This window comes from Talpa europaea, assembly GCF_964194135.1.
Source record: "Talpa europaea genome assembly, chromosome: 4".
NCBI lineage: Eukaryota > Metazoa > Chordata > Mammalia > Eulipotyphla > Talpidae > Talpa > Talpa europaea.
The window spans coordinates 31103444-31230349 of NC_140070.1; the positions used below are offsets into that span (position 1 = coordinate 31103444).

General features: G+C 37.4%; 1 protein-coding gene across 2 annotated transcripts; it reads left to right on the forward strand.

The window, feature by feature from the left end:
* Nucleotides 1–23379: 23379 nt before the first annotated feature.
* On the forward strand, nt 23380–121554 carry KAT6A (lysine acetyltransferase 6A; the record flags this gene model as incomplete). Of its 2 annotated transcripts, none has more annotated exons than XM_084232431.1 (16): nt 23380–23979; nt 77389–77497; nt 80630–80745; nt 81311–81392; nt 83997–84132; nt 85449–85765; nt 88753–88871; nt 100389–100504; nt 105891–106032; nt 107548–107709; nt 108752–108845; nt 110629–110860; nt 111613–111826; nt 112908–113510; nt 116020–116329; nt 118829–121554. In XM_084232431.1, 16 exons carry the CDS (start codon nt 23380–23382, stop codon nt 121552–121554), a joined length of 6078 nt encoding a protein of 2025 aa, XP_084088557.1. The 2 variants fall into 2 exon arrangements, with proteins under 2 accessions (XP_084088557.1, XP_084088558.1); XM_084232432.1 differs by having other exon boundaries at nt 111613–111820.
* Between the last annotated feature and the right edge of the window lie 5352 nt (nt 121555–126906).

A 126906-nucleotide genomic window follows, 5' to 3' on the forward strand; every position in this document is an offset into this window, starting at 1 on the left:
CCCATGGGTCTCACCCACATCTGTGTCACCCAGTCCACGACCAAAAGACAAGCGCAGTTTTTTTACGTGTCTTTAGGCTCCATGCGCCTCCTCCAGGTCTCCTGGCTCCATCCTGTTTCCTTCCTCAGTCTCTTCTGCAGCTTTTCCTCTTCCTGCTCAGCTCCACCCTCCCTTGGGTGGGGCAGGGAACCTCCCCCTTTCCTGGGGACCACCCCATTACATAAGGACTTTAGTAAAATCTGCTCAAATGATTTGTTTCAGGAAAAAAAAATTACTCCCAAGATGCGGTACCTTATGATCTTCACTACAAGACATTGAAGAAGATGAAACTTTTAATTGATAGTTTGTGCCTTAAAAATTGCACAACTATATACCTTACCAGAAAACCCCTATGGAAGAGTTTCAAGAGTGTCTCCCATAGATCGCCAGTTGCAGGGAGAAAAGTAATTACTCTACAATAGTGAAATCAGACAATAAGTTGACCAGATCAAAGTAACTTCTCAAACTAAAATCTATGTTAAAAAAGAAGTATCTCCAACCAATAACTGACATTTATACCTAAGAAATTAGAAAAAGGAGAAAAAAAACTAACCCCAAAGTAAGTAGGAGAAGGGGAATCATAAAGACTACAGTGGAAGCAAATGAAATGAAGGCTAGAAAAGTCATAATATTTTTGTTAACCCAGCCAAAGGCAGGTTCTCAAAAAAGATCAACAAAGTTGATAAAACTTTAGCTAGTCAGAAGAATGAAAGAGAAAAAATCCTCAAATTACAAAAACTGGAGTGAAAAAAAGGAGACATAACTCCAATTTTATAGGGAAAAAATTAAAGGAAATATTATGAACAAATTAGTATGTATCTAAATTAGATAACCAGATGAAATGGACAAACTTCTTGAAAGACAAATCCAAAACTGAGTCAAGGAGAAAGAAAATCTAAATAGACCTATAACAAGTTAAGATATTGACTCAATAATTTTGAAACTTCCCACAAAGAAAAAAACAGGGGCAGATGATGGCATTAGTGAATCTACCAAACATTTATAGAATTATACCAACCATGTACAAACTCTTCCAAAATGTAGAAGAGGTAACACTTCCCAAGTCATTAAATGAGAGTAATATTACCTTTACTTCAAAAGTAGACACAGAAACCAAAAGAAAAAAAAAAAAGAACAACTATAAACCTACAGCCCTTAAGAATATAGACATTGCAGGCCTCCCTGGTGGCTCAAGGAGTTACGCACCGCACTATGAAGCAATTTGCAGCCTCTGCAGCACGAGTTCAATCCCTGGCCAGCCAGGGAGCAACCCACATGGGGCAGCACACCTCTCCTGACTCGCCTGCTGCTCCCCTCAGCAGTGTACTTTGGTCGATCTGCATGTTCTGTTCCCCACTCTGTCTCTGATGAATCCTCTTACAGCCCCCCATCTCTGGCCTGTACCCTAGCTCTTGTATGCATAAATAAATAAGTCCTTAAAAAAAAGAATATAAACATTAAGTCCTAAACAAAATGCTACCTAAATGAATTCAGCAACATACAAAAATAATTTTATACCATGAACAAATGAAATTTATCCTAGGATTATCAGGTTGGTTTAAGATATGAAAATCAATCAATGTAATATACCAAATTAGTAGAATTCAGGGCCAAAACCATTTGATCATTCCCAATAGATATAGTAAAACATTTGAGAAAAATCCAACCCCATTTCATAATAAAAATGCTCAACAAAATAAGAATAGTTGTCATGGTTTATGGTTAAAGACCAAATGTTTTCCTCCTAAGATTAGTATCCAGACAAAAAATACATATCTCAATCAAGTTTTTTTTTTAAAAAATTATTTATTTATGCATACAAGAGCTGGGGTATAGGCCAGAGGTGTGTCGGTGAGAGCATTCATCAGAGACAGAGTGGGGAACAGAACAGGCAGATTGACCGAAGTACACTACTGAGGGGAGCAGCGGGCGAATCAGGAGAGGTCTGCTGCACTATGTGGGTTGCTCCCTGGCCAGCCGGGGGGTCGAACTTATGTTGCAGAGGCTGTGGACAGCTCTAGACAGGTCCATAGGCTGCGTCTTTACCCTTTGCACCACCAGGGAGACCCAGTAAAGTTATTTTTTTTTAGTATTTATTTATTCATATAAGAGCTGGGGTGTAGGCCAGAGGAACGGTAGGGTAAGAGGATTCACCAGAGACAGAGTGGGGAGCAGAACAATAATGAATGAATGACTGAAATACACTGCTGAGGGAAGCAGTGGGCCAGACAGGAAAGGTCTGCTGTGCCTTATGGGTTAGTTCCCTGGGTGGACTTGAACTTGTGCTGCAGTGGCTGCCCACAGCTTCATAGTACTGTGACTTAACCCCTTGCACCACCAGGGAGGCCAACAATAAAGTTATTTTTAAAAATTAACTTCAATGAAGGTCAAGCAGAATTTACGTACCTCCAGGGATGATATGAGAAGGCTACATCACTCTAGGTATCTACCAAAAAATTAAAAAATACTACTTCATTTAAATTTTTTTTTTAAATTTTTAAAATTTTCTTACATCATTGTTCATTTCTGTACTATATTTGATTTCTCTCCACAGGTGTAATCCCCTCCCAAATCTCCCATCACTGCCTCACCTGTGAACCAATACAGTAGTCTCTTATGCCCTTCCCTCCTCTCTCTTGACCCCCTCCCTTCCCCCAAAAACACTACTTCAAAAGGAAATATGAGCTCCTTTCTTCATTGCAGCACTATTTTAGTATTCTGGCTGGGAATGAGTAACTGGAATTGAATCCAAAGGGAAAATAATAGAAAGTATAGACCATTCTAAAAAGCAGTTGGTCTGTATTCTTCAAAAATATCAATGTCATGAAGGACAAACAAAAGCTGAGGAAATTTACGAGATCAGAGACTAATGAGACATGAATTTGTGATCCTGGACTGGAGGAGGAAATGCCCTAAAGAATATGTTTCAGATAATTAACAAACTTAGAATTGAATTATAGATTACTGTGTTATCTTAGTGTCAAATTTCCTGAACTTTAAAACTGAACTATAATATAGATAAGAAAAGATATTTGTTATAAATTAGAAAGGTGGGAAGAGGAGGTTCTGTTCAGTGGGCCCAAAATTCAAACAGAAGGAGGTACAGGAAAAAGGAAAATGCAGAAGCAAAAATCAGAGGTTAAAATGATTTGAGAAAATTTCTCAGACCTGAATAACAAACTGCTTAACTGAAAACCCTACTGATTGGATTTCAGAAAGTCAGAAACCTGAATTTGTCATTAATTAATCAGTGAGAGCAATTGCCCAGTGGTCTAGAATTTGACATAATTGATGTAAAAGACTTATGCTAGGGTGAATCACTTTGAAATTTTCCACAACATTGGTATAACAAAAGAAGATTCTACAATGTTTTAGAGACAGAAGAGGGGAAGTTTTAGAAAGAGAGGGAGTAGAATCTAGACTCTGAATGGTTTTGGTTTCTCTTTAGAAACTATAGAAGAAAAAAGACTACAAAGCATTGCCTTCAAGATTCTGAAAGAAAAATGTTTTCTTAAATAATTTTATTTTGCACCCAATTCCTTTATCACTTGTGTATGAAGATAGATGAAAAATATTTCAGACTTTCAAAATCCCCCAAAATTTGCCTCCCGGGCACACACTTTCTTCAAGATTCAATCTCTCTCTCTGCCCTCTCTTTCTCTCAAAGAGGAAAAACAGCTTAGATAAAAATTAAGATATGGTTAAAGAAATTATGGTATATGTATGCAATGGAATAATACTGAGGTTAAAAAGAAAAAAAAGATGAACTTGCCATTTGTGATAACATGGATGGAACTGAAGGGATTATGCTGTGTGAAATTAGTCAAAAGGAGAAAAACAATTATCAGATGATTTCAAAACAGGAACAGACAAAATGTGACTCAATCTGTTATAGGACAGGGAGAGGGGCAGCCCAAACCCCGCAAACCTGTCTATTCTAAATGGGTTCTGCCATCCGCCGCATCAGCACAAAACATATGACACTTTAATGGGAAGGAACTTTAATAAAACTAGGAAACAATACAGGTAAGGCAAAGAGTCTAGTTTCTAAATGAAGCACCCAAAGTTACCCGTCCCCTCGTGGGTAAAAATCCATCCATATGGGATCGGCCCAGAGCAAGGCCCCAAGGCCTGCCACAAGTCTAAAGCATCTTCCAGTGGGGACCCACAGAAAAGGGTCAGAAACAACCAGACAAGCCCGGAAGGAAAAGAGCAAAATTAACATCAAGATAAAAGCTGCCATTGTCACCTCCCCACGGGTCTCACCCACATCTGTGTCACCCAGTCCACGACCAAAAGACAAGCGCAGTTTCTTCACGTGTCTCTAGGCTCCATCCTGCTTCCTTCCTCAGTCTCTTCTTCAGCTTCTCCTCTTCCTGCCCAGCTCCACCCTCCCTTGGGTGGGGCAGGGACCCTCCCCCTTTCCTGGGGACCACCCTGTTGCAAAACGAACCCTAGAAATCTGACTACAGAATTGAGGTTACTGAAAAGGGAGTGGAAGTGAGGGCATGAGACTGGAACAGAGGGAAAGAGGCCCAATGGATTATGGTGGAGGATTATGGGTGTTTTAGTGGTGAGTGCAGTATAAAGTGCTGCAAACTGATAATATATCTATTTAAAATGTTATCAAAAAAAGAGAAAGATAAAAGAAGATAAAAGAAGATAAAAAGAAGATTCCACTCAGATAAGGGTAAAGGAATCCCAAGAAGTTTCATAAAAGGAGATTCTAAGGTCATATCTACATCCTGGATATGTGGCACACCTATCCAATGTGCTCATAAGATTACCATATTGAATGTTCTATTTTGCAAGTATGCATTGCCATAATACCATGTTCTTCTTTTTTTTTTTTAGTGTTTTTATTGTAGTATCATTGGTTTACAAAAGACTGTATATGATTTAGAGGTATAAGATCACCCACCTCAGTTTTATGTTACAACACCTCAGCTACAGCCAAAGTGCCCCTAGTCACCTGTCATAGTCCGTTTGCTCCTCCTGACTTTGATCTCCCCTGTACCATTGTTTCAACCTCAAAACAGAGACTGGTACTGATTCTTATCTAACCTTGACTTAACTTAATTATATGCTAATGAATTGCTGCTCTTCTCTCAAAGCCCAGTTGCCTGAATCAGATGAGAACACTTACTTTACTCCACAGAAGTGTTCTGCTTTGATCTGCTATTCATCAGCACTACAGGTGTGTCATAAGTATAAAAATAAAAAATACAGAGCAACACACTCTCTCTGATATATTTCTGCCATGCATCCAATATCTGATCTATATATACCGTAAGTCTGCCTTGTATATATATCACGGGAAACCCTGCTCTCCTCAGCCTCACTGACTCATGAATTTACCCACTTGTTATAGAGCAACCCCGATATAACACACTGACCATCATATAACAATGACCTTCTCTTACACAACTAGATTTCTATCTGTACTCAATGTTTCAAAACTATACATTGCGGGGCCTCCCCTGGTGGCGCAGTGGTTGAGCGAGGGTCCCATATGGCGCGCAAACCTCTCCTGCCGCCCGCTGCTCCCCTCAGCGCTCCCCTCAGCGGTGTATTTCTTCGTCAGTCTGCCTGTTCTGCTCTCCGCTCTGGCTCTGGTGAAATCTCTCACCCTCCCACACTTCTGACTGTACCCAGCACTTGTATAAATAAATAAATAAATCTTAAAACAAAACAAAACAAAAAAACCTATACATTGCTTTGTTTAGGAATACATACATAGAAGCCATAGAGAAAAACAAGTAAATTATTAACATGGGATAATAGACTACTTGGAAGTTTGGAAGGGGGAAAACTAAAGGTAACAGTAATGTTCTATTTATCAATGTGGGGGGGGGAGGGGGAGGGAAAGGAGGGGAGAGAGACTTGTAGATGTTCATTGTAATATTATCCATTAAATTGTATGCTTTTTATCATTTATCTGTATATTAAATCTACATGTGTGCTATATTTCACAACAAAAGTTTATTTTTAAAGAGTAAGGAAAGGCATTACCATTTACTCAAAAAATCTTTAATCAGGGACTTATAGATACCAACAATGCAGGTTTTTCCTCAAGGAATTTCAATGGTTCTTCTAGAATCAGTTTTTAAATACTTTATGTGGTTCCATATGGTTGGAAAAAGGATGAATGTAACAGAATGCAGGAGATGACTATCTAGAAGCTGATAATGCCAGATCACCAAGGGCCTTGTATGCTAAAATAATCCTGACCTGCAGGGAATTTGCTAACTACAACCAAACAAGGAGCAGATCTGTACAGCTGGTGACTGCCACATCCCCCAGCATTTGTTTATCAATGTGTCTGGGGCAGATCAGGATGCATTATGGAGCCCCAGTAACATGTCATATGAAAGCAGATAAAGTCCCACCTTCTTATAGCAGGTAAGTGATTTCTTTTTTTTTTTTTTTTTTTAAGATTTATCTATTTATGCATACAAGAGCTGGGGTACAGGTCAGAGGTGTGGAGGGTGAGAGGATTCACCAGAGACAGAGTGAGGAACAGAACAGGCAGATTAACCAAAGTACACTGCTGAGGGGAGCAGCGGGCAAGACAGGAGAGGTCTGCTGCACCATGTGGGTTGCTCCCTGGCTGGCCAAGGATTGAACTCATGCTGCAGAGGCTGCAGCAGCTTCATAGATTGCGTCTTAACCCCTTGTGCTACCAGGGAGGCCCTTTTTTTCTTTTTGGGGAAAAGTTCTTGGCCTGCCACTGGGTTTTGGTAGAGCTTGAACACCTGGTCATTAGACATCAAGACATCATGTAACTTAAGCTGCCTTTCATGGACCAGGTGTTACTCGGTCCACTTATCCTTTACACTGATCCCGCCCAAAGGTTACTACATCAAAAGAAGGAACAGGTATGTATAATAAGGACTCTGCCTGAACAGGTCCTGAAAGACAGTGGTATAAGAGCAGAGGGATCATATTTACAGTGTGTCTACTCATGTTAAACTATGACCCCTGCTTGACTGTAGACACTATTGTGTCATTGGGTTGAATACCTAAATCCAATTGAGTAAGGAGGAACTATTTTGAGCCTGGTTTACTGATGGTGCTTGTGGTGTTACCCATCTCAGAAGTTGTCTTGAAAGAAGGTGAAGCAAAAAAATCCTTCCTGTGGGTAGGCCAGTAAGCAACATATCTCCTTGCCCAATATATCCAGGAGAAGAGATTCACTTGAATTATTTACCAACATTAATTCATGGATAAAACTGGCATCTAATGATCAGTGAATTGGAATGACAATGGTAGGGAGATTGCAGACAAGGGCTTTGGGGGAGAGGTTTGAGGACAGATCTCTCGTAATGGACCACAGGTATGTGACTGTCTGTGCCAGAAATAATGTTCATTGTAAGTTCTCCACTATGGAGAAGACTCATAATAATCAGCTTGGCAAGATCATTTGCATTGTGAATGACAGTCAACCTCCATCCCCGACATTTGTGTGCTTGTTCATGAGTGGGGTCAAGATTGAAGTTATGCACAATCTCATCAACATAACTTACTCTCACCAAAATCAATCCTGTATACCATTGTTGAGTGCCCAACATGCAAAAGCAATAATCCTGAGTCCCTAATATGGTATCACTTCCTAGAGGAATCAGTTGTCACAGTTGTCACAGATATATAATAGGCTGATTATATACTATCAAACCTTTCTATTTACGAAGTGGGGAGGAATATATCTTTTTAAGGATAGATATCAATTCTGAATTTTTATTCATTTTCCTTCCTTATTGTTTTTCTTCTAGCACCACCATTCATGCATGGACTTATGGAAGGCCATATTGTTTTAGTACTCTTAATAATATTACTTCTAGCAAGAAAATCTACATTAAAAGAAGAAAGGTGGGCCTCCCCGGTGGCGCAGCGGTTGAGCGCTGGGTTGCGACGCTGCCCGCGGCCTCTGCGGCGCCGGTTCGATCCCCGGCTGCTCCCCGGCCACCGGAGGAGGGTCCCACATGGCGCAGACCTCTCCTGCCGCCCGCTGCTCCCCTCAGCAGTGTACTTTGGTCCTTCTGCCTGCTCTGCTCCCCGCTCTGGCTCTGGTGAATTCTCTCACCCTCCCGCGCTTCTGACTGTACCCAGTGCATGTATAAACAAAAACAAACAAATAAACAAATAAATAAATAAAACATGCCTCTATAAAAAAAAAAAAAAAGAAGAAAGGTAATGTGTTTATTTTCTCAGGATCCACTCATCTTACCATGTACTCAATCACCTAACTGCAACTAACTGCCTCTATGGAAAGGTGGAATGGCCTGTCATTGCCAGATAGAAATGATAATGTAATGTCTACAACTTTACAGAGACAAAACAAAAATGAACTTTCCAGCTACAAAGGAATTGCATATGCAGAAGCAAGTGGGTATGAAAGCCCAGCCTATCTGAGGTGTTGCAGATAATTTAGCAAGCAGAGAATGGGCAGAGGAAGAACACAGTGTTTGCAGGTTAACTTTGTGGATCTCCCTGAGAAGCATGGGTTTTCCTTCCAAAGGTGATAGGGAGCCAAGTACGTCCACCATAGGAGAGTGACAGGGGCCACCCACATTTCAGTACAATTTATAGTCTGAAAGGAATGTCTCATAAGCTCCTCTCTTCCATAAGCACTGTCAGAAAACAGTCTTCGCTCTTCCTTTGGAGGGTAATTCATTGCATGAGTGCTTGGAGGTTTCAGGCTATGTCCACCAATTCTTTAATACTCCTTCCCACAAGAGGAAGAACTTTGCCTTCTCCTTGAGTTCAAGCTGGTCTTGGGTGACTGACTTCTAACAATAGAGTATAGAATGGAACAACAGTAACCTTACAGCGGAGAAACCCCTTAACCAAGCCTGCAAGGTAGGGATCACCAGAAACATATTTATACCATGTAGTCTCCAATGTGGTACAATGAGAAGGATTCATCATCTCTGTGGCAATTTTTTCTTTTTCTTTTTTTTAAGATTTATTTATTTATGCACACAAGAACTAGAGTAGAGGTCAGAGGCATGGAGGATGAGAGGATTCACCAGAGACAGAGTGGGGAACAGAACACACAGATTAACCGAAATACACTGCTGAGGGGAGCAGCGGGCGAGACAGGAGAGGTCTGCTGCGCCTGTGGGTAGCTCCCTGGCCAGCCTGGGATCGAACTTGTGCTGCAGTGGCTGTAGATAGCTTCATAGTTTGCATCTTAACCCCTTGTGCCACAAGGGAGGCCCCTCTGTGACATTTTTAACACCCCAGTGAAGTGTATACAGTATATATTTGCTGTACTATTTTTGCAACTGCTCTATAAATCAAAAATTATTTCAAAACACAGCTATAAAAGTTATTGAAAATTTCCAAGCAAAAACATCAAAATAAAAAGGGATCATAATTGCATTTCCAAAAGATCTTCACCAAAGATGGGCCTCCCCTAGTAGCTCAGGCGGTTGAGCGCCACTCTGTGAAGCTTTCCGCAGCCTCTTCAGTGCTAGTTCGATCCTGGCCAGACAGCGAGGGGCCCACATGGCGCAGCAGACATCTCCTGTCGTGCTGCTCCCCTCAGCAGTGTATTTCATCAGTCTGCCTGTTCTGTTCCCTGCTGTCTCCAGTGAATTCTCACCCTCCCGAGCATCTGGCCTGTACCCGGGGTCTTGTATAAATCAATCAATCAATCAATCAATCTTTAAAAAAAAAAAAGATCTTCACTAAAGAGAATTTTAAAATCAAAATTTCAACAGAGTGAAATATATCTGACTGGGTACAGTCAGAAGCATGGGAGGGTGAGAGAATTCACCAGAGCCAGAGCGGGGAACAGAACAGGCAGACTGACAATGTACACTGCTAAGGGGAGCAGAGGGCAGCAGGAGAGGTCTGCACGCCATGTGGGACCCTCGCCTGGCAGCCGGGGATGGAACTGGTGCTGCAGAGGCTGATGGCAGCTCTGCGACCCAGCGCTCAACCACTGTGCCACCGAGGAGGCCCAACTTTTTTTTTTTAATATAGCCCATGACATTTTATTTTATCGTAGAAGAACTGGGTGTAGGCCAGAGGTGTGTGTGGCTGGGAGGGGAGGGAAAATGATTCACCAGAGACAGAGTGGGGAGCAGAACAGGCAGATTTGCTGAAATACACTGCTAAGGAGAGCAATGGGTGAAACAGGAGAAGTCTGCTGTGCCATATGTGGGTTAGCTCCCTGGTCAGGGATTGTACTCAGACGTTAGGGATGATAACACTGAGACTTAATCCTAGGCCACCAGGGAGGCCCTTGGCTTTTAACTTTGACTAAGGAATACACTAAGATTTCTGGCATTACCACTAAAAAAAGAGGATACTTATCCAAATTAGTAATGTTTTTTAAAATCAAAAATAAGAAAAGAGTGTAGCTACAAATTAATATAGATAAGATAGGATAAATAGAAACCACAAAATAAAGTAGTAGAAGTAAATACAAATAAAAATGAATAGCCTAATGCTCTCATTAAAGAAAAAAATTAAAATTTTTATTATTTTAAGGTATTATTGAAGTAACATTTTAATACATCATATGTTTCAGATGAACTGCATCATAATTCAACATCTATCCATCATTCTATCTACCTACTAAAGTATTATTGCTACCAAAAATCTAGTTTCCATCTTCCACTGTACAATTAACCCCTTTTACCTGATTTACTCATCCACCATCCCCTCTCTTTTTGGTAACCATTATTTTGTTTTTATAGTCTAACAGTCTGTTTTTTGGTCTAGGTTTATCCATGTCACCAAAGGCAAGAATTCATCTTTTTTATAGCTGACTAGTACTGTATTGTGTATATGTATACCCCATCTTCTTCAACCATTCATCTGCTGATGGGCATTTAGGTTGTTTCCAAATCTGGACTATTGTAAATAATGCTGCAATGAATATAAGGATGCATACATCTCTTTGAACTGGAGTTTTCATATTCCATGGATAAATAATCAGCGGTAGAAGAGCTGGATCATATGATTTTTCAATTCTTAATTTTTCTTAAAGATTTATTTATTTATGCATGCAAGAACTGGGGTACAGTCCAGACGTCGGGGGGATGAGAGGGTTCATCAGAGGCAGAGTAGGGAACAGAACATGCAGATCGACTGAAATACACTGTAGAGGGGAGCAGCGGGTGAGTCAGGAGAGGTCTGCTGCGCCATGTGGGTAGCTCTCTGGCCTGCCGGGGATCGAATTTGTGCTGCAGAGGCTTGTGCCACCAGGGAGGGCCTATTCTTAATTTTTTGAGGAAACTCCATTGTGTTTTCCAAACTGGCTGCACCAGTTAATGTTCCCAACAGTGCACAAGGGTTCTCTTTCCTTCATATCCTTGCCAACATTTGTAGTTTCTTACCTCTTGGATAATATCCATCCTTACAAGAGTGAAGTGGTATTTCATGGTGTTTTTTGTTTGTATCTCTCTAGAGATGCTGAACATCTTTTCATGTACTTATTGACCATCTACGTTTGGTAAGGTATCTGTTCAGATCCTCTATTTTAAAGCCCATTTTAAAATCAAGGTGTTTATTTTTAAATTGTTGCGTTGTGTGAGTTCTTTATATATTTGTCAGATATATGATTTGTGAATATCTTCTCCCATCCAGTAGGTTGGCTTTTTGATTTGATCATGGCTTCTTTCACTGTGCAGAAGATTTTTTTGGTTTTGTGGCGTCACACTTGTTTATTTTTGCTTTTGTTTCCCAGATCTATATTTAAAAAAAATCAAGACTTATAAGATATATTTCTAAGACATAAGGATATAGAAGGTTGAAAGAGAAAGAACAGAGAAAGATATAGTAGGCAAATGCTAAACAAAAAAAGCTAGTACTACCAAATTAAATGTTTATTTTTTATTTTTGAATTTTAATTTTTAAAAATTTTTATTAATTTATGTGTATAAGTATTGGGGTATAGGCCAGAGGTGTTATGGGGAGCTGGAGATGAGAGGATTCACCAGAGACAGAGTGGGGAGCAAAACAGACAGCTCTAATGAAATACCCTGCTGAGAGGAGCAGTGAGCCAGACAGGAGAGGTCTGCTGTGCCATGTGGGTTAGCTCCCTGGCTAGGAATTGAACTCATGCCATAGTGTCTACTGATAGCTTGATAGTATTGAGACTTATCTCTTTGTACCATCAGGAAGGCACCAAATTAAATAATTTTAAGGCAAAAAAGCACTACTAGAGGTAAGAATGATCACAATGTATACTAAAAAGGTTAAATTCCCTAGAATAATTTCATAAGCCTAAAAGTGTTTGTACTGAATAATATAGCCTCAACACACACATATTTTAAAATTTGAAGAGAATTCCAAGGGAAAATGGATAACTCCATCATAATAGAAGTTTTTGTAGCATTGCTCTTGACAATGGATAAATTAAGCAGGAGAAAAACATCAGGGGGAAACAGATGATTAATATAGCACAATCAATAAGCTTGATTCAATAGCCACATATACAGTATTATTTCTAATATCACTTTTTATTTTAAACAGTGAAATATTTGTTAAATTGATCACTTACACTAGCCTCAACAAACTGTCAAAGAAACAATATAATACAAATATAGGGCCTCCCTAGTGGCACAGAGGGTTAAGACGCAACCTATGAAGCAATCCACAGCCACTGCAGCACGAGTTCGATCCCCGGCTGGCCCACATGGCACAGCAGACCTCTCCTGCCTTGCCCGCTGCTCCCCTCAGCAGTGTACTTCAGTTGCTCTCTCTGTTCTGTTTCCCACTCTGTCTCTGGTGGATCCTCCCACGCCTCTGTCCTGTACCCCAGTTCTTGTATGCATAAATGAATCTTTAAAAAAAAGAAAAAAGAAAAAAACCCAAATATAATACAAATTGTTCTTTAAAACTCAATAAAGTTAGGAACAAATAATTAAATGATCATCAGGAAAATTCTTTACATTTGAAAATTAACAAATACAATTCTAAATAATTCAGAAAAAATACATAGAATTTGAAGATGATGAAAATACAATATATCAAAACTTAGAAGTATTAAATTCTTAGGTTAGAAAAGAAGAAAAGATGAAAGTTTATGCACTCAGTATCCACTTAAAAAGTTAAATAAAAAACAAAAGAATATATCTAATGAAAACAAAGGAAAGAAATGTTCATGATAAAGATGAAAATTAAGAAAATAAAAATAAAACATACACCAGATCAGCAAAGAAGTTGTTTCTTTGAAAAGATTTATAGCATTAATAAACTTTTGCCAATAATGTTCAAGGAAAAAGCGGCAAGAAGACAAAAATAAACAAAATAAAGAATAATAAACATAATTATAGATACTACAGAATTATATGGATTATAAAAGGATATTATAAACAACTTACTGATAATGAAAACAAAGTGGATAAAGTCTTTTAAAAACTTATCAAAACTGATTAAAGATAGAAAAACTTAGTAATCTTACATCCATTAAAAACTGAGTAAGTACACAAACATTTTCCCACAAGGAAAACACTAGGTCTGCGTTGTTTTATTGGTGAATTTCCCCAAATGTTTAAAGAACAAATACTTTCATCTTATAAAACAATTCTAAAGAATAGAAAAAGGAACTCTCCTTTCTCACTTATAAGGCCAGCATAGCTTTGATATTAAAATAAGAAAGAGTAATTCAAGACAGAAAAATTACAGATCACATTCACTCATGGGAATAATCATACAAATCCTAAATAGATTATCAATGTATATAATCCTGCTATTTATAAAAAATGACCCAGTTGGGTTTGTCTCAGGAATGCAAACTTGGTTGAACATTAGAAAACAATCACTGGCATGAAATATTAAAGGAGAAAATCAATAATTAAGCCATTAGTTGTGTTAGGGGGAAAGGATGTTCTGAGCTAATCCCATACAGGCTTTGTGGACTCCACCCCTACTCCAGACCAAAGTCATCAAGACATTGGGAAAGAAAAATCCCGTCACCACCAAAGGGAAGGTGGCTTGGACCTGAGGGTGGAGTTAAGCAGCCACGTTTGGTATAAAAGCCAAACACGTGGGCCTTGGGGGCTCTCTTGTTCTGTCGCTCGCCTCCTGGCTTGCGGGCAGCTCTCAGTGCCATTTGTGTTTCCAGGTCAGAGGATGTGGGTGAGGATCCACAGTCAGGCACCCAGTTTTGTATCGGGGCTGCCCTATAACAGTTGCAAGAGCATTTGACAAAACCCAACATTTGGTAATGTTAAAAACTCTTAGCAGTAGGGAAATAGAAGTGAAGTTCTTCATCTTCATAAAAATCATCCTTGAAAACAACAGAAAAAATCATCTTCAAATTGAAAGTACCCTTTTATAAGATTAGATGGAAGGTAAGGGTATCAACTATCACCAAGCAAATGATGAAACAGAGAAAGGATTGATAATATTGCTATGCTATTGAATATATTATACATTTTATAAGCTGTCAGATTTGATTTACTTAAATTATAAAAAGAATTTTTAGTGATAAGTTCTTGGTGATAATTCATCTTCTAGTAATGCCTGTTTTGTGTTGGAATCAGAGTAGTGCTGGCCTTAGTAAATGAATTGGGGACTATTCCCTCCCTTTCAATTTTTGGGGAGAATGTCTATAAAATCGGTTATATTTATTGAATATTTGGTAGAATTTACCAGTGAAACTATATGTGTCTGAAAGTTTCTTTGTGGAAGGTTTTTTTTTTTTCTTTACTATACATGCCATCCCTTTAATAGATGTAGGATTATTCAAATTATCTATTTTTGTGTGAATTATACGTTGAGTTTTATAAATCTTTCAGAAATCTAAAGCTGTTTCTTCATTTTCTTCTTTGTTGTATAGTTTATAAGTGAGAAGTCTGATATAATTCTTTTCTTTGTGCTCTTGTATGTAATGTGCATTTTTTCCAACTGTTTAGATGTTTCTCTTTATCATTGATTTTCAGCAATTTTACTATAAAGTGCCTTAATGTGGTTACGATTTTGTTTATTCTGCTTGGTGTTCATTGAACCCCTTGAATTTGTAGATTTATATTTTTTTATTAAATTTGTAACTATCTAGGTAATAGTTTTTCAAATCTCTCCTGTGACAATATAAAGTAAATTCATCCAACTAAGATGATATCCTCCTGAGAACTCTAACTAGGGCCAGAAGTATTAAAAGGTCTTTCTATTCTGGTGTCAGATAATAGGTATTATTTCCATCCATACTGGAGCCTTGGGAATTGTTTTACCTACCCTTTCTGGGTGGTTCTTTTCCCTAATTAGTTTCTCCTTAACCATGTGCAAATCAATAGTCATTCACAGACTCAAGAGGTCTCTTTTGCACATATCTGGAGTTCTAGATAGGTGCAGTTTCCTCCTTTCTGGTTCTTTGTCCTGCAAATTTTAGCTACCTTGGTCTTCAGTTCTAATATCTGTCTTCTCCACTCAGCAATACTGCTGTGCTCTGTTCTGCATTAAAAACTGTTTCAAAGTAATAGGTTGGGGCAATTACATGATTTGTTTACTTCTCTTATTTCAGTGATCACTCTTATATGCTGTCTACTGTTCAATGTATGAAAACCATTGTTTCATGTATTCTTGTCTATGGTTTCCTAATTGTTTAAGAGGAAAAGATAAGCCCAGTTCTTACTACTCAATCATTGTCACAGTAGAAGTTCTACTTGGAGAGTTTTAAGATATACAGTGCCAAATTCATCTCATTCTCATAAATTCAAATTCAGTAGATTTGGCTTGAAATGCTGGGATTTTTACTTATTAAAAAGTACTCAGATGATTCTGACACATGGGCAGAGTTGGAAACTATATCTTGATACATCAGGCAAAATCATGTTCAGACATTCTTCTAATTAGAAGGAAGACCAGACCTTTTAACTTTTAAAACTTTTCGTGGTTCTGGGTGTGATGGGATACTTTACAATGACCTGGCTGCAACCAACGATCCAGCTGAAAACAATTAGGAGAGCAGCTAAAATATAAAACATCTGTTTGAAGGCACCACTGAGCACCTGGAGGCACTAGGACTTAAGAGGACACAGTCTCAGAGAAAGGGAAACCATACACAGTGACATTCTGCAGCACCTTTGTCCCTCAGGGAAATTCTGGGCATATAGCCAGAATCTGAGTTTGGGGATAGAGCCAAGAAAGAGGCCCTAAGAGGCAAAGACATCAGCAGGGATTCTGGCAGTTAGCAAGGTTAGAGAGACAAAACTTAAAGACCAGAGGGGCTAGATTCCCAATGAGAAGGGGGAGGTGAATAAGTAGCCTGATATTTTGCCAGTTTCCCTAAGTCATTTGCCAAATTCTGAAGATGCATGATACAGAAGGCTAGGTTGCCAAGCAGAAAGTCTCTGAAAAGTCGAGTGGAGATTTTTGCAATCCCATTCTTCTGAGGAAACAAGAATTAATTTTCAGCAGCCATTGAAGGGCACCAAGCAACACACAAGACTCTCAGCTGGAATACCTGGGGGGCTGTGCTATAGGGGCATCAGCAGGAAAAAAAGGTGCAGAAGCATTGCCAAAACCCAACTTAGACTGAGCTAACTTGCAGTAACCAATATTAAGAACTCAACAAATAGATTTAAATGAAGATTTAGATAGATGGGTAGAAAACATACAGACATCATGAAAATAAAGAGGTGAAAAAGATAATCGAGAATACAGCTGGTAAAAATCGGAAATATAATTGAAATACTAAAAGAAAAAGAGAGAGAAGAAGAGATAGTAACAAAGAATTTCCTAAAAGAGATCCAAGACATCAAGTTACAAATTCAAGGTACTTTACCATTGGCTCCTATTCTACTCTTGAACCCAAGCGGGTGAATACAAGAAAAACCATATCTAAACCTATCACAGGAAACTTGTTGAAAAGCCAAAAGATACTAAAAGGAGTTAGAGGAATAGAGACATTACTTTTCAAAGGAGTAACAAAGGAATAATGTATAGTAGAAGACAATGCGACATTTTAAAGTGCTAAAAAAAGACTTGCTAAATCAGAATGCTATACCCTGCGAAAATATGAAGGATAAAATGAAGTTTTTAGCCAGACAAAAAAGGAAAGAACATGTCACCAACAGACTGCTTTGAGCAGCAACTATTCAAAGAGAAGGAAAAACTTCCAGAGAGAAGTAATGAAAGGCATACTGGAATAAGGATAAGAAGTAATTATGAAGGTTAAATAATATTGACTGTACAGAATTGTAATTGTAATTGTAAAATTTTTGTGGCTTACAATATAGGCACAATTAAAATCCACGACAACAATAAATACAAAAGGGAATGGGATAATTGAAGGCATAGTATTCTAAGGTCTTAGTATTATGGGGAAATTGGTAGAAATAATTATTTATGTTAGAATGTAATGAGTTAAACAGGCATATGTTGTGATTTCTAAGACTTCTAAATGAAATATAATAAGCTAGTAGTGGTTAATGACATAATAAAATATTTTAACTTACTCAAAAGAAGGCAAGAAAGAAGAGAATACGGGATATAAAGTGGCAAAAGGAACCAAGTAGTAAGAGGGGATGTATAGATTTAAATAGAGCAGTAACTATATTAAATGTAAATGGATTAAAAATATTCTCCATTGAAACCATGATAGAGCAGTCTTTCAATTGTAGACTTAGTTGAACGCTGCACAAAACACAGTTAATACGACAAAAAAAATGTGGTAACTTTTAGCTACCAGTTCCACAGTACTGAATTCTGAGCAAAGCCTGAACGAAGGAAAGCTGTCCTTTTAGTGCTGCAGACTGTTTCTTAACATGTAAAAGACAAGGGCTTTAATCTGTCTTTGTTGCAAGCCTTTATTTTGAGTAGACCTCCTGAGTGTGCTATTAAGTTATGCAAATGTAAAGCAAAGACTGTCTACTGAAGCTGCTTGAAAAGCTAAACTGTGCTTTATTGTTGAAAATTGTTTTAATTCTTGCTATGTGCTTATACTCTAATTTGCCCTCCTCCCCACCCCATGCCCACCCCCACCCCAGGAATGGCCATGGCTAGTTTTCTTCCAAATTATCCTAAAGTAAACACAACTAATCTTTGTATTATTTTTTCTTTTGAAGACCACACGCTGATCTCATATGCATAACTAAACTCTAAACTCTATTTTTTTCTATGTACGTGACTGTCTTCTCTGCTTTTTCTTCTAAAAGAGAATTTCCATTTCTCTCCTTATTGTCTTTCCATTACAAATAGCCCCCCCCCCTTTACCTGAAAATGTGTCTGCTTATCTAAGGTGGAAAAATATTCTTTCTAATAGACAATCTTGTTGTTTTTTTTTTTTTAAGATTTTTTTATTTATGCATACAAGAGCTGGAGCACAGGCCAAAGGTGGCAGCAGGTGTGGGAGGTGGGGTTGGTGGTGAGAGGATTCACCAGAGACAGAATGGGGAACAGAACAGGCAGACTGACTGAAATACACTGCTGAGGGGAGCAGTGGGCAAGACAGGAGAGGTCTGCTGTGCCATGTGGTTTGCTCCCTGGCCGGCCAGGGAGGCTGTGGATTGCTTCACAGTTCTGTGCTTAACTCCTTGCACCACCAGGGAGGCCCTCTAATAGACAATTTTGTATTGTCAAAATATTTTCCTAATTTGGGGATCAGGTTTGAGAGTAGGTGATGAAGGGTGATTTTGTAACTCTCCTATTCCACACTTATGTTATCAATATCTGCGCTAGGAAATTGAGTTGGCAGGACCAACATCTAAAAAAAATAACAATATTTACTCATATTATTACTGAATAGTCTAGACAGTATCTGGTATGGAAGAATAACGCTTGGAGTAGAACAATAAGGACTGGAGTGGAGAAGAGCTATAAAGATATGGAGTATAGGTTGAGGAATAGACAAGGCAGGGCTTGTATGGGAGGGGGGTGGAAATTTCATCTTAGCGCTTAAAATGTTCATTCACTAGCAACACTGACTCTGTACCACTTGCACAACACAATGCAATTGCAGATGCGATGAGGCAGCTTAGAAGAGCATATGTCTAGGAATATATTCATAAAATGTATTCAAGAGTCTCATATCAAGTGGTTAAGTGAATAGAGCAAATGGTCAATATACAAAAGTCTGGAAAAAGACAGTAGAGGATAATCTGTAAAGGGGGACACTCACTGGGCAAGGGGCACAAAGCAGATAAAAGTCCTGTAGAAGAAAATGTTCTGCACAAAATTATTAGGCATTTAGTCTTCATTTGTCATTCCCTACCTTTCCAGGGAAGGCAGAAAAAGAAGTATGACTCCATCCCTGCCTCCAGGAATTTTAACAAGATGAGAGATAAGACAAAGAAACATACATGCAGGGGACAGGGCATGAAAAAGTGCCCATTCACGGGTCAGTCACAAATTTAGACAAGAGTAAGTCTACAGAGGACATGAGAAGACCGGTGTGGGGATAGGACAACACCTAGGCTGCAAACTGACATGTGTGCCATATAAATTGTGCGACCTTGTACCAGTCACACGGCTGTGGTCTATGCTGTTTCCTATAAAAATGACTCTAGTAAGGTCCAACTGTTAGGGGGAAGTGATGTCCTGAGTTAATCCCATACAGGCTTTGTGGACTTCACCCCCACTCCAGACTCAGTCTCTCAGCTGTGGGGAGAATGAAGTCACTGTGATGATAGGGCTGGACACCGGTGCCTCTTTGTCATCACACCTAATTTTTTTTTTCTTCCTGTAGTAGTGGTGAGATGTACAGGGTGTCGGAGCAAAAAGTGAAGAGGAAGGCAGGCAACTTTCTCCCTGCCCATCGTGCCCGACCCACTCCCCCAGGTCCCGACTTGAGGTTCCACGGAGAGTCACCGTGAACGCCGGGCGAGGGCACAGAAGTGGGGAGGGAGGAGCTGCTCACAGTAAACACAGACGCCATCAAGAGTTCAGATCCCATCTGACGACCGGATTTCCGTGCCAAACTGAAGCCACCCCACCCATGGCCTGCCCTCAGTTTCCCCGGCTGTGTAATGGGGACACGCCATCCCTTTTCCAGGGTGCGGGTCCGACACCACCGCGGGGGAAAGGTGAAGGAGCCCCCCGCAGCTGGCCTCCAGCCCCACCAGGTCCTCCTCCCACTTTGGCTTTGGCCTTTTGTACCGGCCCCACGTGACCTGCCCGGCAGGCTCTTCCCTCCTGCCCCGCCCCGCCCTCCGGCCTTTCCCGGCTCCCGGCCCAGCTCTTCCCGCTCCTCGACCGCCCCCCGCTCCCGTGCTCCCCCTTCTTCCCCCTCCCCTTTGCCTCCCCTCCCAGGCTGTTCCCGCTCCCTCCCCCAGGCAGCCGTTCCCTCGCGACGCTTCCCCTCCCCCCGCGGCTGTTCCGCCGCCTCGCCTCCCCTCCCCCCGGCCGGAGCTCACTGTCTCCAAGATGGCGGCCGTGTCAGTTTGGGGCATCTCCGCGGTCCGGCCCGGGGCCCCAGGATCCCGGCTCTCTTCCGCCCCGGTAAGTAGGCGAGAGGCCACTCCAGACCGTCCACGACAGTCCAGCCCGAGGCTGAGCCGCTCCGGGGCGCGCTCCGCCGGCTGGCGGGGTCGGCGGGCCGTTGCAGGCCCCGCCGCGGCCTGCGCCGCCTCCCGCTGCTCTGCGCCAGGCCTCGGACTGGGGCGCCGCGGCCGCCCCCTCGCGCCCGGCCGGCGCCCGGCTCCCTCCGCCCCGCGGCCCGCGCGCCGCGGGCCGGTTCAGAGCTCGCGGCCCAACACCCCCGCCGCCCGCCCACCCGCCCCCGGGCCCGGCCCCGGCCCCGGCCCAGTCGGGGGAAGCCGGCGGGTGGGCGGGCGGCGAGCGGCCCAGGCCGCGGAGCCTCGGGCTGGGCTGTGCCGGCGAGCCCGCTCTCCCTCGGGGGCGCGCCCACCGCCCCGGCCCCACCTGCGCCCGGCGCTCCCCGCCCCGGGCCGGCCCGGCCCCTTCTGCCCCGCGCTCCCGGGCGCTGGCTCTCCGACTCCGGCCGGGGGCGCGGAGCTCGGAGCCGGGCTGCGCGGCAAGTGGGGGTGACAGGCTGGCGGGTGTTGTGGTGCGGAGGAGGCAGCACGTGTGGTGTTGTGTCTGTCGGGCTGTCAGCCCCGGCGTTGGGAGGGGAGGCGGCGGGCTGCCTGTCAACCGTCGGCCGGTGTGGACGCGAGGTGCTGGACCTGTCAGGGCTGCCCGGGTAGCCCGCGCGCATACACGCCTCCTTGGAAGCGTCATGTGTGGAGTTTAGGATTTGGAGGAGCTGGGGATTGAAGGTACATTGCGCTTAAATCTTTCACGCGATGTCATTGTTATAACTTAGTGTTCGGGTCCTGTTTGCCTCCGCTGGAAACCAGGAAGCAAGCCGTTGGCAGGCTGCGGGGTGGTGCCTCTTCAAGTTTTTAAAGTTTCTGCTCTTTAAAAAGAGAGCGCGAAGATGTGTTTGGGGGTGGGGAATGCAGGCCTGGGAAGAAGTTGTCGGAAGCAAGTAGTGCTTTCTCTGGAGCCGCTAGTGTACTTTTCAGAGAGTTAAAGTTCAGCTCTGCAGACTACTTTCTGAAGATCTGGAGACTGGTGAAAAATTCCCGGCCGGGAAGACAATGAATAACTCATTCATTCTTTAACTTGCGAACTTTTAATCAATTAGGACGTTCCTCGTATCTTAAGCTCGTTTGTAACTTCTCCTTTAGTTTAGCGTTAATATCTACATAATGAAATTTCTTGGAGTTATAATACTGTGATTTCTTTTCTCTGGAGACTCTCACCAAAGTGAAGCATAGCTCTCAGGGGGCTTCTTTTTAGTCAGCTAATTTAAAAATAAATCTTGGCTCATGTTTGAATGTTTACTTGGGCCTTTTCTTTCCTATCAGAGTTAATACTACTATCTGTGGCTTTCCCAAAGTCTATTACTTTTCCTTTTGATTTTAATGTCACTTAGGAATAGTTGCTGTGGGAGCCAGTTTTCTAGCATAGTTTATGTTGTAAATGCGCCTCAGAAATAGAGCAGTTATAAAAAGCACCGGAACTTATTTTTGTAAGCAAAAGAGTTATTTAGATTCAGAATTCATTATTTTGTGATTTTAAAAAAAATTTGTGCCTGTCAGAGTCTTTTGTCTGTAAGAAGAGTAGTGACTTTGATCTTGGAGAAGCAGTATATTTATGTTAGTGTTTTATTCATTAACTACCTTTCAGGACCGGGATCTTGAATCTTTAGGAGAGGGCTTGAGACCAGCAAACAGACAGTCCTCTCTACCCCCCCACCCCCCATTGTGCTTTTGGTAGGTAGGGTGTGCATTTGAACTCAATGATTCTGGACCTTTCTCATTTCTAGTTTCTCTATCTATAGATTAGTTATGAACATTTTGACAGTTGTCATTTCCTCCACTACAGTGGCCATTAGTATTTCAATTTGGTTTAGAGGAATGTATTAGCGTGTATTTCTTATAATTTGAATGATTTGGGGTTAATTAATTGGAAATTGGATTATTTTAAAACTCAGCACTTTACATTTGATTATCTTCAATATTGTTTTTGTTTCCGTTTGGAATGTTTAAAGCAATAGTCTTAAAATATCAACTTTGTGAAACTTAGATTTACTGTGTTTCTTAATAAATGACATAGTTAAAACTTCCCAAATGGTTCTCTTTCTGGCCATTTTTAACCAGTCTGAATGTGTAGAATTTTGAAAGATGGAAGATTCACTCTTACTTTCATTGCAGGATTCTTTCTACTAATCCAGATACTTCTTGAAGGCTGAATAGTTTCTTGGGGAAAGATGCCAAGGAAGAGTTTCGTTTCCTATACTGGTGAGCAGAGATTGTGTAGTACAGAATAGCTAGCATCCTTCTGGTTGTAGCCTAAGGTCATTCATAATATATACCTCATTGTACCCTAATCATCAATTTTTTTTCCTTTCCTGTTTTTCATCCCGTACATGATTTTTCTTGTTGACTTTTGGTAGAAACATGTTAAATTTCCTGTAGGTACTCAGTAAACACTTGCTACTTAATTGCTTTAAAAGGATATTAAAACACATTTAAAAAAAAGACTAGGATATTTCAGTTACACTTTGTTTATAAAATGGGCCTTGATAGAAAATTGACTTTGTTTTAACTGTTTTTCAGGCATAAGTTGCACATTTTTCTGCTGGGAATGAGATGTTCTTGAGTTCTTAACAACTTAATGAAGAGACCCACGTGTGGTGCTATTGAAAAATTTGTTGGGAAGTTTGAAGACTTCAAATAACGGGTTCTTTTGATTTCTAAAGTAAAAGTGGCAAGACCCTCTCTTTTGTGAAAGGAGGAAGAACTCAGGCCAGAAAACTTGTATGCTATGGTTAACTGGTTCCTAGCCTCCGAGAATGTTGTTTTCCATGGTGTAAAACTTACTCAGCATCAAGATAAGGGATAACGACTCTATGGATATACAGAATCCTTCACCATGGTAAAACTCGCTAACCCGCTGTATACGGAGTGGATTTTGGAGGCCATCAAAAAAGTGAAGAAACAGAAACAGCGTCCTTCAGAAGAAAGGATATGCAATGCAGTGTCTTCATCCCATGGCTTGGATCGTAAAACTGTTTTAGAACAATTGGAGTTGAGTGTTAAAGATGGAACAATTTTAAAAGTCTCAAATAAAGGACTCAATTCCTATAAGGATCCTGATAATCCTGGGCGAATAGCACTTCCCAAACCTAGAAACCATGGAAAATTGGATAATAAACAAAATGTAGATTGGAATAAACTGATTAAGAGGGCAGTGGAAGGCCTGGCAGAATCTGGTGGCTCAACATTGAAAAGTATTGAACGGTTTTTGAAAGGTCAGAAAGATGTGTCTGCATTATTTGGAGGCAGTGCTGCCTCTGGCTTTCACCAGCAGTTACGATTGGCTATTAAACGCGCAATTGGCCATGGCAGACTCCTTAAGGATGGACCTCTTTATCGGCTCAACACTAAAGCGACCAATGTGGATGGGAAAGAGAGTTGTGAGTCTCTTTCCTCTTTACCTCCAGTGTCACTCCTTCCACATGAAAAGGATAAGGTAAGAATGGTGTAGGCATCAGTGTTCATAAAACTGATGACATAGCATGCTATTAGATTCGTATTTCTAGAAAGTTATACAGAAGTTTCATTCAAATTTGTGTTTGAGGACTTTTCCAGGAATGATCAGCTCTGGTTTTTTTATTGGTGAGTTTTTGGGTAAGAATGTAATAGATGCTAATTGTTCTGATACTTTGAATATCTGATACCTAAGATTCAAAGTGTGGAATATTCACCTACGTAAAATAGCATATTTAGATCAGAATTTAAAACTGTTATGTAAAATTTCTTAAAATAATTTAACTCTGGAAGATGATGGTAGCTAAATGCTGGGGACTTAAAACAAGCAGGTGATTCTAAGAACCTGTCTTTTCTCTATTTGTTTATTTATTTATTTCAGATTATTATTAGGAATGAGAGTGATTCTCTTGATCTGTAGTAGCAGCTAAGCAAATTTAATAATTCTCATTTTGTTGCTTGTATTCTAACTTTTTATCATGTATTCTTTGTGTATGATGAAGTCCTGAATGTCATTTATGACAACTTTAACTATGGGTCAGGAGTATTGGTGAAGTCTGGGGAGTTGGGAGTTTTGCTATTCAGATGGTATACCTTACTATACTATATGTTCTTTTACTTTGTGTAGTTTAAAGTATATCTTCTTAACAGTTAATTTTGGTTCTTAAATAGATATTCAGGGATTAGGACAATTTTGTTGATTTCTAGGCATCCTAGCTGTAAATTTATTTCAAGTGCTCTGAATTATAGTTCTGTGGTAAGTGGTAGTAATTTTAAGTTGTTGCACATCTTACAATACAGTAGTAATATAATTTTCTTTTGTTTTAAGATCGTGGAGACTACTTCTAGGATGAGAAGATTGTAAAGTTAACATTGAATGTATTTTAAAATATTTGAAAGTTGATCTAAATTTATTGTTAATAACCTGCCTGTAGATTTTTAAATAGCAATAGAAAATCAGCAATACTTTTCTCTCATGAAGTTTTTAGATACCTGTTTTAGGGTTCTGTTTTCCTATGAACGTTAAAATAGAAGCATTATTATTTTTACTGCCCTTAAAATTATACTGATACATCATGAATCGGGTCTATCCCAATCTCATTCCATTCATAAAATGCTTATGTGTCATTTGAGCATTTATTATGAATAGTATTAAAAATTTAAGGTGGGCAAGTAACTAAAATGCTTCCTTTATTCTGTAATTCAGTGCTATAAGAACTTTTTTTTTGTATTCAAAAGGGCAGATTTATTATAAAAAGGGAAGGAAAGGTAAAGGGTGCTTGCACAGACACAAGGGGCAGAAAGAACTGCCCCTGAAAGGGACAGGTTTGATAAAAAGAGGCCTGTGTAGTCACAGGTGGACAGTCTTGGGAGGGGAGCTCTCTCTGCTGCTTTGCAAAGGGAAAAGGTTGGCGAAGAGAAACACCTGTGTGTAGTCACAGGGAGGCAGAAGAGCTGCTGCCCAGTGCTACAAGAACTTTTGTTAGAATTGTTTCTTGTGGGCCTCCCTGGTGGCGCAGCGGTTGAGCGCTCGGTTGCGAAGCTGCCCGCGGCGAAGCTGCCACGGCCTCTGCTGCGTTGGTTCTATCCCCGGCTGCTCCCCGGCCACCAGAGGAGGGTCCCACATGGCGCGCAGACCTCTCCTGCCGCCCGCTGCTCCCCTCAGCAGTGTACTTCAGTCCTTCTGCCTGCTCTGCTCCCCGCCCTGGCTCTGGTGAATTCTCTCACCCTCCCGCACTTCTGACTGTACCCAGTGCATGTATAAACAAAACAAACAAACAAATAAATAAATAAAAAACATGCCTCTATAAAAAAAAAAAAAAAAAAGAATTGTTTCTTGTGGCTGAAGTTAAATGAAAAATAATGATTGATTTCTACAAATGTTCTCAAATGATCTGTAGGTTAACTACATGGAAACAGGAAATAATTTGTAGTTTAGAATGCATTCAGTGTCATCTCTGAATTGGATATTACAAATTTTTGTAAGAACACCTGGGTGCTTGCCTTCAGAATAATTTCCCTTGCTTGGTTTGTAATTTTAATTAAAAAAATTTTAGCTGCACATAAAATGTCAGTTGGGCATGTTTTTAAAAGGTAGTTAAAGGGGGAAATGTAGGGCAGATCTGAGTCCTGTAACCCTAGGATTTTACTTTTGAAAGAGATCTTGAGAACTATCTAATCCATCAATCCTTATTTTGCAGCTGAGCTAATAATATCTTTGCATTTAAAAGTTTAATACAGTAGAGATCGGCTGGTTTGCTTTGATTGGAAATACCTCTTTGGCTCCATACCTTTAATATATAATGTTAACTGAAATAACTACATTTGAAGTATGCATTTGGGAAAATTGAGTTTCCTGGGGTAGACTTTTGTGTATGTGTACTGGTATGATTGGGAAGCTTTCATGATATTATCTATGGAATTAGAGATGATGAGATGTGTTATCTGTTTTTAAGTGGGTGTTTATTTCCTATAGTGAATTTCCTGAGTGACTGTCCCCAAAGTATGAAACACTCACATTCAGAATCATAATATGATGAACTCTAGGGTGAGAAATTATTCCTCCTCTGAAGATTGTATGTCTGCTTCTTTTATTGTGTTTTAACTACTTTCTTTTTCCTTTAAACTGCCTGATCAATTCCCATTTGAAATTGATTGGTTTGCTGTTATGAACCTAGATATTCTCAAACAAAATATCACTGTGTTTGATATTGACAGGAAGGTAGGGATAGAAGTAGTTTCTCTTTTGGACATCAGTTAACCTGCAAAAAGTCATTGAGTACCTACCCTACTGTGGAACATACACTGTTTAGAACTGAAATGGCATTAACTTCTCTAGAATGCAAATATATTTGCCATGCAAATATATCAGCTCTGGAATGAGAGATGAAATTTAGGGACTATGAGCATGTTCCTTATTCATTTTTCTGTATGAATTCTAACTTGTGTGTATGTGATACTAAATTTTGAAATGAACTGTAGAGCTGTGCTAGCTTTTAAGCAGTTGATTGGTTTTCTTTTTGGTGAGATAGCCATGTAGAAATATTTTTAAAAAATTTGTGAAGACACTTGATTTTAAGTGTGTTTTCACATTGCTGAATAGGAGAATCCATGAGACACTGTGATTTAAAAATTTTATTCATGTTATAAGGGAAATTCCTTAGCTAATTTAAGGTGTGGTAGTTTATTTTTTAACTTAGTATGTTTATTATTATGGCTAAATATTACTTTAAAACTCTCTATATACAACTCAGTGAGGTAGGTACTGTTATTTATGGATGAACAAACCCGGCATAAGAGATTAATAATTTGTCCAAGTCACAAAGATATATGACAGAACTAGGATTTCAAATAGTCTAGCACCAGAATCTTTGTGAAGGCTAACCTATTAACTGTTGGGAGTTGTCATTTATAATGGCAATTACTGCACCCAGGTACACAATTGTGATTGATCTTGGTGTTAATTTCATAGCACATTCTTTAGTTATGGAAGGACACTTTCTTCCCCACCCCTTTACTCCCCCACCTCCCCCACCTCCCCCACCCTAATGTTCCTTTTTCCTCTGTCTTATAATGAACTTTAAAACTGACTTTGAACCAGTGAAAGGAATGTATCAAAAGCCAAAGAGCATGAGTAATCTATGTTTGTATACCTGATGTACATAAGAAGATCATTTTGTCCACATGATGGTTTTTTTTTTTTTTTAATTTTTGGCTTAATTTTTGGCTTAATTAACTTTGATTTCAGTCGTCATTAACATTTTCTGATAGGCATTTTAGGATTGGTTGCATGGGTGTAATAGAGTGCTCTTATTTGGGACAAATGTTCCTGACCCTTGAATTACGGGATATAGGTGAGGTGGTAGTGAATAACTGGTTTAAATAACAAATTCCTCCTCGTAAATTTCTTTTGTTTAGAAATATAGATTATTTTGTTTATTTCCATCATTTATTCATTATTCATTCAGCAAACAGTTAGTTGCCTTCCATGAAGTGTGCATAGGATTTAAGTCCTATTGGGAGATTAAGACTAAGCATAGAAATATGAAATAAATTTTTTGAGATCCTTTTTTAGCTTATGAAATATAACTCCTATTTTCAGTATTATCTTTTTATAACAATTAGGTATTGTGAATCTCTGAGAAATAGTGAAACATTTCTTGAGTGAGGCAATTATGTGATTGTTCATTAAAAAATTGTCTTTAGACAGTGAACCTTGGAAGGATCCTTTTCATTCCAAAAATTATTCACATCTTAATTTCAAGTTTCTGTGTTCATCTTACGCACAAAAGAATTTACTTGGAAAAAATACATAGCTCATGTTCTATATTACTAGTCCAGAAAACTAGACTCTCTTACGGTAATTGGCCAAATCATTAAGATGTTATTATTTTGTGGAGTAGTGTTGTGGAACAGAATTATAATTTGCTGAAGCATTTCAGTTGGAAAGGAAGAAGATACTGTTAACTAATGTTAGTGTTTAAGTTATTGCTTAGGTAAGTGACCTAGAGTAGAAAGATCAAGTGATAAAATCTGTAGCCTTCTAGTAATATAAGTTACATCTCAATGTAATGATCTCTTATTAGCAAGAGTACAAATTATTTGGTGTTAATGAAATTTGACATTTTATTTTATTTTTTTTTAAAGATTTATTTATGTGTACAGGAGCTGGGGTACAGGCCGGGGTGGGGGGTGGTGGTGAGAGGATTCACCAGAGACAGAGTGGGGAATGGAAAAGACTGACTGAAATACACTGCTGAGGGGAGCAGTGGGCGAGTCAGGCGAGATCTGCCGCACCATGTGGGTTGCTTCCTGGCTGGCGGGGGATTGAACTCATGCTGTAGAGGCTACGAATTGCTTCATAGTACGGTGCTTAACCTCTTGTGCCACCAGGGAGGCCCAGGAATTTGATTTTTAAATTCATGTAATAAGTAGTTCTTTGACAGGAACTTAGATTTTGATGTAGAAATACTGTTTAGAATGGAAATATGTTTCCAAGTTAATGAGAGTTATGAGTGACAGTTTTGATTGAATGCTTTGGACATGGTCTTAAAATTATTTCACATTTATTTGCTGGATTGGTGGTTTTATAAAATTGTTTACAAATACTAGTTTGATAATTTCAATTTCAGTTATCCTATTGCCATGTTACTTTATAGCAGTTGTCCGTACTATTTAAGTTCAGGAACATGTTGACTGCTTAACAGAATGATTATTTTCTTAATATTAAAATCAAAACCAACCAAAAAAATCTGAAAACAAAAGAGACTACAAAAATTTGAGATAAATTAGCAGTAAAAAAGTGGGAAAAGTTTTCAATTCAAAGTGTATGTTGATTCCTTCTGAGAACATGCAAGCAACTGTACTTTATGGTATAATAATCGGGAAACTTTTTAGATTATAAATTTTAATTCGTACATTGTGGAGGAGGGGAATGGAGGATATTATTTTTTAAGTAAGGGAGGATTATTTTAGAGAAGTTACCCTAACTATATGTACTTGATGTTATTTTTTAAGTAGTGACAAGAACACAGTGACATGGATAATGTAAATTTTATAGTATTGTAAATTGAATTGGTAGAACTCAATAATTATATATTTTTGTACGTTTCTTACATCATTGTTTATACCATTTTTTTGTTACTTTAAACGTTCTGGGGCTTGAAGAGGAGCTGGCGAGAAATTAAAATTCATTACTAGAAAGTCATTGATTGTGTGTAAATGTGGATTAGGAATCGACTTTGTCTCAGTAGACTTGTTTTTATTAAAAAAAAAAAAATCCAAATTTGAAAATAACCTAGGCAGAGATATTTGTAATGCAGTATTTCATCAACTCTGGCCTTCTAGTTAGCTCAGGCCTTCTAGTGCTTTAGGTTTTGGTCATTTTCAGCCCATGACACCCTGAAAGAAAATTTGAGGTACTAAAGAAACTTTTGGTTTAGCCTTTGCTAATCCAAACTTCTGTACTCAGCCAGTGCACATAACCCATTTTTCTTATGGAGTTATTAGAACTTTATTCTTTTTTGGTGTAAACTTCTAGTTGATGAAATAAAGGGAAGAAATTAATGAAGATGTCAGATACAATAAATTGCTTGGGGAATAGAGATCTGGAGGACCTAATCATCTTGACTTTTTTTTCTTTTTTTCATTCTGTCAGTAAGCCAAGGGAATGTAAGCAGTTGCTTATAGAAACCTATTAATAGCTAACATTTGTTAAGGGCTAACAATGTGCTGGGCACTGTTCTTAATGCTTTAATATGTGCTTTCTAAATGAAGTCTCAAAAGAGTTCAATGGTTAATTTTTACAGACATATTAATATAATAGTTATTTAATAATGTTTAATAATGCTAGTTTTCAATGTGGCTTTTTATAAAACCCCAAAAGGAAAATGAATGTATGTAAAATATATTACCTTTCTTCTTCTTCTTGCTCTTTGTTTTTTATTTAGTTCATCCTGACATATAGGCCAGTACTCTTTCACATTACATTCATCTTTAGTATTGTGAAAGGGAATAGGTCACAGGAACTGTTTAATGAATTTGGAAAAATATTTCAGGCCTCTTGGAGTTGCAAGAAGCTCAGATTTTTTTTTCTTTCAATTTAGACTATTGGAGAAAGTGTATTTTCTGCACTGACTTTGTTCTTAATTAGATGAGAGGACTGAATCTAGATACCAAATTTGGTGGCTAAAGTAGAAAAAAATTTTTTTTTTCTAGTGTACTGGGAAGTGTTTCTTAAAATTACGCAATGAATAATTTTCATGCTCTGATTTAAATTTTTTTAAAGATGCAAATAAATGTTAGGTATAGGAATTATTAAGACCCTCTTTCTGGTAATGTTTACCAACTGGCTAGGGCAGAGTCAGTTCACAAAGAATCTATGGCAGATAAATTAGACTAGTAACAACGCCACCCTTCTGCTTTTTCCCAACTGGAGCAGGATTGGGATTTATTCAACTACGGCTGATTCCCAGGAAAATCTAGGCTGTTTCTTCTGTTGTTTTATTTTTTCCTTGACAGGAAAGTCATAGTTCCCAACAGATGGCTTTCATCAACAATGTACAAAACTGTAAATTCAAGTCCAAGGAATTACTTTGAACCTCCGCAGGGAACAGGTGAAGAAACAGCTCGTAGTATGTCACTGTTTTGTTAGGGGTTGTAATTAAGCATAGAGATTATAGTAGGGTAGCATTTGAATTTGCAGAATGCCATTCTGGGTCAAAATAGTTTTTAACTACCAGCAATTAAAAAAAAAAAAAGCCGGGCCTCCCCCGTGGCGCAGCGGTTGAGCGTTGGGTTGCGAAGCTGCCCGCGGCCTCTGCGGCGCCGGTTCCATCCCCGGCTGCTCCCCGGCCACGGCCACCGGAGGAGGGTCCCACGTGGCGCGCAGACCTCCTCTGCAGCCCGCTGCTCCCCTCAGCAGTGTACTTCGGTCCTTCTGCCTGCTCTGCTCCCCGCTCTGGCTCTGGTGAATTCTCTCACCCTCCCGCGCTTCTGACTGTACCCAGTGCTTGTATGAATGAATGAATGAATGAACGAATGAATGAATGAATCTTTAAAAAAAAATTGAATCTCTGAATTGTATAAAATTTTGAACCAAGTAACCTTGGGTAACAATGATTCCTCTCATATTTCAGAAATAGAGACACTAAGGCCAAAGAAGTAAGTGTCATGTTCATTGCCATATAAGTCAAATGCATCTGAGAGAAGTAATCAGGTCCTTCTGGGTTCTATACTTTTTTCATTGGCTGTGTTATAGAGCCATGAGTATGTTGTTTGAACTGTTCTCCGTAATGGAAACCATAGAATAAATAAACTTCAGTCTAAGACATCTTGGTGTTTTTTGTAAATCACAAATATGTAAATCTGCTTATTTCAGTGTTTGAAGATAACTATGCACTCTGAAAGTAGAAAATTTTTTGGGTCAAAATTGGAAGAATTAGAAACTAGGGGGCCTCCTTGTTGGTGCAAGGGGATAAGCACCACACCATGAAGCAGCCGCAGCCTCTGCAGCACAAGTTCGATCCCCAGCCAGCCAGGGAGCAGCCCACATGGCGCAGCAGACCTTTCCTGGCTCACCCGCTGATCCCCTCAGCAGTGTACTTCGGTCAATCTGCCTGTTCTGTTCCCCACTCTGTCTCTGGTGAATCCTCTCACCCCCCGCATCTCTGGCCTGTTCCCCAGCTCTTGTGTGCATAAATACATAAATCTTTAAAAAAAAAAAAAACTAAAATTAAGTTTTTAGCTAATTTTTAGGAGAAAATTTTGTGAGCTACCTTAATGCTCAAAGAAAAAAAATGCTTGTTAAATTTTGGGGGAAAAAATTGTCTATTTACAGTTAAGTGTGGTTTTCAGAAAGACTTCAACACAGATAACCTTTGGATGACTTGAATAATTGTTAGAACTTAAAATTCTCAAGACTGAGATAGAAAGGTTCAAGCCTATTACTTAGTTCTTATTAAACCTGTTAAATGCAGGTGGACTAGGAGTGTATAGTCCTGTTACTCATTGTTGTGTGTACATAGTATCTTGGTTGTGGGTGATTTTTAATACCAGTAAACAAACCTTTCTGGTCAGACATAAAAAAACATCATGTTTGTCTTTCTTGGTCTTTATGAATAACAGTTCATCTCAGCATACTTTCACTTTGTTCCAAAACTTAGCAAATACCTTAGGATAGTCACAAATGAAAGTTAAAATTGGGGACAGTTATTTATAAGATAATTAGATGGTTTTAAGGATGGAAAAATTTGTTAAGGAGAAAATGAGTGATGTAGAAAGAAAATCTGACAGCTAATAAACTTAGAAAAAAGAGGATTGCTGATTGTTATGATGTGTACCTTTTATGCAGAAGGAATGGCTTCCATGTATGGGTAATGTTATCAAGCTCATACTACAGGCTGCTTTCTCCTCCAGGGAACCATGGACTTCAGCTTACGTAGAGAACTGCTGTTAGTGTTGGTTGTCAATTCTTTCTGCCTAGTAAAAGTGCAGGGGTTTTTGTTGTCTTTTTTTTTTTTTCTCTGTGCTCATGGGATAAGTAATTTTAATTCTTGAGTTTTCTAGAGTATAATAGAACTCTTGGAAATACTAATACATTGTGTGTGTGTGTGTGTGTGTGTGTTTTCTCAACTTTTCTATTCAGGATTTCTTTATCTGACTTAGTGTTTAAATCTTCTGTCATCATTTTCATGCCTTGGTTATTTCATTTCTTCTCATGTCAGTCAGTTTTTCCTTAATTCTATAACAAATCTAAAGACCTGTTCTTTCTAAAGCAGTTGCTCTTGGACTCTAGCAGTGGGGTTTCATATTTCTTTCTTTCTTTTTTTAAATCTCCATTCTCTAATGCCTGGAACTAACATCTCCAGTGGGAACTGGCCGAGGTAGTTGGGACAGAAGGAGCAGCTAATTTTTATCTAATAATTGAAATTCAGACAAATACATGAAGCAACAAACTTCATAAGAACAGAGTTTAGATCCAAGACAGTACAATTTTTTCCCAAAACTAAACTTTCTGGAAACTACATTTTCTTATCCTACTGCCTGATCTCCCACCTTTCTGCTCACTTTTTTTTTTTTTAGATTTATTTATTTATGCATACAAGAGCTGGGACACAGGCCAGAGGAGTAGGGGGTGAGAGGATTCACCAGAGAAACAGAGTGGGCAACAGAATAGGCAGAGGTAATGAAATACACTGCTGAGGGGAACAGCAGGCGTGGGCCACCTCTGTGACCGGGGATCCAACTTGTGCTGCAGTGGCTATGGCTGTGGCTAGCTTCATAGTGCTGCGTCTTAACCCCTTGTGCCACCGGGGAGGCCCCTGCTCACTTTTACTGAACCTGGTCTTTTATCTTCTCAAATCCTCATGTGGTTTATAGTTTGGAGAAAGTGCCTATATGAATCTGATAAGTGTCCCCCACTGATGTTTTTTTTTTTTTCTAATTGGTTAGCCTTAGGGTTGATCACCTTGCTTCCCAACTTACCCCTTCCTGCATCTCATTGGCAAACCCCAACATTGAAATTAAGTCAACCATTTTCTGTCATTGCTCCTCTATATATGACTGTTTAATATTGTAAAAAAAATTGCACCAACAATGTAGTAGGTTGCCACTTAATGAATTTGTGTGGCTTCTAACCTCAGCTCTACCGTCTGCTTAGGGAGATATGTCTATGCCTGTAGTCTTTTTTCTCTGCAGCAATTCAGTATTTCTTCCATCCCTGTTACCTTTCTCATTTTCAGCAGATACACCCATATTCTACTTCATAGAAAGAATAGAATATATCCAGCCATATGAGCTTATTCAATTTGTACCCCTCCCACACTAACCTAAATACATCTGTACTGTACTTATTTTATCCCTTTGCTATCTTTTCAGAAGAGGTGAAAGAAGTGTCTTGTTTTGAACTAATCTCTCCATTTATGTGTGCCATTTTGTTCTCTCTTCAGGGACCCCGTTCCACCAATAATATTCCCAGTCTTTTCATTCTTTGCACTCTTAACTTGGTTAAGTCTGTCATTAAATTAGGTTAAAAACAAGAAAAAACTCTGCCCCATACTGTATTTTTTTCCTTGCCTTAATTTGGAAACTGAAAAAAGTCTTCATTCATTGCCAAATCTGTTGTAATTGTGTGTTAGGCCCCAGAGCACCATTTGAAACAGTTCTTCTGTATAGTTTTTAGTCTATCTTGTTAGACCTCTCTTGCTTCCCTTGACCTCAAGCATAATTCTTTCCTAGAAGTCTTCTGCTCCTCCTTTCTTTCTGATAATTTATTTTCAATTTGCTTTAGTGGCTTTTTATCTTTTGCTGTTACATCTTTTGCATTGCTTAAAATTCTTAAGATTTTTTTGCCCACTTATTGTTTCAGCCTTCCTGAGTTATGTCTAGACTTATCTCTTCTATATCTTAAACCAAATTTCTCTTTTGTACTCTGGACATGTGTGTCCCATTGTAGATTGTTTTCTCTCAGTCACTTCAAATTCATGATGACCCAGTTTGCTCTTTTATCTCTTACTGTGGTGAGAGGCATTGCTATTCCTAAAACAGAAACTTTGGTGTCATTTTTGGCACCTCTTTTGAACTCACTTTTCATCCAGTGCCAATCTTTTGCCAATCTTTTTCTTGTATTTCTGTAACTCTTCTGTAGTCAACTGCTTTTAATTAACTTCTCCATTAGCTGCTACTCTTTCCATGCAGATTGTCCTCATCACTACTTTCATGATTTATGTTAGTAGTTTCCTCATTGATTTTCCTTCTTCCAGTATCCGCTTCTTCTAGTCCACATTATTGTCAAGAATATTATTAAGTTGCCATTATGAACACAGTCTCAAGAACCAGACCACCTAGGTTTGCATCCTATCTTTGCACTACTTGCTTTATGATCTTGGGTCATTTGCTTAATTTTTCTTTGCCACATTTCTTTCTATAAAATGGGGATAATACAGTGTGTTTCATAATGAAGTGAAGATTTAATGAGTTAATGTGCATCAGTATTGTCAAATAGAGCTTTGTGGATTATGGAATATTCTATATCTGTGGTATACATTCAGTTGCCACTAGCTGTATTGAGCTCTTAAAATGTGGCTAGTTTGCTGAAGAAGTGAAATTATTTAATTGTAATTTAATTGAAATAGTGACGCATTACTGGTAACTACTGGACCGTGTTCTGTAAATGTTAGCTGTTATTACTGTCTAAAATTATTGTTCTGTTTTAAATTCTTCAGTGCCAAATTCTGTGGCACACATACACACATGCATACTTTAACTCTTTATCCCCTATGTTGCCCCAAACTTGTATGCTGCTACTTCTTCATAGGTCCTCTGTGTTCCATTTTTCTAGTAGTTCCTGGGACCAGAAGTAGCAGTGGTGTCACCTGAAAACTTGTTTGAAATGGAAATATAGGGCCATACTCTAGGCCTGTTGAATCAGAAACTGAGATTGGGACTCAACATCTTGTATATTAATAAGCCTCCCAGGTGATTCTGATGCATGCTGAGGTTTGAGAATCACTGCACATTCCAAACTGTTTGCAGTTCCTCAGGCCCACCTTGTTTTTTCTTCCTCTTTTGTTTTTCTTCTGTTTGGAATAATCATCTTTTCTTTCTTCTTCACCAATTAGCTTTTATTTATCCTTGCACACTTACTTTAGGCATACACGTTTCCTCCATTATCTGAATATAGAATATTCTTTTTTGGTATGATTTGCTAGGTGCTTATTGATCTGGGAATGCTTTAATTTTTTTCCATATAAATTAATGGAAAATTATGCAAAATCATACCAAATGGGAATGTTTTGCTTTTGGATAAGAGGGAAGGTTGTATCCACTTTCTATTTTTTTCTTCCTTATCACCTACCCTACTTCCAGGCTAAGTTCTCTTCATGCCCCTCATATCCTTTACACATTCATCAATAGCCCATTTTTATATTATACTTTTGGTTTAGCTTGTCTCTCCTACTAGGCAGTAGATTTAGGATTTGTTTTTCATCTTTGTGTTCCTATCTGTCTAGCAAAATTTCTTGTATGATTTGCAAGGCTTTATTGAACATCTCCCAGGTACTAGCACAATGATTGGGTCCTGAGTGAAGGAGATAGATGTCTCTGTAGTTAATACACACAATTATAAGCACTTTGATGTGGTAAGAGTGCTGTAGAAAGAGGAGAGAGTTGGGAAAGTCATGGAAGTCTTCTCAGAGGAAGTCGCAAATGAGAGGTTTGTGAGGTGGAAAAGCAAATGGGTGGGGTGGGAAGCAGTGGTTCCTAACAGAGGGAACAGCATGTACAGAGGCCTACAAACAAAACATTGTAAGCACATAATAAGTGTTTAATTGGATGTGATTAGAAAACCAAAATACAGGTCTGTGAGATCTTCACTTTGAAATCAGTAGCCTCCCCTGCAAACATTAGCATTTTGTTTCTGCATTTTATACGTTTATGGTCAACTTTTTATATTTGATACTGTGTTTTATTTGAGTGGATGGCTGAGGTTTCATAGAGTAACCTCCAAGCGAGCAAAATACATTTATTTTTGTTTTTTGCCTTTTAGAAGAAATGATTTGTTTTATATGAAGAATTATTCTACAAGGCAAGGAGCAGATTAGTAGTGGCAGAGGTAAACACATTCCTGTCATTGCATAAAAATAGGCCAAGATTTTAAACAAACAACTTCGAACTTAGAGCACTGACAGAACATATCATTAAGAAAACTGAAGGGTGGCCAGCATGACAATCACAACTGTTGTCGTTTTTTGTAGCCTAGCTCTGTATTTGTGCTTTTTTGCTCTTATTATTGTCATCCTAGGCTTCCTGTTGCTTTCATTAACTCTATATTGTGCAAGTATTAAGGCCTTTGTTAATAAGCCAAGCTCCAACTTTTAGTTGCTGTTGCATACCTACTTTGGGATTTTTACATAAGTAATTTTCAGTAAAACTTTAAATTTTACTGTCTATAGCTTTTACAGGGTGATTGGCTCTACCACCTACTAACCTTGAAAGAGTGATAAAAATACACAACTTTTTTCCTGATAATTTCAATTAAGCAGACAACTCTTAACATTAGCCAAGAAAGCTAGGGAAGGAAAAAGGAGATAGTTTTCTTCCTCAAAATCTTTATGTGGGCAGTAGTAACATGGTTCTGAAGATTATAAAAAAATTTGCCTTCATATATATTTCCTTTTGATATAACACTTTCGTAGTAATGTAGGCAGTCCAGGTGCTCTTATGGCCAGGTTTTAGACATGTAGAAGTACATGGCTAGTTAAGGGAATAAATGAAGTTAGAGTCCATGTCTCTTTCATCCCAGTCCTTCAGCAACTTCAATCTGCTCCTTGTTCATGAAAATGACAAGCATTAAAAATAGTGATTGCTCCTTTAGTATTTATTACATAGATCTTTTAAACCATTTATCAACTCATATATATTATAATCTTGGTAACTAGGTCCTAGCATTTTGTATGGTGCTTAGAAAATGATTATTGAAACAGTTAAGATTTAGCTAGAAGGATGATGAGACAAATTATGTTATTTTTGTTTTAAAGTATTAACTTAATAAACTTAGAAGCTGAACCATTTGTTCATTCAATTTAAAAGGGGAGGGGGAAAGAGGTAGAGAGAGAGAGAGAGAGAGAGAGAGAGAGAGAGAGAGAGAGAGAGATTGATTCAGTTATTTTCTGCAAATGTCTGATTGCTCACCTGAAAGTACATGTGCTACTTTCTTTAAGGTAGTAATTATTCTCTTATCTATATAGTTTAAAAGTTGAAGAAATTGTGTTTTCCCAATAGTAATATATTCATTAGTACATAAAATTCCGAAAGCATAAAATTAACTCCTATTCAATAACTAGTTCCCCTCCTAGAAAACAGTAAGTTTTGTTTCTTTACTGACTTCCAAGAGATTTTATGTTAATAAGCAACCATTTTATGCCCTTTTTTCTTTGTTGATAGCCTAACTTAATATACTGTTCTGCATTTTTTCCCTCCCCACTTAATGGTATATATTTTAAAGTATGTTTCATATCAGTACATAGTGTTGGTGGTATTCCAGTGTATGGGTGTACCGTAATTTATATAACCATGCTCTTGGACATTTGTTTCCAAGGTTTTTTCTTTGTGATTACATACACTGCTCAATTGAATAACCTCCTTTGTGCATTATTTTACTTGTTATTTCCTAGAAGTAGAATTGGGCCAAAGAGTGTATATTTTTGAAACTTGATATTCTAAGTTTCTCTCTGTAGAGATTTGCCAAAAGTATATGAGAAATCTTGTTTCCCTACACCCTTGGCAAAACAGTGATCTTTGGCAGTCTGATAAATGAAAATTGCATTTTTTATGCCATTCTTTTACTCTCATTGGAGTTTGCTCTTCCAACTTAGTGACCAAAGACAACCTCTGATCTGGATTTCTAGCACTAAGCTGTCCTAAGCCAGATTACTGAAAAACCACTCAAGTCTTAGAGGTAATCAGATATTTTTAAAATTATGTTTCTTTAAGAACTGTCTGTCTTTTTTTGTTGCATCTCTCGTAAGCAGTAGAATGCTTTATAGTGTGAGCCCCAACTTTTCCTTGTAGAATGAGCCTCCTTTCCCTCTTTCCAAAATAAAAATCTTTGCCTGTAACTTTTCTACTTATGGCGGGGAAACAGTAATAGATGATTTAGTATGTTGTGGTTTGTCAGTCTTTTAAAGTACATGCTATGTAGTGCTTATATTTGAAAACCTGTGTGCTTTTGAATAAATATTATAAGCTGGATATTATATTTAGGTCTCAACAATCCTTTAAGAAAGTTGTTTATTTTATTACATAGCTGAAGTATATGTGCCAGCACGTAGAGGCTAGTGGAGAGGTCCTAACAAGAACAAGAACAGCAGCAAACACTCTGAATTCAGAGTTGAGATAAACTGAAATTCTGTTAAATTGCTACAGTCATTTAAAGTACTCCCTGAATTATTACATTAATTGTGGTTAGTTTAAGGCTTATATAGCATATTTAAGAGCACAGATACAGGTCTCATCATTTACTTGGTCTTTAAGACACTTTACCAAACTTAATGAGTTTCAGTTTCATTTTTGTAAAATAGGGTTAGTGATAGTACCTGAATCACCAAATTCATAAAGCAGCTATTGATACTTTTTAAAGATTGCTTCCAGCTTGAGCAGGTCATAACTCCAGTGTTTTTTTAGTCTTCATTTTCAAAATAAACAGCAGGAAGTGGTTCTGACTTTGCTTTCTCCAGGAAACAAAACAAAACACAATAATTTTTTTAGTTCACAAAGTACTGCCATTATGTTTGAAGACCATTTCAAATTTTCATGAACACATACACATTTTAACAGACATAGAAACAGACATCTAGGTGGTTTAAAAAGGATTTATCACAGTCTAATCCATTTAATTTAGGATGGATAATCTCTGGTGATATTCTTTTGACATAGACAAAATATTTGAACAGTTCCCCCATCTGACCCTATTTTTTTACTAACAGTGTCTCTCTTTACCCTCAGTAGAAGAACAACTTCATAAACAAGACAAAGTATCCTGTTTTTAAGAGTTGTCAAAATGTTCTTTATTTTGCTTCTCAAAACTGAAGATTTGGGCCTCCCCCGGTGGTGCAGCAGTTGAGCGCTGGGCTGTGAAGCTGCCCGCAGCCTCTGCAGCATTGGTTCAATCCCTGGCTGCCGGCAAGAGTCCCCCCTCTCCTGCAGCGCCCCCTGTTCCCCTCAGCAGTGTGTTTCATCAGTCTGCCTGTTCTGTTCCCCGCTCTGGCTCTGGTGAATTCTCTCACCCTCCCTGTGCTTCTGACTGTACCCAGTGCTTGTATAAATAAATAAATAAATCTTAAAAACAAAAAAAAACCCCGAAGATTAGGATAAGGATCAAGCCTGGAGCTTTTTTTCCCCTCATGCCAAATGACCTGGCCTGTATTGAAAATCAAACTAATGAGTTTAATGTAATTAAGAACCATGTTGTATAGCACTTTTCAAATTTTCATCTGGGGATCTTGTTCAAATGCAGTTTTAAGTATTTCATGAGGCCTGAGATTTTGCATTTCTAACAAGCTCTCTGGTATTCCGCTGCTAATTAGAACACACTTTGAGTAGCAGGTTTCTGTAGGATAGACTCTTTCTTTTGCTCTTGACTGATTATCTTAAGTCATATTCTTATTCAGAGATTCATTCAGCAGATTTCCACTGAATGTCTATGTCCTAGCACTGTACAAGTTACTGGGATTATAGCAGTAATGCTAGATAGATGTTATGCTCTCAGTCCTTAGAAGCCAAGGAAATCATGACAGTTAGGCATATCAAGTGGTGATGGAGCTATGAGAATCTAATAACAAAAATAGCTTTTAAAAAGCAAGTTTATAAAGTTACTGAAACTAGTTTGTCTAATGTAGTGACATCTAAATTCCCAATAGAAGTAGAATGGAGCTTTGATTTAATAGATTGTCATTCTAAAACAGATGTTGGCAAATTTTCTGTAAAGTTCTAAATAGTAAATATTTTAAGACTTCAGGGCCATATGGTCTCTGACTTACTCTACTCTGGGAAGCAGCCATAGACATTGTGTAAATGATTGAGTATATGTTCCAGAGAGATGTTACACACAAAACAGGTGATGGGGCTGGATTTGGTGGACTCCTGTTCTAAAATAGCCACAAGATATGTGGAAAATAATTTAAAATAAAGTAAGGAATGATTCATTTAGAACATTAAGATGATTGACTCTGTGATAACATCAGTGATTCATTTCCATTTGAATATGCTATCTTAGAACATGAGTTGTTTATATACTGAGGGATATCCCAGAGAATATATCAGGTAGTATGGTTGTCATGTGTTCTACTGGGAAAGAAGGGTAAAGTACTATTCTGGAGTTTTAGTTAGTACTCCTAGTAAGCGACACTAATGCTTGTTTCCCCCTTTTATTGTATGGAGAAAGGAATCATGACAAGTAAAAGGTTAGTGACAAGGTTAGTGAACCTCAGCAAAGCTGTGCAGTGAAGCCTACTTGTGAATTATTTTTTTCTGGTCAGTGTTGAAAAAGATGCAATTTCTGTATCACGATAAGATGGATATCCTTTGAACACTTAAAATCAGTTGTCATTAGGGTAGTGAATAGAATACAAAGTTGATTGCCTTCTGATTTCACCAGGAATTCAGAAGTGCACACTGTGGATTTGGTGAAGAGTTTAACCACTTTACCCCTCACTTTCTTTGTGGGCTCAGAACGCTGCATGCAATTTTGGAAGTGATAAGAAACACTGTATTTTGTACCTAGTATAGCACTGGTAAATTATAAGCCCTCACATGTTGTCTCCCCTTCCTTTTGCCTGCAGAGTATATATTTATCTATCATGTACTGAGGAAAAGTAAGAAAAAATGTTCCTGGCACATAAAAATCTTGAAATTTTCATGGCATTAAAAAAATAAATTAGGGGCCTCCCCTGGTGGCGCAGTGGTTGAGCGCTGAGCTGCGAGGCTGCCCGCAGCCTCTGCAGTACCGGTTCGTTCCCCGGCCGCCGGCGAGGGTCCCACAAATAAATAAAAATAAAATGTCCATTCTCTCTTTAAAATAAATAAATAAATTAGCATACAGACAAATGTAAGGCTTCTGAATAGAGAGGCGATCTCAGGTTAAGAAACACCAAGTAATTATAGTCATAGGAATTTTTTCAATTCAAACCCTTATTTTATTTTATTTTTTTGTGGGACCCTCGCTGGCGGCCAGGGAATGAACTGGCGCTGCAGAGGCTGCTGGCAGCCTCGCAGCTCAGCGCTCAACCGCTGCGCCACCAGGGGAGGCTCCAAACCCTTATTTTTACAGATGAGATTAAATGACTATATGTTGTCACTATAATAGGAAGAGAAGACTAACATTTTTAGATTAATCAGTGTCACTGAATCTTGGCTAGGAATTTCTTTGTCTGTAAGCCAAATCCATCTTGTTTCAGTTGAGCACCTAATAGCTGGCTCTGCATATTTTGATCACTTGGTAAATGTTGACCGAATAATTTTCTGACTTAGAGATGGAGAGTAACTAGTTCTGATAGTAATTTAAATAATTGTGGTTTAGTATTGTTACTCGGAACACTTTTCTGTGATTTTTTTTTTTAGCTCTGTAATAAACTAACTTGCAATTTTTGTAGAGTTTAGACTTTACAATACTCTTAGTCTCGCTCTCTCTTTTTTTTTTAAAGATTTGTTTTTTAGTTATTTATGCATACAAGAACTGGGGTGTAGGCCAGAGGTGCCAGCGTAGGGTGGGGGTAGGGGCTGAGAGTATTCACAAGAGACAGAGTAGGGAGCAGATCAGGCTCATGCACTGAAATACACTGCTGAGGGGAGCAGTGGGCAAGATAGGAGAGGTCTGCTGTGCCATGTGGGTCAGCTCCCTAGCTGGGGATCAAACTCTTGTTGCAGCAGCAATGGCTTGGCTTGATAGTGCTGAGACTAACCCCTGCGTCACCAGAGAGCCCTGCTAGTCTTTTTGACCTGAATTTGTAGAAGGTGATGCTGGGTACTGAGAAGCAAAAAATATATACATAAAGTAATTGTTATTTGGCAGCTTTAGTCATGCCTCCTGTTTTTGTCTCCTATTGCCATATTGCAGTTCTTTTCTTTCTTGGGTTAATGCGTGCAGTTGTCTTTTAGCTGTTTTCCCTTCATTCATTCCATAAATATTTAATGGTACCTGACATGTGGTTGGTAATGTTCTATGTGCTGAAGATTGAGCAGTGAACCAATTGGATAAAAATTCCTGTGCTCTTAAAACTTAACGTTATCTATCAGACTCCTGTACAGATGTTTAGAACTTTATGCGTTTGTCTGATTGCTTTCTGTAAAAATCATATCGTTTCTTTGTTTAGAATCCTCACAATTAGTGGATTTTTTTGCCTTCTGAATAAGGTTCAGACTCCTTAGCCTATATGCAACTTCATCTCTTGCCACAATCTTTGTAACCCTTTGCCTTCCAGCACATTGCAGCTTAGAATGTTGGAGGTTCATTGAATTAATCTTTGAATTTGTAGAGTGCTTACTATGTGCCAGGTAAAAGAGATAAATCTGCTATTTCACAACAGATTATCCTTTTATTGCACACACACACACAAAAAAAAAAAACACACAACCCTGTAACTAATAGTCTCTATTAAGTATTCAAACAATGTTGATAATGTCTTGAATGAAGTAGTATTTTATTTTTTTTTTAAGGATTTTAATTCTTTTTTTAAAATTTATTTATTTATACATACAAGCACTGGGCACAGTCAGAAGCGCGGGAGGGTGAGAGAATTCACCAGAGCCAGAGCAGGGAGCAGAGCAGGCAGAGGGACCGAAGTACACTGCTGAGGGGAGCAGCGGGCGGCAGGAGAGGTCTGCGCGCGATGTGGGCTCCTCCGGTGGCCGGGGAGCAGCCGGGGATCGAACCGGCGCTGCAGAGGCTGCGGGCAGCTTCGCAACCCAGCGCTCAACCGCTGCGCCACCGGGGAGCCCTGGTTTTTTTTAAAGATTTATTTATTTATACAAGCACTGGGTATAGTCAAAAGTGCGGGGAGTGGGGGTGGGGTGAGAGAATTCACTAGAGCCAGAGCAGGGAGCAGAACAGGCAGAAGGACCGAAGTACACTGCTGAGGCGAGTAACAGGTGCGGCAGGAGAGGTCTGCGAGCCATGTGGGACCTCGTCGGTGGCCGGGGATCAAACTGGTGCTACAGAGGCTGGGGGCAGCTTTGCAGCCCAGCACTCAATTGCTGTGCCTCCGGGGAGGTCCATGAAGTAGTATTTTATTTATTTATTTATTTATTTTTGAAGATTTATTTATTTATTTATTTATACAAGCACTGGGCACAGTCAGAAGCGCGGGAGGGTGAGAGAATTCACCAGAGCTAGAGCGGGGAGCAGAGCAGGCAGAAGGACCAAAGTACACTGCTGATGGGAGCAGCGAGCGGCAGGAGAGGTCTGCGCACCAGGTGGGACCCTCCTCCAGTGGCCGGGGAGCAGCCGGGGATCGAACCGGTGCTGCAGAGACTGCGGGTAGCTTCCAACCCAGCGCTCAATCGCTGCGCCACCGGGGAGGCCCTGAAGTAGTATTTTAAAGAGAGATGGAGGCTGATAAAAATTTGGGGATCCACAAACCATTTTAGGATGATATAACAAAGGAATGTGAGTCCTAGTTTGTCAGGAAACAGTTTGTAGACACTCCATAAGAAAGTATCAGCATGCAAACTTGCAAACTGGGATCGATAAGCTTGGAAGAAAATTCTGGAGCCCAGAGTGAAATAGTCTATAAGAATTATTGCATCATTGACTTGCTGAATGGGTCAAAGAATGATTCTCTGGAAACAAACAAAATTGAGCACTGACAAGTCTGAATGCAGAAAAGTGATTCAGAAGAAAATAAATGAATTTAGAAAAGGTTTGAGGATACTTACTAATTTTGCTTTTCTTTTTTTTGTAGGTATCAGATTGATATGGGATAAAAATATCTAAATACACAAAATATATGTATAAATAAACTTGTAATAACTTTATATTAAAGATTTAAGTGGCACATGAGTTTGATTGGCAAAAAGACATACTGGGGGAAAATAGGCGTATATAATTTTTTAAAATCCTCCAGAGATCTTAAGTCATTTGGATAGTTTAGTAACATACAAAATTCATTTTGAATAACTGCTCTATCATCAAATCATTGTGATGATTTGAAAAATGTTAAGACTTGAAAATGTTTTCTTGCCCCCAATAGAATAATTGATGCCCCCAATGAATAATTTGATTTTTACATGCTACCTTTGGAGAAAAATTTCTTCTGTCCACCCCCCACCCCCATGTTTATGATAGAACTATTTATTTGTATAGCTTTTATTTCATCAGCATTCCTCTTTTCTTTTAAATAGTAGGTTTAGTCATTTTCTTATCACAGTCTCTGATTCTTAGGGATATTATACTTGACTAGTATTATAACCATTAATCTCTATATCTGCTGTTTTAAGTTTATAGAGATGTTAAAAGTGTTTTATGTACTTAGGTTTTTAATTCCAAGATATGTATATGTTAATCTATGTTTTGGAAAAGGATAGAATATATTGTGTGTTTATATTTGTTATAAGGAACAGGTTTAATTAATCTTTCACTAATGGGTCTTGCTGTTTAATTTTATTCATTGTAAATATCCTTTTTTTAAATTTTTTTTTTATTTATACAAGAACCGGGGTACAGTCTAGATACAGGCTAGATGCGTGGGAGGGTGAGAGGATTCACCAGAGACAGTGCGGGGAACAGAACAGGCAGACTGACAAAATACACTGCTGAGGGGAGCAGCCGGCAGGACAGGAGAGGTCTGATCGCCATGTGGGTTGCTCCAAGGTTGAAGAGAGTTGTGTTTACCAAATTGCTTCCTTGGTGTTCCTATTTAGATCCATCAGTTTCTGAATGTGTTCTTACAATAGCGGAATCTGTGGCAAAATAAATTTGGAAACAGTGCATATCATAGTTCATATAAGTATATTAAAGGGGTTGTGTAATTGCCACCTCTATTCCTCTTTAACTTTGCTAAGTGAATTTACGTTTGAGGGAACATAATCCCTTTTCTCCAACCTCTTACACCCTGAAAGCCTGTTTAGGAAGCCCTGCTGTTAGGCATTTTTCTGGGGGTCTAATGTTCTTTCAGAATTTAGCCTTTTGACTGTAATGGGAGTTAGAGTCTGCGCTTGTCTGCATTTATAATAAACTGTCTGTGTGAGTTTCTTTAAGGGAACAAAATTTCAATTGAAAAGTTAATCTCTAAGATCTGCCTGCATATCCTGGAGCAAGTTTCTTTGTTATTTTTTGATTACTATGTGAACATCAGAGGGAGCTGATTGTCTTGGATTATTGGAATAGAAACAGATAAATTGGCATCCTATTTAATTGTTCATGGATTAGAAGGTCAAAAAAGCTATTCAAAACTGTGATTAATCAATATGTGTTCAAATGAAGAAAAAAACTATTGAACATATATGTTTAGCTCAACTTCTTTTTTTTATTACCTGTTTCTTTACTGAGAGGATTGGTTATTATATATATTCCAAGAGTCAAAATGTGTCTATCTGTTCAGGAAATTGTGAGTTGGTACTGAAGACTTTCTAGATCTACTAATTTGTAAGCATCTTGAATATAAAAAGTTTGCTCACAAGCAAATATTGTTTGTAATTTGTTTCTGAATATAAGGCAAGAAGGTCTTTGTATTCAATTGCAAAGTGCCTCCTGTGTGTCTGACACTTACCACTTGGGATTGACCACTAAATCCTGTTCTGATGGGGAAAGTTGTTTATATTGTTTCCTGCCTGTCTGACCTTTCTTCCCACCTCTTTTTCCCCTCATAAGAAAGGGGATCTGGGTGTGGATTGCAATTCTGCTTAGCATAACACAGTTGTCAGCTTCAGAGTTAGGACTTTTTTAGTTCAGAGGGAACATAATTTGCTTACTGAGAAGATTATTTGTGGGTTTTGATATATTAATGATATATGTCTTTGTGGATGACATTGGTGAAATACCTTTAATTTTGGCTTGACCTTTTTGAATCTACTCTCTTATCTTATTCTCGTCATTGCTTTAATGTCTTCGCTCATGCAGTGGTTAGATCATTTAAAAATAGATTCGCTTGATGCGTAAGAATGAGGAGTAGTTGAAGAATTATGAAAATGACTTCTCAGCTAATTAAAGAGACCAGAATCTGTAATCTGACTTAACCTAACCTAATCCTAAACATGTAACTGAAATTAATCACTGCATGTACCCATGTACTTTGTTGGAACACACATTGTTCCAGCTTCTCTTGAGTTTCTATCTGTCTTGTAGATGAGGTTGCTCATCCCAATTAAGTAACTTCCCTGGAAATAGTTTCTGTACAATTGACCCTTGAGCAACATGGTGGTTAGAGCTCCCTCCCCTGCCCCATGGAAAATGTAATTTATAGTCCATTATAGGTGGGCTTTGTACCTGAGGTTTCAAAATACCTAAATCTGTGAATATGGAACCAGCAGATAAAAAGAACAACCCCTGCATAATTTTTTTTTTAAAGATTTATTTATTTATTTATACAAGCACTGGGTACAGTCAGAAGCAGGGAAGGGTGAGAGAATTCACCAGAGCCAGAGCGGGGAGCAGAGCAGGCAGAAGGACCGAAGTACACTGCTGAGGGGAGCAGCGGGCGGCAGGAGAGGTCTGTGCGCCATGTGGGACCCTCGCCTGGTGGCCGGGGAGCAACCGGGGATCAAACCGGTGCTGCAGAGGCTGCGGGCAACTTCGCAACCCAGCGCTCAACCGCTGCGCATAATTAAGTGGATCACGCAGTTCAAACCTGTTGTTCAGTGATCATCTGTGTGTTTTTTTTTTTTTTTTTTTTGCTCATCTGCTGTCTTTCCCACCCTACTTTAACCTTTTCTTTTTTCTTACTTTCTTTGGTTCTCTTTTGTCTTACTGCGGTTTACTGCTGTGATTTCTACCCCATCCCAAAATAAATAAGAACAGACAATTGATCTTGCTACGGATTGGAGGTATTATTTTGTTGGTTTTGTTTATTTATTTATGCAAGATAGGCCAATGGATTTTAGTGAACAGAATATGGAAAGGTCTTTGATTTGGTTTCAGATTCCATGCTTGAGTAATATTTAAGAAATAACCGTGTCTGGCCTCCCTGGTGGCGCAGTGGTTGAGTGCTGGGCTGCGAAGCTACCTGCAGCCTCTGCTGCGCCCGATCTATCCCCGGCTGGCTGCTGGGCGAGGGTCCCACATGGCACGCTGACCTCTCCTGCCGTGCCCGCTGTTCCCCTCAGCAGTGTATTTCGTCAGTCTGCCTGTTCTGCTCCCTGCTCTGGCTCTGGTGAATTCTCTCACCCTCCCGCGCTTCTGACTGTGTACCCAGTACTTGTATAAATAAATAAATAAATCTTTAAAAAAAAAAAATCATGTCAAGTTTTGGTGTAGTATCAAAGAATATTACAGGGATCTGAAAGGCTTTTAAAATATCCCTCTTCTAATTTTGTACTTTATATGAGGCCAGATTTCCTACACACATTTAAAAATTTTTTTTTTTACTTTTTTAAACCTTTTTGTTAATTTTTTCCACATTATACAGTTTCTCTCCACTAGGTATCCTCCACACAGTTCAAACAAAACACATTTCAAGCAGATTACAGAAACAGCCATGAAATCCAGCTATCTTCAGTTAAGCTAGAAATGAAAGAGATTTACTAAAGTGTAACCCCATTCTTGTCACTTAATTGTTTTATTTTGGAAAATAGTAATTTTTCATAAAACAATGGATTTATCATTGATTATAAATGAATTAAAAGTTAAAATACTTAAAAGTTTTCTTAAAATTTTCAGTAAGGTAAATATTAGTAGATAAAATTCTCATAAACAAAAATTCTTCAGGGCCCTCAATAATTTTTTTTTTTCAGTTTGCCCAGTTTTTTTTTTTAATATTTCTTATTTATTTGCTTATTTATTTATATTTATACAAGCACTGGGTACAGTCAGAAGCGTGGGAGGGTGAGAGAATTCACCAGAGCCAGAGCGGGGAGCAGAGCAGGCAGAAGGACCGAGGTACACTGCTGAGGGGAGCAGCGGGCGGCAGGAGAGGTCTGCGCGCCATGTGGGACCCTCCTCCGGTGGCCGTGGCCGGGGAGCAGCAGGGGATTGAACCAATGCCGCAGAGGCTGTGGGCAGCTTCGCAACCCAGGGCTCAACCGCTGCGCCACCGGGGAGGCCCACCCTCAATAATTTTTTAAATGACCGAAATGTTTGGGAATCCTTGATGTAATGCTGCGGGTACACCTGGCCTAAGCCCACCCTCAGCTCCCACATACCATTGCTCATCTGTGGCTTGCCCTGACTGGCAGAGTGCCATCTCTTTTAGCTTCCATAAAGCACCTGGCCGAGAGCTTCATACAACTTCAAGGGGAAGACTAACTCTGCAGCCCCCTTGCATCAGTGCTACCTTCCCTGGCCAGGGAAAGTGGTGTCCTGTAGAACCCCACTTCTGACTTTTTTTGCTGTACCAGTGACTGAGACAGATGTCTCTCTTAGCCCTTTATAGTCCTGAGTGACAGTTGAGAGAGAGAAAAGTTTTTCTGAAACATGCAGTTCACCTTTTTGGGCTTTGGGCAATAATTGTGGACCCCAACTCTGCTTGGCTGAGATGTGACCTAATGTGGGCCACTATGTCTGATTTTAATATATTTTTGAGGAAAAAAAAAAAAACTGGTAGAGAAACTTTTCTTTGTGTGTAAGAAAGAATATTGACTCTAAATCTTAAACCAGAAATATTTTTACTGCTATATTGCTTTCAGTTCATTTTTGTTTGGAATCTGGCCCTGCATAACAGCTGTAACTTGGGTGTAGGTGATTATGAATGGCATATAATAGCTGATTTCAGTACTATGATCCAGAAATTGTTTTGCCTTGTACTGTGTATGGGACAGTTTGGTAGGAAAACTAACTGTAGCATATCTCATATCTTTTTTTCTCACACATCACATGCGGTCCTATCCAAGCAAATCCTTTTAGCTCTGTCCCTAGAACAGGGTTTGGCAATTCACTCCTCTAGCTAAATCTGGCCTCCACCTTGTTTTGTATAGCTTGTTAGCTAACAATATATATTTTTATATTTTTAAATGTGCTTCAATACAAATCAAAAGAATAATGTGAAATTTATATGTAATGTAAGAATTATATGCAATTCAAATTTCAGTGTCATCTAAGTAAAGTTTTATCAGAAAATAGCCTTGTCTGCTTTTGTACTTCATAGCAGAGTTGAGTAGTTGCAACATAGGCTTTATGGTCTGCAAAACCTAAAATATCTACAGTCCAATCTTTTACAGAAAACTTTGCCAAATTTTGCTGTAGTGTATAAGCAGAATCCATCCACTTTTCATTTCCTCTACTGCTATTTTATGGTTCAGACTTCTCAACTGGACCATTGCTGTTGCCTCCTAATTATTCCCTTGCTTTTTTCCTTGTCCACTATATTTACATAGCCAAAAGAGTGATCCTTTTAAAAGGTAAACCAGATTTTGTCATTGCTTTACTCAATACCACTTAGTAATTTACAATCTTGCTCAGAATATGTGTGAAAAGTAAGAGGCTAAATTATTTATAATGGCGTACAAGCTACAAAAGACCAGGGGTTGGAAAACTTTTTCTGTCAAGTTTCTCTGTTGCAAGACTCAGCTCTGCTGTTATAATGCAAAAGCAGATATAGCAATAAGGAACACACAAACACATAGTTGTAGCTGTGTTTCACTAAAAGTTAATTTGTGAGACAACGTTTGTCTTATAGGTTGTTAGTAGTTTCCTGACTTCTGCCCTAGATACTATCACATCCTCCTAAGCCCTTTCTCTCCCACATACACACACTTCTTAGTTGTACTTTTCTTCCCTCCTTTACTGTCTACTGGCCACATTGACTTTCTTCTTGTCTCTAGGTATGTCCGGCCTTAGGGCATTTTGCATTTGCTTTTCTCTATAGTTGGAATCCATTTCCCTCAGACAGTATCTACTGAGTACCTGCTATGTACCAGGCATTGTCCTTAACTCTGGAGATTTTATCTGTGAGCTGAGGCTAAAATCTCCCACTGTATGTAGCTCACATTCTTTTTTTGTGTGTATATGCTGTAAAAAATTAAAAACATAAAAAAAATAAAGAATATAGTATAAGATTGTGGAAAAAATAGTGCATTCTAAAAGAGGCCTCAGGTATAAAATGACAGGTATAAAGAATTCCAGTTCTTCCCCAGAGTAAATATTTGTGTGACTTGTTTACTTTTCCTCCTTCCTTGAATATTCGGTATAAAATTGCAATCTCTCCACCATACCTGGAACTCCTTTGTTGTTGTTCCCTGTTATTTTGTAGATAGCACTTACTGCCTTCTGACATAGTCTATATTTTGTCTCTTCCTACTAGAATGTAAGTTCCAAGAGGACTTTTTTTCTAGTCTTGCTTTTTTCCTTAGTTTCTGGCATGTAATGAGTATTCATTAACTATTTATAAAATGAATCAATCTAGGTAAGTTGGTAATACATAGGTTTATTCTTTCCCAGAGATATTTATATCATACTTATTACTGCATGTATTTACTGTTAACAAGAAATAGGTTGTTGGGTTATAAATTTGGAAACAAAGGAGGAAGTTCAGTACCACTTAGTACTCTTCAAGATGATTTTTGTTTTATTCAGATCAAATGAGTATTTATTTATAATTAGGAATATAGCCATTAAAAAAACGCTGCTGGGGAATCATAGAATGCAAGAAAAAAAGTCATAGCCTATCTGCAATGATACATCTATATCGTCAGTAACATGGATGCTCAACATCTAAATAGGTGTGTCTGTAAAGGACACCTAAAAGTTCCTTCCCTTACCAGCCATTCCTTTCTTTTCTCATTGATAGATATATTCAAAACAATTCATTTAGAGCAGGGGTCAGCAAAACAGGTCCAGTTTGTTTCCGTCACTTTTATGTTTTTAAAGTGTTATGAAAAAATAAGAGAGCTTATGCACTAGATGATATGGGCCTAATGTGGTCTGCAAGATCTAAAATATTTATTTACTGTCCTCTAATGGGGAATAATTTTTCAATTTCTGACTTACAAGCACCTTCTTGTTTGCTTCCAGTGTAGAAAGATACTTCTCTATGGTGGTTTTTATTATTTCTTTCCTTCTGTGGTGGTCTTTATAAATGATAGAATTGGGACATGCAACCCATCTTACTTATTTTATCAGTTACAGTGAGTCCTAGACAGCTACATTAACTTTTTGAGGTCATGCAGTTTTCTAGGTATATATCCTGACTCTGTGGCCCTTTATTTTGTATGTACCTTTTCCCCTGTCTGTGAGGAGTGGTATTTTCTGGTATATCTTAGGCAAACTATCCTCTTAAGTCATAGTTTTTTCATCTATAAACTTGAGAAATTGGGAGTGCAGGGTTTTTGTAATGATTAAATGAAGTGATACATTTAAGTTCCTAATAAATAGTTGAAAATGTTCAAAAGATCATAGCTATTATATTTTGTCATAGTGTAATTAACAAATTTCTGTTAGACTTTTGTTAGACCTAGGAAACACTACCCTGTCTCAGCCCCCTGGTCCTGCACATAATTTTTAGGAGATAGGGTCATGGAGGGAATGCATTTCTGTCATGTAGAACTTTAATGCAGAACTCCTTTGTGTGTTAAAAGGTAGTTTGAGATCTAACTATCTCAGAAACATCATACTTCATTAATTTTTGTGGCTTAACCACTTGAGAGCGTCATTAAAATGGAACATGTTGTAAACAGCTGATTTGCTGGCCGACTTTTGAACAAAATTGGATTGCTGTTTGAGGATTTCTTTCCTAGACAGGTTAGACAGAAGAGATTTTTGGTCATTTTGTTCTGTACATTTTTTTAAAAAGATTTTATTTTTTATGTATTTATGCATACAAGAACTGGGTTGTAGGTCAGAGGTGCAGGGGGTGAGAGGATTCACCAGAGATAGAGTAGGGAGAACAGGCAGATCTACTGAAATACACTGCTAAGGAGAGCAGTGGGTGAGACAGGAGAGGTTTGCTGTGCTTAGGTTTAGCTCCCTGCCTGGGGATTGAACTCAGTTTCGATCTGGTGATAGCTTGATAGTGCTGCAACCTTAAGTCCTGTGCCACCAGGGAGGAGCTGAAATTAGTTTTATTGGGCTGAAATTATTGATAATGTTGGCAGGAGCTCACTTGTTCTTGTGGCTTCTGGTGGCTCATTGCTTTCTTTGCCTTGTTGCTACATTAATCTCTGCCTTCATCTTCGTATCATGCCTTCTCATCTGTGTGTATATCAAATCTCCCTTCTTCTGTCTCTTGTAAGGATACTTGTGATACTATTTAAGCCTCACTTGATAATTCAGGATATTATCCAATCTCAAGAGCCTTGATTTAATCAAACTTGCAAGACCATATTCCAAATAAATTGACATTTACAGGTTCCAAGGTCTAAGACCTGATATAGTTGAGGGCGGGAGGGTGTATTATTCAGCTTACTACATTGCATTTCACTGGGGTATATATGTAGGGAGGGGCATTTCTGGTAAGGTATGTTTTACTTTATAAGAAATTGTCAAATTGTTATTTCCATAGTGACTGTACTGTTTTGCATTTATACCAGGAAGTGTATAAGAGTTTCATGTGCTCTGCATCCTCACTAGTACCCAGTATTGACATTTTAAATATTATTTTAGTAGGAATATAGCCATATTTCATTATGATTTTAATTTTCATTTCCCTTTTGATTATTCATATTGAGTGTCTTTCCATGTGTTTATTTACAGCTTCTTTGGTGAAATTTCTTCCTCTGTTATTTAATTTTTAAAATAATTGGGTTAGGCCCAGGTAATTAGGAAGATGCTAAGTAAGTTAGGGCTTTTGTAATTCTTGATGTTTCTTACATTCTTGGCTGCAAATTTGCTTTCTTTTTGAGTTTCTGAAACTAAATAAAATTAGAGTTGCCTTTTTTCCCTGCTCCTAATAGATTTACTTAGTAAGGGAAATAAAATCAAAAGCAACATGTAGTGTGTGCGTGTGGTAGGCCTGGGATTGCCGGTGACTTAAACTGTTGGGAAAAAAGTGATTTATTAGTGAGTGATAAAACTGCAAGGATGGATGGGCATAAAGTTGGCTTTAGGGACATTTAGGGACAGCTGATCCAAGGATAAGATTATTGCCTATATTCTTTTTTCTCATCTGTTTCTCTCTTGGGTTTGGTTGCACTGTTCCCTATCTCTGACAGATTTTCTCCAAATGGTTAGGGTCAGAGTTGATGGAGTATTAGGACACAGATCCTACCATAGTGATCCCAGAGGACAAAAAGGGATCTTCTTTTCAACTTTTATCAGAAAACCTCTAGGGGGCTTCCCTGGTGGCTCAGGGGGTTGAGATGCAACCTATGAGGCTCACCACAGCCACTGCAGCACAAGTTCGATCCCCAGCCAGGGAGATATCCACATGGCGCAGCAGACCTCTCCTGAGTCTCCTCCTGCGCCCCTCAGCAGTGTATTTCAGTCAGTCTGCCTGTTCTGTTCCCCGCTCTGTCTCTGGTGAATCCTCTCACCCCCCCACAACTCTGCCTGTACCCCAGTTCTTGTATGTATAAATAAATCTTTAAAAAAAAAAAAGAAAGAAAACCTCTAGTGGGGAAGGACTGTTGTGTTTTTAGCATGAACTCACCAGCAGATCCCTAAAGCAGTCACTCTCCCCTGCTTGAATATCTTAATTCATATTTAATGTGAACAAACTCTTGAATTTTCTTCTCTTTCTTCCTAATTCCTCCCCCACCCCCTCCCCAGTTTTCTCCATATCACTGAGTATACCCCTTTATCACAGCTGGAAAGCAAGTATTCTGCCTTGACTCTTCCTTCATTTCCTCTAAGGAGTAGTCCTGTAGACATCACTCTTACTTACTGTTTTGTAATCGCACTGCTTCTTTCTTAATTCCTTAATACATCAAGCTCTGTCTCTTCTTGAACCCTTTACACGTGCTCTTCCTTCTGTGTACAGTTCCTCTAGCCTTTGTAAAGCCAGCTGCTTCTTTTCCTTTAGGTTTCTGCTTAAATGCCACGAACAGTTTTTCTTTTCAGTTCTATTTTTAAAGCATGCAACTTTTCTCCATCCCATCTCTTTCCAAGACCCTAATTTATTTGCTTCACAGTGCTACTTATTACAACTAAGAGTCTCCTATCTCTTTACTTGGTTTTTGTCTTTTTACTACCAGACTATAAATTGCTTGAATTTAGGGATAATACCTTAATTATTTTTATATCTCCAGTTCTAGCATGATATGGACATATATGGTAGGCATCTGAAGGTTTTTGAATGAACAAATCACTATGTATTTTTTATGATTGGCCCAACCTGGTGTAGTGTCTTTTTGGGATATAGAAGTTGGATAAACAAGAAACACTACAGCCACTGCTGTAGGCAACAAGTGAGTCTCTATTAAGGTGCTTTTTGTTTTTTGAAAGTAATAGTGACTAATTCTAGTATTAATCATTATGCTTGTTAATATTTTTATTTTAGTAGAAATAATCTCTAAGAATTATCTATAGGCAGAGGTCTAAGCTAAGCTTAGAATCTTTATTGAAAACAATAGGCAATAGGGCCTCCCCGGTGGCGCAGCGGTTGAACGCTGGCTTTCGAAGCAGCCCGCAGCCTCTACAGCGCCGGTTTGAACCCCGGCTGCTCCCCACCACCGGAAGAGGGTCCCACATGGTGCGCAGACCTCTCCTTCTGCCTGCTCTGCTCCCTGCTCTGGCTCTGGTGAATTCTCTCACCCTCACGCGCTTCTGACACTACCCAGTGCTTGTATAAATAAATAAATCTTTAAAAAAAAAATAGAGTTGGTGATTAATTTCTTTAAAAAGAAAACAATAGTCAATAGAGTCTGATGAGCACTTTTTTCTTACTACTTTGTGTTGGACAATGAATGACACGATGATCCAACCAGATATTTTAAAGCGTTAGTAATAGAATTCATTTTTCTTGTCACTCTATTATGCTTGCCATCAGGTGCTTTTCTTAAGCTGTTAGTAGTGTCCCTTTTTTACACTTTCCTTTTAACTGTCCTTTTTTTTTTTTTTGCTGCTCTCTTAACAAACTGGGAAATTCAGAGGACTCAAGAATGTTTTAATGTAGAGTCAAGCACAAAAAGTTTATAAAGCTGGCTGGGAATGACTTAATTAGTGAAGATTAGAGTGATCATATAATCTGTCATCCAAACCAGGTCACTTTTGAAGTGAAAGAGAGTGCCAGGAAAACAGGAACAAACCTGGACTGTTTAAAAAAATCCCAGTGATAAGAGAAATGATAATCAGTTTTGCAGGATATAGTGCTGTGAGTCTGAGGACTGTGAATTTAGAAGAGATGGATCTAAAATTCTGTAGAAGGCAGCCAGGCAAAGCTCTGGGCTTTTCAAAAATTCTCTTGAAGATTGATTGTAACGGTCAAGAGTTCTGTAGATCTGTCCTAATTAGTAAACTATGTATAAAGCTAATCTGAACCTGATTCTTTTTTATACTCCTATAAGAAACTAGTAATACGTTTTTCTATAATGTTCACTCAAAGAAAATACATGGGTTATTTGGTCTGCAAGGCTCTCTTTTTTCAGTGGGAGAATATTGAATGTTGTTTTGCACTTGAAGAATTTTCTTTGATAAATTCACCCTCTTGCTAATTTGTCTTTGTAGTGTGTATTTGAAAGAATGTTCTAGTACACAGGTTGTAAAAATGGACTTTAAGATTAGTTTTTAAGTCTTTTTTATGTAAAACAAACTGGACTCTTAAATTAAGGTGATGACACAATATAGAATTTTCATCCTTGCTTTTTAAATTACAATCTGGGAATTGTTAATAAGAGCATTGTAATTGAGATTAATAGCTGTTATATAGCCAGTCTGACTCTATATAAAGATAAATTTATCACTCCAGAACAGTTTTTTGTTAGGTAAATGTATACTTTAAATGAGACATGCACTTTTGACAAAGGATGTTTATACTGAATATTTTCTGGAAATCAGAATAAAATAAAACAAAAATCATTAAAAAAAATTTGTGAAGAATGTTAGTCATCTGAATCCTACCTTATGTTATCTTTTTCCATGAAGACACTTGTTATCTTTTCTTATATCAATATATAGTTCTTAAAAGAACTCTCACTTCCTAAAAGTTATGTGCACCTAGAATAGTACTGCTATATCTGGTTGCTCATTGAGAATTGTAGTCACTGTGAAATTTCCTGAGATAATATTAAAAATAAATTAAAATTTTTTTCCTAGATAAAGTGATTGCAATGCCTTTTTATGTTTAATCCAGAGTCCTTTATGGTTTTCATTTTATTTCATTTAATCAAGTCAGATCTAGCTAATGTTATCTCCATTTTATGTGGGAGGGGAGAGAACCAGTATAGGTAACTAGCTCTGTCTTTAGCAAATGATTAAACTAAACCCTGAGAGCGTAATATTAGGTGAGGAATGACATATGTGAAACAATTGCAACCAACCTTGCACAGGGTACTGAGCATTCAGAGTCATGTTATAGTTTATGTTAAATGCTGTTTTTCAAGGTAAAAAATTGCTATGTAGACATTGCTGTATTCACTTTTTATATTGATTTATATTCATCAACTTAAAAACTTATTTGTCAGTTTTAAAATGATTTCCTTCTATACAGTTTCTAGAGCTATACCAAATTATTTGCCATTAGTCACATATAGCTATTTAAATTTAAGTCATTTAAAGTTATAATAAATTAACAGTAACTGCATCTCAAGTACTCAGTAGCCCACGTCTAATGGGATACTGGACTCTTAAACATTTTCATTATCTTTATCACAGAAACATTTTCATTATCACAGAAAGTTTTATTAATACTTTTTTTTATTATTACTACTTTCCTTAAGAACAATATTTTAAAAATGTCACTTGAGAACAGGGTTTTACTTTTGTTTATTAAACTTTAGAATTTTAGGAATTAAAATGTTAGTTATAGATATTTGTGATAATGAAAGGAGCTTTGTGATTTACTACCTGTGGATCAACCTTGTCATGTTCACACACAACTCAATCTTTGCTTAGTTTCACTAGCTCTGCTTGTCAGTCATACTAGACTGAGGGGTATTTTTGGGCTAAGCAGTACAAAATTTGCAAATGTTGTATTTTATGTCTTTCATGCTTAGTCTTTTTAAAACCATAGTTATCTCTTTTCTTATCAATAGAATGAGCATCATAATGAGATAATAACTACGTGAAATTTAAATCAGTTGGTTGGGGTTATTAAGTTAACAATTGAAATCCTGACAAACCTCTTAGTCCCCACAGAAATCTTTGCTGTTTTGAATTTATCTCAATTTCTGCTTTGCTTTCGACTCTAGACCCTTCAAGTCAGGACTCTTGGTGCTTCATTGAACACATGGTTTAAATTCCTGTGGACCAGTCATTGTTTTGTGTACTGATTCATTTATAATTTCCCACCATGATAATCTTTTAATTAGATTATGAACTCCTTGAAAGCAGGAAACGCAGTTTTGTATTTAATATATGTATAATTTTCTTTTTTAAAAGATTTTACTCATTTATGCATATAAGAACTGGGGTATAGGCCAGGTGCAGGGGTGAGAGGATTCACCAGAGTCAGAGTGTGTAGCAGGACAGGCAGATCTACTGAAATACACTACTGAAGGAGGGGAGCAGTGGATGAGACAGGAGAGGTCTGCTGTGCCATGTGGGTTAGTTCTCTGGCAGGTAATCGAACTCATGCTACAGTGACTGGCTGATAGCTTGATAGTGCTGAGACTTTTTAAACCCTGAGCCACCAGGGAGGCCCCTGTCTTTAATTTTAGAAATTAAGAATGGAAAGGAACTTTGGAAATAATTGTCAAATATTTTCATTTTGTAAAGGAAGAACTATGACAGGTTATGTTACTTATCACCTAGTTCAAGAACTAGGATTAGAGATAGCCTCTTTTTAGGGGGCATCCCTGGTGGTGCAAGGGGTTAAGGAGCAACCGATGAAGCTCCCGGCAGCCACTGCAGCAGGAGTTCGATCCCCGGCTGGCCAGGGAGCTACCCACATGGCGCAGCAGACCTCTCCTGACTTTCCTGATGCTCCCCTCAGCAGTGTATTTCAGTCAATCTGCCTGTTCTGTTCCCCACTCTGTCTCTGGTGAATCCTCTCACCCTCCCCCCCACACCTCTGGCCTGTACCCTGGTTCTTGTATGGATAAATAAATAAATCTTAAAAGAGAAACGATAGTCTCTTTTCAAGCTAATATCCTTAATTTAGTCCTTAAATTGAATCTGAAGAAAGTTCTAAGCACTGCTATTATTGAAGCCACTCTATTTTCTGTGTATAAACTATGTCAGTGTAGAACAAAGTTATTTATAATTCCTGATTTCAACACACAATATTTCCTGTTTCTTACGACACATTCTTAGTGGCAGATTGTTTGCTATTTTTGGAGATAAAACATTTTGATCTTAAGAGAGCTTTTTTGGTTTTTGATTAGAATAGGTTGACTGATTTCTTAGGTTAAACAAATTCTCAGGGTTTGTATTTTCATACATTGCGTTTGATAGCAGTAACTCATATAATGTGTTTCGGGTTGGAGTGTCTATTTATAGGAATTAATAGTTTTCTTGAACTGTGAATTCTGATCTCTACTTTTATATTCCAGGTATAGTTTTGTTTCATTATTACTATTGTGTTCATACATGCATATAAATGTGTACCCACAAAGACAAACACACTTACAGGAGTACTAAGAACAGCAAACATTCCTATGCACAGACAAAACTATACATTCCTATGATACCTGAACTGTTTCTTAAAATTTATTTTTATTCCTGTACTCATTGGCAAAGTGTATATTATGTGTTTATAAGGTAATTGTTATTTGACAGTATATTTTTGTTTTTTAGAAATAGTATTGGTTTATTACTTTGGTAGCATATGCTTGCTTGTAGTTGGCATAGACCAGACCAGACCAGCTCAGGCTTTTGTGTTTTTTCTTTTTTGCTTGCAAATACCCATTTTTTTCATGGGCTTAGAATATTTCCCTCAACTCTGCCTTTCTTCCCTCAAGAGCTGAAATCAGTTTCAGAAGGGAGTCTTTGCTTGTGAATCAAGATTTTAATTATAGGCTTTCTTCTTTCCAAAAGCAGTTCCCTTTTCTGCAGTTCTTTGGGTGGAATGCCCCCACGTGTTTATGCGCGCGTGCATGTGCACGCGCACGCTCACAGCATTTGGATCTGTGCAGCACATTGGCTTTCTAGACATCCTTTGTATAGTAACAGCATGTTTGGAGGGGCTGGCAGCCTGCAAAACAGTTTTTCTCCTCTTCCCCCCTCTCAACCTCACTCCTTCCCTAGATCTGGTGACATTACATAGATAAATGTGCTGGCTAGGAAGACAGCAGAAGGAATTGAATGCCTGCCAGAAAATTGCAGCATGAAACCAGGCTGGCTGCTTCAGCTTTGCTTTCCTGATCTCTTATTGTGTGTGTGCAGTCTGCACTTGTCAGGGCTTTCCTTGTTGAGCATTACGTCACTATGTTCTCCACCCTCATTACACATCTTTTCTTTTGAAAAGCTACTGTCCTCAGGCTTCAAACTTGTTGAACACTTTAACAGCTTTATTTATACTGTTATGGAGGTGATATTAAATAAGAAATATATTTAAATCTGAAGGAAATTTTAATGTGATACTGACTTAGGTATATGCACACCCATGCATACATGTTTCTAAGCAATATTAGGGTAATACAGAAAAGATACTTATAGCTACCTAAATTTATTATATTGCTTAAAAAAATCTGTTTTTCAGGAACTGAGGTATTTTCTCAAAAGTTCTTAAAGAAGTACTGATTTTTAATTGTTGATTAACATTGCAATTAGTCATTTCTACAACAGAAGTGCTTTCATTTATTTGCTGTCTGTTGAATTAAGATTTTATGGGATTTTGAAATATGGGCTCTTATTTTCAAGACTGCTTATAAAGTTGAGTATTTAGACTGCAGAATGTCTCATGATTTTATTTTATTTTTTTAAAGATTTATTTATTTATTTTATAGAAGCACTGGGTACAGTCAGAAGCGCGGGAGGGTGAGAGAATTCACCAGAGCCAGATTGGGGAGTAGAACAGGCAGAAGGACTGAAGTACACTGCTAAGGGGAGCAGTGGGCATGGCAGGAGAGGTCTGTCGCGCCATGTGGGACCCTCACCCGGTGGCCTGGGATCGAACCGGCGCTGCAGAGGCTGCAGGCAGCTTTGCAACCCAACGTTCAACCGCTGCACCACCGGGGAGGCCCTGTCTAATGATTTTAGAGAAAAAAAGTTAGTTTTTTAATTCTACAGAGTTTGATGAGACAGCTTAAATTCATGTCTTAAAATGGTTTTGTCTATTAATTAAATCTTCATATAGTCCTTTAAGAAATAAAATGAGATCATATTTTTTTCTGAATACTTTGGACTTATTACAGTTTAGGAAAACAATATTTTGAATAGATTTATTTGGGTGCCTTTATAATATTTGCACTGCATTTGTTCCTCATATGCTATCCTATATTAATGTATTTTTAAGCATATGTTCTGTTTTTTTGCAACTAGTTTGTAAAACCCAGCAGCAGGGAACTAGTTTTATTATGTCTTATTTCTCATGCATCTAACTCAGTGTCCTTATACATATTTTATTATCCATAATAAATACTATGCATAATAGTATGTGGAGATAACAAAGATGAGAATGATGTGAGGCCGTTTCCCTAGCTGGCTGTCTTAGTCATCTAAGGCTTTCGTAATAAATTACCATAAACCGAGTGGCTTAAAAAATAGAAATTTCTTTTTCGTCACAGTTCTGGGTGGTAGAAGTCCAAGATCACTGTTGGTTTCTGCTAAGGCCTATTCTTGCCTTGCAGGTCACTACCTTCTGCCGTGTCTCTTATGGCATTTTCTCTGTGCACACACGTAGTTGGTGTCTCTTCCTCATTTAACACACCAGTCCTATAGGATTTGGGCCCCACCCTTAAGACCTGATTTAAACTTACTTACCTCCTTAAAAGCCCTATATCTAAATATAGTCATGTTGAGTGTTAGATCTTCAATACATGAGTTCTTGGGTGAGAAGGGACAGAGCTGGATGTCATAGTTCAGTGCATAACTCTGACCTGAAGATAGACTGATATACCAACTCATTAAGCTGTCAGATAACATTTTACTGAAGATACAGCGGGAAAACAGAAACCACGAGAGAAGCTAGTATAGGGCAGTGTTGGAAAAATGAAAAGCAAAAAGTGAAGTGACAAAGAGGTAATAATCTCTTGAAGCAGCTACCACCTCTAAGACTAGGGGAACAGAAGAACAACATTTAGATTATTACAACCTAGAAGTTCAGAGGAGGGATCCCATAGGGCCCCACAAAGTTGGAACATATACCTCCCAAGAGGGTACATCACCTTCCTGCTACTGGTATTTCTAAGGGAGCATGGTGAGGTTGAATCTGAGAGAGCTGAAAGATGAGTACTAGAGACTGGAAAGGACTGTTGGTGCTGGGGAAGACAATGCTAGGATGACACTGGCAGAAACAGGAAACAGACTAAAAGGAGTAAGGTTATTCTTCTGTAGTCCTTCTAGTCTCCCTCTAGTGTTCCTATTGGTGGGGTTCAATGGGGAGGCAGTGGACAGAGGAGAAATGAAGTATACATTCTGAGCACAGCGTTACAGAGCAGGGTAAGGATGAGGATGGAGTTGAGGGATGTCTTTATAGCTGGCACAGATGTTATATTGGAAGGGATACAGCCTCTCTAAAAGTCAGTCTGGGGGCCTCCTTCATGGCGCAGGGAGTTAAGCACTGCATTATGAAGCAATCTGCAGCCTCTGCAGCATGACTTCGATCCCTGGCTGGCCAGGGAGCAACCCACATGGTGAGGTGGACCTCTCCTGTCTCGCCTGCTGCTCCCCTCAGCAGTGTATTTCGGTCCGTCTGCCTGTTCTGTTCCCCACTCTGTCTCTGGTGAATCCTCTCACCCCCTGCATCTCTGGCCTGTACCCTAGCTCTTGTATGCATGCATAAATAAATCTTTTAAAAAAAAGTCAGTCTGGGGTCTCCCCTGGTGGCACAGCGGTTTGGGCGCTGGGCTGTGAAGCTGCCTGCAGCCTCTGCAGCACCGGTTCCATCCCCAGCCACCGGTGAGGGTCCCACATGGTGCGCAGACCTCTCCTGCTGCGCCCGCTGCTCCCTTCAGCAGTGTATTTTGTCGGTCTGCTCTGGCTCTGGTGAGTTCTCTCACCCTCCCGTGCTTCTGACTGTACCCACCAGTGCTTGTATAAATAAATAAATAAATCTTTTTAAAAAAAAAAGTCAGTCTGGTGGTATGTATCAAAAGTTTTAGAATTGTGTCTCTTTTGACCCATTAGTTTCTAGTCAAGAAATATATCCTAAGGAAATAATCCAAAAAGTAAGCAGAGAGAGTACATGTGTGTTTGATTACATATTGAATATAATAAACAATTAGAAGTAATTGAAGTGCTCATCAGTATGTGATTGGTTAAATTATCTTCCATGTAGTGAAATGTTATATAACCATTAAAGGGATGATGCTAATTTGGATTTATTGATGTAGAATAAATTCAGCAAAACGGATTATACACCATATGTAGTATGGACCATTTGTGTGTGTGTGTGTGTGTGTGTGTGTAATGTACTTAGGGGGAAAGCTGAAAACAGTGTACATGAAGGGAGTACAGTGCCAGGGTAAGGAGTGCCTCACCCTGGGCTCTACCATTATTTATGACTTGAACATCTGTCTTAAGGATTTATGCTGGGGATCTATTTTTCTCATTTAGAAAATGATGGCAGTAGTGTTTACACTGTAAGGTGGCTGGTTGTTAGGCCTAAAAGTGTTAATGCTTGTAAATCACATATAATAGTGCTCCAAGTTCTTAGTAAATGTTAGGTTTTATAGGGGAGGAAGAAAATGATTAGGATAGAATTTTACTATTTCTTCTCCCTTTATTAATTTTTAAAACGTGAATATCTTGATTTTATAATTAAGATAAACATAAAGCTTTTCTATTTAAACTAAAAACAATGAAGCCAACAAAGATGTAATAAATATTCTTTGCTTATTTCTGGAGGCCCTAAAACTTTGTATGCTTTGAGGCAAGAAAAGTGTTTGCCATAGCAACCTAGATATAACTGATATCAGGGGCATGTCTTTTAACAAACTTCTTTATTACTTGTGGGTAGATTTCATTCTTCCTCAAGATCTTTACAAACACTTATGGACTTGCATTATTATGTTCTCTCTTTTTTTTTTTTTTTTTTTTAGGCATGCTTTATTTGTTTGTTTGCTGGTTTGTTTGTTTGTTTTGTTTATACAAGCACTGGGTACAGTCCGAAACGCGGGAGGGTGAGAGAATTCACCAGAGCCAGAGCGGGGAGCAGAGCAGGCAGAAGGACCGAAGGACACTGCTGAGGGGAGCAGCGGGCGGCAGGAGAGGTCTGCGCGCCAGGTGGGACCCTCCTCCTGTGGCCGGGGAGCAGCCGGGGATTGAACCGGCGCCGCAGAGGCCGCGGGCAGCTTCGCAACCCAGCGCTCAACCGCTGCGCCACCGGGGAGGCCCTATTATGTTCTCTTTTGACGAGGTTCCTGAGACGTCTTTCACGTTGGTTCCTTGGTTGAGTTCTCTTCCCTCTGCTCTGTGTGCAGAACCAAACTTAAGCCCCCTTATTTTCTTTTTAATTACTGAAAAAATCGCTCACCTCTGTTTTTCATGTGAATTACAAGTTTCAAAATTTCTGTTATAGCATAGACAGCAGTTTAGAACTGAATGTTACACAGTTCTTGAAAGTTGTTTGGCCATCCAGCCTCTAGGAATTGTCACTGACCCCTTCTTCACATTTCTTCAGCCTCTTAGTTTCTTAGGTAGAACAGTTTTGCTTTTCTGTTGTAGATGTAACTGACAAAGGCACTAATGTCCTGTGCTAAAACAAAAGCTCTTAATTCCCCTTTAGTTACAGTTAGGAACCTGCTATGGCTTGCAATTTTGTTTTTCTCTCCCCTTCCTTAATAATTCTCTTAGGTGGGAAGGGGATAAAAGATTGGTTTCTTATTGCTATGAATATTTCTATTCTTTGAAGAAGGGAAGAGAACCTGGTAAGTTTTAGTTTTAAATATGTAGTTTAGTTACTCCTACCATATTACTAGTAAATAGAATCACTGTGAACAATGGAAATTCAACATTTTTCATCTGTAAAGTCTTTCAGTTATTTTATTTACAGACTATTTGAGTGACTGAGTTGAAATTATTTATAGAGTTATCTGCTTGATTTTGAACACTACTTTAATCACTTTATTAGCCCTATGTTTAGACTTTGACAATGACTTTATCTTTGCTAAAATTAGTATCTAGTGCTTTTTTGAAGATCCCTTGTGGTTTCAAACAGCATGATTCTAATAGTAACAGAAAAATACATATCCCACCATATATATAATAATTTATATTTGCTAAGTCTTGAGGAAAATGTTACTTACCAGTTTGTCACCTTAGACCTTGATTTGGCCAGAATAAATGTCTGTAGTTACAATCTTTTAAAAATGTAGTGAACATGAATGTTTGTTGAACATCATATTGTTCCTTCTAAACCATGACTTTGATATGTTTGTGCTAATGCCTTTATACTTAAGTATCACTAAAGTTTTTTTTAAGTGGGTAATATGCAATGTGGTAAATGTGTATATATACACAAAGAGACTTCCAACATTTTTTTTTAAAGATTTATTTATTCATGCATACAAGAACTGGGGTACAGGCCAGATGTGCGGGAGGGTGAGGGGATTCATCATAGACAGAGCCGGGAACAGAACAAGCAGACTGACTGAAATACACTGCTGAGGGGAGCAGCGGGCGAGACAGGAGACGTCTGCGGTGCCATGTGGGTATCTCCCTGGCTGGCTGGGATCGAACCCACGCTGCGGACGCTGCGGAGGCTGGGGACAGCTTCACAGCGCTGTGCTCAACCATGTGTGCCACCAGGGAGGCCCGAGACTTAAAATTTTAATGCAGTCATGTTATAAATACTATATATAGAAAATCTATAAATCAACAGAAAATTTTAGTCACTTTGCCTTTATTTTTTTCGAGTGTTAAAGCTGAGCAAAACAAAGTAGCAGTTAGTCAAAGGTAACCTTTGAAAGATATAGTTTGGTATAGGGATTTTGAAAACCAGCATCTGTAGAAGGCTTAGATTTGAGTATATTCCTATAACTTTATCCCATTTAATCTGAGAAGATAGGTATGTTTTGCCATTTTACACCAAAGTAGTAAAGTAACTTGGCCTAAGTGATACCAGAAGTGGACAGAACTACCTGTTCCTGACATCTGCTGAGCTGAATTTTACAGACAAGGTTACAGAGGACTTTGAGAGATGGGGTGAAGTAATCTGGAAGGAGCATAAAGTATGATTTCTGAAGAGAACGTGAATACATGAGAAAGGAGGAGGAGAAGAAAGTTGTTTAATAATAGTGGAGGGAAATGAATGGGAGTTGTCACTTGAGATAAGTATTTTGTGTAAGTTTTGAAGCCAGGCAATTTATGGGGTAAAGAAAACAGTGTATTTAGTGGAGACTAATCTGTTAGCAGCAACGTTAAGGGAAAAAAATCAAAAGCAAGAAAGACTGGTGTGAGTGAGTCTGTGTAGAAGATTGCATCTGGTGATGTGAATGAATTAGGGGAGACTTGTAGATATATAAAAGAAACTAAGCGGAAATGAAAGGGTCCCTAAAGAAATGAGAGGCAATAATAACTTAGTCTCATATTTGGATAAAAGAAGAACATGGTATAGAAATGCCAGAAATGGAACTGTCATATAATTAATGGATATTTAAAAGAAAGAACTCTTTATAGTTTCTATAGAATTTAAATTTGGCAAATATACACTTATATTATCTTTTTTGATGTTGCCTCTGATTAGGAAACAGAAAATTATTACAGTAGCTAGGCAGACTATCACTTTCTCATCTAAACTTACAGTAACTTGTATATGTTGTAAAAGTATAAATTGAAATTGACTGATCTGATTATATCTTCAATTTATTTTCTTTCACCAATAATCTTGCTTGTCTCTTGTAGAAGTCACTGAATGAGCTCATCATAAAAAAATGATTTCAATTTAGTAGACCTATTAAGCCTTATATTGGCTAATGGCTTATGTTGGAACTGATTTAAATTATATACATGGTCATTGTATATAATGGAAATGGAGATTATGGAAAATGGACTCTTTTCCTGGCTATTTATATTTGTTTTATATTTATTATTATGTATCTTTTGCAGTGGTATGCTTTTGTAGATGTTATCCAAAAAGTTTTTTTAAATAAGCAGCCATAGAATGTTTGCATAGTATTGTTGAAGAAATTAAAATTCCTGCTCAAGTACATTTCCCCTGAAGTTTACTGAGTTTTGGAAGAGGGGCTTTGATAAACCCATTTGGAGTTAAACTTGATTTTTGTTGTATTTTAATTTCAGCCAATATTTATTTAGTGCACACTGTGTACAAGGCACTTGTGAGGTGAATTGAGATCTAGGGTGATTTCTGTTTACCTATAATGTCTTTATGGAAAAGAAGAAAATTTGAATTCTGAATTGTGGGAAAGGATTTGAGAAGAACATACATTCATCAAAGGCTGTTAGCAAAGGCTATTAGTAATGAAGAACTGGGTAAAACAGAACTTTCCTGACTGGAGAGAATAGTTTGTTTTTTTTTAAATCTTCAACTTTCTTAAAGTATAAGTGCCTTGTAACAAAGTATTAATTTCCCTGAATGAGAACTCTGTTGCTAAAGTAGATTATTTTGTATGGATTTTGTTTTGTATTACTGACATTGATAAGCGCTGTAAAAATATGAGTACAGCTTCATTTTTAGTCTTCTCAAAATTTTTTAAAGATTAATATGCAAACAAGAATTGGGGTACAGGTCAGAGTTGTGGGAGGTGAGAGGATTCACCAGAGATAGGGGAACAGACTAGGCGGATTGACTGAAATACACTGCTAAGGGAACAGCTGGTGAGTCAGGAGAGGTCTGCTGAGCATGTGGGTAGTTCCCTGTCCTAACCCCTTGTGCCACCAGGGAGGTCCCTATCTTCTCAAATTTTTATGTTACAATGTTTACCAAACAATATTTTTTTTTTCAGAATTTTATTTTTCTCTCTTTTTTGGGGGGGGGGCGTAGAAGAACTGGGCTGTAAACCAGAGGTACGGGGCGGGGGGCAGTGAGAGGATTTACCAGAGTGGGAAGCACAACACGCAGATTTACTGAAATACACTGTTAAGGGGAGCAGCAGGTGAGAGAGGAGAGATCTGCGCCATATGGGTCATCTCCCTGGCCAGAGATCAATCTGACCTAGGTGACAGAGCTGAAACTTACCCTTTAGGCCATCAGGGAGGCCCCAAAACAATATTTATCAGACCTTTGTTGTGCATAGTATTTGAAAGCCTAGCAGTATTTGTTTTCCCATGCTCAGTTATTAAGAATCATTTTGGTTTCCTTTACTACATTATGCCTAAGAATAGTTCATTTTTCTACTTTTCATGCTAAGATTTACCTGCACCTTATCCTTTGGGTGTTTATTATGTATAATTCTTTCAACTTTATTATACATAATAGAGTGTATCACAATAGCTATTATCAATTGATAAAATATCTCAACTGAAAATTATTTCAGCTTCAGGTTCTGTGAAATAAATATCCATTGAAGAAAGTTAATTTGCGTTAAATTTAATTATAACTACAGGAAAAGAAAGAGGTAGGGTAAACAAATTTGAAACCACTGGAAGAATTTGAAGCTAAAAGTTGGGTGAAGTAGTATCTTGAAGAAAAGTTAAAAGTAAGGAACTGAAGTCTAGGTGAGTAGATTTCAGAGGTACTTTATGGTGGTTCATGCAGTATAACCTGGCAGCAGGTGGTCATGAAGCTTTTAGTTTGAGACTGAATAACGCTTGACTGATACATTTTAGTTCTTAGATTTGCCTTACAGGAAAATTATAAGAGGCTTAAGAGTGAGCTTTTTATGTAATTGAATTAAAAGTGTAAACAACTTTGTTGTACATTCAGTGACAATAAAATGTTAATATTTAACTACAGTGGCCAGAATTTGTTATTAGTGATTTTTAAAAATTTTTTTGTGGGGCCTCCCTGGTGGCGCAGCGGTTGAGCGCTGGGCTGCGAAGCTGTCCCCAGCCTCTGCAGCGCCAGCTGGATCCCTGACCGCTGGGGAGGGTCCCACATTGTGCGCAGATCTCTCCTGCTGTGCCCCCTGCTCCCCTCAGCAGTGTATTTCGTGGGTCTGTCTGTTCTGTTTCCTGCTCTGGCTCTGGTGAATCCTCTCACCCTCCCACGCTTCTGACTGTACCCAGTGCTTGTACAAATAAATAAATAAATCTTTTAAAAAAATAAAAATAAAGTTTTTTTGTATGTGGGGTTTTAATCTGTATTTGTAAGTCTAATTATTGCACTTAAGGTTAATGTAATAAAGATTCCATAGGAATAGTTAAAAGATACAGATTTTCAAGGCAGGGACAAATTACAGTTACTCACTTCTCACTGCTTGACTTTTGCTCTATTACTTAAATCATTTGACTTATGAGACTGAAAAATATGTAACACTTAGTTTTTTTGTTCGTTTTTCTTATTGTGAAAAATATAAAATTAAACATTTCAAACTTTTTTTAGTGTACAATTTAGCGGTACTAAATATATTCACAATGTTGTATAACCGTCATCACTATCCATGGATCTTTAGAACTTCATCATCATCTCAAACTCTACTTAACAATAATTCCCCATTCTCCCTTTACCCTACTTTCTGGTAACCTCTACTGTGCTTCTGTCTCTCAGAATTTAACCACTCTAACTACCTTATGAAAGTGGAATCGTACAATATTTGTCCTTTTGTGATATAACACTTGTTTAAAGTAAATTACTTGTAGTAATTATAGTTGGACATTTTTAAAATGTTTTAGATATTTTGTGTTTAAGAGTGATATGACCATTCTTTTTTTATTATTGCTTATTGGAGTATTATGGGGATTCTTATTTGAATTATGAACTTCTTTCATACTCTTAATATTGGCTATACTAAATAATTTCCGGTGGCAGAAAATTTTGAGAAAATTTGTAGTTTTTAAGAAATAACATCTTTGTAACCTGAAAACCTATGAAATGATCTCTTAGATGTTTCTGAAGTCTTAGTTAAAAATTGCAGGTTTTTGGGGAAAACTCTGGTTGTCAAAAATTGTACAATTTGTTACTCAATTCCAACTTACTACATACAATAAAACAGACCTTGGCCATCCTTTATATCATTTGCTTAGTAACAGATGACATAAAGGTGAATTTGATTCCTCAAAAAAGTAGGAAATAGAGACAGTTACAAGTATATAATGACTTTAAAAATCAAAGACAAAATACAACAAATTAAAGACAAATCTTGGGGGAAAATGAAAATTGAACTTTAAGATGGGAATATCTGATGATATATCTGGATATCTAAAGAACATATCATTATATTTAAATATCCTAAGTGGTTATGTTTGCAGAATCCTTTTCTTTTCATAGTATATACCTCCCGCTGGGCAAAATTTTTACTGTTCATGTTTTTAAAAGTTATTTCCAAAAGTTCAAGTCAAAAAGCTGTATAATCTGTCTACTTGTTAGGAGTGCATCTACTATGTGTTTGCCTCAATGCTGCCATCTGGTGGTTACTGTAGAGGTCTCACCATCGTCCTTAAGACTACCTAGGGAAACATGACATGAAGTACAACCTAAGTGTCTCCTGCCACAAATACTCCCTATTTTTAAGAAATTGAATGGAACTTGGATGTTACAGCAGAAATCTTTAATTATTGAGATTATGAAATTACTTTGTGAGATTCCTTTGTGACCAGTAGAACATCTATATATTAAGGTTATTGAGTTCTACTTACAAACTCATTATCAAGATCATACAAACTCATTGTTTTTTCTAACATATTATTTTTCTTCCCGTTTATACAAAGTAATTTAATTAATATATTGAAAAATACCTGTTGAATCTACCATATGCCAGGTATGTTGAGTCTTACTATATGCTAGGTATGCTTCAGTACTAGGGACATAGTTCTGAACAAAGCAATAATCTTTCATGGAGTTTACATTTAGTAGAGAGCAAATAATAAGATTCACGTACACATGCAATTTGTTAATTAGTGGAAAAGGTTAAGAGGAAAAACTAAAGCAAGGAAGGGCAATATGAATTACTGCAGTTGGTGAGTTGCTTTGAAATGTTGAATGGAATTGTCAAAGTTTTACTGAGAAGATAGGTGACTTTTAAATAGAAATCTGGAAAATCTAGGGAAGAGCATTCCAGATACAAGGGCAGCAAATGTAGAGGCTCTGGAACATCTGGACTGGTAAAGACAAAACAAGAAAGTTGGAGTAAAATGTAAGAGGGAGAGAACAACAGGAGATGAGGTCAGAGAGGTAATTATGTATTTATGTGGAGGGTGCATATCATAGAGGGCCTTGTAGGCCACTTAACATTTAAAGCAATTTAGAATCCACTGGGGTAGATTTGTATTTGGGGAGCCTAGTGACATGCTCTGATTAAAGAGGTTCACTATGGTGGTGGCTGTGTTTAATGTATGGTAGCTGTGTTTAATGTATGAAGTCATTTGCAAAACCTTTTTTTCTTGTTTTATTAGTTGTAGGAACAGGTTTACTTAATATAGCTTATGAGAACAATAAGATATAAGGACTAAGGACATGTTTGGCAACAGTGATTATATGGCATATTGCCTCTCTACACTGATTTTAAAAATTTATTCACAGATTATCAATTGTTCTTATTTTATCTTTGTGATACAGGATAATTGAAATCAACTTGTAGAGTTTTACTTGGAAAATGTTATAAACATCTCTTCACGGTCCTAAAACTACCCAGCACATTTCAGGTTTGAATTTTACAGTGAATAGAATGCAATTTTAGCTGTTTCTCACTGATTTTTATGCTCATTAATATTTTGGAATTGAGAATGATCTGGAGCTATAATTCTTACGCTCTCAACAATGTAGTTAGGCATATTCTAAAACAAATCACAGTACTGATTAGCAGTGCTATTTATCCATAAAGAAAACTCATAAATGATGTAACCTAAATGGTTTATTTTCACCACTTTTTTGCTTGTAGCTCATCGTTACTGGGAATAATTGGTGAATTATTTTTGTGTAGTGTGTAGGCAAGATCTAAGACTATGGTCTTTTGATAAGTACCAGAATAATTGAGTTAAACTGATTCCCTTCACAGCTCCCAAGTAACCAGGCAGTTTGCCTAAATCATTGTTCCCCAAATTTAATAAATAGATTTGGATGCTCTCAGTTCAAATTTAATGAATAGATTTGAATAATCTCAGTTATTTTGTTTTGGGATAGATAAAATCTAGTCAAATGAAGACATTCATCATAGGTAAAACATATTGCCAGCAGTATTATTTCAGGGAACGCATAGTGACATATGTTAGCAGGGACAGTCCTGCTAACCATTCTTAAGTATGAGTTTAAGTAACACTATGTGCTATTAGAAAATCTAATGTTTAGTTCTGTATGATAAGGACATGTTTGAAGAAGCCAATTACTACACAGCACAGTTTATTCTTTTTAAGACTACATTTCCTATGCTGAAGAACAATAATAGTTTTTCAGACTTTCTGTTTTCATTACCCTTTAGTGTTTGCTTCCTTAAGTATGATCTAATTTGTCTCGGAAATAGTAGCTGATTAACCTAGTACTTAACTATACCTAATGTATGTTAATTATGGTCACTTGGTTTGAATTATGTTACTGGTCCTGCTCTGCTCTATAACTTCTTATGATAATGTAGACTTCTCCAACTCTGCAGTGATTGTGAGTTACACAGAATTCTTTATCTGAACCCAACTTTGTTCCTTTTTTAACCAGATGCTGAAGTAATATAATGTACTTTATAAGTAATATCATTAATCTATCACCACTGAGTCTTATATTGAATTGTATCCAGATCCTCCTGGTGGAGCTCTTAAGCACTGTTTTAAAAATAGAATGGGGTGGGGGGAGGGCCAGGGTGATAGGTTGATGCATTTCTTGTTCTTCACTATCTCTCAAATGTTGAACAGGAACAGAGCAGCTATCTGCCCACTTGTGTCTATGCAGGTGCCTCTTTTCCCCCCTTTCTCTCTTCCTAATGAACCTGTCCTTTAAAATGCAAATAAATAAATAAATAAATAAATAAATGTACCACAAATTCTTACGAAGTCCTTCCCATCTACTAATACCATGATCTCTTCTTTTTTTTTGTAGGGGCACGGGGAAGCTGTCATTTACCAATATTCTCTTTAAAGTTTTAGAAAAGATTGACAGCTTACCTGTCTTGGTCACAGTTATCATTTTCACTAATTTGAAACCATGTATGTGATTCTTTTGTAATTGTGATTTCTCAACTTCTTGACGTCCTAATTGTTGTCTTCAATTTTATTTTCTTCAGCACTCAACTGGAATGTATGATTTGTGAAAGCAGGTTCTTTGTCTTCCTTGTTCACCACTATACCCTCAGTGGCTAGTACCTGCTGAAAGAATTCATGCCTGTTTGCCATTTGGGGTTTTCTTATTAGCTAGAACATTTATACTTAGGAAGTAACATTTATACTTAGCAGCCTTCAATCCTACCTTTCTAATTTTTTTTTTTTTTTTTTTTTTTTTTACTTTCTACTGGGCCTTTATTTCCATTTCATCAGGCATCCTAGGTTATCTTGACTCTATATTCTTTGAGTTTGTGAGCTCCTTTCTGCTTATCATGCCCAGCCTCAACTTTGTGGTCCATTACTTTAGAAATATTTGCGTTTGTACACCAATAGGCCTCCCTCTTTGACTTCTATCAATCTATAGCTCTCTAGGGTCTAGGGCTTCAGAGATATTAAGGCAGTTGTATAACTATTTTGATTAGAGATACTAGAGATTGATTCTTTCCCTTCTTAACTTCATGGGTAGGACTGATTGACACTTTAATTTTTCATCACTAATTGATTCCCTCTTACCTTCCATACAGTGACATCCATACATTTTCTGTAAATGCCCAAATCCATACTTAACTTACTTCACGCTAGGCAAATGACAGTGCCTTATATTTTAATGAAAAGATAGAAACCATTTTGCAGGGTCCCCATCAACTTTTTTTTTCTTTTTTTTTTTAATTTTTTTTTTAATAGAGGCATGTTTTTATTTATTTATTTATTTATTTATTTTGTTTGTTTGTTTATACATGCACTGGGTACAGTCAGAAGCGTGGGAAGGTGAGAGAATTCACCAGAGCCAGAGTGGGGAGCAGAGCAGGCAGAAGGACCAAAGTACACTGCTGAGGGGAGCAGCGGGCGGCAGGAGAGGTCTGCACGCCATGTGGGACCCTCCTCCGGTGGCCGGGGAGGAGCCGGGGATCAAACCGGCGCCGCAGAGGCCGTGGGCAGCTTCGCAACCCAGCGCTCAACCGCTGCGCCACCGGGGAGGCCCTCCCCATCAACTTTTGCGGCAGCCTCTGCCGCTGAACACCAGTAAACTTAAAAATAAAGGGGGTCTTACTCACTCTGATGTGTCTGAGTGAAAGCCTCCCTCTTTCCAGTAAGTTCACTGGTGTTCAGCGGCAGAGAAAGCCTCCCTCCTTCCAGTAAGTTCACTGGTGTTCAGCGGCAGAGGCTGCCGCAAACTTTGTATTTTGAATTTATTTCTATTGTTAATACATACTTTTCTGATTTTTAAAAAAGATTTATTTATGCATGCATTCAAGAACTGGGGTGTAGGCCAGAGGTGAAGGAGGTGAGAGGATTCATCAGAGACAGAGTGGGGAGTAGAACGGGCAGATCTACTGAGATACACTGCTGAGGGGAGCAGTAGGCAAGACAGGAGAGGTCTGCTGCGCCATGTAGGTTATCTCTCTGGCTGGGGATTGAACTCATGCTTTAGTGGCTGGCTGATAGCTTGATAGTGCTGAGACTTTAACCCCTGTGCCACCAGGGAGACCCCACTTTTCTGATTGTATCTTGACTGAGGAATATATGTTCACTTTCCATTTTGATAGGAAAACATTTTCATTGCTTGTCCTTGGACCCAGCCAATCTCATCTTTCAATTTTCTCGGTTAACTATTATTCCCTTATACTCTGTATAGCCAATCCCTGCCCCAGTCAGAAGCACTCTTCTTGATCCTGCCATCGCACCTACAAATGATATGCATTTATATCATACTGTAATACCAAAACTATTCCTTTACTAATTCTTTAAAAATCTTCCCTGTTTTTTAAAGTTACACTGTTATCCAGTATAACTTTTTTCTAATGATGGAACTTTTATGTTTATGCTGTACAGTGCTATAGCCACTAGCCATATATGACAATTTAATACTTGAAATGTAGCTGGCGTGATGGAAGAATTAAATTTGTTTTATATAAATTAAAACAGCCACATATTGTAGTGCATTCTGTTATTATACAATAAGTCCTACTATATAACATCTTCCTGTTATTTCTTTTTAGCTATCTCCTATTTCTATGGCTATATTTCTTATTCTGTCGCTGAAAGGGCCTCTCTGTTATTGAGGTCTCTTGATCATTCGTAAAATCATGTAGGTATTTTATCTCCCCAGTGTTGATTGCTTAATGACTCAATTAAATATTAGAGTTCTGACCTTAATTTTCTTCTTTCCATCTGTTCTTGGGAGACTCCATCAACTTTGATGATAATGTGTGTGTGTGTGTGTGTGTGTGTACGCGCTTATTTCTAGACCACCTTTTAAACCCCAGATCCCTGTATCAGTATATATATATGGGCATTGCTACATGTGCATGCTACTGGCATTTTAAGCTCAGTAAGTCCCAAACTAAGCTCTTCCCCCTCCCACACCTCCACCGGGTAGAACTGCGGACAAACTACCTTCAAAAGAACTTAAATCTGTGAAATCTTTCCCTGTCATTTCTTCCTCCTACTTGATCACTTCCTCTTTTGTTTTCCATTGGAAAACTTCTATCATAGTACCTACAAATATTTTGTCTATTTTCCCCAGTAGATAAAAAGCATCTTTAAAATTTTGTATTACTGTCTTGGCACAATGTTTAGCATAAATAGTTCAGAGTTGACAGAGAGTACCTTAAACTAAACAAATCTAAATGGAACTCATTATCTCATTGCTTCCTTCTAATTTTCTTCTTTAAGATGACTTGCCTCTCACAGTTGGTGATGTCACTATCTTTCAGTTACATTAGTCACATTTAACTAATTTCCTTTTATTTCACTTGCATGACTAGTTGATTTCTAATTCCGTAGCTATTTTTTCCTTGCTTGGTGGAGCTTCTTATCATGTCTTCACCATACTATTTCAATCACTGTTTAAATGTTCAATCTAGTTTTAGGTTTTGCCCCATTTGCTTTTGATATTGCCACTTAAAATTATTTTTCTCAAATACAGGTGAACTTCTCTTATTTTGGTAGCCTTTTGTTTTTCTTTTCCTGCAGGAAATAGTCCTATTTATTTGCAAGATATTCAGTGACAGTCTTCACAAACTGATCTAAATTCTCTCCCTGTTTCCAACCCCCAATTCTCCTATCTCTTGCCAAGGAAACCATATCCTTAGTATCCTGTTTATGCTACCTGTAATGCCTTTCTCTTCATTTTAGGAGGGGGCTATGGGATAGTGCTGTAGTGAAATTTGGAAACCTAAATTTAAACCTGATTTTAGTGATTATTTTAATTATCTATTGTTCTTGAACAAACTTCTTAAAATCTCATAACATAGTCCTGTCACTCAAAACATGTTGTCTTCCCCCTTCAATCCTTCTTCTCCAAACACAATTAGGATTTATCTCTCCTGCTTTATAGAGATCTACTGTATTTTTTTTTTTTTTTTTTTACTTTATGCTTATTTGTACCCACCATCACTCTCCAAACATCACATACATTTTAAGGGCCAGTACTGTGATTTCTTGCACTTAATTCAATTGAATTTTCAAATTTTAAGTTAAAGAATTTAATCTGTTTAATCCATACTGTGTCATTTAGTATTTAAGTGGCCAACATGATTGGAATATTTTTTTTGGACCAAAAACTGTCATTACAGGGGCCAGTCAAAGCAGGCTTTGTAAAAACATACCTACTTAATTGGAAATTGAGGGGAATGATACAGTTGTCCTAAAGTTACATGTAATTCTTATAGGGTTTTAAAACTGTAATTTTAATTCTTTATATTAATCCTAAAAATGTACTAGTACCTGAATGAATTGTGTGTTTCTTTATAGCCGGTTGCTGAACCAATCCCCATCTGCAGTTTCTGTCTTGGTACAAAAGAACAAAACCGAGAAAAGAAGCCAGAGGAACTCATTTCGTGTGCTGACTGTGGCAACAGTGGTATGTGAACCCCTGTTCTCCTTCTAACACATGTTGTGAGGCAAGAGGGAAGTATGTTTGACTGAGTTTGTATTTTTGATACTTTTGAAAATAAAGTTTTATTTTGAATCTGGTTTTAGGTAATTGAGAAGAGCTTCTTTACAAAGAATGGATTTAAATGTATAGCCAAAATGCTTTATTCAGTTAATTTAAGTAAGTTTTAAAGTAGTTTTTCTTTGAAATAAAAAAACTTACTATAGACTTATTTTTTCCCTTTTGATCTTTATATTTCACTGTCAAACAGCTGTTCAAATCATAGTAATCAGTTTGTCGTTACCGCTGGTTTCGTTAATAGTCACTGCTTGTCGTTGTCGATTTTGCCTTAGGATACATGAATAGAACCAGAATGATAGCAGATTTATTTTTCTTGATAGGAACTTATATATGTCACATTGGGAAGTAGAGTGTTGACATTGCAATTTAGTAAGTGATGTGAAAATCTGGGCTCTGAAAAAGATTTTGTGAAGAGTCTGATTTGTCAATTCCTGAGATATTTTTGTTCTACATTTTAAGGACTAACAACACTTAGCAGGAAGACCTCAATAAACCAGCATTATCTTTGATTACTATTGGCTTATTCTTCAGTGATAATAATGAAGTTAAATATCAGTAACAGCCAGGATTTGGTTCAGAAACAAATATACTAGATACTTAAGGAGGAAAGAAATTTAATACTGGAATCATCTATTTGTGAAATTATTGGAAGAATTGAAGAGGCAAACTGTAGGCTACTTGTTATGGATAAAGTCCTGGGACATTGCAGAATTGGTCCACCAGGGGAGTCAATATATCTGCTGCCATCTGAAAGTGGTGAAAGTGAAAGGCTGGAACTACTGAGTTGTATAACTGGATACTGAAAGTCACCATCACGAAACTGCCTGTAAATAACCATGAAGGTATAGAGTGGATTCTGACATTTTCATGATTGCTTATCATCAGAAAACAGTACCAGAAGGAATATGGTCATCTCTTAATTTCTCCTTTTCAAAAACTACTCAGACATATCCAGTTGTAGAACTTAATTCATATTTGCAGCCTAGATGCAAAGGAATCTAGGAAGTATAGTGTTCAGTTTTTCAGTTCCATGTATAGAAGGTATTAGAAGAAGGAGTAAATGACTGGTTAGTGACCATATCCAGTATAATATCACAAACCAAGATTAACTCTAGATTTCATAGTTAAATATAAACTATAAAATCATAATAGGTTAGATAGCGTGACATGTCACACACTACAGTGATTTCCAGATTTTTTAGTAATGGAACTCTTTTCTCCAAATGAACTTAATAGGAACCCTAAAATATAAAATAGATAAATATGAATCTGCTAGTTGAGGTAAGAATGAAAAAAGGGGGTAAGGGAGAAATTTTGTTATCGCCCTGTTTTCTAAAAGGCATTGTATTTGATGTGGTTTGAATTTCTGTAAACAGGGACAAGCACAATTTTAAAACCAGCGCTATCGAGGGAACTTTAAAAGAACTGGTAGAATAAATACTATCTATTGGTGTAGAAATGAGAATTACTCCAAAACTTATCAGCTAAAAGCAACAACAAAAATTTTTATTTAACGATGTTTCTTTTTTTTTTTTTTTTAAATTTTTTTTTTTTCTTTTATAGAGGCATGTTTTATTTATTTATTTGTTTGTTCGTCTGTTTCGTTTATACATGCACTGGGTACAGTCAGAAGCGCGGGAGGGTGAGAGAACCCACCAGAGCCAGAGTAGGGAGCAGAGCAGGCAGAAGGACCGAAGTACACTGCTGAGGGGAGCAGCGGGCGGCAGGAGAGGTCTGCGCACCATGTGGGACCCTCCTCCGGTGGCCGGGGAGCAGCCGGGAATCGAACCGGCGCTGCAGAGGCTGCGGGCAGCTTCGCAACCCAGCGCTCAACCGCTGCGCCACCGGGGAGGCCCCTAACGATGTTTCTATGGGTCAGGAATTTGGGAGTAGCTTAAATGAGTGGTTTTAACATGAGATATTTCATGAAGTTGCAAGATTTCAACTTTTGCCGTTGTAATATCAGACTGTTGCACAGTAGGGAAATAACCAAATAGTTTATAGTGGATCAACTCAGAGGAATATAATAGCTAAAGAAATCGAAATAGAACATTTACTTGAATAAAATAATGAAGAGAAAAGCAAAACAAGCTATATTCTCCATGATTACAGCATGCAAGTTTTATCTAGCTTTATCTAATTTAAAAGGAAAAGTAGAATGTGAAAATGGCTATTGCATGGTGATGAGATCATGCATGAGATTTTTATACCTGTGCTCCCATTTTATTTTAATGTTTGTGATATTTTAATCTCATAAAATAGAAAATTCTTTAGGAAGAGAAAAGAGAGGAGTGAAGATAATTTAACGAGCACTTTTTCTTACTGCAGAAAAAAAACAACATAACCCACTTGTAGAAGAGACAAATCTTTTCAGGTTGAAGGCAAATTGGCTGCCCTGAATTTTTGAGAATGAAATGGATACTGACCTTTTTTTTGTTGGTAGTGATTTTGATCATAATAGAAATGCTGTTTAAGTTTTAGCTTTAGCTTGAGTGCCTTAAATCATGAGCACACAACCCACTTTAAGTGATGGGATTTTTATTATGCATTTTTTTTTAGTTATAAAAATAACACAGTATTGTTTTTTAAAAAATGAGAACACAAAAAAGTATTAAGTGAAATGTAAAATTCTTCTCCTTTAAGATATTTATAGTTCCCTATCTTATGATATTATCCATTTTAAACAGTTTTTGTGTTTTTCCAGAAATGGCCTGAGTAGGTTATGTATTCATATACATGCAAGTATGTGTACACATATAATGCCTTAACGTAGGTTTAATAAAAGTTTGGAGTTTGTCAAGTTTTTAAAATCAAATTGTGTTGTGTGTGTATGGGGGGATGTGTGTATTTATCTAATAAATAATAAAACTGAATAAGAGTGCCAAATCCTGATGTGACATGTGGCAAGCTTTCAAGAGCGTCTTGTTTTGTTTGATAAAATTTTTTGATTTAATTGCTTTTTTCTACATTATTCCTTTAATACAGTTGCAAAATTATTCTTGATTGTTTCATTTGTGAATTTCCCCCCACTTTTATTAGGTCATCCATCCTGTTTGAAATTTTCCCCTGAACTGACAGTTAGAGTGAAGGCCTTACGGTGGCAATGCATCGAGTGTAAGACTTGCAGCTCCTGTCGAGATCAAGGCAAAAATGCAGTGAGTACCTTTGCCTTTGAATGTGAATACTTTATTAACAAGTAGAATGTAGGTACAACTGGTGTTTCTTTGTTAAATATACTTGGTTATTTTTCACATAGTTGGTCCAATGGAATTTAGAATAGTAGTATCTTTAAATTACATGCCATTAGTATAGAATACTTACTGATAGAGATGTGGATTATTTCTAGATAGTTTCTAATAAGTGCCTTAGTTATGTATTTTCAGAGAGACTAAGTTACCATAAAGAAATACTGGTAAAATTTGAGTAGGATGGAGGCATTCGAATTATTACTATTTTTTTCATTAACTAGACTAAAGTTAGCTTATGTTTGGCAATTGAATAATCTTGAAAGTAATGAAACACTATAGTTCTTTATTAAAGGTTGGATAAAGCAAGATTTTTGGCCAACTCAGACTTTGCACTTAATTAATGCAAATTAAGGAAATTTTTACTATTCTAACTTTTTTTGAGATTATTGAAGTTCCTGGGTTTTATGAGCTCATAACCCTGATTTGTTTTTATTCCCAAATGTTAAGCAGAACTGTCCTTTCACTATTTTAGGATAATATGCTCTTTTGTGATTCCTGTGACCGAGGTTTTCACATGGAATGTTGTGATCCCCCACTCACCCGGATGCCAAAAGGTGAGACATTCTTTCTGAAATCAAACTGACAGCACAACATTTTTTATCTGCTTTGTCATCATGAAAGAATAATTTGCATCTTTCTATTCAAGGTTGTGTAAGTAGGAAGAGAGATGTCACTTTAAAGGTGGGGATAGTGTGTCACATTCTTAGGTGGTATGGATTTCTTATTATTTTCCTCTTTTCAATACTTTAAATCTCCATCAATAGATATTTGTAAATATTTGCCAATCCTATAGCCTGTGGACTGGATACTGCCCTTATGTAATATTTTCAATTAGGTCGTGTTGATTATATCACTATACATCATTTTTGAGGGGCTTATTGCTGGTGGAATCAATTATTCAAAATTTAAACTTTTCATAAAGTAATTTGCAAACAAATAAGTATCCAAATCTTAAGAATACTGCTTAGTATTATTTTATTCTTTTGAATCCTGTTCCTTGTGAGGTATTTAGTTGGGATACAGTTGCCTGTTGGTTGGACTTCCATTTTATCACATGCTTATAGTTTCTTTAAAAAAAATGCACTTAGTTTTCCCTTCATTGTACTATCAAAAGTTCTTTTTCAAGTCGGATTTCATGATTTATGAGTTTCTTAGGTAAAAAAACTTTGAGATAGTTGATAATAACTGGAGAAAGTTTTGCTGTTGATGAGAAAGCAACTCAATTTTCATTTAAAGCTAAGTTATTTCGCTTTAGGATCTTACTTATGTTCTTATGCCATTTGATTGTCACCCATTAAAAAGTTCTAAAGTTACATTTCTTGGAAGAATGAATACCTCCTTTTCTGTATCTTTCATTTACTTGTAGTCTGAGAACCCTTCCAAGATAAGGTTTTCTTAGGTTTTCATTCCTGTGTGTTTAATGCCTACAAAAGAAGATTTATAGCAGCTTAAAGGAAGAAACATTTTACTTGGAAATAATTACAGAAAAATGGTAAAAAGAGTATAGAGTCATCATTATACCCTTTAACTAACTTCCCATAATGCTAGCATCATACAAAACCATATAAAGTTTTTGAAAACAGGAAACTAACATTGATTCCATATGAGTTATTGATATACAGATTGCATTTCTGGTCCAGAGTCCAATTTAGGATCTTACAGTATATTTAGTTGTCATATTTTCTTAGTCGTCCAATCTGTGTTAATTCCTCATACCCTCTGTGTTTTCTTGACTTTGACACTTTTTTTTTCATATACAAAACTAATCATGCTAAATTAATTTTAATAGAGGTAATATTGGGGTACTCCCATCAGATATTACCACCATAGTGCACCCACCATCAACTTACCATGTTTTACTACCATAGTCCATTGTGCTTCCTTCCCTCTATTTCTTGCCCTTCCCTACCCGCCTCCCTCCTTGGTATCACAGTTCTGTAGTCAGCTGTCAAGGGTTAGTTTTTCAGCTTGTCTTTATCTGACTATTTAGTTACTTTATATTTTTATGCATATTAGTGACACCAACTGGTATTTATCTTTCTCTTTTTGACTTATTTCACTTAGCATTATCCTTTCAGGATCAATCCATGTTCCTGCAAATGGCATTTTATCTTTTTTGATTCCATTGTTTGTGTGTGCACACATTCACTACATCTTCTTGATCTACTTAACTATTGACTTTGACAATTTTGAAGAGTACCATTCAGTTATTTCACAGAAGGTCCTTCAGTTTGGGTTTGTCTCTTGCTTTATCATGATATGACTGAGGTTATGAAATTTGATGAGAATACCACAGAAAAAATGTTGTGCCCTTCTAAGTGCATTGCAACAGAGGTATAGAGTACCAGTATATCTTATTACTAGTAATGGTAACTTTGAATTCTTGATTACACAGTAGAGAATCCTGAGAGATAGCTTACAGTTATTCTTTTTCTGCTTTCTCACTAATTTTAGCATCCATCAGTGATTCTTAATTGTACCAGTTTTTACTGTGGTGTTTGCATAATGATGATTTTTCCATTTCCATTGTTATTTCTACATTTATTAGTTGGAATTCTGCTGCAGGGAAGAGCTATTCCTTACCCCCATATGTTTGTTTATCAATTATTTATGCTATGGATTCATGGGTATTTATTCTATGAATTATAATTCATTGTTGTTATGTTGTCTTTTGTTTGTTTGATTTTGGCTCAGATTGACCCAGATTTGGTCAATTTGTTGGGAGCTTCTTCAAGTCAAGTCTTATGTTCTTTTCATGTGACTTCATCATCTTTTAACTACTTTTCATTTCCTAGCACCACAAGATCTTCCAGGTTATCTTGTACTCTCCTTGCTTTAATCCTGGAATCAGCCTTTACTCTATGAAAACCTGACTTTTCTTTGTAGAATGGTATATCTGGGTTATATAAAGAAGCAAAGATTTTTAACTAGGGATTGGTGAGCTTCCCTTGTTTCTTTTGCAGTTTTTTGTAGAATTTTTTATGTCTATATTTTCATGTTTCTTTTTCCTTGGGTGGGATTGGAAGAGGGAGCTCTCTATCAGATTTTTGAATGAGAGTTCTTGAGCTGAAAAGGCTAAGAACTCCTGGCTTAGAGTATCTGAAATCTTTCATTGTATTTATGTCTATGCTTTTATGTGGAATTTCTTTTCTTTATAGGCATGTGGATATGTCAAATATGTCGACCTAGAAAAAAAGGACGAAAACTTCTACAGAAGAAAGCAGCACAGATAAAACGACGCTATGCTAATCCAATAGGACGTCCAAAAAACAGGTTAAAGAAACAAAACACGGTGTAAGTTGTACTGGTGGCAAGGTGAGGGGAGAAAAGGATAGGGTCTTCTCTGTAGTGTAGGATTCACTTACTTGTTTTATTGAAAAAAATTTAAATTGTTATAACTGGTACTTTTATGTAATAATAATGATTAATACTCATTGTGCCATAATAACGTGCCATGGCACTGCTTTACAAGTGTTAAATCTTTTAGTTCCCACTACAACCCAATGAAGTGAAGTAGGCATTGTTGTTACTCTCATTTTTTAAAGGAAGAAACTGCAGCATAGAGAGACTTAACTTGCACACGTTTATATATAAGTATTAAACTGGGATTAAAACTCCAGTGGTCTGGCACCAGAGGCTAATTCTTAACCATTGCCTTATATTGCTTCTCTTTAATAAAAATGCTAAAGAAAAAATTACATTACAGCTTTTCACAGATTCCTCTCCTGATATAGTCTCAGTAGTTTTGTTTCTATCATTTGTACAAATCACTAAACTGCTGTTTCTTATTCAGGTTATAGCTCAGCCCTACTTCTATGTATGATATAAAATAATGTCAGTTTTTCATTTGTTAGAAGTCAGGGATATAATTATCCCTTGTGGATTAGAAAACTGGGCTGTGTCTGGAGGAGATTAAGCAAGATTTAGTAGCTATATCTATCTTTTTTTTTAGTATCTATAGTAATTTACCTTTGGTGATATGTAAAATATATGTAGAGCTGTAAACCTCTCTTTTATTTTCAAAAATTTAATCCACCTTTTTCTACACCTTAGACTGTCTTCAGGGTAGTTTAACTGAAATGAATGGGCTAAGAGCTTGAAACATACAGCTAGTATTGTAGTTCATATTTTCAATCATAAGATGAGCTTTAATTTTACTATAAAATGATCTTTTCATTCCTGACTTTCAGAGAGTAACCCATCCTTTTGTTTAGAGGTAAAGGTATAACTGAGTTGGTGCAGAGATCATAGGACTTTATACCTGGAAGGATCTTAGTTGTTCTCTGGTCCAACTCTCATTTTATGGAAGAAGACACTGATGCTTAGAGAGAATGTGATTTGTTCAAGATACACAGCTAGTAAGTGGCAAAATTATGACTCAAACATGCTTTCTGACTCCTGGCCTAGGATTCTTTTCACAATAAATAACTAGGTTTCCTGAAAATAGATACGTCTAATAATAATATTTCTTCTTATTAATATAGTTCATGGAATATTCTTAACAGTATAGACTTTTTTTGTAAAGCTGTAGGTTATTTACTAATTATGTGTTCTACTTTAAATAAAGATTTGTTTTTAATAGTTACTCTTTCCCTTATTTGATTCTTTAGATCAAAAGGTCCCTTCAGCAAAGTTCGAACTGGCCCTGGCAGGGGTCGGAAACGTAAAATCACTCTCTCCAGCCAATCAGCATCATCATCAGAAGAAGGATATTTAGAAAGAATAGATGGCTTGGACTTCTGCAGAGATAGTAGTGTCCCCTTAAAGTTCAACAAGAAAACCAAAGGGCTCATTGATGGCCTTACCAAATTTTTCACCCCTTCTCCTGATGGGCGGAAACCTCGAGGAGAAGTGGTAGACTACTCTGAGCAATATAGAATCAGGAAAAAGGGCAACAGAAAATCAAGCACTTCAGACTGGCCCACAGGTAAGTTTGTTCACTTATTCCAAAAGTGTATGATTTAAAATGACATTAGTGCTCTGGAATAGGTTTATATTTATTAAACATTTTTTATGGAATATAGAAACATTAAAGATATATTTAGATGATACTAAGGTTATAACTATGACAGGAATTTAGAGACAAGAGATGAACTTGTAGAATGGAACTCATAGACAAAAGAAAGTGCTTTTTTGGTTAGAACCACTAAGAATCTGCCCATAGAAATTTGGGTTATAACCTTGACTCAAGGATAAATTCACATTTCTTAAAGTACAAAAATCACGTGATGAGCACCATGATGCTTACTTTATTTCCTGAAGGAAATTGGAGAGTCCAAATGTTTGTGTCCGTCTGTGTCATGCACTAGGGGGCATTAAAGTCACATACTGTTTTGAAAGTATATATATATATATTTTTTTTTTTTTTTTAAAGATTTATTTAATTATTTATACAAGCACTGGGTACAGTCAGAAGCGCGGGAGGGCGAGAGAATTCACCAGAGCCAGAGCGGGGAGCAGAGCAGGCAGAAGGACCAAAGCACACTGCTGAGGGGAGCAGCGGGCGGCAGGAGAGGTCTGCGCACCATGTGGGACCCTCCCCAGTAGCCAGGGAGCAGCCGGGGATTGAACTGGCGCTGCAGAGGCTGCGGGGATCGCAACCCGGCGCTCAACCGCTGCGCCACCGGGGAGGCCCGAGAGTATATATATTTTTCAGTTTGGGAATATTGTCACCCGTGAGTCCTTGTCCTTTTTCTTCTTATGCTAGATGAATAATAGACAGCCTAAACGTGGAGTCCATTTGGAATATATGCAGATAGCATACTGTCATTGATTTTTCTCCTTCATATTGTGGCAAATGTAGTTGTAATTTTTCATGGCTTACAGATTAAAAAAAAAAGAGAGAACCATAGATCAGCTGCTTAGTTTCCTTGTTTTCAAAGTAGAACACGTCTGTGAAAGAAGACTTAAAAGCATAGAATTCAAGTCAGAGGAGAACATTTTGATTAGTTGTCCAAATAATTAAAACTTAAATTGTTCTCAGTACTATTGAGGTCCATGAAGGTAGAGAACCTCAGCCTGTGAAGAAGTAGAAAGAGCTTTGAAGAGAGTAGAAGAATGAGAATAGACTTTTTTAGATCACCAGGACCATCTCCTCTATTTAAAGAGAATTTAATTTTGATTTCCTTCCTCTGAATGTCATATTGGTGAGTGTGTATTCATTGCTTCCTTATTTCTGTTTATATAAATGCTTGATGAGTACAGGAAAGAAAAATAACATCATTGCCAGGTCACCTTTTATGCTGTATTGAATGGCTTTTCATCAGTAGCAATCAACTAATTATTCTTTAAGCATTCAAGTGCATTTCATGTCTTTATCAGCTATTTAGACTATAGATGAGCTCCAGTCTAAGGGATCTCTAAGATCCTAACGAAAGATATTAAGAGATGGATTATTGGAAGTATCTACTGGAAAGTTTTAGAAATAGAAATTATTAGAGCAGATGTATAAAGTATATGGACAGCCAGTATTCAGCTTTAGGCATTAGTGTGGTTTTTTGCTTTTATTTACTCTATCATTTTCTTTAGGAATTTGTAGTTTGAAGAACAACTGCACCATCTGATACAGTACTACTAAATGCTATACTAGACCTATGTTTGTGTCCATCTATATCATGCACTAGGGGGCATTAAAGTCACATACTGTTTTGAGATTGTATTTATTTTTCAGTTTGGGAATATTGTCACCCGTTTGGGAATATTGTCCTTGTCCTTTTTCTTCTTATGCTAGATGAATAATGGACAACCTAAATGTGGAGTCCATTTGGAAAAAACTCACTAATTGGTCTTTTTAGCCATACTCATACAAAGAGCAAATGAATTTATCAGCAGTGTCATCTTCAAGTGTAAAGGATAATGATCTGCATAATCCCCTAATACATCTTTTACTAGTTTCTTTGCCTATGATTACTATTATTTCTCTTCCTTATCCAGAGGATTATTATCTGTGATGCTCAGGTTTGTGGAGTTTGTGCTTTTAAAGGGCAACTGCAATGTGAGGGGTGCTTGGTACTTCTTGACATTAGTTAAGGTAACTTATCTCAAAGGTTATCTTTTTGCTGAGATAAAGTTGTATTGGCTTTATGAAAGTTGCAGAGTATTGAGAATTTTAAAAGAAACACATTTTCCCTGTTTTGATTATAGGTGATCAGAAGTATGTCTTGTGTATAATATAAACGTCTTCCATACTACCAAAGAATGAAAAAGCAGTATTTGAATGTTGACATAAACTCATATTAAGTATTATATTCATTCTGTTTCAAGACAATCTTCATAGTCCTTATGCTTTTTTCCTATTCTGATTTTGTTTTATAGTATATTAAAATATAATCTCTTAATGAAGTTTAAGTTTAGTTATGTAATATTTTCAAGAGAAGTTTTTTTAAAAATTCAGTGTTTTCATCCATAGCAGATACATCAGTAGTCTTTTTTTTAAATAAAGTTTCTTTTTCTTTTCTTTTTTTTTTTTTAAAATTTGTTTATTTATTTATTTATACAAGCACTGGGTACAGTCAGAAGCTCGGGAGGGTGAGAGAATTCACCAGAGCCAGAGCGGGGAGCAGAACAGGCAGAAGGACTGAAGTATACTGCTGAGGGGAGCAGCGGGCGGCAGGAGAGGTCTGCGCGCCATGTGGGACCCTCCTCTGGTGGCCGGGGAGCAGCCGGGGATTGAACCGGCACCGCAGAGGCCGCGGGCAGCTTCGCAACCCAGCGCTCAACCGCTGCACCACCGGGAAGGCCCTACATCAATATTCTTAATTGACTATTGTCATTGTAGGAGTCAGTTAATACTATTCTTTTCTTTGTTACGTAGGTAATAGTAAGATCTTCAAACTGAAATAATTTGAGATGTTTCCTATTTCATATGTTAAACAAAGGATAGTATTAACCCGTCAGTCTTGTCTTTATATGCAGACAATCAGGATGGCTGGGATGGCAAACAAGAAAATGAGGAACGACTTTTTGGAAGCCAGGAAATTATGACTGAGAAAGATATGGAATTATTTCGTGATATCCAGGAACAAGCACTGCAGGTAAAGTAGGATATTCAGATTTGACAATCCCGGAGTTTGTTCATGGATGAGAAAAGGATTAATTATATTGTGGCTAAAGCAGTAAGAGCAATTTTTTTATCGTTCAGATTTGCAGATAGATATGGTTTTGTGCATCCAAACCAGTTCTGCTGGTTGGTGTGCTCCTTTCAAACCCATGATAATTGCTTTAGGTTTGCAAATAAACACATTGTTTTGACTATCGCTATTAAATAAGTTTGGTTTAGTTATTTTCTCTCTCATGTATGAAGAAGACCAGGGATTTGACCAGCCAACAAACAAAACCAAGCTTCTCTTGAATGATAACACACTGACATTGATTAATTCAAGAAATATTTATTAAATGCTTTTCTTTGTGATACATAGCAAGATAGAAATTTATAAGAACCTACTTATGTGCCAGGTGCTGAAGATGCTGAAGTGAATGATAGTATTCCTTTTCTCAAATATAGTCTAGGAGAGACTTGTGAATGAACAATTTTAATGAATATCTAAGTTTTATTATAGAATACATGTTATTTTGGGAGAATACAGGATATGCAACTCTTTCTGCCTGGTGATGTCAAAGGAAGGTTCATTGAGGGGAGATGCTGTTTGTGTTGGTATTAAAGAATGTATGGGAGTTTTATCAGAATGACATGGATCGGTATCCCACATAATCAGAAGGAACAAAAATGCAAAGACTTAAAAATGAGGGGAAACATGCTTAATTGTGGGAATAAGTGAATTCCCACATAGGATAAAGAATACAGGGTATAGGGCCTCCCCTGGTGGCGCAGGCGGTTGAGCGCCTCGCTGAGAAGCTGTCCACAGTCTCTGCAGCACCGGTTTGATCCTGGCTGGCCGGCAAGAGTCCCACATGGTGCGGCAGACCTCTCCTGTCTCACCTGTTGCTCCCTCAGCAGTGTAATTCGTCAGTCTGCTTGTTCTGTTCCCCGTGCTGTCTCTGGTCAATCCTCTCACCCTCCCATGCATCTGGCCTGTACCCTGGTTCTTGTATAAATAAATAAATCTTAAAAAAAAAAAAAAAAAAGAATATAGGGTATAGATATTGGGGAAAATTTTTTTTAAACCATCCATAACTAGAAAGAAGTATTTTTAAATCCAGTGCATTTCATTGGAGCACAGCAGCCTTCTTGAAATATATAGAATGATTTTTACATAAAATATTTTCAAATAGCACCTTATATTTTCATACTAAATTTAACACTAATATTAAAGAATTTAATTAATTTTATAGGGTTCTGGAAGGTAACAGTATTTTTGAAATCTGTGGGCTATTAAAATAATTTTCTTCTTTGTATAAAGGACTGAACAGTTATTAAAAATGGAGTAAACTGGGACCAATAGCTTTCTTAACCCTGTGAGAATAATTGTTATCGCTATTTTACATCTGAGGTAACAGAGACTTTTAGTTGAGAACAGCCCTAAAATTGTGTAGTAATCACAGAGATGGAATTAGAACTCAGACCTATGTGACTTCAAATCCTGTGTGCTTAATCATAATAACGTCTTATATTAATTACCCTAATAAAAATGTCATGGAGGTATCAAAATCATAGGGCATATATTGAATAGAAGTAGGGAAAGGTACATGTGAAGATAAATAGCAAACTGATGTAGAGTACCAGTTAATGTTGAATAACATTAACATATGAATATTGCTTTATTAAATGATATAGACTGTTCCATGTGCTCATAGTGTACTAAGATTATGATTTGGTGTGGTTTGAGATGGTCACAGAAGAAGCAAGCCTAAAGGATGATTAGGATTTAGGTAATTGGAGAGAATGAGGGCGTACCAGGTAGAAGAAACAACATTAACTTCAGCTATGAAGAAAAAATACTAAGAATACAAAAGACAGTATCGTTATTGGTCCATTAGATCAACAAACGTGTGGGGCTGCTATGTGCAAATGAATTATGGAGATGATGTAGAAAACAGAGTAATTGCCCATAAAGGTGTTATAATATAGGCAGTCCTTGCTTTGCATAGAAGTGTGTTAATGGAAGTAATGCGCCTATCAGAATTGATTTTTCTTAGTTCCGGTATGTGTAGGTTTCAGTTAACTTGCACCACGAAAACTGCCTGTGATATGGTTTGAGAGAGAAAAGAGAGTAGAACATTGATTGGTCAAAGGTTAAAAATATATATTGACTTAGCAGTATAGGACTGGATTTTGGAGAGTTTTGAAAGCTGATGATAGGACATTAATTAGTCTTGGCATGCCAGGATTTTAAGGTATCCCCATGACTGCTCTTTTGTTATTGTTAGAGTGATTTCTCCTTGATACTGGTGAAATTAGGAATATGAGAATGAGGGGCAGTTTACAGGCTCCAGACATTTACCTGTTCATTATAAGTAACATATTTAAGACTGTTGATTTGTATTTTGAATTCATGGGACAATTTAGTATAATGTTATTTATGTTTATTAAAATAGCATTGAAGAGCCTAGGTACTACTAGAGACAACCTGCATGGTTGGTATCCTATCTAAGCTGAGTCACTGTGGTCAAGCAAATTACTTAATAGGTTTGTTGAAAGGATTAAATGAGTTGATACTTATACAAAGCACTTAGTCTGTCATTCATGTAGTGAGCATTAGATAAATGCAAGCTTCTGCTGACTGTGTTAGAAGCAGGTGCTAGACATAAATAAATAGAATTTGTATCTCTGCCAGTTGAGTAGACATTTATAAACAATTAAAGCCATGTGGTTAGCAATAGGTACCCTTTTACTATGTGCGGGTACTATATCCCGCATTCTATATCAGTTGCATTTAGTACAACCTTTTTATCATTTGCTCCCATTTTCAGATGGAGTTGAAGTCTTAGGAGGGTTATCTTACCTAGAGTTATATAGTTAAGATTTGAAACCAGAAAGTCTGACTCTAGATCCTTAACTCTTAATTGCTATTTATTGTATAATACTACCACAGAGATACACATAAGATGCCATGAGAATGAACAGGAAGGCATTTGTCTAGGGATGTTAAGGGGAATCTTCATAGAGGAGGTGATACTTGATTAGTGTTGAAGGCACAAGTAAGAGTTTATTACTGAATAAGAAGAGGAAGGCATTTCAAATAGAACAGTTCGAGTGTGAGAAAACTTGAACTATTGGAGCTGCATGAGTTTGGCTGGCTTCAATTAAGAGATCAGGTTGAAAGGTAAGAACAGACTAGATCACAGTTATCCTATGGTTTATGTTCAGGAGTTGACACTTTTTTTTTTAAGTTACAGTAGTTCTTTAAGGTAGTTAATAGCTCTTAGGGGCTTCTGAATAATTTTTTAAAAGATGGGGGTGACATGATTTTATTTGTCATTTAGAAATTCACCTTGGTGACACCATGAGCCAAAATGAAGAAGACTTGAGCAAGGACACCTGCCAGTCTGATAATTACAGTAGTCATAATTACAGTAGTCATAAGTGTGTAGCGCCTAAACAAAGGTGTAGGAGATAACAAATAGGCAGAGATTTTAAGAAAGATTTAGGATAAAGTGGGGAAGATACAGTGTTGGGTTAAGAGTTAAGGGTTAAAGGAGAGGATGGAACCAAATAGGTACCCCAGTGTTCTATTTTGAGTAGATGGTAATACTAAATGTGGGAGGAAGAATTTGTTTGGATGGGGGAAGAGAGCATGTTCATATAAATTGGGGGGTTTCTGGAAATCTAAATTGGAAACATTTGTAGATTGTTGTGTGGCGGTCAGGAGGGCTTTGGGTAGATTTTCTAGGTTATCAGTGCACAGGTGATAGTTGAAACTACATAGGTAATGGCTGAACTTGTGATCATAGATAATGTTCATTTAACAGTAAGTACTACTGAGTACTAGTTACCAGGTGTAAAGCACTGGAGATACTGTAACAGTGAGCAATACTCTTTGGAATTTGCTGTTTGGTTGAGGTGAGAATGGTATAAAATAAATGGTCTGCAGTATGGTAGAATTATGGAGAAAAAGAGGGAAAGAAAATTCAGAGGTAAAGAGTGGGTTTGTGCATTTTAAAATTGTTGGGTTAGGGACTATTTCCCATTTAGCAGAAACCTGAAGGAGGTGAGGGAATGAAGTATGTTGGGTATCAGGAAATAAAAGGGGGTCAGGGTGGTTAGAGCTGAGTAAGCACAGGCAAGAATAAAAATTAGGTGATGAGGACAGAAAGGGAACAGGGGGCCCCATTTTGTGGATCTTTCAGGCCATTATAAGGACTATGGCTTTTATTCTGTGGGAAAGGAACACGTGGGAGATTTTGAGTAAAAGTGACATGATCTGACATATTTTTAATAGGATTACTCTTGCTCCTGTGTATTTTGAAGGGGGAAATACAGAAGCAAGGAGAACTTGGGAGTCTATTCAGTTATCCAAGTAAGAATATGGTGGTTTATTATGATGCTGTCCACAGCCTCTGCAGCACGAGTTCGATCCCTGGCTGGCCAGGGAGAAACCCACATGGCGCAGCAGACCTCTCCTGACTCGCCCGCTGCTCCCCTCAGCAGTGTACTTTGGTCAATCTGCCTGTTCTGTTCCCCACTCTGTCTTTGGTGAAACCTCTCACCCCCCTACACCTCTGACCTGTACCCCAGCTCTTATATGCATAAATAAATAAATCTTTAAAAAAGAAAAAAAGAATGTGGTGGTTTAGAACATAGTGGTAATGGTGGAATTAGAATTATTTTTCAGTGTAAGGATCGACCCATTAGGATATGCTGATAGTGTGGTTAAAAAGTAAGGACTTGAGGATGACACCAGAGCACAGTTGGAGGAGGGAGTTGCTATTTTAATTTTAATTTAGGATTTTTGAACAAGTTGGTGGTATTTAAAGAAATGATACCTAACTGATATCATCAAAGAAGAAAAGAGCTTTGAGGAGTCCTGGGATATTCCACCTTTTAATGGTTGGAGAAAATGAGAAGGAATGGCTAATGAAGTAGGGAGGGAAAAAAACAACCTTGGAGATTGTGTTTATTTAAAGCCAAGCAAAGAAAATGTTTCAAGAAGGGAGGAATGGACATTTCTCTAAATAGGTCAAGTAAAATGAGGACTGAAAATTGACCATCAGATTTAGTAACATGGAACTGATCTTGAGAAACAGTTTCCATGATGAGGGAGAGGAGAGTTAAAATATAATTGGAATGGGCTCAAGAAGGAATGGAAGAAGAAAAAATTGGATATAGAAATAATGTGTGGCTACTCTTTTGAGGTATTTTGCAATGAAGGTGAACACAGAAAGAGATAGTACTTGGATAGAGATGTGAGAGGAAAAAAAAATTTTTTTTAATATGGGAGAAATGACATTTATATGGTAATGTGAATGCTCTAGTAGAGAGCTAGCTGAGCATGCAAAAAAGAGAAGGGATGATTTTTGGAATGTCTTTGAGTAGGTTAGAGCCTGTAATCTGCTGCATAAGTAGAGGCATTGGCCTTTGGTGGGAATATACAGTTTATCCTTAGTATTAAGAAAAGACAAAATATGTGGGCACAAAGGCTTGGCAGACAGATAAGGCTGTGGAAAGCTTTGCGAGTGCTCTTGATTGCTTCTAGTTTTCTAGTGGAGTAGGCAGTGAAGGGATGAGTTGAAAGTGAAGATGGGGTAAGAGGTGCTGGAGATTTGAGGAGACAGGGGAAAATATGAAATAACCTTTTTTAAGAGAATGGGAGAGTGAAAGGAATAGGGCAGCATTGAGGGCTAAAGGGAAGCATCAAAGTAACTGGTCATGATTTATAAATTGAGACTAGTCAGCATAGTTCTGTATTTTCTCTAACCCTGTTCAGATGTGAGGGTGTTAACTTGGATTGTGTGAAGAATTGAATCTAACCGGAGTTCAGATTTTGTTGTTGAATTGTAGAGAAAAGTAAGGAAAGTGAGGATATATGAGGAGACAATGAAAGACATTGGAATCTAGGATAATGCAGAGGAGACTGTGAGGATCATGAAAGCTGGTAGGAATAATGGATTACAGGTCCTTTGACAGGAAAACATAAAAGACTGACAATAGAATGTTAGATTTTCACAATATTTAATGGTAAAGCAGAGGGGACTGAAAAGGAGATGTCTGCGTGTAGAACAAGAAGACTTAGGGAAGAAAGACAGAAATTAGTCTGTAGTCATAACTACACTTGTAAGATCCAGAGTCCTGCGAAGTTTAAAAAAATTTGTGGTAACATATACATAAAATTTACTATCTTATCTATTTTTAAAGAATGCAGTTTAGTGGCAGTAAGAAAATTTACATTGTTGTACAACCATCACAACCATCCATTCACTTCATCTTGCAAAACTGGAACTGTCCCAGTTAAATAATAACTCCCCATTTCTCTCTCATTGACCCCAGTGCGTCACCTACTTTATGTCTCTATAAATTTTACTTGGTGTAACTTTAAGGTTTATCCATGTTGTAGCATGTCTAAGACTTTTTAATGCTGACTGATATTCTCTCGCTATGTGTGTGTGTGTGACATTTTATCCATTCATTTTTTTGATGGACATTTGGGTTGTTTCCACCTTTTCACTATTGTGAATAATGCTGTGAGCATTGGTATGTAAATATCTGTTCAACTCCTTGCTTTCTGTTTTTGAAATAATATCCAGAAATAAAATTGCTGTTTCATAATATAATTCCACATTTAATTTTTTTTAAGAGTGAATTTTTTTTTTTGAAGATTTATGTATTTATGCATACAAGAGCTAGAGTACAGGCCAGACATGCAGTGGGTGAGAGGATCCACCAGAGACAGAGTGAGGAACAGAACAGTTAGACTGACTGAAATACACTGCTAAGGGTAGCAGCAGGCGAGACAGGAGAGGTCTGTCTCGCCATGTGGGTTTCTCCCTGGCCAGCCAGGGGTCGAACTTGTGCTGCAAAGGCTGTGGATTGTTTCATAGTGCAGTGCTTCACCCCTTGCGCCACCAGGGAGGCCCCCACATTTAATTTTTTGAGGAACTATCATACTCTTTTCCATAGTGGTGACACCATTTTACATTTCCACCAACAATACACAAGGGTTCCAGTTTCTTCACATGTTCATCACACTTGATAGTTTTTGTTTTTTTGATAATAACTGTCCTACTGGGGGTGAAGTGGTATCTCCTTGTGGCTTGTGTTTGCATTTCCCTAGTGATTAGTGATGTTGAACATCTTTTCATGTGCTTGTTGCCCATCTGTGTATCTTTGGAGAATGAAAAAATATTTTAAAACTCACTTTACAATAAGGTCTTGCTTTGCCTAAACTCAGTTATTGACAAAATGGGATCTTAGCTGATGTGATGTAATATGAGACTGTTTATATTTTTTGCTTATCCCAGTTAATAATGAATATTAATCTGCTTGCTAAAGAAAAATTGAGGTGTCTGGTTAGGCAGTGTTGCTCCATATCCCACTGGGAGTATTGATTTAAGATATATATATATTTACTCTAATATTTTTAAACATCAGAAAAATCCAACATATAAAGCATTCTATTCCAAAGGTTTTGGATACGAGTCTGTGGACTTACTGCTTCAATTCTTTGGAAAACTTAAGTTCCAGTTCAAGAAAGTTTACGCACAAATTTTTGGAATTCAAAGAATTAATTAGTACTCTATCTCACTTCTACCTGTTTTGTTCTTTTCAATGTCTCTATGCTTCACTGTTGGTACTCCTATACTGGAGGTTTTTTGCCTCTTAGCTCTCGAGTTTTGTCCCGTTCTCCCCCCATCTATAAAGTGGACATATTATTTTCTACGTAGAGGGCTGGGATTGGAGGATCCAGTGAGTTAGCAGTGTAAGGTGCAGAGCCTGGTACAGTAGGAGCTCCACAAATGCTGCTTGTCTTTATTCATTAAATTCCTGCACTCTTCATTTTGGGTCATATGAACTCATCCTCACACATCTCTTTGATCTTGTAACTTTTAGTCCCTAATGGATGGAAGTATTTCTTCTTATGAGTGTTTGTATGGGAAAATGTTCAAATACCCCCACACTTCACATTCTCATACTGATAATAAGGGCACACAGTCCTACTCTCACGACCCCATGTCAGAATGCCATGCTGTTTCCCCATGGGGAATGGAAAAAGGAGATCATGGGGGAGCTCTCTAATGAAGACAAGAGGAGGCAGTAGGCTCATCAACTACTCATAAAAGTTTCATTTTCTAGAATAGGCATGTTTAAAGTTATCTTTTGATCTAGCTCAATTACTCATGCACTTAGTGCTTTCCTTACTATTTTTAGAGTAAAAGGCTTATTCTGACCTGGAATATATATCATTTTTAGAAGATTTTGGTGTATTCAAATGAGGAGGAGGGCACAAAATGCCCAGATCTTGAGTTAAAAGTTAAAAAAAAAATTATTTTGTGCTCTTGATTGTATTAGGTACCAGTGCTTTGGAAAGTCATAAGTTTAGTGAAAGAGTTTTTTTATTTTGGCTGAAATCTTTTAAACACAGCCTACAGTTTCACTAGTAATTTCAATGACAATAAATCAAGGAGGCTGCAGAGGCCTCCCCGGTGGCGCAGCGGTTGAGCGCTGGGTTGCGAAGCTGCCGGCGGCCTCTGCGGCGCCGGTTCGATCCCCGGCTGCTCCCCGGCCACCGGAGGAGGGTCCCACATGGCGCACGGACCTCTCCTGCCGCCCGCTGCTCCCCTCAGCAGTGTACTTCGGTCCTTCTGCCTGCTCTGCTCCCCGCTCTGGCTCTGGTGAATTCTCTGACCCTCCCGCGCTTCTGACTGTACCCAGTGCATGTATAAACAAAGAAACAAAGAAACAAACAAATAAATAAATAAAACATGCCTCTATAAAAAAAAAAAAAGATGGATGTTCTAATGCTAATGCATAAAATAGCAAACATCAGATACAATTGTTGTGTCTCTGATGCTCATTGATCTACATGAAATAACTAATCATTTTCTATAAAAATACATAATCAATTGCAGTTGTAGTAAAACTAACCTTTATCTTTTAAAGGATAACTTAAAATCAATATGAAGACATTTCAGTTTTGATTTTTAGTTTACTTAAAAAATTAAATACCAAGATTTGCATGATTAGTGTTGCAAGTATTTAAAATAACATTTACATAAAACTATTTTGATATCATTTAAAAATAGAAAAAAATCATATTCTCTGTTAAGCTTTTGACTGTTTACCTGAAATTACTACTTTTCTCTGTCTAAAATACAGACTGGTTGAAGTAACCTAATTCAGAAGTCATTGTTTTAAAAGAATTTCCTTCCTTCATTGATGGAAATTTTAAAATAACTTAGCAAAGGTGACTTTGTAATTAATATTTGACAGTTTGATCTTGGCAAAGACTGGGTTAATGAGTGATTAAGATGCAGCTGTTGCTTCCTCACTGCATAGAGCCTTTGTTAACTTCTAAACCTCAGTAAACGGAAACACACTGGCTCATGAGGCTTTCACAGGGGAGTTGGAGGGTTGTAGAGAACAGAGGTAGATGAGCTCATGTGCCAGAATATTTCACAGTGCAAAAAGGTGAGGGTAGGTGAGGGCACTGGGAAAATCTGCCGAGAGTCTGTAGTTTTATACAAATTCTCTTCTTTGCGGTGATGTGCAAACAATTGTACTGGAACTGGATATCCACTTTCACATCAGGCATTCACCTAGAAGAGCAGCAGGCAAAGGATGGGAAAGCTCTCAGACAACAAGCAGTGCCACAGCAGGTGCATGTTTTCAGCTTTTGTGAATCCTGTTTGATCCTTGTGTCAGGAAGTTAGATTTGGTTTTGAGATTTAGTTACTCTGATCATTTCTGTACTACTGTTACTGTTATTTTAAACTGGAGAATTAGAATGAATTAGACTGCTTAAAACCTGGAATGTGTTTTAAAGAAGAGTGTTTTTAAAACCTTTTTACAAAGTATTAGTTTGATTTTGTGAAATGAGAAATTTATCTCTTGTGCTTGTGTATTCCTTATGTTTTTTGCATTGCATTTGGAAGAACCCCAATAATCTTGGTGTCTTAATACAATTTATCCAACTAATAGATGTTTATCTTTTGTTTTGAGGAGTCTAAAGAAGAGGTTGAGGTTTCACCTGGCTTTGTTCCAATATGAAACCTGAGATAAGTCCCTTGGCCTTTCATTTTAAAAAGGAAGAGTTAGAAAGACCAGTGCAATTTCTCAAATGAGTTGTAGTAAAAAGGTTTCTTTTTTAAATGAATTTTTATAAAAACAGTAAAATTCTCTAATCTTTGAAGGTTTGTTAGGGTGTGTGTGTTTTAGGGGAGGGCTTACCTCCAACAAGTAGCTATAATAATCTCTCAGTGGTTTTTGGTATTCTTTTGATGAGAGTTGTTATTACTTGTGTCTCATTAGACTAAATTCTAGCTTTGTCTTTCTTTTTTTAATGGAAAATGTGTTTATTGGGATAATTTCCTATTCATCTTGATTCAGGGTGCTTTTAGTGCTGCTTCTGTCTAAAGGAGCATCCTGCTGTAAGTTTTTCCTCCTGAAGGCTGGCAGAGAAGCAGCCAACACACAAAACCGCCATTTGTGCATGGCTAAAGATAGTGGTGATTTTATAGCATTCTGGGCATTTCACATCCATGAAGTAGGTTTGGGGGCTCTGTACCAGACACTATTTATGTTACCTATTCTCATCTGGAAAGGGATGAAGGAAGCCTTTTGTGAGAGGCATGTTCTTGTGAAGAGGTTGTCATGTTTATAGAGCATCTATGGTAAATATGTCTTCATATGTATATATTGTATACTAAATAAATACATATCCATATGTGTGAATTTCTTGCTGTTTTGGGTATGGCGCAAGTAAAATTGCCCTTGAATTGGAGGTTTTAAAACCTGATCTTTGTAATCATTAGTAACCGCTTATACTTGAATTGCTGGTATGGAAGTCATATAGACTTAAAATTTACTAGTTGTTTAGATAATGTAATTCATATTATTGCAGAGATTGGGAGGTCATAGGGATTGTTTTTATTGTAGACAGAAGATAGATAAAAGAAAAAACAGTATGTGTATAACGGGTTTTTTTTGGTCAATTCTGAGAAAAACTAAATGAAGAGGATTTTAGGAGCAGTGTGAAATGAAGACTCATTCTTTTCTATAAGTGCACACCTGTTTAGTAGGCTGTTTCTATTGTCAGTTGAGAAATTATATGTATGATCCTCTCAAGTGCGTAGCACTTCTCCCTTTCTTTAAAAATTTATTCTTTATCTTAATGTCCCCAAATGTCAGCCATTTCTCTTTAATAACTAAGTTATTAAGGGAGTGAGTTGAGGAAGATAATCACCATATTATTAGAGAAAATGCAGTGATACCATCTACATTGGGTTTTAAGAAACTTCCTAGCATTTTTGTTTTACTTTTGGGTGCTTTATTTAAAGAATAATACAGCTTATTTAAAAAATATTAGTTTGTTTCTGGCTTTTTTGGTTCGCCTGTTCTCCAAGAAGACAACATCTAGATCCAGATTGTTTATGTTTTATACTCTACCTCAGTGTATTTAACCTAGTTAACTTTTGTAATTTATTTTTTGACTGCACAGAAAGTTGGAGTGACTGGTCCCCCTGATCCACAAGTCCGCTGTCCCTCTGTCATTGAGTTTGGGAAGTATGAAATTCACACCTGGTACTCCTCCCCATATCCTCAAGAATATTCAAGGTATGCTTTGAAATCATTACCTTCTGTGTTTAGATTCAGAACTAGAAGGAACCTTGGAGCTGTTTTACTCCAATTTATCTTTTTACATTTGAGGAAACTAGTGGCTTTCAATAAAGTCTGTTAATAGCAGCTTATTTTGGCAGCCATTTCATTCAGTTGGCTTTAAGTTTTCTTTTCTATAACCTTACGAAAGTTGTTATTTGAAATAGGAAATGTGACACATGGTCAGAATGAAAAGGGGAACAGTTTTCTTGAGAGAGAAATTTGCCTTTATACCTCACATTAAGAACTAAGAAAAAAGTGACCATCCCTGGTGGCCTAGAGGTTAAGTCTCAAACCTATCACCTCTGTGGCCTGAGTTCAGTCCCCAGCCAGGGAGTTAATACACATAAGGCAGCTGACCTCTCCTCTCTCACCCTCTGCTCCCCTCAGCAGTGCATTTCAGTAAATCTGCCTGTTTTGATCCCCACTCTGTCTCTTGTGAATCCTCAACCCCTGCTCCTCTGGCCTACATCCCAGTTCTTCTGTGCAAAAAGAAATACATAAAATCTTTAAAAAAAAAAAAAAGAATTTAAAAAAAGATAATCTCATACTTAACAATACATAAAGTTGCACTTAAGTATAAAATTACAATTTTAGCAAAATTAGTGAATGGTTTGTTTTCCTAGGAATAATTGGAACATAAACAATTACATTTTATATGGATAGTTCGGGCTTCAAGATATAAAAATTGATTAGTCACCAACTTTTCAGGATGAGGCATTGTACTTAGTGAAGCCAAATTGGTTTCATGACTCAATTCTGACTTTTAGAAGTTACCAATTTAGGTTAAGCACAGCACTGTGAAGCTATCCGCAGCCTCTGCAGCACAGGTTTGATCCCACATGGCGGGAGCTACCCACATGGTGCAGTGGACCTTTCCTGTCTCCTCTACTGCTTCCCTCAGCAGTGTTATTTCCAGTCAGTCTGCCTGTTCTCCCTACTTTGTCTCTGGTGAATCCTCTTGCCCCCTGTACCTCTGGCATGCACCCCAGTTCTTGTATGCATAAATAAATAAATCTTTAAAATAAAATAGAAATGACCCATTTAGAAGTTACCCAAATATTTTATACCTCAGTTTCCTCATCTGTAAAATGGGGATAGTAGTACTTCATGGGGTGGTTAAAACAGGTAATCACTTAGAAAATGATAAGTGCTTAACAGTGTCAATATTATTATTGTTATTATTATTTTCCTTTAGGGGTGAGAATAAGAGTCGAAGAAAAGCAAAATTTGGTCAAAAAATTAATACAGTTGTCATTTGAAGTATTGCAGTTACATTAATGCTTTCTTAAATCTGTAAACTATTCATGCCTTAGCTTCCCATTTAGCAGGGTGTTGTAAAGAATAAAAATTTAAAATACTCTGTGGATTAAACAAATCTTCATAGTACCATCATTATGTGACCTTTTACTTATCTAGTAACATTGCTTCTTCAAAATATTAGCAAAAATAATTCTAACAGTATTAGTAAGAGTGAGAATGTTATTACAGGCACAGACCTCAGTGACAGAAAAAGAAGAAACAGTAAAACTCCAGGAAACTCACATACAAGCTCATGAAATACAGCAGTTGAGAGCCATTTATTGTAGGGTTAGTCAGTCCTAAACACTGTGCTGGATCTTTAAGGAAGCATTCTGTTTATATCATCTAATTATAACAATATAAGTTTGCTAAAAGAAGGTGAAATTATATTTTGTGTATGTGTGTATATGTATGTGTGTGTGTGCGTGTGCGTGTGTGTCATCTACAGAAGTCAGATATTTGAGGCATTCTACTCCTCAGGAGTTTTGTATATCCAAGATATTATATCATAAAAAATAACTATTTTGAGGAATTAATGTCTTCATCAGGTTTAAAATAAACTAATGTTACCATTTCCTTAGTGAGTTCTTTGCAAACTGTCCAGATCACAGGAGTGATTAATTTAGGAAAAAAGGCTTGATAAGAATATATGTATCAACTGTTTCAGGGATTGTAGTAAAGAAAGATCAAAGTCATAGACACTTTGTATATTCAAGAGGAGGAGAGTAAATTGACTCAGAAATGAACAGACAGCTAGCCTTAGCACTTTTCAAGAAAATGATGAGAATGGTAGCATGGGCCTGTCATCTTTTAAGATATTAAAAGGCTTCATCAATATTACCAGTAGAAAAATAACCCCAGAAGTATAATTTAACTCAGAAAGCAGCAGTTACTAAAGCCCCCCAACTTTCTTAAAGCAGAATTTAAGACATTTTCTATACCTTTCCTTTCCAATATGGAGTGGTCCCTGAATTTTCCATTAGAAAATATACTGTAATTTAAAAGTGTCTTTTTTCTATTATTCATAATTCTTTGAGTTATATTTTTAAAAAATTATTTATCTATTTTCAGTGAGTTTATTTTATTTTTGAGTCCTTTTAAACTTAAAGCAAGATGTGACAAAAGATTTGTGACTAAGATTTGACTAAAATGTTTAGAGAGCATGTGTTTTCCTAACAGTAAACCTATATCCCAATTTTGTTAATACTTATTATTCTGTGCTAAATTACTTCTAAATAGTGTTCTTCGTGTTAAAGGTTTTAAATGCCTTTTTAAAAGTCCCAAAGCCCAAAACTTATAAAAATGGGACAATTGGAGCAAACGAACTAAAAAGAAAAGATCACAAGATGAAAAATTCAAATATTTGTGTACTTACTGCATATTAAGTAATCTTGTTTTACTGACTTTAAGAAACAAAGCAAAGTGAAACAACAATGAGCAATAAATTCAGATTCAAAGCAATTAAAATTTAATTTGAAGCAGTGTGATTAAGTTTTAGATATTGAAGACTATCAACCAGAGTTTATAATCCTAAGTTTCTCCAGCCATGCCATGTGATGTTCACACATGGCAGACAAATTCATAGAAAAGCCCATTCTGCCATTAAAAACATGACATAGGGTGGACTGAAAGCAAGAGTACTTTTGTGATGACATCTATCTCTGACATCATTTCTTCTGATGTTTTCTTAAACAACTTGATTACTAATAAATCTTAAAAAAAAAAAAATTAGGCCTCCTCTCATACACATTAGAAAATAAATTTATTTTTATGCCTCCATAGTAGGCTCTAAAAATTGAATTGGGTGCTTTTAACAATAGCATTTATCTTAAGCATTAATCTGGGGAGTTTAGTAATCTATCACTCCTCTGCTCCTTGTTCCTCCCACCCCCATCCCCATTCTGTGTAGGTTTCTCAGAAATATTTAATTGTCAAAGTGAAACTGTACTCAGGGATTCTTCTGTATCTTCATGTTGCAATTTTGAAATTTCTCATTGAGAATTTAGCACAGGTAAATAAAGGGAAGTGGTAGAATAGTTATGGGAGACTAAAAGCAATGATTGCATTTACGCAGGGAGACCCTCATTCTTCACTTTCCTTTCAATAAGAAAGTATTCAATATCTAGATAATCATTGAAACAGGCAGTATGGGTCACCTTTGAGAGTCACTTATACCTTCCCACGTTAGATAATTTCATGTTGAGATGTATAGTTCTGGTGTTAAGAAGGAAAAAACTATCCTACTACCTTTTCTCCTCTGAGCAGTTGAGGCAACATGCTAAACAAACAAACAAACAAACAAACAAATAAATAAATAAATAAACACAGGAACCTAGGAAACCTTTCTTTCCATGCTCTTGCTTCTTGATGTCATTTTATAGTGTCAGTCTTTGTTTTTACTCAGTGCTTTACTTTGTAATTACTTCTGTACTGATGATATAATTTCAGGTTGAGCTAATACTAGAGATTTTGAAAAACAGTATTGTGTACTGTAAACATAAATATTACATCATAGTGGTTCTTTGGAAGCTTGTTGTATACTGAATGGCAGTTTTAAAAATAAGATACAAGATTTAATGGGAAGAATTAATGCACGTTGTGAATCCCCAAGGAAGGAAAAATACTGTATTACCTCTCACACCTTATTTGAGCATGAAATGCACTAGTGCTCACAGTGACTAGTGTTCCATACATACATCTTGTGAAAGGCTTTACTTGAATGTGAGATGTTTTCAGATAAATTATAATTATGCTTCAAAAGCTGTTTATAAAGTAGAACTTAAAAAATAGTTGTGGTCTTCACGCTTTAACAAACTTAAAGTGTGTTAATATACATAGCAAATATGTTTTAATTCCAGGGTAATCTTTTAAAAGCATAGCTTTCCAAACTGTGATAGCAGCTAAATAGTGAGTTGTTTTAGCCTTAATACTTATTATGTGAGAGAAGATACAATTTATTTGGACTTTTTTGTCATATTAGCCAGTATTTTTGCATATGTGGTTTTAGTGATAGTATCAGATCTCAGATTACGAGGCATGACCAGTTCTGGGCACAGTTCAGGATGCAGGGAAACCTTTGTGTTGCTGATATTCAGGATATATATTTTATAATAGAAGAACCATGTGGTCTTTTGGATTCAGACTAAAATTAGTATAAAAGCCATTGATTTTTAACTTAGGTTATGTTCATTTCATTACTTTGTCTTTATTAGCTGCTCATTAAAGGGACATTATGAGGAAGAAGTCCTGTAAAAGTGTGACTGAAATAGCAGTACTTTGAACAAATGTAAGTTAGTAAAAGAGAACTGCTGAGAGATTAGTGTGAACTTTTACTGCACTTGTTGAATAATAAATTTTTGCACTTCAGACCTCTTAATATGTTGATATTTAATCAGATGGAAAGCCAGAATTTTAGGGGCATAGGGGTAGTAGTATAGTATGTCTTAACTTTGAGAAAACATTTTTGATATTTTAATTGTATACTTAAAAAGATATATCAACTCTGCTTTTATGTTACCGAATATATGTCCTTTTTACTTAGCACTGTATATATACTTAGTGTACCTAGCTCAGGACCTGACACACAGTAAGTATTCAACAGGGTTTTATTTTCTGAAATTAATGAATGCTTAAATAAAGGAAGAAAGAATGTATGTCACTTGACAAAATCTTCACTTATTGGTGTCTGAAGGTAGACTTTATTTTCTACTATTGGAGATAATGGAGAAAAGAATGTGAGATTTTCATGTTTGTCAAACAGGTAACTTTTTAAACAATGAGAAAGTATTAGTCTAGTAGAAAGAATACTAAATTGGGTGTCTTGGATTTCTCACCCTTGCCCTCCTGTTGTTAATTAGTTGGATACTATTATCCAAGTTAGCTTTATCTTTAATTTTTTAAGTCTTTCTGTCATTTGATTGATGGGGATAATGACACACTCTCTATCGTTTTACATGGATAATTAATGAATATCAAAAAAGAATAGTTGTGAAAGTAAGTCTTATGAAATGTCCTGTCTTTTCTGTTTAATTATTGTTTCTAGGCTGCCTAAATTATATCTCTGTGAATTCTGTCTAAAATATATGAAAAGTAGGACTATTCTACAGCAGCACATGAAGAAATGTGGCTGGTTCCATCCTCCTGCCAATGAGATTTACAGGAAGAATAACATTTCTGTCTTTGAGGTAAGGTAAAAGGGGTTTAGTAGTTGGTCTTCCTAGTCATTTAAGTACAATGCCACCTGTACTGTAGCTAATAGTATAACTTGATTTTGAGAGGGAAATGTTATTTTACTGTTGTTCTACACTATATTGAGTCTGACAATTCAGCTTACGTGGAAGCATATTAGCATATAAGGTCAATCCCAATGGTACCAAGTTCACAGGTTGATCATAAGAATAAATTATTCTGTATTTCATATGATCAGTATTTCATATAAACAAATTATAATATTTTATGTACCACTGAGAAGGAAAAAGTACTGCTCATTATGATTTATTAGGCTGCATTTGCTTATAAAATGTCATTTGTTTTGCATGTGTCTAGATGTGATAAAAATTGTATCTTAGAATCTATTAAATTATGACAAAATAATTCTGTTCTGTTTTGTTAGAGGTATATTTAATAGTTGTAGTAAATGTTAATACATTTTCCTGGCTTCATAACAATGATAAGACTTATGCCATGTCTGTGATTTTGTGTTGTCAGTAGTGGCTTTTAATATCTTGATCTTAATTCTGTGGTTTGATTGCTAAGCATTAATTAAGTACCTGGCATATGCTTAGTTCTGTACATTACTGTAAATGACAGTTGCACATTATTGGGATCTACTTGGGGAAGCTTTCTTTGTCTTCCCTAGGACTTTATTTTAGGTGAAATATAAAGGAACTCTTCACCTTGGGTTGGGGGAAAAGATGGTGGTATACAGTTCTGTTTCAGAATACTCAGTTTTTTTTTTCCCTTGAAATTGTTTCTCAAGTATATATTGCTATGCATTTTAAAAGAAGTAATAGTAAATTGCTTAAATTGTTGATGTTTCAAAGTGTTGAAATGTCTGTGTCTTGGGGTCTAATGTAGGCATCATCTGGCATTTTCTTAAAAGCAAACCTGCAACTCTATGAGCACAGGGGTAGTATTCCAAGACACAGATCTTGGCCAAGTGAGTCCAAGAAATACCTCATTTGTCAGATTGCTACCTGGGGAGCATACCTGGTGTTTCTGACAATAGTTAATACTCCCTCAAGTAGCTTTATTTCGAGGTAAATCTGATCATGGGTGTCAGACTTCATTGTTTCTGGCTGGTGGCACACATGAGATTATAGTTATACCTTGCTTTACAAATGTATTCTCAGAGAGGTTGTGTTTAGATCCTTCTGTTTTAAATACTTCAGATCAGCTTTGCATCTGTAGGATTCCTGCAATCTTGTTTTAATAGTGAAAGATACTGTTTTTTAAATGATCATAACCTCCTTGTCTAGCTATTTATGCTTTGTTGAAGCCATAGTATTTTGTATATTTAGATGTCCACAGCAGGTATTGTAATTATGCTGTTGCATGGGATAATTTCCAGGTTTCAGTGTGTTCTGATCTCTGACAACTTCTGGTAGTCACACTGTGGATACCTAGAGATGCTTGTAACTGAGGCATATTAATCTAGAAACTAGAGAGATTCTGCTGACTGTTCTATTTTTTCCCACTAGGTTGATGGGAATGTGAGTACCATTTATTGCCAGAACCTGTGTCTCTTGGCAAAGTTGTTTCTTGACCACAAAACACTCTATTATGATGTGGAGCCATTTCTTTTTTACGTACTAACACAGAATGATGTCAAGGGCTGCCACCTAGTTGGCTACTTTTCTAAAGTAAGTATATCAGCTTCAAATTTGAATTCATATGGAAACCTGAAACAATCTTTGCTGGTTCTCATTAGGGGACGTTAAAGGGTGTAGCACCTTCTTCCTGTCACCTAGCTTTTTGAAAAGGAAAACAGAAGGAATATTCAGAAACTCACCAAGTGCTAGAAGGTGCCTAGTAACACTCAACAGACTATACTCTCCTAGGAACATAGACTGCTGGTTATACTCCCAGAGGAGAAGTTTTTAAATGACTGCTGTTCCCCTGGTAATAATAGATAGAACTTGTGAAATAAACAGTCATTACCTCTCTGAGTTCTTTTTTCTCAGTTTATATCTTCTCATTCTAATTTGAATTTTAGGCATGGAAATACTAATAAGCCATTTTTATTAAAGGATATTTTCTCTCTTTTAATCTCCCTTTCTTTTGGGGAGTAAAAGACTTATTAAATAACAAAAGATGTACTTTTATTTAAGCAAGCCCATGGTAAATCTAATTATATTAATTAGTTAAATAGAAAGTGATACCTTATAAGAGTCTGTAAGTTAAATATAACTTAACATATATTGCTTGATTTATAAAAACATTTTGGGACTTTTTTTTTTGTAAAGTTAGGTTACAATCAATAGAGAGATAGAACTGCCCTGTGAGCACCAGAGCAGGAAATAAAAGAAACTTGAAAGAGTTTCTTCCCACTTGCAGAGTGTGGCACAGACTCATCATTTGTAGCTTTGCAGATTGAATGGACCTCAGATTCCTCTGCTCATCTTAGGCATTGACATACTGTTTTTGAGTTGCAGATGGTATTGGATGGCATCATTTTATTTTATGCTTTTATCCTCTTGAGATGGTTGTTTTGTGGGTAACTGCAGTGACTTAACGTTTCCCTGTCTCCTCCCAATGGGTTATTTTTTCCTTGATGTGCATTGTTAGTCCCAAAAGGCCAGGACTGTGGTTTTGACTGTTAGTCTTTGTTTCTTAATAATTAGCATTATGGTTCGATCTTATCAGCCTGTTGTTTTAAAACTTGTCTTCTATTTTCTCCACCAGGAAAAGCACTGCCAACAGAAATACAATGTTTCCTGTATCATGATTCTTCCCCAGTACCAGCGTAAGGGCTATGGCAGGTTTCTCATCGATTTCAGTAAGGATTATAACATCATTTGTCATTATCTCTTTCTGTGGACATTCTGTGTATATATTTTCGTAGATTTGTAGATGATTCATTGCTTGTTAGTTTAGTATCCTTTGTCATACTACTGTATGGGACTTTAAAATCCTAAAGCCATGAATTTATTTTTCTTTTGGTTGGACATATCTCTAATTGCATTTTAATTTATGAGATCATTTAACTACATATATATGTATTTAAAGATTATTTTAAGGGCATGAAATTTTTTAAATAACTAATATTGAATATCAATTTCTGTATCACCTATAGCAAAAGATTTTATTTAAACTTAATTTACAATAGAGCTGCTTTATGCAATAATTCTAACTTATAACAATGCCAGACACATTGTATAACTACTTAAATTAGTATTAAGAATTACAGAACTTGCCCTATTTTTGTTATACAATTATCTGAGTAATAATATTTTATTATTCCTATTATAGTGTGCATTGGTTTATAATTATAGGCTCTACCTAGTGGTTAAAAATATGCAATGCACCGTAAAAAAATTTTTAAGTAAATAATATGGGAAATAATCTGAGCTAGAAATTGGAAACTAACAGTTCTAAAGAAGTCATTGTAGTATTTGTATTTTCCTTTACACATTGATAAAATTAGAATGTGTAATGTAGTTTGCAATAAGTTTTGTTTATTATAAAATAGTGATATTTGAAGGAATACTTTCCCTTAGTTATTGCTAAAAGTTATAATATTTAAAGAAAGTTATTCAGAAATTCTGGTTCAACCCAAGGATTTTGATATAGGTAAATATCAGATAATTATATCACCACTGTTAAAAAGTTAATTCTCACATGAACCAGGGAAGCTTTTCTACTTGACCTTAGGCTATAATCTTGACCATATTTTATTGGAAATGTGTGCTATTATTTTATACATTTCTTGACCTTTTTGGATTACTAGCAGAGGAAGGAATTCAGATTGTTTCCTTTATCTATATAGTTGTTTTGAAATAGGACTCATGATTGGACTCATGCCATCATATAGTAAAGTTGGGAAACTTTAATTATGCTGATTAGTATTTTTTTGAGATATACAAACAACAGTTTGTAAGATTATAGTACTTGTTTTCACTTACCTTTCCCAATAAAATGTATTTTCCCACATTGCCATTCCTATACTGCTTTTAAGTTTCTTTATGCCTTTCTGTTCTTGTTCTTGAGAGTTCTGCACTACACAAGAGGACAAATACCATACTCACAGTGACGCCTTCATGCCGACATTCTTGCTCACCAAGAATTAGAGTAATTGTGAGAATAGTTTTGATTTGAAGTGAGAAATCGTCATCTAATCCCCTCACAGAAGAACCACAATCTTAATAGACAGGATTACATTAAAGATAGGGCATTATTTTGTATTGTTCAGTTCAGATACAGCTGTTGCCATCTAGTGGTCCAAATAAAAGATGCAGGGGTTTTCTGACACTAGTACAGTAAATAAAAAAACATTGTTGCCTTAATCTTAATGCAGCCTGTTAATAAGAAGTTCTGGTTGTAACAGTTTGAATATGTTAGCAATATGAGTTAACTATTGAAAAATAATGCTACCCTAATGTTCAGTGATTAAAAATTACATAATCTCTCTAATTTGTTTTAAAGAAATTTCGTTCTTTTTCTTGAAGGAATTTATTTGAACTTATTATTACCTCTGCATTGTTTGTGTAAGAGGGGATTATTATTTTGGTTAATTAGCCTGTATGTTCTCTGGCATATTTATGATTTGAGGGTTTCTTTAGGTTATTTGTTATCAAAGCGCGAAGGCCAAGCTGGGTCTCCAGAAAAACCATTATCTGATCTTGGTCGCCTTTCCTACATGGCTTATTGGAAAAGTGTAATATTGGAGTGCCTTTATCACCAAAATGACAAGCAAATCAGCATTAAAAAATTAAGTAAATTAACTGGAATCTGCCCTCAAGACATTACTTCCACACTCCACCACTTAAGAATGCTGGACTTCCGTAGTGACCAGTGAGTATCACATCCCTTTGTATAACTTTGAAAGATAACTAGGTAGAAGTTTTTGGATCAGGCAGCCAAGTTATTGATGAAAGGGCATAAACCAATATATGTACTCTTGGCGACTGTTGAAACGTCATGTTCCTTCCTATATAATATTTGATATTATTGACCATATTTATTTTCTCTTACATTGTTTTGTCTGTTGACCATATTCTTTTTAATTATTTTTCTGGTCTTCTTAACTTTTGGACCTAAGCTACTGAATCTTTTATTCCTTAGTATTGGGAGCTTCTTTATAAAACAAAAATAACAACTCTAGAAACACTGTCAGATAAAATATACCCACATTAAATTTTCATATAAATGTAATAAAATGAAGTACAGGTGAAAGGAAAGACAGCTTACTCTTATCTAGAGTGTTTGGGAAGAGGAAACTGGAAAAGGAGGCCTTTGAGTGAGATAGATGAAGAATAGGAGATAGAGTGCAGGAGAATAGCAAAGATTCTAGCAGTGGAAAGTATGAGACAATGAGTGATTAAAACAACTTCATCAGTTGTTCTAGTTGGGTTGATGTATTTCTTCAGCTTTGTATTTCTTAGCTGTCTCATGTGGTGACATTTTTCTCTGTTTCATCCTCCTGGACAGGCTATTTTTCAGTCATTTATCATCACCTCCAGGGCTTTCTGGAGGTTTAGCTACATGTTCATTGTTAGCTGTTCCTTCTGTATTGTTGACTGCTATAAACTTTTCTCTGGTTTCAGATTTGTGATTATCCGCCGGGAAAAACTTATCCAGGATCACATGGCAAAGCTTCAGCTGAATTTGCGACCTGTAGATGTAGATCCAGAATGTTTGCGCTGGACTCCTGTCATAGTCTCCAATTCTGTTGTGTCAGAAGAGGAAGAGGAGGAGGCTGAAGAAGGAGAAAATGAAGAGCCGCAGTGCCAGGAAAGAGAACTAGAGACAAGTGTAAGAGTATGGGTAATCTCTGTTTTTGGTACAGGAAGATATATATTTTTTGTTTTCATGAGTATTTGATTTTGATTTTTTATTTTCATGTGACATGCTATATCCTAAACCAACACAGTAATTTCACATGAGGATCTCAGAGTTTTTTTTAATGATGGAAATTTCAGGAACAAAATTGAGTTGTGTTTACTTATTTGTGATTTTAAGTCTGGGATTAGTAGAATATCTTTATATTTATTATGTTTCTTATTGCTGAATATTTCTCACCAGGCCAATTAAATTTTTAACTGTATCTTAATTGAAGAATCTGAATTGAATGACTGTTATTAAAAATGCAATTGGATGCATTTTCTTTAAAGTAAAACATTAAGGAAATAATATATACGTGTATGGTATCTGGTAACACTAGATAGTTGAATGAACATACAGTGGTGTTAGCCATTAAAAGGTGAAGGAGGGGCTAATTATATAGTTCTCAGCATTTTTTTTCGTGTGATGCATACCTTTCTTTTTTTATTTTTTAAAACAGTGCTGCTTTCATCCTTTAAAATCTACATTCTGTTTTTATAAACATAAACAAGTACATGCACTGTGTTTAGTGTAATTTGATTTACAAATTGAAATATTCAGAATAGGAATAAATCAAAATCACAGAAATTTTCTCTCATTTTTTCCAGACACCCCCTTTCCTTATGTCCCAGAGCCCATGTCCTCTCTGTTTATAAGTTTTTACTTCTCAGAAAATTTATAAACTGTCTCATTTATCATTTATAAGAACAATAGTCACTTTTTCAAGATGGTATTACATAGTATTTAAAAGTGCTAGCTAACTCTTAGGTCAGACTGTTGGGGTTTATATCTCAGATTCTTCATTTGCTGTTGCATGACTTGGGCAAGTTACTTAAATTTTGGGGGCCTCAGTCACCTCATTTGTAAAATGACTTTTATAGTAATAATATTTCATAAGTTTATGTAAATGAGGATTAACAGTAATGAATACTTTTTTAAAAAAACGTTGTTTTCTTAGTATTGAAAAGGTCAAATCAAACTGAAAATTAACCAGCATGGTTTTATTTTCTAAAATCAGGTGGGAAAGTCTGCATCTCGGGAAAACAAAGAACAGGATTCTTATTCTTCAGTTGAAAGTGAAAAGAAACCAGAAGTTACGGTGCCAGCCAGTTCTACACGTTTGAACAAACAAGTCCTTCCCTGTGATAGTCTTCCTGTAAATAATCAGCCATCTCGGAGAGGCCGCTGGGGGAGAAAGAACAGAAAAGCCCAGGAACGTTTTGGTGATAAAGATTCTAAACTGCTCTTGGAAGACACATCAACTCCTCAGGAGCAATATGGAGAATGTGAGGAAAAATCAGAAACTTCCCAAGAACAATACGCTGAAAGTGAGGAACAGTTGGCAACCTCTCAGGAACAGCCAAGCCAGGATGGAAAGCCAGACATTCCCAAAAGAAGACTAAGTGAGGGCATTGAGCTATGGCGAGGTCAGCTAAAGAAAAGCCCTGAGACTCTGAAGTGTAGATTACCTGAAGGCAATGATAGACTGCCCCGTCGCTACAGCGATGGTGACAGGGCTCTCCTCAGGAGCTTCAGTGAGAGTAGTGAGGAGGAGGAAGAGCCGGAAAGTCCTCGGTCCAACTCACCACCAATTCTTACAAAGCCCACATTGAAGCGAAAGGTGAGGCATTTTTTCGACATGTCTTTTGTTCCTCCAGTTGCAAGCTTATTGTATACTTTTGTTCCATCCTAGAGTTCTGAAAGAATAAACATAGAAATTTTTATTTTTTTAAACTTTAGTTCATGAGAATTAGCTTAGAAGTCATAAAATCTCACTAACTGTTTTTCAACCTGTTGGTTTGATACTCAAATCATGGCTGTTAGGAATTTTAAATTATTTTGAAAGTATGTTCAGATTTGGAAATGTTCATAATAGAAAAGGAGAAGAAAATACTACACTGTTCAACAGGAAGTGGACATAATAGTCATTTATATTGGCAAGCACAGAGTGAAGCCATTCATCTTATGTTGGAGGAAGTGCTTTCCCTGTACTTTTCTTTTATCTCTTCCTCAGTGGTTTGACTTAACTTTGTTTTAAAAGTATTTTCTAAGTTATATTTTATCATTTTGCACAGTTTGCATGATCTCCAGTTTGTTAATAAATGCTGTGTGATGATGGTAACGAATTCTGTTCAGTTATATACCAGAAATATCACAGACTGTGGATTGAACTTTAAGCCAGCTGGACTGATGTGAGTTGGTGTCCTGGATGGAGCCACCTGTAATAGAGTGGCAACACTATCATCCAAAGCAATGAGATCTTTTTTTTCCTTAGCAGGATCTTAAAAAAAAAGAGGGGAAGGACTATTTACTTTTTAAAAATACACTTTAATTTTAGAACAGTTTTAGATTTACAGTATTATTGCGAAGAAAGTATAGAGTTCCTATATTCTCCATATCTGGTTTTCCCTGTTAAGAGCACAGAGGTTAAGTGCCATTCTGATTATATCATATAAAGAGGACAACTATCTATGAGTGAGAGAGAGAGTGTGTGTGTGTGTGTGTGTGTGTGTGTATACACACACACATATATACACATACACACATATAGCTACACACACACCCCAAGTAGAAGGTTATTTACTATTTGTTAACCTTGATCACTTGACTAATCATTGTGTTTGTCAGGTTTCTTCACTACAGAGTTAATTTCTGTTTACCTCTTTTCTATACTGTATTCTTTGGAAGGAAGTCACTGTCCACAACCCACAGTTAAGATACAGAGTGTTATATCTTACTCTTTAAGGGCAAATATCTCTATTAATTATAAGGAATTCTGCTTGCGAGACTTGTTACATTCTCCCTATCTATTTATTCAAGTATTTATTTATATCAGTATGGGGTCATCGATATTTACTTTAGATTTTGAGTTATAATCCAGTACTACCACTTTGTTACTAAAATTTTTCCTTTTTTGGCCATTAGGAACTTTGTTTCACTCTTGTATCTCTTTAACATACATACTTGCATCATTGTGAGATTTTTTTTTAATTTTTGTTTCTTCCTTACTTTCTGATGCCGTGAGATATTCCAGGCTCATCTTGTATATTTTCTGGCCCAGTCCTAGAAATCACTCCATTTCTCCGAAGAGTTGGACCATGTCAACCTAGTTTGAAAATTGTATTCTCAACTGAAAACACTAGTAAATATGAAGTATAGAAAAATTGAACGCTGATTAGCTCCACTATTCATTATGTGACCATGAAGAATATATCTTTGTCATCCTAAGGCTTACCTTGCTTATTTATAAAATAGAGTTATGCTATTTTCCTATGTTAAAAAAAAAAAGGACTGTTAACACAGGCAGTGAGATCACATACAAAATACTTTTGAAGTTCTTTAAGAAATTCACTTGACCTGGCAACAGAGACTGTATTTATTATAACCATTTAGACACTGACTGGAGTGTAACCTTGAGTAAGCTCTGTAACTTCTACATCCCTTACAGAAATGAAGGAATTGGGTTAGATAACCTCTGGTGCATTATCGTTATTGTTTGGTGATATCTATTGTGTTGTAAGGTATAAGGTCAATCCTAGTATAAAATTGTGACTGGTATACCAAATTCCAATAGCAGATTTATTTTACTTTTGAAATGCTTCTTTAACATCAAGTAAATACTATTTGCTCTCTATTTCCATATTCTACTGTAACTATGAATAACTCATGAAAATGGCATATAACTTTACTGATAGTTCTTCTGACCTTCAGAGTAGAGCTATAAAACAAACAGAAAGTGGCTTTATTCCTTTTTTCTCTTGAGGAAAAGAGAAGTTATAAGGAACCAGTCTCTGCCATTAGAGTACTGAAATAGTCAATCTCCATGGGATGCAAAATTTAACTCAACTATTAATGAGGGAGTTAAAGCATCTGCTCTTTAGACATGCCAACGTTAGGGTCCATGTTTGAGATTTTACAAAGTTGTTTTTAAGTTATTCAACGAACGTCTTTATATCTATGATGGTATCCTACTGTAGTCTTTCGGAATAACGTTCAGAGTGTCTTTTGGCAAACAACGTCCTCATTTTATTTGTGCTGATTCTGTTAGGATTTAAAAAGCTATTAATCATGTTATTAATAGAAATGGTAGTGTTCATTGCTATAAATACTTTCATTTTTGCTTTAAACAGAAACCAATTCTTCATCGAAGAAGGAGAGTTCGAAAGCGTAAACACCACAATAGTAGTGTAGTCACAGAAACGATTTCTGAGACTACAGAGGTATTAGATGAACCTTTTGAAGATTCTGACTCTGAGAGGCCAATGCCAAGATTAGAACCTACTTTTGAAATTGATGAAGAAGAGGAGGAAGAGGATGAAAGTGAACTCTTCTCTCGAGGATACTTTCGTTTGTCCTCCCAAGATGTTCTCAGGTGTCGATCTTCTTCTAAGAGGAAATCTAAAGATGAAGACGATGATGAAGAGTCAGATGATGTTGATGGTATGTTTTACAAAACTGTTGTTTATTATAGTTTTATTGTCTTTAAAGAGAAACAACAGTGAGCTGCAAACCCTTCAACAAAAAGGCTGAAAAAGAAAAACCACTAATTAAGAAAGGACAACTTCATAATCTTCTAAAAAGTTGTATCAAGTATATTCCTTCTCATCTAATCCTCTCTCCTTTTGAAGTCCTTTTTCTAGTTTCCCCTTCCACTCAGGGCTGTCTTTGTCTCTGCAGAAACTATCTTGCCTATTAGGAAATATTGTGTCTGTTTGTTTTGTTCTGTTTGGTTTTTTTCCTTAATGCTTTATTAGCCTTTCTCTGTATCTTTAATTAATGGGTAGATTAGATTTAGCATCAGAAAGATAATTAAAGACTGTTTATTAGACTATGCACTTCTGTATAGACTGTTTTGCTATTTGCTGTATGCTTAAAATAAGCACTCAATAAATACTTGTAAATGAATGAGTGCTAAGAAGATGGTTCTTAATAAGATCAGATTTATATAAATTTGACTTGTTTTAAATCTGAATCATCTCTCATCTATCTTACTCAACTGGCAGTAAGTTACTTAGTAAGTTAAATTTTATCACATAGCTAAAAATGCAGCTTTTTACTTTTAAAGTAATCTTATTGTCCTTTCCTCTTTAGAGATAAAGAGATCTATACTCATATATGAGCTTAGTCAAAAACTAGTCTTTTGCATCCTACCTTAATGTTTTTGGCAGATATGTTGCCTACATCTGCAGTTTTTGCCTTGCAGGTTGTCATACTCAGCTTTTTAACTTTGCTGGGTGAATTTGAAGGAATCCAGTTTCTTCCCTTGGTATATAATCCTACAGTTAAGCTTTTTAGACTCCTTTAAAAAATAAATTCACCCAACTTCAAATCTTGTAGATAATTTGTATTTTCTTCATTCTCTTAGTTTTACATAATATTTTTAATGTAGCAATAAGATGATAGTTCTTTGCTTTATTGTGAATGACTTTCCAGACTTCTAGTATGTTATATTCTCAGATATATAATTAAGAAACTAAAATTTTACTTTGTAAATTTGGCATGTTACTACAATTCTATCTTGGATCAGTGCGGACTAGTAAAGTATCCCTTCCTTGTTTAAGTTCCTTTTGAATTTGACAATTTTTTTTCTTACGCAGTTATTTCTCTTGTTTACTTTCAAGTATTACTGCTAACTGTACCTTTTTCTTTTTTTTTTTTTTTTTGCTTTCCCTTACCCTACAAGTTCCTATTCTTGCCTTTGAAAATTAGTGGGGGGCCTGCCTGGTGGCGTAAGGGGTTAAGACGCAACCTATGAAGCTATCCGCAACCACTGCAGCACGAGTTCGATCCCCGGCCAGGCAGCTACCCACATGGTGCAGCAGACCTTTCCTGACTCGCCCGCTGCTCCCCTCAGCAGTGCATTTCTGTCCATCTGCCTGTTCTGTTCCTCACTCTGTCTCTGGTGAATCCTCTTACCCCACATACCTCTGGCCTCTACCTCAGTTCTTATATGCATAAATAAATCTTTAAAAATTATTAGTGGGAATGTGCATGTGCTTAATGCCACACTGAGCTATATACCTAAAAATGGTAAATTTATCTGTGTATACCTTACTACAATTTTTATTTATGCCTACAAGAATTGGGGTTCAAGCCAGAGGTGTGAGGGTAAGAAGATTCACCAGAGACAGAGTGGGGAACAGAATAGACAGACTGACTGAAATACACTGCTGAAGGGAGCAGTGGGCAAGGCAGGAGGTCTGCTGTGCCATGTGGATCAGCTCCATGGCCAGGGATCAAACTTGTGCTGCAGTGGCTGCGACAGCTTCACAGTGCTATGCTTAACCCCTTGTGCCACCAATTTTTTAAAATAGAAAAAATAAATGGGGAGAAAATGCTATAATATCAAGGTTATTTCTGATAAACCATTGTCTTTGGTGCTTTAACTTCTTCAAATCAGTATTTGTCTAGGACTAATGTATTGTAGTTATTTGCATACAAACACATTGATTACGTAGTTATTCATGTAGGATTACTTAATCATGGCCTGGAGATATTGGCTCATGAAGAAATGGCTTTGTGGAAGCTAAGCAAACAGGAAAAAATGAGTTTATTTGTAACACAGTAAAGATAACTGGTAATAAGTACCTATTATGTACATCTTACATCTTTATAAAGCTTTCATCTCCTTTTTGTAGATGATGAAGTTGAATCTTAAGAGTAATTTCCCAAAGCTGTATAGTTGGTAGTGATGAATTTGAACTGGCTTTGTTTGACTTGTGGATGGTAACAGAATATTGGCCAGGAATCTCTCATTGTTCTGTCAATTCATTGTGTGACTTTAGATGTCCTTAATTAGGTTTCTCCTTTAGATTCTTAAGCTGAAGATAATCAGAAGTTTATGACAATTATTAAAATTATTTCTGTTGTACATGCTTGTCTCAGAAAAGGTCCTGCAAATTATAAGTTTTTGTAACATTTTTTAATCCCCTTTTACAGACACTCCTATTCTAAAGCCAGTATCTCTCTTGAGAAAATGCGATGTGAAGGATTCTCCACTTGAGCCAGATACATCCACACCTATGAAAAAGAAAAAAGGATGGCCCAAAGGCAAGAGCCGCAAACCAATCCACTGGAAGAAAAGACCTGGTCGCAAACCAGGATTTAAGTTGAATCGGGAAATCCTACCCATTTCTACTCAAGAATGCATTGTTGAGCCCATTGTCCCCATTCCTAAATCCGGACGTAAACCCAAAATTCAAGAGAATGAAGAAACTGTTGAACCAAAAGAAGACTTGCCTTTGACTGAAAGGAAGGAAGAAGAGGAGATAGCTGTGGAAACAGAAGAGGTTGAAGAAGGAGAAGAAGAAGATACAACCAGCAGTGAAGTTCGAGCGACTTCTCCAGTGGATAGCAGCAATAGTCCCGAGACTGAAACAAAAGAGCCTGAGGTGGAAGAGGAAGAAGAGAAACCTCGTGTCTTAGAAGAGCAGAGGCAATCAGAGGAAGAACAACAAGAACTGGAAGAACAAGAGCAAGAGGAAGAGGATGAAGTGGCAGTAGAGACAAACCATAATGAAGACCATGATGCAGATGATGAAGATGATGGTCATCTGGAATCCACAAAGCAAAAAGAGCTAGAGGAGCAGCCCATTAGAGAAAATGTCAAGGAGGAGTCTGGTGGCCAGGAGTCTTTTTTAGATACTAATATGCAGAGCAGTAGGGAGAATATAAAGGATAAAGATGAAACAGAACCAGATTCTGAAGATGAACAGACTTCCCATGAGACATCTGTGGTATCAGAGAATATGCCAGGGTCTGAGGATGATCATGAAGAAGATTCAAACTCTAAAGAAGAATTAATTGAGTTAAAAGAGGAAGAAGAGATTCCTCATAGTGAACTGGACCTGGAAACTGTACAAGCAGTGCAGTCTTTGACCCAAGAAGAAAGCAATGAGCATGAGGGAGCCTACCAGGACTGTGAAGAAACTCTTGCAGCTTGTCAGACCCTGCAGAGTTACACCCAGGCTGATGAAGACCCTCAGATGTCAATGGTTGAAGACTGCCATGCTTCAGAACATAATAGCCCACTCTCTTCTGTTCAGTCTCATCCCAGCCAGTCAGTCCGTTCTGTCAGCAGCCCCAACGTGCCTGCCCTTGAAAGTGGTTATACCCAGATCAGCCCGGAACAAGGATCCCTGTCCGCACCCTCTATGCAGAACATGGAGACCAGCCCCATGATGGATGTGCCTTCCGTATCAGACCATTCTCAGCAGGTGGTGGACAGTGGCTTTAGTGATCTGGGCAGCATTGAGAGCACCACAGAAAACTATGAGAACCCTAGCAGTTATGATTCCACAATGGGCGGCAGCATTTGTGGAAATAACTCTTCCCAGAGCAGCTGCTCCTATGGTGGGTTGTCATCCTCCAGCAGTCTCACCCAGAACAGTTGTGTTGTCACTCAGCAAATGGCAAACATGGGCAACAGCTGCAGCATGATGCAGCAGAGCAGTGTCCAGCCTGCCTCCAACTGCAACATCAAGTCACCTCAGAGTTGTGTGGTCGAGAGGCCTCCCAGTAACCAGCAGCAGCCACCGCCGCCGCCACCACCACAGCAGCAACAGCAGCAGCAGCAGCAACCAGCACCACAGCCTCCACCCCCTCAGCAGCAGCAGCAGCAGCAGCAGCAGCAGCAACAGCAACAGCAGCAGCAGCAGCAACAACAGCAGCAGCAGCAGCAGCAGCAGCAGCCGCCGCCGCCACCTCAGCCCCAGCAGCCTCAACCTCCACCCCCACCCCAGCAGCAGCCCTCCCTCTCACAGTGTAGTATGAATAACAGTTTCACTCCAGCGCCTATGATCATGGAGATACCAGAGTCTGGAAGCACTGGAAACATAAGTATCTATGAGAGGATTCCAGGGGATTTTGGTGCTGGCAGCTATTCTCAACCATCAGCCACCTTCAGTTTAGCCAAGTTGCAGCAGCTGACTAACACCATTATGGACCCTCATGCCATGCCTTATAGCCATTCTCCTGCTGTGACTTCCTATGCAACCAGTGTTTCTTTGTCTAATACAGGACTGGCTCAGCTAGCTCCATCTCATCCATTAGCTGGGACCCCTCAAGCACAAGCCACCATGACGCCACCCCCAAACTTGGCATCCACCACCATGAACCTCACATCACCTCTGCTACAGTGCAACATGTCTGCCACCAATATTGGCATTCCTCACACTCAGAGGTTACAAGGGCAAATGCCAGTCAAGGGGCACATTTCTATCCGCTCCAAATCCGCACCACTGCCCTCTGCGGCTGCTCACCAACAGCAGCTGTATGGCCGCAGCCCACCAGCGGTTGCCATGCAGGCTGGCCCTCGTGCATTAGCTGTTCAGCGTGGCATGAACATGGGGGTTAATTTAATGCCAACCCCTGCCTATAATGTCAATTCCATGAATATGAACACCTTGAATGCCATGAACAGCTATCGAATGACACAGCCCATGATGAACAGCAGTTACCATAGTAACCCTGCCTACATGAACCAGACAGCACAGTATCCTATGCAGATGCAGATGGGGATGATGGGGAGCCAGGCCTATACCCAGCAGCCTATGCAGCCAAACCCTCATGGAAACATGATGTATACTGGCCCTTCCCATCATAGCTACATGAATGCTGCTGGTGTGCCCAAGCAGTCACTCAATGGACCTTACATGAGAAGATGAGCAAGATGAACTTGCAATTAAAAACTTATATATAAATAAATAAAGGAACCTTTTATACTGACAAACCAGAGAAAAATGGACCTTTTTTCCAGTTAAAATATTGCTGTAGATTTAGAGGAATTTTTCTTTGGTTTATTTTATTTTTTAGAAAACCCAGTCTTCTCTTTTTTTGGGTTCATTTTGTTCTGGGTTTTTGGTTTTCTTCACAATCTTGAACATTTTACAATAGAACTCATCTAAAAATGGATTTGGGGATAGGGGAAACATGCACAAAAACCTTTTCATAATTAAAAAGAGCCTTACTTTCTTTATACACCACATGGACAGAATTTGTGTAAAAGTAAATTACCTTCGTTTTATTTTAAGATGTATGTTTCCCCTCACTGTTTGCAGCTCCCAATGTTGTCATTTTTAAATGTTATATATACATCTCGAGGGTTAACCAGACCCTTTCCTCCAAACCCAACCTTTCATTTCCTACTTCATTCCAGCAGGAGGCACTTATGGGAGACTCGGATGGGGTCATGGAGAACAACCCAAGCTCCTTAAACTTATTATTATTGTTATTATTATTATTATTATTAATAAAGTGAGGCAGGAAATGCTTCTCCTTTTAAAATCCCCTCCACTCCCTACACATACACACAAACACACACACACATACACATACCCCTCTTGAAACCTTTCCCCAAGAATGTTTCTTTATAGATGGACTTCATTGAAATGTTTGTTTTCTTAAATCAAGTGTAATATAATTTTTTTTTAACTGTTCCCACTCAGCACTCAGAGACACAAAAATACTGTAAGTCTCAATTAACAGCAGAATCTCTCAAAGGAAAGCTGTTTGCATTCCTACTCCAGCCTTGGAGGAATATAGGTGGTCAATTACAATCAAGAAGAAATTGACCTCTGTTTTTTACCACCTGGTGAATCAGCCATAATGCACAGATTCCACGCAGCCTCTTGTTTTTAGTATGTACTTTGAGATGCTAAGGGTCTTGATTCTTGAGCCTTTGACTCCGATTAAACTCAAACAGCAATCCCCGTTGATTAGCCTCTTACATCGTTACATAAAGTGGTGGTGAATGACTGTACATTTCAATGATTTGAAAAATACCTGACAAACCTTTGACACTGGTTATTTTATGTTGGAAGAGATGATGCAGAATGTGTGTTGTAAGAGAGATCATGATGAGTTTTATAGCTACTTCAATGATACATACCTCTAGTTTGCATTTTTCTTTTGAGATCTTGAGATCACCCCCCCTGTGAATCAGAGTGCACCAGCCCCTCTCCTGTGAGTGGCTAAAGAGAAGAGGGATAAACCAACCACCAGCATAGTAGGGCAAATCTGGATAGCAGGATTTAGCAAGCTTCTGTGTTACTCCCAATTCCATTCTCTTTTCTCTTGTGCAGCCAGTTTGCCCATTCTCTTCCTATTACTTGCTCCAGGGATAGGTAAATTTTATATATATATATATATACATATATATATATATACACACACATACACATATATATATATGTATGTATATATAATTTTCCATCATTAGAAGATGGAAACTATTATACCACTTGGTATGTGCAGTCAAATATCCAAAAGGGGGAAGTACTGCTTAAAGAAATACCTGTAAGCATTAAATTCTCTCCTTTATTTGTACATTTTATATAGATAAATTTTTGAAGTACTAATTAGGCATTAAAATTTTCAAATGCACAGGTTTGTTGGTTTTTTAAATACACTTTAATTGACTTTCTCAATTAAATGTGTTAGATAGAAAAGGCAGAATTCCACATCTTGCCGCTCTCGATTCTTAGCATGTGCAAGGCTGTGTAGGACCCAGTTTCTCTGTATATACTATTCCGGTTCCCAGTCATCTATGTAGAAAGTGCACTGTGCTGCCCCCTCCCTACATCTTCAGCTATGTCATTGCTTCCTGGTTGGGGTGGGGATGGGGTGGGTCGGGAGGGAGGTATATTGGGAGGAGGGTGGGTCAAGGCAGAAGGAGAAGCTGTTGAAATGAGGGCCGTGAATTCAATTTCTGTTGATTTGCGGTTGTGTTTGGTTTCTTTCTTTCTTAAAAAAAAAAATTTCAATCGGGCAGCTCCCTTTTCCACAAGCCTTTTTGTGACTGTAGAACTATTGTAGAGAAAATGTTCTTTTCTATATTATAAAAGAAATTATCCAACACAGTAATATTGGTACCTGTCATTTTTTCACTTCTGTTTTAAAAAAAATGTATTTTTAGCAAGATAACTTGGGTAATCTTCTAAAAAAGAAATTTAAAAACTCACTGTTAGTGACTTTGATGCCTTTTAAAATAAGAGCTTTTTCATTTCATTCCATCTTTAAAATTTTTTATCTTTGTTGTAGAATATTAAAAACTATTTTAAGAAAGATAAAAATTCTCTTTAAAGAGATCTCTAGAGTGTGTGAATAGAGCTCCAGATGCCTCTAAAAGCCGCATGTACAAATGAAGCTAAGTCTATTCCTGTCTGTTTATATTTGCTTTTCCTGTTTTGTAACCTCTTTGTACTTTGTTCATGGTGACTTGTAAGCTAAGGGGAAGGGGTGCCTAGATGCCTTTGTATTTCTCCATGTCATGCGCTCCTGGGCCAGTTGGTCTCCCTTCCTCTCCTTGTATGTAATATCACTTTTTTTTCCCCTTTCTAGCAAGTACTTTCAAAAGAACTCTGTACATTTTAACATAAAAAAAAAATAAATTATGTTGAGCCATTTTGGATGTCTGTCTTGCATGTGGAATTTTTCTGCCTTCCAAATATTTCAAACTCTCCAATTCTTCTACTCAGAGGCTTAAAAACATTAGCCCTTTTGGGTTCCTCTTTATATAGCAAGCTCATGAACTTTGCTTTGAAATTACAGTTTTCATTCATATGTGTTTAAATGCCAACAGTATAAACTTCTTTTTTTTTTTTTAAGATTTATTTATTTATTTAAACAAGCACTGGGTACAGACAGAAGTGCAGGAGGGTGAGAGAATTCACCATAGCCAGAGCGGAGAGCAGAGCAGGCAGAAGGACCCAAGTACACTGCTGAGGGGAGCAGCGGGCGGCAGGAGAGGTCTGCGCGCCATGTGGGACCCTCCTCTGGTGGCCGGGAAGCAGCCGGGGATCGAACCAGTGCTGCAGAGGCTGCGGGAGCTTCGCAACCCAGCGCTCAACCGCTGCGCCACTGGGGAGGCCCAACTTTTTTCTTTTCAAAGAAAATGACATTGAAATCTCCCCTTGGATTTTTTTTTTTTTTTTAGGGAAGTCCATTTGAAAACCTAAAAGCATTGTATTTCATGCAATCAAAGAAAGGAAATACAGTTGCAGATGCAAGTAGCTCTGAGACTGGGATCACATAGGAGTAGTTTTTATTTTTTTATTAATCTTACTAATGTAACCTGATTTTTTAAGGAAAAATGAAAACTTTTTTCTCAAATTGCTTGATTATGTAATTAAGATTTTCCAGAAGTCAAAATCCTGAACGTTGATCATTGTTGATGTTTTTTAACTCTCATTTACAATTTTGGGTATAATGAAGATTTTAGAAAATTGGTTTGATAGCTTCTTGGGGCAGGGTGGTGGGGCAGGTTCAAGTTTTAGTGGCCTCTGCACTTTGTCTGCTGCCCTTTCACACTGAGGAATTAGGAACTGTACATGAATAGTATATAGCAGACCCTTGTTCAAAATAACCCAGACCACGCAAGTTTCAGGTCAGATAGTCATCTCCAGAAAAATTGTTTCTCTTGGTTGTTGAAGTAACCATGACTTGCACCCAACACTGTCACTGCATATCATTTTTAGGGGTTGTCTTGAAAACTGCCTTTGCTGCTGCAGAATACCTGCTTTAAATGAATTAAACAAAGCAACACTGGTTTTTCTACAAAGGAGAGACTACACACTTAAGTGTTAACCCCCCTCCTGATATATTACAGTACACTTTGAATTCCCCAATTCCATTTATAGCCAACTGATTAATGTTCTGAGTAGAGGAACTGGTCTTATACACTGTACCTCTTAACCCTTTTATTTTTTCACTATATAATTAAAAGGTAGGTGTGGGAAGAAAATGACGGTGCCCTTGATTAATGTGTGTATTGCTGAGTGCACGGCTGGCAATGTTGGAATCTATTGCTATGCATTCTGTAACTAGGGTTCCAGGAATCACACCTACAAGAGCGCTCGGAGCATCTCAGGTACTGCCTGGCTGCCTTTTTAGCACGGTGACAACTGTGTGTATTCACTGAGTACTAGAGTCTGTCAGGTTGGCAATTCAAGCGTTCTTGGCAAGAATGTTTCAGGTTCTTCAAATGACAGTCTGAGCAGTTTGTGGATGGGTTTTATCCTAGTCTTCATAATATACCAGATAATGGGTCAACAGTGATGGTAATGGAAAGGCTGAGTGAAAAGAAAAAAAAAATAACTGTCCTTGGGAGAATCGAATAAACAGGGTTATTATAACAAGTTGCAGGAAGAGCTCTATGTCCTTGATGTGACTTTGGAAAAAAAATCTAAAAATTCAAATGAAATATATTTGTAAATGAACTCAAGCTCATTAGAGTAACTTTTTGGTGGGGGTGGGGGGAGGGAAAGTATCTAGACTTCTTGAGCATGTCATCCAATTAAAAGCTGATGGTCCCCAGAACAAAATCGAACTCATTCATTAAAAATTTCCCGTTAAGGGGCAGAATGGTTTTATTATGTAAGTTGGTATGGTTACATAATACAGCACAGACCCAAGGCTCTTTCCAGAGTGACAACTACAAATTGGACTTTACTGAGATTCCCTGCTGTATTAATGAGGAGCCTAAATACTGATAAATAGATGATATAAAGCCTCAAAAAAGGTGGAAGCTATGATTTTTGCCTTACCTAAGGAAAGGCCTGGAGTATGATGGGCTTTGGTTTTTTGAGATCTTTTAACACACTAGACAGGGAATTGTTTTCTTGCGGCTATAGTGAATAATTTTTTTGAGCGTGAAATATGCATTCTCGTCGGCAAGAAGGTTTTGCATTCATTTAACTTTACTAAATAGGCATTTTGAAAGCCACATTTAAGCAACACTTGAAAAAATTGAATGTCCTCTAGGATGATGTGATCCCTTTTTACCAACTATTTTCAGTTTCTGCATACACAAAGATGAGCAAGCAAAGCTAAGTGAATGGACTAAGAAAGCTAATCACCTGTACTGCAGCACTGGTATAGTTCATTGGGAATTATATGGATATGTATACTGAAAACTGACATCTGGCTAATGTTGGGAGACACAAGACCTTTCAAGTTATTTAAGTTGGTTTTAAAGAGCTTTCTAGGCCCCAGACTCTTCTGTTTTTGAAAATTGGGGT